Raw genomic sequence first — 121,896 nt, forward strand, 5'->3', positions numbered from 1 at the left:
CCGGCTCCGTCTCCGTCTCCGGCTCTGTCTCCGTCACCGTCTCCGTCTCCGTCTCCGGCTCCGTCTCCGTCTCCGTCTCCGGCTCCGTCTCCGGCTCCGTCTCCGACTCCGTCTCCGTCTCCGTCTCAGTCTCCGGCTCCGGCTCCGTCTCCGTCTCCGGCTCCGTCTCCGGCTCCGTCTCCGTCTCCGGCTCCGGCTCCGTCTCCGGCTCCGGCTCCGTCTCCGTCTCCGGCTCCGTCTCCGTCTCCGTCTCCGTCTCCGGCTCTGTCTCCGGCTCCGTCTCCGGCTCTGTCTCCGGCTCCGGCTCTGTCTCCGTCTCCGGCTCTGTCTCCGTCTCCGGCTCTGTCTCCGTCTCCGTCTCCGGCTCTGTCTCCGTCTCCGTCTCCGGCTCCGGCTCCGTCTCCGGCTCCGTCTCCGTCTCCGGCTCCGTCTCCGTCTCCGGCTCCGTCTCCGGCTCCATGTCCGGCTCCGTCTCCGACTCCGTCTCCGTCTCCGTCTCAGTCTCCGGCTCCGGCTCCGGCTCCGTCTCCGGCTCCGTCTCCGTCTCCGGCTCCGACTCCGTCTCCGTCTCCGGCTCCGTCTCCTTCTCCGGCTCCGGCTCCGACTCCGTCTCCGTCTCCGTCTCCGTCTCTGACTCTGTCTCCGTCTCTGTCTCCGTCTCCGGCTCTCTCTCCGTCTCCGTCTCTGTCTCCGTCTCCGGCTCTGTCTCCGTCTCCGTCTCTGTCTCTGTCTCCGTCTCCGTCTCCGGCTCTGTCTCCGGCTCCGGCTCCGACTCCGTCTCCGTCTCCGTCTCCGACTCTGTCTCCGTCTCTGTCTCCGTCTCCGGCTCTCTCTCCGTCTCCGTCTCCGTCTCCGGCTCTGTCTCCGTCTCCGTCTCTGTCTCCGTCTCCGTCTCCGTCTCCGGCTCTGTCTCCGTCTCCGTCTCCGTCTCCGTCTCCGTCTCCGTCTCCGGCTCCGTCTCCGTCTCCGTCTCCGGCTCCGACTCCGTCTCCGTCTCCGTCTCCGGCTCCGTCTCCGGCTCCGACTCCGTCTCTGTCTCCGTCTCCGGCTCCGGCTCCGTCTCCAGCTCCGACTCCGTCTCCGTCTCCGTCTCCGGCTCCGTCTCTGTCTCCGTCTCCGTCTCCGGCTCCGTCTCCGTCTCCGTCTCCGGCTCCGTCTCCGGCTCCGACTCTGTCTCTGTCTCCGTCTCCGGCTCCGTCTCCGTCTCCTACTCCGTCTCCGGCACCGACTCTGTCTCTGTCTCTGTCTCCGTCTCCGGCTCTGTCTCCGTCTCCGTCTCCGTCTCCGGCTCCGGCTCTGTCTCCGTCTCCATCTCCGTCTCCATCTCCGGCTCCGGCTCCGACTCCGTCTCCGTCTCCGGCTCCGTCTCCGGCTCCGTCTCCGTCTCCGTCTCTGTCTCCGTCTTCGACTCCGTCTCCGGCTCCGACTCCGTCTCCGTCTCCTGCTCCGTCTCCGTCTCCGTCTCCGTCTCCGGCTCTGTCTCCGTCTCCGTCTCCGGCTCCGGCTCCGACTCCGTCTCCGGCTCCGTCTCCGTCTCCGTCTCCGGCTCCGTCTCCGTCTCCGGCTCCGTCTCCGTCTCCGGCTCCGACTCCGTCTCCGGCTCCGTCTCCGTCTCCGGCTCCGGCTCCGACTCCGTCTCCGACTCTGTCTCCGGCTCTGTCTCCGTCTCCGTCTCTGTCTCTGTCTCCGTCTCCGTCTCCGGCTCTGTCTCCGGCTCCGGCTCCGACTCCGTCTCCGTCTCCGTCTCCGTCTCCGACTCTGTCTCCGTCTCTGTCTCCGTCTCCGGCTCTCTCTCCGTCTCCGTCTCCGTCTCCGGCTCTGTCTCCGTCTCCGTCTCTGTCTCCGTCTCCGTCTCCGGCTCTGTCTCCGTCTCCGTCTCCGTCTCTGTCTCCGTCTCCGTCTCCGGCTCCGGCTCCGTCTCCGGCTCCGACTCCGTCTCCGTCTCCGTCTCCGGCTCCGTCTCCGGCTCCGACTCCGTCTCCGTCTCCGGCTCCGTCTCCGTCTCCGTCTCCGTCTCCGTCTCCGTCTCCGGCTCCGTCTCCATCTCCGGCTCCGTCTCCGGCTCCGACTCCGTCTCCGGCTCCGGCTCCGTCTCCGTCTCCGTCTCCGTCTCCGGCTCCGGCTCCGTCTCCGGCTCCGTCTCCGGCTCCGGCTCCGGCTCCGTCTCCGTCTCCGGCTCCGTCTCCGTCTCCGTCTCCGGCTCCGTCTCCGTCTCCGTCTCCGGCTCCGGCTCCGTCTCCGTCTCCGGCTCCGGCTCCGTCTCAGTCTCCGGCTCCGTCTCCGGCTCCGGCTCCGGCTCCGTCTCCGTCTCCGGCTCCGTCACCGTCTCCGTCTCCGTCTCCGTCTCCGGCTCCGGCTCCGTCTCCGTCTCCGGCTCCGTCTCCGTCTCCGGCTCCGTCTCCGTCTCCGTCTCCGTCTCCGTCTCCGGCTCCGGCTCCGACTCCGTCTCCGTCTCCGGCTCCGTCTCCGGCTCCGTCTCCGTCTCCGTCTCCGACTCCGGCTCCGTCTCCGTCTCCGGCTCCGTCTCCGTCTCCGGCTCCGTCTCCGGCTCCGTCTCCGTCTCTGACTCCGTCTCCGTCTCCGTCTCAGTCTCCGGCTCCGGCTCCGTCTCCGTCTCCGGCTCCGTCTCCGGCTCATGCTCCGTCTCCGGCTCCGGCTCCGTCTCCGGCTCCGGCTCCGTCTCCGTCTCCGTCTCCGGCTCTGTCTCCGTCTCCGTCTCCGTCTCCGGCTCCGGCTCCGTCTCCGTCTCCGGCTCCGTCTCCGTCTCCGTCTCCGTCTCCGGCTCCGTCTCCGTCACCGTCTCCGTCTCCGTCTCCGGCTCCGTCTCCGTCTCCGTCTCCGGCTCCGGCTCCGGCTCCGTCTCCGACTCCGTCTCCGTCTCCGTCTCAGTCTCCGGCTCCGGCTCCGTCTCCGTCTCCATCTCCGGCTCCGGCTCCGGCTCCGTCTCCGTCTCCGACTCCGTCTCCGTCTCCGTCTCAGTCTCCGGCTCCGGCTCCGTCTCCGTCTCCGTCTCCGGCTCCGGCTCCGGCTCCATCTCCGGCTCCGGCTCCGTCTCCGTCTCCGGCTCCGTCTCCGTCTCCGTCTCCGTCTCCGGCTCTGTCTCCGGCTCCGTCTCCGTCTCCGTCTCCGGCTCTGTCTCCGGCTCCGGCTCCGTCTCCGTCTCCGGCTCTGTCTCCGTCTCCGTCTCCGGCTCTGTCTCCGTCTCCGTCTCCGGCTCCGTCTCCGTCTCCGTCTCCGGCTCCGGCTCCGTCTCCGGCTCCGTCTCCGTCTCCGGCTCCGTCTCCGTCTCCGGCTCCGTCTCCGTCTCCGGCTCCATCTCCGGCTCCGTCTCCGACTCCGTCTCCGTCTCCGTCTCAGTCTCCGGCTCCGGCTCCGGCTCCGTCTCCGGCTCCGTCTCCGTCTCCGGCTCCGACTCCGTCTCCGTCTCCGGCTCCGTCTCCTTCTCCGGCTCCGGCTCCGACTCCGTCTCCGTCTCCGTCTCCGTCTCCGACTCTGTCTCCGTCTCTGTCTCCGTCTCCGGCTCTCTCTCCGTCTCCGTCTCTGTCTCTGTCTCCGGCTCTGTCTCCGTCTCCGTCTCTGTCTCTGTCTCCGTCTCCGTCTCCGGCTCTGTCTCCGGCTCCGGCTCCGACTCCGTCTCCGTCTCCGTCTCCGTCTCCGACTCTGTCTCCGTCTCCGGCTCTCTCTCCGTCTCCGTCTCCGTCTCCGTCTCTGTCTCCGTCTCCGTCTCCGGCTCTGTCTCCGTCTCCGTCTCCGTCTCCGTCTCCGTCTCCGGCTCCGGCTCCGTCTCCGGCTCCGTCTCCGTCTCCGTCTCCGGCTCCGTCTCCGGCTCCGACTCCGTCTCCGTCTCCGGCTCCGTCTCCGTCTCCGTCTCCGGCTCCGTCTCCATCTCCGGCTCCGGCTCCGTCTCCGTCTCCGTCTCCGTCTCCGGCTCCGGCTCCGGCTCCGTCTCCAGCTCCGACTCCGTCTCCGTCTCCGTCTCCGGCTCCGTCTCTGTCTCCGTCTCCGTCTCCGGCTCCGTCTCCGTCTCCGTCTCCGTCTCCGGCTCCATCTCCGGCTCCGACTCTGTCTCTGTCTCCGTCTCCGGCTCCGTCTCCGTCTCCTACTCCGTCTCCGGCACCGACTCTGTCTCTGTCTCTGTCTCCGTCTCCGGCTCTGTCTCCGTCTCCGTCTCCGTCTCCGGCTCCGGCTCTGTCTCCGTCTCCGTCTCCGTCTCCATCTCCGGCTCCGGCTCCGACTCCGTCTCCGTCTCCGGCTCCGTCTCCAGCTCCGTCTCCGTCTCTGTCTCTGTCTCCGGCTCCGTCTCCGTCTCCGGCTCTGTCTCCGTCTCCGTCTCCGTCTTCGACTCCGTCTCCGGCTCCGACTCCGTCTCCGTCTCCTGCTCCGTCTCCGTCTCCGTCTCCGTCTCCGGCTCTGTCTCCGTCTCCGTCTCCGTCTCCGGCTCCGGCTCCGACTCCGTCTCCGGCTCCGTCTCCGTCTCCGTCTCCGGCTCCGTCTCCGTCTCCAGCTCCGTCTCCGTCTCCGGCTCCGACTCCGTCTCCGGCTCCGTCTCCGTCTCCGGCTCCGACTCCGTCTCCGACTCTGTCTCCGTCTCTGTCTCCGTCTCCGGCTCTCTCTCCGTCTCCGTCTCTGTCTCTGTCTCCGGCTCTGTCTCCGTCTCCGTCTCTGTCTCTGTCTCCGTCTCCGTCTCCGGCTCTGTCTCCGGCTCCGGCTCCGACTCCGTCTCCGTCTCCGTCTCCGTCTCCGACTCTGTCTCCGTCTCTGTCTCCGTCTCCGGCTCTCTCTCCGTCTCCGTCTCCGTCTCCGGCTCTGTCTCCGTCTCCGTCTCTGTCTCCGTCTCCGTCTCCGGCTCTGTCTCCGTCTCCGTCTCCGTCTCCGGCTCTGTCTCCGTCTCCGTCTCCGTCTCTGTCTCCGTCTCCGTCTCCGGCTCCGGCTCCGTCTCCGGCTCCGACTCCGTCTCCGTCTCCGTCTCCGGCTCCGTCTCCGGCTCCGACTCCGTCTCCGTCTCCGTCTCCGTCTCCGTCTCCGTCTCCGGCTCCGTCTCCATCTCCGTCTCCGGCTCCGACTCTGTCTCCGTCTCCGGCTCCGGCTCCGTCTCCGTCTCCGGCTCCGGCTCCGTCTCCGGCTCCGTCTCCGGCTCCGGCTCCGTCTCCGTCTCCGGCTCCGTCTCCGTCTCCGTCTCCGGCTCCGGCTCCGTCTCCGTCTCCGGCTCCGGCTCCGTCTCAGTCTCCGGCTCCGTCTCCGGCTCCGGCTCCGGCTCCGTCTCCGTCTCCGGCTCCGTCTCCGTCTCCGGCTCCGTCACCGTCTCCGTCTCCGGCTCCGTCTCCGTCTCCGGCTCCGTCTCCGTCTCCGGCTCCGTCTCCGTCTCCGTCTCCGTCTCCGTCTCCGGCTCCGGCTCCGACTCCGTCTCCGTCTCCGGCTCCGTCTCCGGCTCCGTCTCCGGCTCCGTCTCCGTCTCCGTCTCCGACTCCGGCTCCGTCTCCGTCTCCGTCTCCGGCTCCGTCTCCGGCTCCGACTCCGTCTCCGTCTCCGTCTCCGGCTCCGACTCTGTCTCCGTCTCCGTCTCCGTCTCCGGCTCTCTCTCCGTCTCCATCTCCGTCTCCGGCTCTGTCTCCATCTCTGTCTCCGGCTCCATCTCCGTCTCCGTCTCCGTCTCCGTCTCCGTCTCTGTCTCCGGCTCTGGCTCCGGCTCCGGCTCTGTCTCCGTCTCCGTCTCCGGCTCTGTCTCCGTCTCTGTCTCCGGCTCCGTCTCCGTCTCCGGCTCCGTCTCCGTCTCCGGCTCCGTCTCCGGCTCCGTCTCCGTCTCCGGCTCCGTCTCCGTCTCCGGCTCCGTCTCCGGCTCCGTCTCCGTCTCTGACTCCGTCTCCGTCTCCGTCTCAGTCTCCGGCTCTGGCTCCGTCTCCGTCTCCGGCTCCGTCTCCGGCTCATGCTCCGTCTCCGGCTCCGGCTCCGTCTCCGGCTCCGTCTCCGTCTCCGTCTCCGTCTCCGGCTCTGTCTCCGTCTCCGTCTCCGTCTCCGGCTCCGGCTCCGGCTCCGTCTCCGTCTCCGGCTCCGTCTCCGTCTCCGTCTCCGTCTCCGGCTCTGTCTCCGTCTCCGTCTCCGTCTCCGTCTCCGTCTCCGTCTCCGGCTCCGTCTCCGTCTCCGTCTCCGGCTCCGTCTCCGTCTCCGTCTCCGGCTCCGTCTCCGTCTCCGTCTCAGTCTCCGGCTCCGGCTCCGGCTCCGTCTCCGTCTCCGTCTCCGGCTCCGGCTCCGTCTCCTGCTCCGGCTCCGTCTCCGGCTCCGGCTCCGTCTCCGTCTCCGGCTCCGGCTCCGTCTCCGTCTCCGGCTCTGTCTCCGGCTCCGTCTCCGTCTCCGTCTCCGGCTCTGTCTCCGGCTCCGGCTCTGTCTCCATCTCCGGCTCTGTCTCCGTCTCCGTCTCCGGCTCTGTCTCCGTCTCCGTCTCCGTCTCCGGCTCTGTCTCCGTCTCCGTCTCCGGCTCCGGCTCCGTCTCCGTCTCCGGCTCCGTCTCCGGCTCCGACTCCGTCTCCGTCTCCGTCTCCGTCTCCGGCTCCGACTCTGTCTCCGTCTCCGTCTCCGTCTCCGGCTCTCTCTCCGTCTCCATCTCCGTCTCCGGCTCTGTCTCCATCTCCGTCTCCGGCTCCATCTCCGTCTCCGTCTCCGTCTCCGTCTCCGTCTCTGTCTCCGGCTCTGGCTCCGGCTCCGGCTCTGTCTCCGTCTCCGTCTCCGTCTCCGGCTCTGTCTCCGTCTCTGTCTCCGGCTCCGTCTCCGGCTCCGTCTCCGGCTCCGTCTCCGTCTCCGGCTCCGTCTCCGTCTCCGGCTCCGTCTCCGGCTCCGTCTCCATCTCTGACTCCGTCTCCGTCTCCGTCTCAGTCTCCGGCTCTGGCTCCGTCTCCGTCTCCGGCTCCGTCTCCGGCTCATGCTCCGTCTCCGTCTCCGTCTCCGGCTCCGTCTCCGGCTCATGCTCCGTCTCCGGCTCCGGCTCCGTCTCCGGCTCCGGCTCCGTCTCCGTCTCCGTCTCCGGCTCTGTCTCCGTCTCCGTCTCCGTCTCCGGCTCCGGCTCCGGCTCCGTCTCCGTCTCCGGCTCTGTCTCCGTCTCCGTCTCCGGCTCTGTCTCCGTCTCCGTCTCCGTCTCCGGCTCCGTCTCCGTCTCCGTCTCCGTCTCCGTCTCCGGCTCCGTCTCCGTCTCCGTCTCCGGCTCCGTCTCCGGCTCCGTCTCCGACTCCGTCTCCGTCTCCGTCTCAGTCTCCGGCTCCGGCTCCGGCTCCGTCTCCGTCTCCGTCTCCGGCTCCGTCTCCGGCTCCGGCTCCGTCTCCGGCTCCGGCTCCGTCTCCGGCTCCGTCTCCGTCTCCGGCTCCGGCTCCGTCTCCGTCTCCGGCTCTGTCTCCGGCTCCGTCTCCGTCTCCGTCTCCGGCTCTGTCTCCGGCTCCGGCTCTGTCTCCATCTCCGGCTCTGTCTCCGTCTCCGTCTCCGGCTCTGTCTCCGTCTCCGTCTCCGTCTCCGGCTCTGTCTCCATCTCCGTCTCCGGCTCCGGCTCCGTCTCCGGCTCCGTCTCCGTCTCCGGCTCCGTCTCCGTCTCCGGCTCCGTCTCCGTCTCCGGCTCCATCTCCGGCTCCGTCTCCGACTCCGTCTCCGTCTCCGACTCCGTCTCCGTCTCCGTCTCAGTCTCCGGCTCCGGCTCCGGCTCCGTCTCCGGCTCCGTCTCCGTCTCCGGCTCCGACTCCGTCTCCGTCTCCGGCTCCGTCTCCGTCTCCGGCTCCGGCTCCGACTCCGTCTCCGTCTCCGGCTCTCTCTCCGTCTCCGTCTCTGTCTCTGTCTCCGGCTCTGTCTCCGTCTCCGTCTCTGTCTCTGTCTCCGTCTCCGTCTCCGGCTCTGTCTCCGGCTCCGGCTCCGACTCCGTCTCCGTCTCCGTCTCCGTCTCCGACTCTGTCTCCGTCTCTGTCTCCGTCTCCGGCTCTCTCTCCGTCTCCGTCTCCGTCTCCGTCTCCGTCTCCGTCTCTGTCTCCGTCTCCGTCTCCGGCTCCGGCTCCGTCTCCGGCTCCGACTCCGTCTCCGTCTCCGTCTCCGGCTCCGTCTCCGGCTCCGACTCCGTCTCCGTCTCCGGCTCCGTCTCCGTCTCCGTCTCCGTCTCCGTCTCCGGCTCCGTCTCCATCTCCGGCTCCGTCTCCGGCTCCGACTCCGTCTCCGGCTCCGGCTCCGACTCTGTCTCCGTCTCCGTCTCCGTCTCCGGCTCTCTCTCCGTCTCCATCTCCGTCTCCGGCTCTGTCTCCGTCTCCGTCTCCGGCTCCATCTCCGTCTCCGTCTCCGGCTCCGGCTCCGGCTCTGTCTCCGTCTCCGTCTCCGGCTCTGTCTCCGTCTCTGTCTCCGGCTCCGTCTCCGTCTCCGGCTCCGTCTCCGTCTCCGGCTCCGTCTCCGGCTCCGTCTCCGTCTCCGGCTCCGTCTCCGGCTCCGGCTCCGTCTCCGGCTCCGTCTCCATCTCTGACTCCGTCTCCGTCTCCGTCTCAGTCTCCGGCTCCGGCTCCGTCTCCGTCTCCGGCTCCGTCTCCGGCTCATGCTCCGTCTCCGGCTCCGGCTCCGTCTCCGGCTCCGGCTCCGTCTCCGTCTCCGTCTCCGGCTCTGTCTCCGTCTCCGTCTCCGTCTCCGGCTCCGTCTCCGTCTCCGGCTCTGTCTCCGTCTCCGTCTCCGGCTCCGTCTCCATCTCCGTCTCCGTCTCCGGCTCCGTCTCCGTCTCCGTCTCCGTCTCCGTCTCCGTCTCCGGCTCCGTCTCCGGCTCCGTCTCCGACTCCGTCTCCGTCTCAGTCTCCGGCTCCGGCTCCGTCTCCGTCTCCGTCTCCGGCTCCGTCTCCGGCTCCGGCTCCATCTCCGGCTCCGGCTCCGTCTCCGGCTCCGGCTCCGTCTCCGTCTCCGGCTCCGTCTCCGTCTCCGTCTCCGTCTCCGGCTCTGTCTCCGGCTCCGTCTCCGTCTCCGTCTCCGGCTCTGTCTCCGGCTCCGGCTCTGTCTCCGACTCCGTCTCCGTCTCAGTCTCCGGCTCCGGCTCCGTCTCCGTCTCCGTCTCCGGCTCCGTCTCCGGCTCCGGCTCCATCTCCGGCTCCGGCTCCGTCTCCGGCTCCGGCTCCGTCTCCGTCTCCGGCTCCGTCTCCGTCTCCGTCTCCGTCTCCGGCTCTGTCTCCGGCTCCGTCTCCGTCTCCGTCTCCGGCTCTGTCTCCGGCTCCGGCTCTGTCTCCGTCTCCGTCTCCGGCTCTCTCTCCGTCTCCGTCTCCGTCTCCGTCTCCGTCTCCGTCTCCGTCTCTGTCTCCGTCTCCGTCTCCGGCTCCGGCTCCGTCTCCGGCTCCGACTCCGTCTCCGTCTCCGTCTCCGGCTCCGACTCCGTCTCCGTCTCCGTCTCCGTCTCCGTCTCCGTCTCCGTCTCCGGCTCCGTCTCCATCTCCGGCTCCGTCTCCGGCTCCGGCTCCGACTCTGTCTCCGTCTCCGTCTCCGTCTCCGGCTCTCTCTCCGTCTCCATCTCCGTCTCCGGCTCTGTCTCCGTCTCCGTCTCCGGCTCCATCTCCGTCTCCGTCTCCGGCTCCGGCTCCGGCTCTGTCTCCGTCTCCGTCTCCGGCTCTGTCTCCGTCTCTGTCTCCGGCTCCGTCTCCGTCTCCGGCTCCGTCTCCGTCTCCGGCTCCGTCTCCGGCTCCGTCTCCGTCTCCGGCTCCGTCTCCGGCTCCGGCTCCGTCTCCGGCTCCGTCTCCATCTCTGACTCCGTCTCCGTCTCCGTCTCAGTCTCCGGCTCCGGCTCCGTCTCCGTCTCCGGCTCCGTCTCCGGCTCATGCTCCGTCTCCGGCTCCGGCTCCGTCTCCGGCTCCGGCTCCGTCTCCGTCTCCGTCTCCGGCTCTGTCTCCGTCTCCGTCTCCGTCTCCGGCTCCGTCTCCGTCTCCGGCTCTGTCTCCGTCTCCGTCTCCGGCTCCGTCTCCGTCTCCGTCTCCGTCTCCGGCTCCGTCTCCGTCTCCGTCTCCGTCTCCGTCTCCGTCTCCGTCTCCGGCTCCGTCTCCGGCTCCGTCTCCGACTCCGTCTCCGTCTCCGTCTCAGTCTCCGGCTCCGGCTCCGTCTCCGTCTCCGTCTCCGGCTCCGTCTCCGGCTCCGGCTCCGTCTCCGGCTCCGGCTCCGTCTCCGGCTCCGGCTCCGTCTCCGTCTCCGGCTCCGTCTCCGTCTCCGGCTCTGTCTCCGGCTCCGTCTCCGTCTCCGTCTCCGGCTCTGTCTCCGGCTCCGGCTCTGTCTCCGTCTCCGACTCTGTCTCCGTCTCCGTCTCCGGCTCTGTCTCCGTCTCCGTCTCCGTCTCCGGCTCCGTCTCCGTCTCCGTCTCCGGCTCCGGCTCCGTCTCCGGCTCCGTCTCCGTCTCCGGCTCCGTCTCCGTCTCCGGCTCCGTCTCCGTCTCCAGCTCCATCTCCGGCTCCGTCTCCGACTCCGTCTCCGTCTCCGACTCCGTCTCCGTCTCCGTCTCAGTCTCCGGCTCCGGCTCCGGCTCCGTCTCCGTCTCCGTCTCCGGCTCCGTCTCCGGCTCCGGCTCCGGCTCCGTCTCCGGCTCCGGCTCCGTCTCCGTCTCCGGCTCCGGCTCCGTCTCCGTCTCCGTCTCCGTCTCCGTCTCCGTCTCCGTCTCCGGCTCCGTCTCCGGCTCCGTCTCCGTCTCCGGCTCCGGCTCCGTCTCCGGCTCCGGCTCCGTCTCCGTCTCCGTCTCCGTCTCCGGCTCCGTCTCCGTCTCCGGCTCTGTCTCCGTCTCCGTCTCCGTCTCCGGCTCCGGCTCTGTCTCTGTCTCCGTCTCCGTCTCCGGCTCCGTCTCCGTCTCCGTCTCCGTCGCCGTCTCCGGCTCCGGCTCCGGCTCCGGCTCCGTCTCCGTCTCCGGCTCCGTCTCAGTCTCCGTCTCCGTCTCCGTCTCCATCTCCGGCTCCGACTCCGTCTCCGTCTCCGTCTCCGGCTCCGTCTCCGTCTCCGGCTCCGTCTCCGTCTCCGGCTCCGTCTCCGTCTCCGGCTCCGTCTCCGTCTCCGTCTCCGGCTCCGTCTCCGGCTCCGGCTCCGTCTCCGTCTCCGTCTCCGGCTCCGGCTCTGTCTCCGTCTCCGTCTCTGTCTCCGGCTCTGTCTCCATCTCCATCTCCGTCTCCGTCTCCGTCGCCGGCTCCGGCTCCGGCTCCGGCTCCGTCTCCGTCTCCGTCTCCGTCTCAGTCTCCGTCTCCGTCTCCGTCTCCGTCTCCGTCTCCGGCTCTCTCTCCGTCTCCGTCTCCGTCTCCGGCTCTGTCTCCGTCTCCGTCTCTGTCTCCGTCTCCGTCTCCGGCTCTGTCTCCGTCTCCGTCTCCGTCTCCGTCTCTGTCTCCGTCTCCGTCTCCGGCTCCGGCTCCGTCTCCGGCTCCGACTCCGTCTCCGTCTCCGTCTCCGGCTCCGTCTCCGGCTCCGACTCCGTCTCCGTCTCCGGCGCCGTCTCCGTCTCCGTCTCCGTCTCCGGCTCCGTCTCCATCTCCGGCTCCGTCTCCGGCTCCGACTCCGTCTCCGTCTCCATCTCCGTCTCCGTCTCCGGCTCTGTCTCCGTCTCCGTCTCCGGCTCCGGCTCCGTCTCCGTCTCCGTCTCCGTCTCCGTCTCTGTCTCCGGCTCTGGCTCCGGCTTCGGCTCTGTCTCCGTCTCCGTCTCCGGCTCTGTCTCCGTCTCTGTCTCCGGCTCCGTCTCCGTCTCCGGCTCCGTCTCCGTCTCCGGCTCCGTCTCCGGCTCCGTCTCCGTCTCCGGCTCCGTCTCCGTCTCCGGCTCCGTCTCCGGCTCCGTCTCCGTCTCTGACTCCATCTCCGTCTCCGTCTCAGTCTCCGGCTCCGGCTCCGTCTCCGTCTCCGGCTCCGTCTCCGGCTCATGCTCCGTCTCCGGCTCCGGCTCCGTCTCCGGCTCCGGCTCCGTCTCCGTCTCCGTCTCCGGCTCTGTCTCCGTCTCCGTCTCCGTCTCCGTCTCCGGCTCCGGCTCCGGCTCCGTCTCCGTCTCCGGCTCCGTCTCCGTCTCCGTCTCCGGCTCCGTCTCCGTCTCCGTCTCCGGCTCCGTCTCCGTCTCCGTCTCCGTCTCCGGCTCCGTCTCCGTCTCCGTCTCCGGCTCCGTCTCCGGCTCCGTCTCCGACTCCGTCTCCGTCTCCGTCTCCGGCTCCGGCTCCGTCTCCGTCTCCGTCTCCGGCTCCGGCTCCGGCTCCGTCTCCGGCTCCGGCTCCGTCTCCGGCTCCGGCTCCGTCTCCGTCTCCGGCTCCGTCTCCGTCTCCGTCTCCGTCTCCGGCTCTGTCTCCGGCTCCGTCTCCGACTCCGTCTCCGTCTCCGACTCCGTCTCCGTCTCCGTCTCAGTCTCCGGCTCCGGCTTCGGCTCCGTCTCCGTCTCCGGCTCCGTCTCCGGCTCCGGCTCCGGCTCCGTCTCCGGCTCCGGCTCCGTCTCCGTCTCCGGCTCCGGCTCCGTCTCCGTCTCCGTCTCTGTCTCCGGCTCTGTCTCCGGCTCCGGCTCTGTCTCCATCTCCGGCTCTGTCTCCGTCTCCGTCTCCGGCTCCGTCTCCGTCTCCGTCTCCGTCTCCGGCTCCGGCTCTGTCTCCGTCTCCGTCTCCGGCTCTGTCTCCGTCTCCGTCTCTGTCTCCGGCTCTGTCTCCGTCTCCGTCTCCGTCGCCGTCTCCGGCTCCGGCTCCGGCTCCGGCTCCGGCTCCGTCTCCGTCTCCGTCTCCGTCTCCGGCTCCGTCTCAGTCTCCGTCTCCGTCTCCGTCTCCGTCTCCGGCTCCGACTCCGTCTCCGTCTCCGTCTCCGGCTCCGTCTCCGTCTCCGGCTCCGTCTCCGTCTCCGGCTCCGTCTCCGGCTCCGGCTCCGGCTCCGTCTCCGGCTCCGTCTCCGTCTCCGTCTCCGTCTCCGGCTCCGACTCCGGCTCCGTCTCCGGCTCCGGCTCCGTCTCCGTCTCCGTCTCCGGCTCCGTCTCCGGCTCCGGCTCCGTCTCCGTCTCCGTCTCCGTCTCCGTCTCCGTCTCCGACTCCGTCTCCGGCTCCGTCTCCGTCTCCGTCTCCGTCTGCGGCTCCGACTCCATCTCCGTCTCCGTCTCCATCTCCGGCTCCGACTCCGTCTCCGTCTCCGGCTCCGTCTCCGTCTCCGGCTCCGGCTCCGGCTCCGTCTCCGTCTCCGGCTCCGGCTCCGACTCCGTTTCCATCTCCGGCTCCGTCTCCGGCTCCGTCTCCGACTCCGTCTCCGTCTCCGGCTCCGGCTCCGTCTCCGTCTCCGTCTCCATCTCCGGCTCCGGCTCCGACTCCGTCTCCGGCTCCGTCTCCGTCTCCGTCTCCGGCTCCGTCTCCGACTCCGTCTCCGTCTGCGGCTCCGACTCTGTCTCCGTCTCCGGCTCTCTCTCCGTCTCCGTCTCCGGCTCTGTCTCCGTCTCCGTCTCTGTCTCCGTCTCCGGCTCCGTCTCAGTCTCCGTCTCCGTCTCCGTCTCCGTCTCCGTCTCCGGCTCCGACTCTGTCTCCGTCTCCGTCTCCGGCTCCGTCTCCGTCTCCGACTCTGTCTCCGTCTCCGACTCTGTCTCCGTCTCCGGCTCCGTCTCCGGCTCCGACTCTGTCTCCGTCTCCGTCTCCGTCTCCGGCCCCCTCTCCGTCTCCGTCTCCGACTCTGTCTCCGTCTCTGTCTCCGTCTCCGGCTCTGTCTCCGTCTCCATCTCCGGCTCTGTCTCCGTCTCCGTCTCCGTCTCCGTCTCTGTCTCCGTCTCCGACTCTGTCTCCGTCTCCGGCTCCGTCTCCGGCTCCGACTCTGTCTCCGTCTCCGTCTCAGTCTCCGGCCCCGTCTCCGTCTCCGGCTCTGTCTCTGTCTCTGTCTCCGTCTCCGTCTCCGCCTCCGACTCTGTCTCCGTCTCTGTCTCCGTCTCCGTCTCCGTCTCCGTCTCCGTCTCCAACTCTGTCTCTGTCTCTGTCTCCATCTCCGGCTCTGTCTCTGTCTCCGTCTCCGTCTCCGTCTCCGACTCTGTCTCCGTCTCTGTCTCCGTCTCCGACTCTGTCTCCGTCTCTGTCTCTGTCTCCGACTCTGTCTCCGTCTCTGTCTCCGACTCTGTCTCCGTCTCCGGCTCCGACTCTGTCTCCGTCTCTGTCTCCGTCTCCGACTCTGTCTCCGTCTCCGTCTCCGGCTCCGTCTCCGGCTCCGACTCTGTCTCCGTCTCCGTCTCCGTCTCCGGCCCCGTTTCCGTCTCCGTCTCCGACTCTGTCTCCGTCTCTGTCTCCGTCTCCGACTCTGTCTCCGACTCTGTCTCTGTCTCCGTCTCCGTCTCCGTCTCTGACTCTGTCTCCGTCTCTGTCTCCGTCTCCGGCTCTGTCTCTGTCTCCGTCTCCGTCTCCGACTCTGTCTCCATCTCTGTCTCTGTCTCCGACTCTGTCTCCGTCTCTGTCTCCGACTCTGTCTCCGTCTCCGTCTCCGGCTCCGACTCTGTCTCCGTCTCTGTCTCCGTCTCCGACTCTGTCTCCGGCTCTGTCTCCGTCTCCGTCTCCGGCAATGTCTCCGTCTCCGTCTCCGTCTCCGTCTCTGTCTCCGTCTCCGTCTCCGTCTCCGTCTCCGTCTCCGTCTCCGACTCCGTCTCCGTCTCCGTCTCCAGCTCCGTCTCCGGCTCCGACTCCGTCTCCGTCTCCATCTCCGTCTCCGGCCCCGTCTCCGTCTCCGGCTCTGTCTCTGTCTCCATCTCCGTCTCCGTCTCCGACTCCGTCTCCGTCTCCGTCTCCGGCTCCGTCTCCGGCTCCGACTCTGTCTCCGTCTCCGTCTCCGGCCCCGTCTCCGTCTCCGGCTCTGTCTCTGTCTCCGTCTCCGTCTCCGTCTCCAACTCTGTCTCCGTCTCTGTCTCCGTCTCCGACTCTGTCTCCGACTCTGTCTCCGTCTCTGTCTCCGTCTCCGGCTCTGTCTCTGTCTCCGGCTCCGTCTCCGTCTCCGACTCTGTCTCCGACTCTGTCTCTGTCTCCGTCTCCGTCTCCGACTCTGTCTCCGTCTCTGTCTCCGTCTCCGGCTCTGTCTCTGTCTCCGGCTCCGTCTCCGTCTCCGACTCTGTCTCCGTCTCTGTCTCCGTCTCTGTCTCTGTCTCCGACTCTGTCTCCGTCTCTGTCTCCGACTCTGTCTCCATCTCCGTCTCCGGCTCCGACTCTGTCTCCGTCTCTGTCTCCGTCTCCGACTCTGTCTCCGTCTCCGTCTCCGGCTCCGTCTCCGTCTCCGACTCTGTCTCCGTCTCCGTCTCCGGCTCCGTCTCCGTCTCCGACTCTGTCTCCGTCTCCGTCTCCGTCTCCGGCCCCGTCTCCGTCTCCGTCTCCGCCTCCGACTCTGTCTCCGTCTCTGTCTCCGTCTCCGACTCTGTCTCCGACTCTGTCTCTGTCTCCGTCTCCGTCTCCGTCTCTGACTCTGTCTCCGTCTCTGTCTCCGTCTCCGGCTCTGTCTCTGTCTCCGTCTCCGTCTCCGACTCTGTCTCCATCTCTGTCTCTGTCTCCGACTCTGTCTCCGTCTCTGTCTCCGACTCTGTCTCCGTCTCCGTCTCCGGCTCCGACTCTGTCTCCGTCTCTGTCTCCGTCTCCGACTCTGTCTCCGGCTCTGTCTCCGTCTCCGTCTCCGGCAATGTCTCCGTCTCCGTCTCCGTCTCCGTCTCTGTCTCCGTCTCCGTCTCCGTCTCCGTCTCCGTCTCCGTCTCCGACTCCGTCTCCGTCTCCGTCTCCAGCTCCGTCTCCGGCTCCGACTCCGTCTCCGTCTCCATCTCCGTCTCCGGCCCCGTCTCCGTCTCCGGCTCTGTCTCTGTCTCCATCTCCGTCTCCGTCTCCGACTCCGTCTCCGTCTCCGTCTCCGGCTCCGTCTCCGGCTCCGACTCTGTCTCCGTCTCCGTCTCCGGCCCCGTCTCCGTCTCCGGCTCTGTCTCTGTCTCCGTCTCCGTCTCCGTCTCCAACTCTGTCTCCGTCTCTGTCTCCGTCTCCGACTCTGTCTCCGACTCTGTCTCCGTCTCTGTCTCCGTCTCCGGCTCTGTCTCTGTCTCCGGCTCCGTCTCCGTCTCCGACTCTGTCTCCGACTCTGTCTCTGTCTCCGTCTCCGTCTCCGACTCTGTCTCCGTCTCTGTCTCCGTCTCCGGCTCTGTCTCTGTCTCCGGCTCCGTCTCCGTCTCCGACTCTGTCTCCGTCTCTGTCTCCGTCTCTGTCTCTGTCTCCGACTCTGTCTCCGTCTCTGTCTCCGACTCTGTCTCCATCTCCGTCTCCGGCTCCGACTCTGTCTCCGTCTCTGTCTCCGTCTCCGACTCTGTCTCCGTCTCCGTCTCCGGCTCCGTCTCCGTCTCCGACTCTGTCTCCGTCTCCGTCTCCGGCTCCGTCTCCGTCTCCGACTCTGTCTCCGTCTCCGTCTCCGGCCCCGTCTCCGTCTCCGTATCCGACTCTGTCTCTGTCTCTGGCTCTGTCTCCGACTCTGTCTCCGACTCTGTCTCCGACTCTGTCTCCGTCTCCGTCTCCGGCTCCGTCTCCGGCTCCGACTCTGTCTCTGTCTCCGTCTCCGTCTCCGTCTCCGGCCCCGTCTCCGTCTCCGGCTCTGTCTCTGTCTCCGTCTCCGTCTCCGTCTCCGACTCTGTCTCCATCTCTGTCTTCGCCTCCGACTCTGTCTCCGACTCTGTCTCCGTCTCCGACTCTGTCTCCGTTTCCGTCTCCGGCTCCGACTCTGTCTCCGTCTCTGTCTCCGTCTCCGACTCTGTCTCCGTCTCCGTCTCCGGCTCCGTCTCCGGCTCCGACTCTGTCTCCGTCTCCGTCTCCGTCTCCGTCTCCGGCCCCGTCTCCGTCTCCGGCTCTGTCTCTGTCTCCGTCTCCATCTCCGTCTCCGACTCTGTCTCCGTCTCTGTCTCCGTCTCCGACTCTGTCTCCGACTCTGTCTCTGTCTCTGTCTCCGTCTCTGTCTCCATCTCTGTCTCCGACTCTGTCTCCGACTCTGTCTCTGTCTCCGTCTCTGTCTCCGTCTCTGTCTCCGTCTCTGTCTCCGACTCTGTCTCCGGCTCCGACTCTGTCTCCGACTCTGTCTCCGTCTCCGTCTCCGGCTCCAACTCTGTCTCCGACTCTGTCTCCGTCTCCGTCTCTGTCTCCGTCTCCGTCTCCGACTCTGTCTCCGACTCTGTCTCCGGCTCCGACTCTGTCTCCAACTCTGTCTCTGTCTCCGTCTCCAGCTCCGACTCTGTCTCCGACTCTGTCTCCGTCTCCGACTCTGTCTCCGACTCTGTCTCTGTCTCCGGCTCCGGCTCCGGCTCTGTCTCCGGCCCTGTCTCTGTCTCCGGCCCTGTCTCTGACTCTGGTTTTTCTCCAGCCTCACCCTCTCCACTCTTGGATGCGCTGATTCTCACTGGGCTACAGCTTCAACAACAATCACTTGTGACTATATCAAGCCCCTAATGTAGTAAAACGTCCCAAGGCGCTTCACAGGAGCGATTATCGAACAATATTTGACACCGAGCCGCGTAAAGAGATGTTAGTGTTGTGTATGTACCTTTAAGAGAATAACTGGTCTCAGACTGCAGTACCGGCAGTGACCACCCCTGTATGAAAGGCGCTAGAGAGCCTCTGTTGGTTAGTTTCGTTTATGCCTTTCACCAGTAAAGACTTGTTTGTTTCTCTCCTGCTAGTCCGTGTCTCAATCATTCACGGACTTAACACTGGCGACGAGTTAGAAACGAACTTACCTGCAACTCAGCAGCAGCTCCGACGACGTGTTGAAGGTCGGAGCCAGAAGAAAGAAAAAAAAAAAATAGGCCATTGAAACTCGAGAAACGGGCGTCGACCGTCAATCATCGATTTCAAAACTTGCAGGAGAGACTGTCCAGAGCCAGGCTGGGTTCCTCGGTCCGTGGTTTCCCAGCTAATCGGGCTGGTGGCAGGTAGTGCTCTGATCCTTCCTGGGCTGCAACGGGGCCGGGCAGCGAGTCGGGAAGCAAGGAGAGAGAGAGAGGGTGGAGCAGCGTTCGGACCTCAGGAGAGGGAGGGAAGTGTTCCAGAGGGTCCGCTCCACGATGGGAAAATAATGAAAGAAAAAGAATACGCGCAAGAAACCGTGGAAAGCAGCGCTAACAACAGCGGGGAAGAAGGAAAAGCGCGGGAGGCGCCATTTTGTTAAATCGGAGAAGAAGGCAAAGCACGGGAGGCGCCATTTTAGATTTGCAAGATGCCGAAGACTGGCTGTATCACTGCTTTTGATAATACATTAGAGGACTGGACCACGTACGTGGAAAGAGTCGAGGTATATTTCGAGGCAAATGAAATAGCGGAGGGGGAAAAGGCATCAATATTGCTAAACGTAATGGGCGCTAGAACGTACGGCCTATTGCGGGATCTGATTACTCCAGCCAAACCGAAGGCGAAGAGTTTTAACGAAATTGTTGCTGTTCTATAGGAGCACTTAAACCCTGCACCGCTGTTGATAGCAGAAAGATTTAAATTCCACAGGAGAATTCAGCACAAAGATGAGAGCAATGCTGAGTATCTTACGGAACTACGCAAGCTATCAAAGCACTGCCAGTTCGGAGCAGGACTGGCAGATACCCTACGGGACAAATTTGTCTGTGGACTCCTGAGTGAAGGAACACAGAAGAAGTTACTTGCAGAAAAAGAGCTGACGCTAGATAAGGCTTTCAGCGTGGCAGTATCGTATGAAGCAGCAGCCAGGGGAGCTGCAGAAATTCAACAAAAACCACAGGAATACGGCACCCACGAAATGACACGGGGATTTGCAAAATGTTATCGCTGCGGCAGAACTAACCATGACCAGAAGGACTGCTGGTCCAAAGACAAAATATGCAGACAATGCGGGAAGATTGGACACATTGCACGAGTTTGTAGGTCTGGGAAGAAGACCAGCGACAACAAAAAGGCTACTAAGGAACCGTACAAGAAAGTACAAAAGATGACGGACTGTAGTTCCGAAGACCAGATGAGCGATAGTGAATCCGAGAACAGGAGATTAAGCTGTCTCAAACTTCACAATGTAATCGCAAAAGAGGATCACCGAACCATTTGGGTCACCCTCACGATAGCAGGGTCCCAAGTTAAAATGGAATTGGATACAGGATCAGCGCTAACCATCATGAATCGATGAGACTATGAGCGGCTATTTTCACACATACCCTTGAGAGAGACATCCATCATCTTGACGACGTATACGGGGCAAAAAGTATACCCCAGAGGAAAAATAAGGGTGCCTGTCGAATACAATGGCAAGAAAATACGGAAATTGTATCTACATACTGCCAAATGGTGGACCACCGTTATTGGGACGGGAATGGATCAGGAAGATAAACTTAGATTGGCATTCCATTCATGCAATGACGGTGGACGGTAAAAAAGATGAAGACGCCACTCCTGGACGGTTGTCAACAATCTTAGCTAACGCCAAAGAGGTATTTCAACAAGAACTGGGCATGCTTAAAGGCGTAACCGCCTCGTTAAAAATAGAAGAGAATGCAGTTCCCAAGTTTTTCAAAGCGAGACCGGTACTATATGCAATTCGTCCAGCCGTCGAGGCAGAGCTGGAGAATCTGGAGAAGGCGGGCGTGTTGTCTAAGGTTGACTGGAGCGAGTGGGCGACACCCATCATTCCTGTCATGAAGAAAACGTTAAGCAATAAGTCCGGGGAGCCAACGAAGATTCGCATCTGTGGGGATTTCAAGGTGACGGTGAACCCTGTCCTTCACACAGTACAATATCCTCTTCCAAGGATAGAAGACATCTTCGCCTCACTGCCTGGAGGGAAGCGTTTTACAAAAATTGACCTAGCACAAGCATATTTGCAGATGGAGGTTGAAGAGTCCTCTAGGAAGTATCTCACGATAAACACTCACAAAGGTCTTTACCAGTATCATCGATTGGTATTCGGAGTAGCATCGGCTCCGGCGATATGGCAAAGAGCGATGGAACAAGTCCTGCAAGGGATTCCGGGGACTCAGTGTTACTTGGACGACATCCTTGTAACAGGTGAAGATGACAGTGAACACCTTAACAACCTAGAACAGGTGCTCACTAGACTACGGGAACATGGGCTGCGAGCCAACCGCCCCAAGTGCGAATTTTTTAAGAAACAGATATCGTATTGTGGCCACGTGATTGATGAAGAGGGGTTACATAAGTCCCCTGACAAAATTGAAGCGGTAGTTAAGGCCCCAGCGCCTGAAAATGTGTCGCAACTGAGGTCATTCCTCGGGTTGGTGAATTACTATCATAAGTTTTTGCCGAATTTGTCGACAATTCTGCATCCACTGAACGCCCTGCTACGAACGGGGGTAGCATGGAAATGGAGCGATGATTGTAAACGTGCTTTTCAGAAGAGTAAGGACTTAATCACTTCGAAGGAAGTATTGGCTCACTACAACCCAGCACTGCCAATCAGGCTGGCGTGTGATGCGTCTCCCTACGGCATTGGGGCGGTACTGTCACATAAATTCCTTGATGGTTTGGAGAGGCCGATAGCTTTTGCGTCACGCTCGTTAACTTCTGCCGAGCGTAACTACGCCCCAGATTGACAGAGAGGCCCTCAGCCTAGTGTGGGGGGTGAAGAAGTTCAATCACTATCTGCACAGTCAAAAATTTACTCTACTAACCGATCATCGACCTCTTGTCTCCATTTTCAACCCTCAGAAGGGCGTACCGATAATGACAGCACAACGGCTGCAGAGATGGTCCCTTTTCCTAGGGGCACACCAATATGACATCAAGTACAGGGGAACTAAACAGCATGGAAATGCTGATGGATTGTCACGTCTACCGTTGCCGACGGTGGAAGAAGAAGACCTTGCAGTGGATCCAATGGAGTTATTCCACTCGACCATAGTCGAATGTCTCCCTGTGACGAATGCAAACATAGAAAAGGAAACACGGAATGACCCGACACTATCACGGGTCTATGATTTAACGGTGAAGGGATGGCCAGCATATGGCGAACCACTGCTGCCAGCATTTTCGCCAAGAAGAGAACAGCTGTCAGTGTGCAGAGGAACCTTGATGTGTGGATCCAGAGTAGTAATTCCACCTAAGTTGACGGATAGAGTGCTCAATGAGCTTCATGAGGGTCATCTGGGTGGGGTAAAAATGAAGAGCTTAGCCAGAGCGTTTGTGTGGTGGCCAGGAATCGATAGAGAAATCGAAGAGATGACCAAGAGCTGTGCAGGATGCCAGAAGGTCCAAAACGCCCCACCACAAGCTCCTCTGCATCCATGGGAGTGGCCCTCATCTCCATGGCAAAGGGTGCACATTGATTTTGCTGGTCCCTTCATGGACTCGATGTTTTTAATTGCGGTGGATGCACATTCAAAGTGGCCAGAGGTAATAAAAATGTCCTCAACCACCACGGAAAAAACTATCGCAGTTTTACGAACCATATTCGCCAGGAATGGGCTGCCTGAACAGATTTGCTCTGACAATGGACCACAGTTTGTGTCTGAAGAGTTCCGGAGGTTCTTAAAAAACAATGGTGTTAAGCATTACACATCTGCCCCATATCATCCAGCCACTAATGGATTGGCCGAGAGGTTTGTCCAAACATTCAAGAAGGCTATCAAGGCAATGTGTAATGAAGATACACCCCTACAACACAAGGTGGACAACTTCTTGTTTGCCTACCGGAATGCGACACATGCGGTTACCAACCAAACTCCAGCCATGATGTTCTTCAATCGAAGACTACGATGCCACTTGGATTTGGTTGAGCCAAACGTCTGAAGAGATGTGGAGAACAGGCAGTTTCAGAACATGAATGAAAGGCCGACCAGGAGTTTTAAGATAGGTCAACCAGTTTTGGCCCAGGACTACCGCACTGAGAAATTACAGCCAGGAACGATTTGTACACGACAAGGACCTCTCCTGTATACCGTGGACGTTGGGGAGAGCATTGTAAGACGCCATGCTGACCAGATTCTAGAGTCACTGGAAAACGTCAACTCCACACCACGACCTGGTACACCTGGTAATAAGAACATAAGAACATAAGAACATAAGAAATAGGAGCAGGAGTAGGCCAATCGGCCCCTCGAGCCTGCTCCACCATTCAATAAGATCATGGCTGATCTGATCCTAACCTCAAATCTTCTATCACTCTGCATCCACCCGAACCCATGTGATCTCCCGGGAGAGGCGAAAAACCAGATAAAGACCCAATGGCCAATTTGGGAGAAAAAAATCTGGGAAATTCCTCTCCGACCCATCTAGGCAATCGAAATTCTTCCAGGAGATCACTCTGTCCCTATATTTTCTACAGTACTCACCTTCTGTAAAGGCGATCTCCACCCCAGCCAGGAACAGGAATAAAACCATCTCCTGAAATCTAACACAGAATTAGAACACAGTAGGAGCAGAACAAGGCTACATGGCCCTGGGCCCACTCCACTACCCACAGGGCCATGACCATTCCGAACCTAGACTCATGTCCAATTTCCTGCCCGCTCCCCGTAACCCTTAATTCCCTTTACTTCTAGGAAACTATCTATTTCTGTTTTAAATTTATTTAATGATGTAGCTTCCACAGCTTTCTGGGGCAGCAAATTCCACAAACCTACCACCCTCTGAGTGAAGAAGTTTCTCCTCATCTCAGTTTTGAATGAGCAGCCCCTTATTTTATGATTATGCCCCCTAGTTCTAGTTTCACCCATCATTGGGAACATCCTCACCGCATCCACCCGATCAAGCCCCTTCACAATCTTATGTTTCAATAAGATCGCCTCTCATTCTTCTGAACTCCAATGAGTAGAGTCCCAATCTACTCAACCTCTCCTCATATGACCACCCCCTCATCCCCGGGATTAACCGAGTGAACCTTCTTTGTACTGACTCGAGAGCAAGTATGTCTTTTCTTAAGTATGGACACCAAAACTGTATGCAGTATTCCAGGTGCGGTCTCACCAATACCTTGTACAACTGCAGCAATACCTCCCTGTTTTTATATTCCATCCCCCTAGCAATAAAAGCCAACATTCCATTGGCCTTCTTGATCACTTGCTGCACCTGCATACTAACTTTTTGAGTTTCGTGCACCAGGACCCCCAGATCCCTTTGTACTACAGTACTTTCCAGTTTCTTGCCATTAAGATAATAACTTGCTCTATGATTTTTCCTGCCAAAGTGCATAACCTCACACTTTCCAGTATTGTATTCCATCTGCCAAATCTCTGCCCACTTACTTAGCCTGTCTATGTCCCCTTGCAGGTTTTTTATGTCCTCCTCACATGAAATCGGCATTCCAATTGCAGCTACCGCAGAACCGGTAATATTGGAAGCAGATGAACCAAACAACGACATTGATTCCAACTCAACATTGCCAGAAGAACCTGATACTCCAAAGAGGCGTTATCCAGACAGAATTAGGAAGCCTCCTCAAAGACTGAACTTATAATTGCTTAAACTTAACCAATGTATCTAGCAACAGTAATTGTGATTGTAATTCGTTATCATTAGTTGTTAAATGAATGTTATGTACTGTTTATCTAAAAGGGGAGGAATTGTTGTGTATGTACCTTTAAGAGAAGAACTGATTCTATACTGCAGTACCGGCAGTGACCACCCCTGTATGAAAGGCGCTAGAGAGCCTCTGTTGGTTAGTTTCGTTTATGCCTTTCACCAGTAAAGACTTGTTTGTTTCTCTCCTGCTAGTCCGTGTCTCAATCATTCACGGACTTAACAGTTAGGACAGGCGGCAAACAGGTAGGTTTTAAGGAGTGTCTTAAAGGAGGAGAGCGAGGCGGAGAGGTTTAGGGAGGGAATTCCAGAGCTCAGGACCCAGGCAGCTGAAGGCACGGCCGCCAATGCTGGAGCGATTAAAATCAGGGATGTGCAAGAGGCCAGAGTTGGAGGAATGCAGATATCTCAGAGGGTTGTAGGGCTGGAGGCGGTTACAGAGATAGGGAGGGGCAAGGGCCATGGAGTGAACACAAGGGTGAGAATTTTTAAATCAAGGTGTTGCCGAATAGGAGGCAAACTAAGTCAGTGAGCACAGGGGGTGATGGGTGAACGGGACTGGGTGTGAGTTAGGACACGGGGCAGTGAGTACAGGGGGTGATGGGTGAACAGGACTGGGTGTGAGTTAGGACACGGGTCAGCGAGCACAGGGGGCGATGGGTGAACTGGACTGGGTGTGAGTTAGGACACGGGGCAGTGAGCACAGGGGGTGCTGGGTGAACGGGACTGGGTGTGAGTTAGGACACGGGGCAGTGAGCACAAGGGGTGATGGGTGAACGGGACTGGGCGTGAGTTAGGACACGGGGCAGTGAGCACAGGGGGTGATGAGTGAATGGGACTGGGTGCGAGTTAGGACACGGGGCAGTGAGCACAGAGGGTGATGGGTGAACGGGACTGGGTGTGAGTTAGGACACGGGGCAGTGAGCACAGGGGGTGATGGGTGAACGGGACTGGGTCTGAGTTAGGACACGGGGCAGTGAGCACAGGGGGTGATGGGTGAATGGGACTCGGTGTGAGTTAGGAGACGGGGCAGTGAGCACAGGGGGTGATGGGTGAACGGGACTGGGTGTGAGTTAGGACACGGGGCAGTGAGCACAGGGGGTGATGGGTGAACGGGACTGGGTGTGAGTTAGGACACGGGGCAGTTAGCACAGGGGGTGATGGGTGAACGGGACTGGGTGTGAGTAAGGACACAGGGCAGTGAGCACAGGGGGTGATGGGTGAACGGGACTGGGTGTGAGTTAGGACACGAGGCAGTGAGCACAGGGGGTGATGGGTGAACGGGACTGTGTGTGAGTTAGGACACGGGGCAGTGAGCACAGGGGGTGATGGGTGAACGGGACTGGGTGTGAGTTAGGACACGGGGCAGTGAGCACAGGGGGTGATGGGTGAACGGGACTGGGTGTGAGTTAGGACACGGGGCAGTGAGCACAGGGGGTGATGGGTGAACGGGACTGGGTATGTGTTAGGACACAGGGCAGTGAGCACAGGGGGTGATGGGTGAACGGGACTGGGTGTGAGTTAGGACACGGGGCAGTGAGCACAGGGGGTGATGGGTGAACGGGACTGGGTGTGAGTTAGGACACGGGGCAGTGAGCAGAGGGGTGATGGGTGAACGGGACTGGGTGTGAGTTAGGACACGGGGCAGTGAGCACGGGGCGATGGACGAACGGGACTGGCTGTGAGTTAGGACACGGGGCAGTGAGCACAGGGGGTGATGGGTGAACGGGACTGGGTGTGAGTTAGGACACGGGGCAGTGAGCACAGGGGGTGATGGGTGAAAGGACTGGCTGCGAGTTAGGACACGGGGCAGTGAGCACAGGGGGCGATGGGTGAAGGGACTGGCTGTGAGTTAGGACACGGGACAGTGAGCACAGGGGGTGATGGGTGAACGGGACTGCGTGTGAGTTAGGACACGGGGCAGTGAGCACAGGGGGTGATGGGTGAACGGGACTGGGTGTGAGTTAGGACACGGGGCAGTGAGCACAGGGGGTGATGGGTGAACGGGACTGGGTGTGAGTTAGGACACGGGGCAGTGAGCACAGGGGGTGATGGGTGAACGGGACTGGGTGTGAGTTAGGACACGGGGCAGTGAGCACAGGGGGTGATGGGTGAACAGGACTGGGTGTGAGTTAGGACACGGGGCAGTGAGCACAGGGGGCGATGGGTGAACGGGACTGGCTGTGAGTTAGGACACGGGGCAGTGAGCACAGGGGGTGATGGGTGAACGGGACTGGGTGTGAGTTAGGACACGGGGCAGTGAGCACACGGGGTGATGGGTGAACGGGACTGGGTGTCAGTTAGGACACGGGGCAATGAGCACAGGGGGTGATGGGTGAACGGGCCTGGGTGTGAGTTAGGACACGGGGCAGTGAGCACAGAGGGTGATGGGTGAACGGGACTGGGTGTGAGTTAGGACATGGGGCAGTGAGCACAGTGGGTGATGGGTGAACGTGACTGGGTGTGAGTTACGACCCGGGTTAGTGAGCACAGGGGGTGATGGGTGAAGGGACTGGGTGTGAGTTAGGACATGGGCAGTGAGCACAGGGGGTGATGGTGAACGGGACTGGGTGTGAGTTAGGACACGTGGGAGTGAGCACGGGGTGATGGGTGAACGGGACTGGGTGTGAGTTAGGACACGGGGCAGTGAGCACAGGGGTTGATGGGTGAACGGGACTGGGTGTGAGTTAGGGCACAGGGCAGTGAGCACAGCGGGTGATGGGACTGGGTGTGAGTTAGGACACGGGGCAGTGAGCACAGCGGGTGATGGGTGAATGGGACTGGGTGTGAGTTAGGACACGGGGCAGTGAGCACAGGGGGTGATGGGTGAACGGGACTGGGTGCGAGTTAGGACACGGGGCAGTGAGCACAGGGGGTGATGGGTGAACGGGACTGGGTGTGAGTTAGGACACGGGGCAGTGAGCACGGGGGGTGATGGGTGAACGGGACTGGGTGTGAGTTAGGACACGGGGCAGTGAGCACAGGGGGTGATGGGTGAACGGGGCTGGGTGTGAGTTAGGACACGGGGCAGTGAGCACAGGGGGTGATGGGTGAACCGGACTGGGTCTGAGTTAGGACACGGGGCCGTGAGCACAGGGGGTGATGGGTGAACGGGACTGGGTGTGAGTTAGGACACGGGGCAGTGAGCACAGGGGGCGATGGGTGAACGGGACTGGGTGTGAGTTAGGACACGGGGCAGTGAGCACAGGGGGTGATGGGTGAACGGGACTGGGTGCGAGTTAGGACACGGGGCAGTGAGCACAGGGGGTGATGGGTGAACGGGACTGGGTGTGAGTTAGGACACGGGGCAGTGAGCACAGGGGGTGATGGGTGAACGGGACTGGATGTGAGTTAGGACACGGGGCAGTGAGCACAGGGGGGGATGGGTGAAGGGACTGGGTGTGAGTTAAGACACGGGGCTGTGAGCACAGGGGGCGATGGGTGAAGGGACTGGGTGTGAGTTAGGACACGGGGCAGTGAGCACGGGGGGTGATGGGTGAACGGGACTGGGTATGTGTTAGGACACAGGGCAGTGAGCACAGGGGGTGATGGGTGAACGGGACTGGGTGTGAGTTAGGACACGGGGCAGTGAGCACAGGGGGTGATGGGTGAATGGGACTCGGTGTGAGTTAGGAGACGGGGCAGTGAGCACAGGGGGTGATGGGTGAACGGGACTGGGTGTGAGTTAGGACACGGGGCAGTGAGCACAGGGGGTGATGGGTGAACGGGACTGGGTGTGAGTTAGGACACGGGGCAGTTAGCACAGGGGGTGATGGGTGAACGGGACTGGGTGTGAGTAAGGACACAGGGCAGTGAGCACAGGGGGTGATGGGTGAACGGGACTGGGTGTGAGTTAGGACACGAGGCAGTGAGCACAGGGGGTGATGGGTGAACGGGACTGTGTGTGAGTTAGGACACGGGGCAGTGAGCACAGGGGGTGATGGGTGAACGGGACTGGGTGTGAGTTAGGACACGGGGCAGTGAGCACAGGGGGTGATGGGTGAACGGGACTGGGTGTGAGTTAGGACACGGGGCAGTGAGCACAGGGGGTGATGGGTGAACGGGACTGGGTATGTGTTAGGACACAGGGCAGTGAGCACAGGGGGTGATGGGTGAACGGGACTGGGTGTGAGTTAGGACACGGGGCAGTGAGCACAGGGGGTGATGGGTGAACGGGACTGGGTGTGAGTTAGGACACGGGGCAGTGAGCAGAGGGGTGATGGGTGAACGGGACTGGGTGTGAGTTAGGACACGGGGCAGTGAGCACGGGGCGATGGACGAACGGGACTGGCTGTGAGTTAGGACACGGGGCAGTGAGCACAGGGGGTGATGGGTGAACGGGACTGGGTGTGAGTTAGGACACGGGGCAGTGAGCACAGGGGGTGATGGGTGAAAGGACTGGCTGCGAGTTAGGACACGGGGCAGTGAGCACAGGGGGCGATGGGTGAAGGGACTGGCTGTGAGTTAGGACACGGGACAGTGAGCACAGGGGGTGATGGGTGAACGGGACTGCGTGTGAGTTAGGACACGGGGCAGTGAGCACAGGGGGTGATGGGTGAACGGGACTGGGTGTGAGTTAGGACACGGGGCAGTGAGCACAGGGGGTGATGGGTGAACGGGACTGGGTGTGAGTTAGGACACGGGGCAGTGAGCACAGGGGGTGATGGGTGAACGGGACTGGGTGTGAGTTAGGACACGGGGCAGTGAGCACAGGGGGTGATGGGTGAACAGGACTGGGTGTGAGTTAGGACACGGGGCAGTGAGCACAGGGGGCGATGGGTGAACGGGACTGGCTGTGAGTTAGGACACGGGGCAGTGAGCACAGGGGGTGATGGGTGAACGGGACTGGGTGTGAGTTAGGACACGGGGCAGTGAGCACACGGGGTGATGGGTGAACGGGACTGGGTGTCAGTTAGGACACGGGGCAATGAGCACAGGGGGTGATGGGTGAACGGGCCTGGGTGTGAGTTAGGACACGGGGCAGTGAGCACAGAGGGTGATGGGTGAACGGGACTGGGTGTGAGTTAGGACATGGGGCAGTGAGCACAGTGGGTGATGGGTGAACGTGACTGGGTGTGAGTTACGACCCGGGTTAGTGAGCACAGGGGGTGATGGGTGAAGGGACTGGGTGTGAGTTAGGACATGGGCAGTGAGCACAGGGGGTGATGGTGAACGGGACTGGGTGTGAGTTAGGACACGTGGGAGTGAGCACGGGGTGATGGGTGAACGGGACTGGGTGTGAGTTAGGACACGGGGCAGTGAGCACAGGGGTTGATGGGTGAACGGGACTGGGTGTGAGTTAGGGCACAGGGCAGTGAGCACAGCGGGTGATGGGACTGGGTGTGAGTTAGGACACGGGGCAGTGAGCACAGCGGGTGATGGGTGAATGGGACTGGGTGTGAGTTAGGACACGGGGCAGTGAGCACAGGGGGTGATGGGTGAACGGGACTGGGTGCGAGTTAGGACACGGGGCAGTGAGCACAGGGGGTGATGGGTGAACGGGACTGGGTGTGAGTTAGGACACGGGGCAGTGAGCACGGGGGGTGATGGGTGAACGGGACTGGGTGTGAGTTAGGACACGGGGCAGTGAGCACAGGGGGTGATGGGTGAACGGGGCTGGGTGTGAGTTAGGACACGGGGCAGTGAGCACAGGGGGTGATGGGTGAACCGGACTGGGTCTGAGTTAGGACACGGGGCCGTGAGCACAGGGGGTGATGGGTGAACGGGACTGGGTGTGAGTTAGGACACGGGGCAGTGAGCACAGGGGGCGATGGGTGAACGGGACTGGGTGTGAGTTAGGACACGGGGCAGTGAGCACAGGGGGTGATGGGTGAACGGGACTGGGTGCGAGTTAGGACACGGGGCAGTGAGCACAGGGGGTGATGGGTGAACGGGACTGGGTGTGAGTTAGGACACGGGGCAGTGAGCACAGGGGGTGATGGGTGAACGGGACTGGATGTGAGTTAGGACACGGGGCAGTGAGCACAGGGGGGGATGGGTGAAGGGACTGGGTGTGAGTTAAGACACGGGGCAGTGAGCACAGGGGGCGATGGGTGAAGGGACTGGGTGTGAGTTAGGACACGGGGCAGTGAGCACGGGGGGTGATGGGTGAACGGGACTGGGTATGTGTTAGGACACAGGGCAGTGAGCACAGGGGGTGATGGGTGAACGGGACTGGGTGTGAGTTAGGACACGGGGCAGTGAGCACAGGGGGTGATGGGTGAACGGGACTGGGTGTGAGTTAGGACACGGGGCAGTGAGCAGAGGGGTGATGGGTGAACGGGACTGGGTGTGAGTTAGGACACGGGGCAGTGAGCACGGGGCGATGGACGAACGGGACTGGCTGTGAGTTAGGACACGGGGCAGTGAGCACAGGGGGTGATGGGTGAACGGGACTGGGTGTGAGTTAGGACACGGGGCAGTGAGCACAGGGGGTGATGGGTGAAAGGACTGGCTGCGAGTTAGGACACGGGGCAGTGAGCACAGGGGGCGATGGGTGAAGGGACTGGCTGTGAGTTAGGACACGGGACAGTGAGCACAGGGGGTGATGGGTGAACGGGACTGCGTGTGAGTTAGGACACGGGGCAGTGAGCACAGGGGGTGATGGGTGAACGGGACTGGGTGTGAGTTAGGACACGGGGCAGTGAGCACAGGGGGTGATGGGTGAACGGGACTGGGTGTGAGTTAGGACACGGGGCAGTGAGCACAGGGGGTGATGGGTGAACGGGACTGGGTGTGAGTTAGGACACGGGGCAGTGAGCACAGGGGGTGATGGGTGAACAGGACTGGGTGTGAGTTAGGACACGGGGCAGTGAGCACAGGGGGCGATGGGTGAACGGGACTGGCTGTGAGTTAGGACACGGGGCAGTGAGCACAGGGGGTGATGGGTGAACGGGACTGGGTGTGAGTTAGGACACGGGGCAGTGAGCACACGGGGTGATGGGTGAACGGGACTGGGTGTCAGTTAGGACACGGGGCAATGAGCACAGGGGGTGATGGGTGAACGGGCCTGGGTGTGAGTTAGGACACGGGGCAGTGAGCACAGAGGGTGATGGGTGAACGGGACTGGGTGTGAGTTAGGACATGGGGCAGTGAGCACAGTGGGTGATGGGTGAACGTGACTGGGTGTGAGTTACGACCCGGGTTAGTGAGCACAGGGGGTGATGGGTGAAGGGACTGGGTGTGAGTTAGGACATGGGCAGTGAGCACAGGGGGTGATGGTGAACGGGACTGGGTGTGAGTTAGGACACGTGGGAGTGAGCACGGGGTGATGGGTGAACGGGACTGGGTGTGAGTTAGGACACGGGGCAGTGAGCACAGGGGTTGATGGGTGAACGGGACTGGGTGTGAGTTAGGGCACAGGGCAGTGAGCACAGCGGGTGATGGGACTGGGTGTGAGTTAGGACACGGGGCAGTGAGCACAGCGGGTGATGGGTGAATGGGACTGGGTGTGAGTTAGGACACGGGGCAGTGAGCACAGGGGGTGATGGGTGAACGGGACTGGGTGCGAGTTAGGACACGGGGCAGTGAGCACAGGGGGTGATGGGTGAACGGGACTGGGTGTGAGTTAGGACACGGGGCAGTGAGCACGGGGGGTGATGGGTGAACGGGACTGGGTGTGAGTTAGGACACGGGGCAGTGAGCACAGGGGGTGATGGGTGAACGGGGCTGGGTGTGAGTTAGGACACGGGGCAGTGAGCACAGGGGGTGATGGGTGAACCGGACTGGGTCTGAGTTAGGACACGGGGCCGTGAGCACAGGGGGTGATGGGTGAACGGGACTGGGTGTGAGTTAGGACACGGGGCAGTGAGCACAGGGGGCGATGGGTGAACGGGACTGGGTGTGAGTTAGGACACGGGGCAGTGAGCACAGGGGGTGATGGGTGAACGGGACTGGGTGCGAGTTAGGACACGGGGCAGTGAGCACAGGGGGTGATGGGTGAACGGGACTGGGTGTGAGTTAGGACACGGGGCAGTGAGCACAGGGGGTGATGGGTGAACGGGACTGGATGTGAGTTAGGACACGGGGCAGTGAGCACAGGGGGGGATGGGTGAAGGGACTGGGTGTGGGTTAAGACACGGGGCAGTGAGCACAGGGGGCGATGGGTGAAGGGACTGGGTGTGAGTTAGGACACGGGGCAGTGAGCACGGGGGGTGATGGGTGAACGGGACTGGGTATGTGTTAGGACACAGGGCAGTGAGCACAGGGGGTGATGGGTGAACGGGACTGGGTGTGAGTTAGGACACGGGGCAGTGAGCACAGGGGGTGATGGGTGAACGGGACTGGGTGTGAGTTAGGACACGGGGCAGTGAGCAGAGGGGTGATGGGTGAACGGGACTGGGTGTGAGTTAGGACACGGGGCAGTGAGCACGGGGCGATGGACGAACGGGACTGGCTGTGAGTTAGGACACGGGGCAGTGAGCACAGGGGGTGATGGGTGAACGGGACTGGGTGTGAGTTAGGACACGGGGCAGTGAGCACAGGGGGTGATGGGTGAAAGGACTGGCTGCGAGTTAGGACACGGGGCAGTGAGCACAGGGGGCGATGGGTGAAGGGACTGGCTGTGAGTTAGGACACGGGACAGTGAGCACAGGGGGTGATGGGTGAACGGGACTGCGTGTGAGTTAGGACACGGGGCAGTGAGCACAGGGGGTGATGGGTGAACGGGACTGGGTGTGAGTTAGGACACGGGGCAGTGAGCACAGGGGGTGATGGGTGAACGGGACTGGGTGTGAGTTAGGACACGGGGCAGTGAGCACAGGGGGTGATGGGTGAACGGGACTGGGTGTGAGTTAGGACACGGGGCAGTGAGCACAGGGGGTGATGGGTGAACAGGACTGGGTGTGAGTTAGGACACGGGGCAGTGAGCACAGGGGGCGATGGGTGAACGGGACTGGCTGTGAGTTAGGACACGGGGCAGTGAGCACAGGGGGTGATGGGTGAACGGGACTGGGTGTGAGTTAGGACACGGGGCAGTGAGCACACGGGGTGATGGGTGAACGGGACTGGGTGTCAGTTAGGACACGGGGCAATGAGCACAGGGGGTGATGGGTGAACGGGCCTGGGTGTGAGTTAGGACACGGGGCAGTGAGCACAGAGGGTGATGGGTGAACGGGACTGGGTGTGAGTTAGGACATGGGGCAGTGAGCACAGTGGGTGATGGGTGAACGTGACTGGGTGTGAGTTAGGACCCGGGTTAGTGAGCACAGGGGGTGATGGGTGAAGGGACTGGGTGTGAGTTAGGACATGGGCAGTGAGCACAGGGGGTGATGGTGAACGGGACTGGGTGTGAGTTAGGACACGTGGGAGTGAGCACGGGGTGATGGGTGAACGGGACTGGGTGTGAGTTAGGACACGGGGCAGTGAGCACAGGGGTTGATGGGTGAACGGGACTGGGTGTGAGTTAGGGCACAGGGCAGTGAGCACAGCGGGTGATGGGTGAACGGGACTGGGTGTGAGTTAGGACACGGGGCAGTGAGCACAGCGGGTGATGGGTGAATGGGACTGGGTGTGAGTTAGGACACGGGGCAGTGAGCACAGGGGGTGATGGGTGAACGGGACTGGGTGCGAGTTAGGACACGGGGCAGTGAGCACAGGGGGTGATGGGTGAACGGGACTGGGTGTGAGTTAGGACACGGGGCAGTGAGCACGGGGGGTGATGGGTGAACGGGACTGGGTGTGAGTTAGGACACGGGGCAGTGAGCACAGGGGGTGATGGGTGAACGGGGCTGGGTGTGAGTTAGGACACGGGGCAGTGAGCACAGGGGGTGATGGGTGAACCGGACTGGGTCTGAGTTAGGACACGGGGCCGTGAGCACAGGGGGTGATGGGTGAACGGGACTGGGTGTGAGTTAGGACACGGGGCAGTGAGCACAGGGGGCGATGGGTGAACGGGACTGGGTGTGAGTTAGGACACGGGGCAGTGAGCACAGGGGGGGATGGGTGAAGGGACTGGGTGTGAGTTAAGACACGGGGCAGTGAGCACAGGGGGCGATGGGTGAAGGGACTGGGTGTGAGTTAGGACACGGGCAGTGAGCACAGGGGGTGATGGGTGAACGGGACTGGGTGTGAGTTAGGACACGGGGCAGTGAGCACAGGGGGTGATGGGTGAACGGGACTGGGTACGAGTTAGGACACGGGGCAGTGAGCTCAGGGGGTGATGGGTGAACGGGACTGGGTGTGAGTTAGGACACGGGGCAGTGCGCACAGGGGGTGATGGGTGAACGGGACTGGGTGCGAGTTAGGACACGGGGCAGTGAGCACAGGGGGTGATGGGTGAACGGGACTGGGTGTGAGTTAGGACACGGGGCAGTGAGCACGGGGGGTGATGGGTGAACGGGACTGGGTGTGAGTTAGGACACGGGGCAGTGAGCACAGGGGGTGATGGGTGAACGGGGCTGGGTGTGAGTTAGGACACGGGGCAGTGAGCACAGGGGGTGATGGGTGAACCGGACTGGGTCTGAGTTAGGACACGGGGCCGTGAGCACAGGGGGTGATGGGTGAACGGGACTGGGTGTGAGTTAGGACACGGGGCAGTGAGCACAGGGGGCGATGGGTGAACGGGACTGGGTGTGAGTTAGGACACAGGGCAGTGAGCACAGGGGGTGATGGGTGAACGGGACTGGGTGTGAGTTAGGACACTGGGCAGTGAGCACAGGGGGCGATGGGTGAACGGGACTGGGTGTGAGTTAGGACACGGGGCAGTGAGCACAGTGGGTGATGGGTGAACGGGACTGGGTGTGAGTTAGGACATGGGGCAGTGAGCACAGGGGGTGATGGGTGAACGGGACTGGGTGTGCGTTAGGACATGGGGCAGTGAGCACAGGGGGTGATGGGTGAACGGGACTTGGTGTAAGTTAGGACACGGGGCAGTGAGCACAGGGGGTGATGGGTGAACGGGACTGGGTGTGAGTTAGGACACGGGGCAGTGAGCACAGGGGGTGATGGGTGAACGGGACTTGGTGTGAGTTAGGACACGGGGCAGTGAGCACAGGGGTGATGGGTGAACGGGACTGGGTGCGAGTTAGGACACGGGGCAGTGAGCACAGGGGGTGATGGGTGAACGGGACTGGGTGTGAGTTGGGACACGGGGCAGTGAGCACAGGGGTGATGGGTGAACGGGACTGGGTGCGAGTTAGGACATGGGGCAGTGAGCACGGGGTGATGGGTGAACGGGACTGGGTGAGAGTTAGGACACGAGGCAGTGAGCACAGGGGCTGATGGGTGAACGGGACTGGGTGTGAGTTAGGACACGGGGCAGTGAGCACAGGGGGTGATGGGTGAACGGGACTGGGTGTGAGTTAGGACACGGGACAGTGAGCACAGTGGGTGATGGGTGAACGGGACTGGGTGTGAGTTAGGACACGGGGCAGTGAGCACAGGGGGTGATGGGTGAACGGGACTGGGTGTGAGTTAGGACACGAGGCAGTGAGCACAGGGGGCGATGGGTGAACGGGACTGGGTGTGAGTTAGGACACGGGGCCGTGAGCACAGGGGGTGATGGGTGAACGGGACTGGGTGTGAGTTAGGACACGGGGCAGTGAGCACAGGGGGTGATGGGTGAACGGGACTGGGTGTGAGTTAGGACACGGGGCAGTGAGCACGGGGGCTGATGGGTGAACGGGACTGGGTGTGAGTTAGGACACGGGGCAGTGAGCACAGGGGGTGATGGGTGAACGGGACTGGGTGTGAGTTAGGACACGGGACAGTGAGCACAGGGGGTGATGGGTGAACGGGACTGGGTGTGAGTTAGGACACGGGGCAGTGAGCACAGGGGGTGATGGGTGAACGGGACTGGGTGTGAGTTAGGACACGGGACAGTGAGCACAGGGGGTGATGGGTGAACGGGACTGGGTGTGAGTTAGGACACGGAGCACTGAGCCCAGGGGGTGATGGGGGAACGGGACTGGGTGTGAGTTAGGTCACGGGGCAGTGAGCACAGGGGGTGATGGGTGAACGGGACTGGGTGTGAGTTAGGACACGGGGCAGTGAGCACAGGGGGCGATGGGTGAACGGGACTGGGTGTGAGTTAGGACACGGGGCAGTGAGCACAGGGGGTGATGGGTGAACGGGACTGGGCGTGAGTTAGGTCACGGGGCAGCAGCGTTTCGGATGAGCTGAGGTTTACGGAGGGTGGAATGTGGGAGGTCGGCCTGGTGATGTTGGAATTGTCGAGTCTGGAGGTAACAAATGCACAGGTAAAGTTTTCAGCAGCAGATGAGCTTCCCAATGTTTAGTTGGAGGAAATTTCTGCTCATCCGGGACTGGATGTCGGAGAAGCGGTGTGAGAAATCAGAGACGGCGGAGGGGTCGAGAGAGGTGGTGGGGAGGTAGAGCTGGGTGTCATCAGTATACATGTGGAAACTGACGCTGTGTTTTCAGATGATGTCGCCAAGGGGCAGCATGTAGATGAGAAATAGGAGGGGGCCAAGGATAGATCCTTGGGGGACACCAGAGGTAACGATGCGGGAGCGGGAAGAGAAGCCGTTGCAGGTGATTCTCTGGCCATGACTGGATAGATAAGAATGGAACCGGGCGAGTGCAGGCCCAGCCACCTGGACGCTGATGGAGAGACATTGGAGGAGGATGGAGTGGCCAACCGTGTCAAAGGCTGCAGACTGGTCGAGAAGGACGCGGAGGGATAGTTTACCACGGTTACAGTCACATAGGATGTCATTTTGACTTTGGGCCGTTTCAGTGCTGTGGCAGGGACGGAAACCTGATTGGAGGGATTCAAACATGGAGCTGCGGGAAAGATGGGCATGGATTTGGGAGGCGACAATGCATTCAAGGACTTTGGCGAGGAAAGGGAAGTTGGAGACAGGCTGGTGAAATGGGCGGACACGTGGCAGATGAAATTTAATGCAGAAAAGTGCGAAGTGATACATTTTGGTAGAAAGAATGAAGAGAGGAAATATAAACTAAAGGGTACAATCCTAAAGGTGGTGCATGAACAGAGAGACCTGGGGGTATATGTGCACAAATCGTTGAAGGTGGCAGGGCAGGTTGAGAATGCAGCTAAAAAGCACACGGGATCCTGGGCTTCATGAATAGAGGCAGAGAGTACAAGGGGGAAAAATTCGGTATCGCCCATTTTTGGGGCGCTAATATCGGCCGGGCGCAAAGTTTAGCGCCCGGCGCTAATTATCGCCTCCAACTGCAAAATTCGCCTCTATCGTCTCTGGAGGTGATTTGGGGGCTAAATCAGGCGCTACACACCTCTCTTAAGGCGCTAACGTCGGGGAGCGAGGCGCTGCCTCAGAACGCTACCGAAGCTCAGGCGATGTCCGTTACCATGGAAGCCAGACAGACTGGCGCCATCCAGTTCTTAAAGGGGAGGGGCCATCTTGCTGGCCAGCCACTCCCTGCTCATTGCAGCCTTGAATCTCGGCCTGGCGAGACCTCGAAAGCAATTGTGTTGGAAGCACTAATGGATAGGCCCAGGGAAAGAGCTCGGCACTTAGGAACCTCAAAAGTGGTGCTGAGGGCCCAAACTCCTTAGGACAGCGTTAAAACCAAACATTTTGCCGACAAGAAAAGGCAGGAAGCTCCCGCCTTTAAATAGCGCTCCCCCAGCCCCTTCCCGACTTGAAAACGTTCCCCTCTACCTGTCATTCCCAGCGGCAGGTGCTAAGGCAGGGGGCGCGACTCAATATCCGGTCTGGGGCACTACCGGGGCGTTGTACGCTCGACTGACGTCGCGATCTACGGGCGCAGGAGATCATTGCGGTAGTGTTTAGCGCCGCCGCAAAATGACGTCAATTTCGCGAGCGGCGCAAACATCGCCGCGCTCGGGCGCTAAGTTCCTAGCGCCCTGTTAGCGCCCCCTGGAGGCACTAACAGGAGGTGCTAACCACCGAATTTTTCCCCCCAAAAGTGTGGAAATTATGATGACCCTTTTATAACAACTGGTTTGGCCTCAACTGGAGTATTGTGTCTAATTTTGGGCACCGCACTTTAGGAAGGACTAAACTAATTAACTAATTAATTAACTAATAAATAAAACAAGGTTAGAGATGGCAGGGCAGGTGGTGTGTCGTAACCGCAGCTTGTGGGAGTCTGTGGAGAGCATCGCGATCCTGAGCAATCACATCTGTAGTAGGTGTCTGCAACTCGAGGAACTTTGACTCAGGGTTGTTGAGCTGGAGTCTGAGCTGCAGATATTGCGAGGCATCAGGGAGGGGGAGAGTTACCTGGACGCTTTGTTCCAGGAGGCAGTCACACCCTTTAGGTTAAACAGTACTTTAGAGTTTGTCAGTGGTCAGGGACAGGAGGGTGTGACTGCGAGTCAGGAAGGTCTGGGGACCCAGGGTGTAGTGATGGAAGAGCCTCAGCCCTGGACCTTGTCCAACAGGTACGAGGTACGTTCTACCTGTATGGATGGGGAAAGGGACTGCAGGCAGGATGGACAAACTGACCACGGCCCCGTGGTACAGGGGGCCATCCAAGTGGGGGGAGAAGGAAGGAATGTGTTAGTAGGGGACAGTATAGTCAGGGGGATAGATACCGTTCTCTGCAGCCACAAAAGAGAGTCCCGAAGGTTGTGTTGCCTGCCCGGGGCCAGGGTTAAGGATATCTCCTCGCGGCTGGAGAAGAACTTGGAGTGGGAGGAGGAGGATCCAGTTGTCGTGGTCCACGTAGGAACCAACAATATAGGTAGATCTAACAATGAGGTTCTGCTGAGGGAATTTGAGGTGCTAGGGTCTAAATTAATAAGCAGAACAACAAGGGTAATAATCTCAGGATTACTACCTGAGCCATGCGCAAACTGGCATAGGATCAAGCAGATAGAGTCATAGGGCTAGATTTTCCTGAAGCCATCAGGCGGGGTTTCAGGCGTGTGGGGGGGGGGAAATCCCGAATTCGGGTGTCCCGACTCCATCCCGCCCAAAACCCCACCCCATGCAACTTTCAGGGGCGGCGGGTACCCGCCCCGCACTGGGACCCGCCAAAACCAGGCAGGAAGGGATTAGTGCCAATTAACTGCCTGTTAACAGGCAGTTTTTAGCCTAATCCCCATTTTGAGGGGTGTCGTGTGGGATTCCTGACGGCTCCAAACCACGCCAGGTTAGAGCAGGCGGGCCGTCGGGTTGAAGGAGTTGGAGGGGTCGCGATGTCGGTGCTCAGGTGAGTGATGGGTGCATGAGTGTAAAGGTAAGTGTGTTTGGTGTGTCTAAAGTGTGTAAAGAACTTTTACTTACCTGCACTTACCTTCACAGCCATCGGGAGCCCATCACTCAGCCGGAACTTAAAGCTGAACGGCTGCGATCTGTGAAAAGTGACAGTCTTCAGCTTTGAGTGCCGGTGTGAGTTCTAACTGAGTCTGTGCAGAAGGACTCATGTCAGAACTCAGACTGTCAGTGTTTCACAGCTTCAAACAGCTGTGAAACGCTGATATTTCATCTGTCAAGAACTCTTGACAGATGAAATTGCAGTCTGTGACGCCACCTGTTGCCGGGTGGCCCTTAATTGGCCTGCTGGAAAATCACGCGGATTGGCCGGACGTCGAAGTAGGCGGGTCTAAAACCTGAAAGTTGAAGTCCCGCCTTCTTCCCGACAGGTTCGGGAAAATCGACCCCATAGAGTCATACAGCACAGAAAGAGGCCCTTCGGCCCATCGTGTCCGGGCCGGCCATTAAGCCCTGTCTATTCAAATCCCATTTTCCAGCACTTGGTCCATAGCCTTGTATGCTATGGCGTTTCAAGTGCTCATCCAAACGCTTCTTGAATGTTGTGAGGGTTCCTGCCTCTACCATCCTTTCAGGCAGTGAGTTCCAGATTCGAACCACCCTCTGGGTGAAAAAGTTTTTCTTCAAATCCCCTCTAAACCTCCTACCCCCTGGTTATTGACCCCTCTACTAAGGGGAAAAGTTCCTTTCTATCTACCCTATCTATGCCCCTCATAATTTTGTACACCTCAATCAGGTCCCCCCTCAGCCTTCTCTGCTCCAAGGAAAACAACCCCAGCCTGTCCAGTCTCTCTCCATAGCTGAAGCGCTCCAGCCCAGGTAACATCCTGGTGAATCTCCTCTGCACCCTCTGCAATGCAATCACATCCTTCCTATAGTGTGGCGACCAGAACTGCACACAGTATTCCAGCTGTGGCCTAACAGATCAGAGAATATAATGCATGGCTCAAAGTGGTGTGGGAAAATGGGGTTTCAAATCATGTGGTACTGGCACCAGTACTGGGGAAAGAGGGAGCTGTTCCGTCGGGACGGGCTCCACCTAAATCAGGCTGGGACCAGCGTCCTGGCGAATCCAATAACTAGGGCTGTAGATAGGGCTTTAAATGAAAAAAGGGGGGGAGTGGTCAGGTGAGAGGAAATTTAGAAGGCAATAGAGCAGCATAGCGATTTGGGTAAAAATAAGTAGAGTGTTACAGGGAATGACAGGACAACATCCACTAGTTCCCCTTTATCTACCCTGCTAGTTACATCCTCAAAAAACTCTAATAAATTTCTCAAACACGATTTCCCTTTCATAAAACCATGTTGACTCTGCCTAATCATGTTATGATTTTCTAAGTGACTTGATATCACTTCCTTAACAATGGATTCCAGCATTTTCCCGATGATTGATGTCAGGTTAACTGGCCTGTAGTTCCCTGTTTTTTCTCTCCCTCCTTTCTTGATGATTTACGAGGATGAGGGACTTCAGTTACGTGGTTGGACTGGAGAAGCTGGGGTTGTCCTCCTTAGAGCAGAGAAGGTTGAGAGGAGGTTTGATCGAGGTGTTCAAAATCATGAGGGGTCTGGACAGAGTAGAGAGAGAGAGAAACTGTTCCCATTGGCGGAAGGGTCGAGAACCAGAGGACACAGATTTAAGGTGATTGGCAGAAGAACCAAAGGCGACATGAGGAAAAACTTTTTACGCAGCGAGTGGTGAGGATCTGGAATGCACGGCCTGAAAGGGTGGTGGAGGCAGATTCAATCGTGGCTTTCAAAAGGGAGTTGGATAAGTATCTGAAGGAAAAAAATTTGCAGGGCTCCGGGGAAAGGGCGGGGAGTGGGACTGGCTGAAGTGCTCTTGCAGAGAGCCGGCACGGGCTCGACGGGCCGAATGGCCTCCTTCTGTGCTGTAACCATTCTTTGATTCTATGAGATGGGGCGGTAGTTTGAAAGGACAGAAGGTCAAGGGTGGATTTTTTGATAAGGGGAGTGATGACGGCAGATTTGAAGGGGAGGGGGACAGTTCCTGAGGAGAGAGAACCGTTAACAATATCAATAGGAAAGGGCAATAACTGACAGCCTTGCCAGCAACACCCACATCCCGTGAATGAATTAAAAAAATTAATCTGGGGGCCAGGAATGGAAGTTGGGTGGTCAGCAGTTTGGTGGGAATAGGGTCAAGGGAGCAGGAGGTGGGTCTCATGGACAAGATGAGCTTGGAGAGGTCATGAGGGAAGATCGGAGAGAAACTGGAGAAAGATGTGAGTTCAGGGCTAGGGCAGGGGTGAACCTTAGAGGAAGTTTGGCCCAGTGGGCTAGGGGAAGGAAGGGAAGTGGCAGAGGCAGCTGAACGGATGGTCTCAATCTTAGAGACAAAGTCCATGAGCTCCTCACACTTGTTGTTGGTCCCAACAGGCCCCAAACACCCTCTCCTACCTCAGCCACAAGTCATCTTCTCTAGGATGTCTATTCGGTGAGTATCAATGGATGCTCCAATCATGGAAACAAGCCTCTATCTTGTCCTCACGTGAAATCCAGCTATGTATCACATCACATGAGGTGGCAGTGAGTTAGAGCTGGGTGGCGTCAGAGTGCAGGTGGAAACTAACCTCATGTCTGCTGAAGATGTCAGCAAGGGGCAGCACGTAGATGAGGAAGAGGAGGGACCAGCAGACTAAAGCCACAGGAGAAAGGAAGATCAGACAGACGATGTGAATACGGAGAGAATGAGAGGGGCCAAGAATGGAAACTTGGAGCATTCCTGAGGGGACAGAAGGAGACCTCTTTTGGATTGGAAATATAAGAAGGAATTCATGTCCTTCAGACGGTAGGTACAGAGCGCATGTGTTTGTTTTGTTTTGTTTTAAACCTTGCACTTAAAGGTTCCACACGAAAGATAATGGAACAAAGGAGTACTTTATAAACTCTTTCCATTGCAACCTTTATCTAAGATATAGAATGTTAAATATACTGTACAATTGTTTCCAGTAAAGTTCTGCCAGAGAATATCAGCACCCAATTTCGGTCATTCCCCTTGAACGTGTATTTGCTGATATTGGAGCAGTGTGATACCGAGCTGTGTGTTGGTAAATAGAAGCCCGAAGTGTCGAGTGTTTCAACTGCTGTTGTATTCAGACTGGGTAAGAGGGTTCTGGATTGAGTCCAGCAACTGAACACATCCGTCAGCATTGAAGTGTATCTTGTTCTCGCAATGCCATTCAAGGTTCCGTGTCCTCAAAGACACAGCGACAGAACGGAGGGAAAGTTCACATCCTTGTTTCAAATAAAAGATATTTTCATAAACTCCAAGACAAGGAAGGAAAGATCTTGCATTTCTCCAGCGCCTTTCCCCACCTCAGGACATCCCAAAGCGCTTTACAGCCAATGAAGTGCTTTTGAAGTGTAGTCACTGTTGTAATGTGGGAAACGCAGCAGCCAATTGGCACACAGCAAGATCCCAAAAATAGTAGTGTGATAATTTGCAGATAATCTGTTTCAGTAAAGTTGGTTGAGAGATAAATATTGGCCAGGACACCGGGGAGGCCATTCAGCCCCTCGAGCCTGTTCCACCATTCAATGAGATCATGGCTGATCTGTATCCTAACTCCATCCACCCGCCTTGGTCCATGTCCCTTAACACCCTTGTCTAGCAAAAATCTATCGATCTCAGATTTTAAGTTATTAATTGAGCTGGCATCTACTGCTTTCTGTGGGAGAGAGTTCCACACTTTTACCACCCTTTGTGTGAAGAAGTGTTTCCTAACTTCGCTCCTGAATGGCCTGGCTCTGATTTTAAGGTTCTGCCCCCTTGTCTGAGACTCTCCCACCAGCAGAAAAAGTTTCTCCCCATCTACCCCATCAATTCCTTTCAAAATCCTAAAAACCTCAATCAAATCACCCCTTAACCATCTATATTCCAGGGAATACAAGCTGAGTTTCTGTATTTAAGCTGGGAGGTGTCAATGTGTGATAGGATCAGCAGTGTTGATCACAGCCCAACAGCCCTCCAGTGCCTCAAGTTACTAGTGTTCATGTTTGAGCTCAGACACTGAATGTTGATTGGCTAATTGGCCATGGAGAGCAGAAACATTATTTCAGTGAGCGAGTGGTCAATCTATGGAACAGGTTCCACAGGGAGACGGTGGGAGCAGTTAGTATTGATTCATTCAAATGCAAATGAGAGAGATTCCTTTCAGAAAATAATATTTTGTGCTCCAGTATCTGAGTAATTGGACACGTGACGTGTGGTGAGTGCAGCGAGCTCGGGAGGAACGGGTGACTTTGGACCTCTGGTTCCCCAAAGCTCTCCACCACTGGGGGTTTTCCTCACCTCATGTCTGGGTCTGTTGTAGACTCATTGATAGAGATTGATCGCTGTGATTGGTCAACAACCCCATTATCGTCGTATCGTGCGACTACCAGAATGGTAGAAGGTGAACGAGACGGACCTGGGTCTATTCCTGTCCAGCAAGTCCTCTGGCCCTATATTCCTATATTCCCATGTCCCTATATTCCCATGTTCCCATGTCCCTATATTCCCATGTTCCCATGTCCCTAAATTCCCATGTTCCTATATTCCCATGTTCCCATGTCCCTATATTCCCATGTTCCCATGTCCCTATATTCCCATGTCCCTATATTCCCATGTTCCCATGTCCCTAAATTCCCATGTTCCTATATTCCCATGTTCCCATGTCCCTATATTCCCATGTTCCTATATTCCCATGTTCCCATGTCCCTATATTCCCATGTTCCCATGTCCCTATATTCCCATGTCCCTATATTCCCATGTTCCCACGTCCCTATATTCACATGTTCCTATGTTTCCATGTTTCCATGTTCCCATGTCCCTATATTCCCATGTTCCTATATTCCCATATTCCCATGTCCCCATGTCCCCATATTCCCATGTCCCTATATTCCCATGTTCCTATATTCCCATGTTCCCATGTTCCTATATTCCCATGTTCCCATGTCCCTATATTCCCATGTTCCCATGTCCCTACATTCCCATATCCCTATATTCCCATGTCCCTATATTCCCATGTCCCTATATTCCCATATTCCCATGTTCCTATATTCCCATGTTCCTATATTCCCATGTCCCTATATTCCCATGTTCCCATGTCCCTATATTCCCATGTTCCCATGTTCCCATGTCCCTATATTCCCATGTTTCAATGTCCCTATATTCCCATGTTCTTATATTCCATGTTCCCATGTCCCTATATTCCCATGTTTCCATGTTCCCATGTCCCTATATTCCCATGTTTCCATGTTCCCATGTCCCTATATTCCCATGTTTCCATGTCCCTATATTCCTATGTTTCCATGTTCACATGTCCCTATATTCCCATGTTTCCATGTCCCTATATTCCCATGTTCCCATGTCCCTAAATTCCCATGTTCCTATATTCCCATGTTCCCATGTCCCTATATTCCCATGTTCCCATGTCCCTATATTCCCATGTCCCTATATTCCCATGTTCCCATGTCCCTAAATTCCCATGTTCCTATATTCCCATGTTCCCATGTCCCTATATTCCCATGTTCCTATATTCCCATGTTCCCATGTCCCTATATTCCCATGTTCCCATGTCCCTATATTCCCATGTCCCTATATTCCCATGTTCCCACGTCCCTATATTCACATGTTCCTATGTTTCCATGTTTCCATGTTCCCATGTCCCTATATTCCCATGTTCCTATATTCCCATATTCCCATGTCCCCATGTCCCCATATTCCCATGTCCCTATATTCCCATGTTCCTATATTCCCATGTTCCCATGTTCCTATATTCCCATGTTCCCATGTCCCTATATTCCCATGTTCCCATGTCCCTACATTCCCATATCCCTATATTCCCATGTCCCTATATTCCCATGTCCCTATATTCCCATATTCCCATGTTCCTATATTCCCATGTTCCTATATTCCCATGTCCCTATATTCCCATGTTCCCATGTCCCTATATTCCCATGTTCCCATGTTCCCATGTCCCTATATTCCCATGTTTCCATGTCCCTATATTCCCATGTTCTTATATTCCATGTTCCCATGTCCCTATATTCCCATGTTTCCATGTTCCCATGTCCCTATATTCCCATGTTTCCATGTTCCCATGTCCCTATATTCCCATGTTTCCATGTCCCTATATTCCTATGTTTCCATGTTCACATGTCCCTATATTCCCATGTTTCCATGTCCCTATATTCCCATGTTCCCATGTCCCTAAATTCCCATGTTCCTATATTCCCATGTTCCCATGTCCCTATATTCCCATGTTCCCATGTCCCTATATTCCCATGTCCCTATATTCCCATGTTCCCATGTCCCTAAATTCCCATGTTCCTATATTCCCATGTTCCCATGTCCCTATATTCCCATGTTCCTATATTCCCATGTTCCCATGTCCCTATATTCCCATGTTCCCATGTCCCTATATTCCCATGTCCCTATATTCCCATGTTCCCACGTCCCTATATTCACATGTTCCTATGTTTCCATGTTTCCATGTTCCCATGTCCCTATATTCCCATGTTCCTATATTCCCATATTCCCATGTCCCCATGTCCCCATATTCCCATGTCCCTATATTCCCATGTTCCTATATTCCCATGTTCCCATGTTCCTATATTCCCATGTTCCCATGTCCCTATATTCCCATGTTCCCATGTCCCTACATTCCCATATCCCTATATTCCCATGTCCCTATATTCCCATGTCCCTATATTCCCATATTCCCATGTTCCTATATTCCCATGTTCCTATATTCCCATGTCCCTATATTCCCATGTTCCCATGTCCCTATATTCCCATGTTCCCATGTTCCCATGTCCCTATATTCCCATGTTTCCATGTCCCTATATTCCCATGTTCTTATATTCCATGTTCCCATGTCCCTATATTCCCATGTTTCCATGTTCCCATGTCCCTATATTCCCATGTTTCCATGTTCCCATGTCCCTATATTCCCATGTTTCCATGTCCCTATATTCCTATGTTTCCATGTTCACATGTCCCTATATTCCCATGTTTCCATGTTCCCATGTCCCTATATTCCCATGTTCTTATATTCTATGTTCCCATGTCCCTATATTCCCATGTTCCCATGTTCCTATATTCCCATGTTCCCATGTTCCTATATTCCCATGTTCCTATATTCCCATGTTTCAATTTTCCCATGTCCCTATATTCCCATGTTCCCATGTCCCTATATTCCCATGTTCCCATGTTCCCATGTCCCTATATTCCCATGTTTCCATGTCCCTATATTCCCATGTTCTTATATTCCATGTTCCCATGTCCCTATATTCCCATGTTTCCATGTTCCCATGTCCCTATATTCCTATGTTTCCATGTTCCATGTCCCTATATTCCCATGTTCCCATGTTCCTATATTCCCATGTTCCCATGTCCCTATATTCGCATGTTCCTATATTCCCATGTTCCCATGTTCCTATATTCCCATGTTCCCATGTTCCCATGTCCCTATATTCCCATGTCCCTATATTCCCATGTTCCCATGTCCCTATATTCCCATGTTCTATTATTCTATGTTCCCATGTCCCTATATTCCCATGTTCCCATGTTCCTATATTCCCATGTTCCCATGCCCCTATATTCCCATGTTCCCATGTCCCTAAATTCCCATGTTCCTATATTCCCATGTTCCCATGTCCCTATATTCCCATGTTCATATGTCCCTATATTCCCATGTCCCTATATTCCCATGTTCCCATGTCCCTAAATTCCCATGTCCCTATATTCCCATGTTCCCATGTCCCTATATTCCCATGTCCCTATATTCCCATATTCCCATGTTCCTATATTCCCATGTTCCTATATTCCCATGTCCCTATATTCCCATGTTCCCATGTCCCTATATTCCCATGTTCCCATGTTCCCATGTCCCTATATTCCCATGTTTCCATGTCCCTATATTCCCATGTTCTTATATTCCATGTTCCCATGTCCCTATATTCCCATGTTTCCATGTTCCCATGTCCCTATATTCCCATGTTTCCATGTTCCCATGTCCCTATATTCCCATGTTTCCATGTCCCTATATTCCTATGTTTCCATGTTCACATGTCCCTATATTCCCATGTTTCCATGTTCCCATGTCCCTATATTCCCATGTTCTTATATTCTATGTTCCCATGTCCCTATATTCCCATGTTCCCATGTTCCTATATTCCCATGTTCCCATGTTCCTATATTCCCATGTTCCTATATTCCCATGTTTCAATTTTCCCATGTCCCTATATTCCCATGTTCCCATGTCCCTATATTCCCATGTTCCCATGTTCCCATGTCCCTATATTCCCATGTTTCCATGTCCCTATATTCCCATGTTCTTATATTCCATGTTCCCATGTCCCTATATTCCCATGTTTCCATGTTCCCATGTCCCTATATTCCTATGTTTCCATGTTCCATGTCCCTATATTCCCATGTTCCCATGTTCCTATATTCCCATGTTCCCATGTCCCTATATTCCCATGTTCCTATATTCCCATGTTCCCATGTTCCTATATTCCCATGTTCCCATGTTCCCATGTCCCTATATTCCCATGTCCCTATATTCCCATGTTCCCATGTCCCTATATTCCCATGTTCTAATATTCTATGTTCCCATGTCCCTATATTCGCATGTTCCCATGTTCCTATATTCCCATGTTCCCATGCCCCTATATTCCCATGTTCCCATGTCCCTAAATTCCCATGTTCCTATATTCCCATGTTCCCATGTCCCTATATTCCCATGTTCCTATGTCCCTATATTCCCATGTCCCTATATTCCCATGTTCCCATGTCCCTAAATTCCCATGTCCCTATATTCCCATGTTCCCATGTCCCTATATTCCCATGTCCCTATATTCCCATGTTCCCAGTCCCTATATTCACATGTTCCTATATTTCCATGTTTCCATGTTCCCATGTCCCTATATTCCCATGTTCCTATATTCCCATATTCCCATGTCCCCATGTCCCCATATTCCCATGTCCCTATATTCCCATGTTCCTATATTCCCATGTTCCCATGTTCCTATATTCCCATGTTCCCATGTCCCTATATTCCCATGTTCCCATGTCCCTATATTCCCAAGTCCCTACATTCCCATGTCCTTACATTCCCATATCCCTATATTCCCATGTCCCTATATTCCCATGTCCCTATATTCCCATATTCCCATGTTCCTATATTCCCATGTTCCTATATTCCCATGTTTCAATTTTCCCATGTCCCTATATTCCCATGTTTCCATGTCCCTATATTCCCATGTTCTTATATTCCATGTTCCCATGTCCCTATATTCCCATGTTCCCATGTTCCCATGTCCCTATATTCCCATGTTTCCATGTCCCTATATTCCCATGTTCTTATATTCCATGTTCCCATGTCCCTATATTCCCATGTTTCCATGTTCCCATGTCCCTATATTCCCATGTTTCCATGTCCCTATATTCCTATGTTTCCATGTTCACATGTCCCTATATTCCCATGTTTCCATGTTCCCATGTCCCTATATTCCCATGTTCTTATATTCCATGTTCCCATGTCCCTATATTCGCATGTCCCTATATTCCCATGTTCCCATGTTCCTATATTCCCATGTTCCCATGTCCCTATATTCCCATGTTCCTATATTCCCATGTTCCCATGTCCCTATATTCCCATGTTTCCATGTTCCCATGTCCCTATATTCCCATGTTCTTATATTCTATGTTCCCATGTCCCTATATTCCCATGTTCTTATATTCTATGTTCCCATGTCCCTATATTCCCATGTTCCCATGTTCCTATATTCCCATGTTCCCATGCCCCTATATTCCCATGTTCCCATGTCCCTAAATTCCCATGTTCCTATATTCCCATGTTCCCATGTCCCTATATTCCCATGTTCCTATGTCCCTATATTCCCATGTCCCTATATTCCCATGTTCCCATGTCCCTAAATTCCCATGTCCCTATATTCCCATGTTCCCATGTCCCTATATTCCCATGTCCCTATATTCCCATGTTCCCACGTCCCTATATTCACATGTTCCTATATTTCCATGTTTCCATGTTCCCATGTCCCTATATTCCCATGTTCCTATATTCCCATATTCCCATGTCCCCATGTCCCCATATTCCCATGTCCCTATATTCCCATGTTCCTATATTCCCATGTTCCCATGTTCCTATATTCCCATGTTCCCATGTCCCTATATTCCCATGTTCCCATGTCCCTATATTCCCAAGTCCCTACATTCCCATGTCCTTACATTCCCATATCCCTATATTCCCATGTCCCTATATTCCCATGTCCCTATATTCCCATATTCCCATGTTCCTATATTCCCATGTTCCTATATTCCCATGTTTCAATTTTCCCATGTCCCTATATTCCCATGTTCCCATGTCCCTATATTCCCATGTTCCCATGTTCCCATGTCCCTATATTCCCATGTTTCCATGTCCCTATATTCCCATGTTCTTATATTCCATGTTCCCATGTCCCTATATTCCCATGTTTCCATGTTCCCATGTCCCTATATTCCCATGTTTCCATGTCCCTATATTCCTATGTTTCCATGTTCATATGTCCCTATATTCCCATGTTTCCATGTCCCCATGTCCCTATATTCCCATGTTCTTATATTCCATGTTCCCATGTCCCTATATTCGCATGTCCCTATATTCCCATGTTCCCATGTTCCTATATTCCCATGTTCCCATGTCCCTATATTCCCATGTTCCTATATTCCCATGTTCCCATGTCCCTATATTCGCATGTCCCTATATTCCCATGTTCCCATGTCCCTATATTCCCATGTTTCCATGTTCCCATGTCCCTATATTCCCATGTTCTTATATTCTATGTTCCCATGTCCCTATATTCCCATGTTCCCATGTCCCTATATTCCCATGTTCCCATGTTCCTATATTCCCATGTTCCCATGTCCCTATATTCCCATGTTCCTCTGAGCACATTGCAGCAGTGCCTGATTTCCGTTGCTGAGTGGATTAGCCTGGCGTGCGGCTCCGTCTCCCCACATGGTCCAATCCATAAATTCAGCATCACCTGAGAGACACAGAGCAGGAAGATCCCAGGTTCGAGTCCTGGACTGTGCCAGTTCGCCAATCTCAGCCGGGCAGTTGTTGAGGTTAGATTGTCACAATTGCCCTCAGCAATAGAGGCAGAAAATCAGCCAAAATTTGCCCCCCCCCCGCCCCCTCCTGCTCGCCAAGCTTTCTGGAAAATGTGCGTGTGTGGATATTGAATGAAAGTGGGGTTGGACTTGACGGTGAGACCGTCTCCTTCTGCTCCACGGTTCACCCACTGACGAGGCTCACACATGGAGATTGACCAGTGGACTCAGGCCCCGGCAACAACCGCTTGTATTTATATAGCGCCTTTAACGTAGTAAAACATCCCAAGGCGCTTCACAGGTGCGATTATCAAACTAAATTTGACTCTAAGCCACATAAGGAGATATTAGGACAGGGAGGGAATCCCAGAGCTCGGGGCCCAGGCAGCTGAAGGCACGGCCGCCAATGGTGGAGCGATGGAAATCGGGGATGCTCAAGAGGCCAGAATTAGCGGAGCGCAGAGATCTCGGACTCTAGGGCTGGAGGAGGTTACAGAGATAGGGAGGGGCGAGGCTGTGGAGGAGGTTACAGAGATAGGGTGGGGCGAGGCCGTGGAGGAGGTTACAGAGATAGGGAGGGGCAAGGCTGTGGAGGAGGTTACAGAGATAGGGTGGGGCAAGGCCGTGGAGGAGGTTACAGAGGTAGGGTGGGGCGAGGCCGTGGAAGAGGTTACAGAGATAGGGAGGGGGCGAGGCCGTGGAGGAGGTTACAGAGATAGGGAGGGGCGAGGCCGTGGAGGAGGTTACAGAGATAGGGAGGGGCGAGGCCGTGGAGGTGGTTACAGAGATAGGGAGGGTTGTGGGGCTGGAGGAGGTTACAGAGATAGGGAGGGTTGTGGGGCTGGAGGAGGTTACAGAGATAGGGAGGGGCGAGGCTGTGGAGGAGGTTACAGAGATAGGGAGGGGCGAGGCCGTGGAGGAGGTCACAGAGATAGGGAGGGGTGAGGCCATGGAGGGATTTGAACAAAGAAATGGGAATTTTATAATCAAGCCATCACTGACACCAGCCTCAGGAGAGGAGGATTCAGACAATCCGATAGAAATAAGGCAAGATCCTCTGAGACCTCGCACCACCAGTGCAGCCTTGCATGAGTCAGTGAACACCGTCCCCCCCCCACCACCCCCAGTCCCCCAGTAAACCGGCCACTGTGAGCAGGGGGAGGGAACCATCCACAGTGTCTTCACAATAACCAGAATCGAAGAGCTCTCTCAGGTGCAATCCTCACTCTGCAGATGGTCAACATCCTCGTTGTGCGGAGAGACTGGAGAAGCTGGGGTTGTTTTCCTTAGAGCAGAGAAGGTTAAGGGGAGATTTAATAGAGGTGTTCAAAATCATGAAGTTTGATGGAGTAAATAAGGAGAAACTGTTTCCAGTGGCAGGAGGGTCGGTAACCAGAGGACACAGATTGAAGATCATCGGCAAAAGAACCAGAGGGGAGATGAGGAGAATGTTTTTACGCAGCGAGTTGTTGTGATCTGGAACGCGCTGCCTGAAAGGGCGGTGGAAGCAGATTCAATAGTAACTTTCAAAAGGGAATTGGATAAATACTTGAAGGGAAAACATTTTACAGAGTTATGGGGAAAGAGCAGGTGAGTGGGACTAATTGGAGAGCAGAACCAAAGAGCCGGCGCAGGCACGATGGGCCGAATGGCCTCACTCTGTGCTGTGAGATTCTAGGATTGTTATGACTCAGATGTTTTCCATTCCTTTCAAATTGTTCTCCGAGGCTGTTCCTGGAGAGACCGAGGTTGTCTGATAAGGAATGTATAAGAACACGTTTGAAGCTGTGTTTTCCATCTGCTGAGCAAGGCCTTGTTTACTTCCTTTCAACCTTGCCCTTTGCCCCTTGTCATAGGTCACCAGCAATGAGCTGATAACAATCAAATGTCAGCTACAGAATGTGTTGATGTTGCTGCAGCTTGATGTGGGGCCAACTGGGCAGATCCCTTTGGCTTTTTGGTCTTTCGGTAAAGGGCAGATTCCTTCTCAGGGCTGGGCTGCATTCCAGGAGGATTCAGTGCACACTGTAACATCGCCGTCTCCACCCTCACCTCAGTCCATCTGCTGCTGAAACCCTCATCCTTCCCTCTGTCACCTCCAGACTCAACTATTCCAACGCTCTCCTAGCCCGCCTCCCATCTTCTATCGTCCGTAAACTTCAACTCAGCCAAAACTCTGCAGCCCCGAGACCTAACTCGCATCCAGTCCCGTTCACCCATCGCCCCCTGTGCTCACTGTAGTGTATGTAACCGTTCCACCTTTAAGAGAACTATTTTAAGAGTTGCACTACTTTATCTTGGCTGCTGTATACTGTAATACCGGCGGTGACCACACCGGTATATAAGTGCTGTGTAATGATTTATTGGGCAGTTCCGCCCTGACCTTCGACTAGTAAAGACCTGTTAAATTTTACTCTTGTGGTCTGTGTATTAATTCTCAATATAACACACAGACTTAACAGTGGCGACGAGTTCGATCTTACCCTGCGGCAGAGATTATCCAAGGCAGTTTAACGGGCGTCGAGAAGAGGCATCCGCCCTCATCATTCTGCTGAGAGAAGACTCGGGTCTGCAGAGCAACGGAAGAATTATAACACGAAGCCTTCCATCAGCAACAGGCAGGATCATCCCTTCTATCACGGTGGTGGGTAAGCCGATCAGCGATGAACAGCGAGGCGGCCACGTTGGCTGTGAAATAGGGGAGGGAAGATCGGAGGATATAAGGGCGGAGAACTCGACCACGGCCGGGGAAAAGAGCCGGACAGAAGTCGGGGCCAGAGTCGCTGAGACTGGGGCAGCGTAGGCACGGAAGCCGCGGTGAATGCAAACGCAGCCGGTGTGAGAGACCGCAGCGAATGCAAACGCAGCCGGTGTGAGAGACCGGGCTGCAAGCGGGCTGGGAGATGCAGCAGCGTCGAGAGCAAGCTCGACTGCGACCGGTGAAAAAGGCCGGGCAGCTACCGCGGCCGCGAGGCGCAGCGACCGGGACAGCAAGGCGCGGGAGAAAATTAAAAAAATAAAAAACCGCGGAGAACTCAGCCGCAGCCGGGGGGGAAAGGACTAGACTGCAAGAGGGGCTGGGAGGCACGATTGAAAACCGCTGGGGAGGGCGAACGCAGCAATACGGCAATCGCCGTTACAGCCAGCGGGAGAGACCTAGCGAGCGAGGGAGAACGAGACCGAGCGAGCGAGGGAGAACGAGACCAAGCGAGCGAGGGAGACCGTGCGAGCGAGGGAGACCGAGCGAGCGAGGGAGAACGAGCGAGCGAGGGAGAACGAGACCGAGCGAGGGAGACCGAGCGAGATTTCCGCCCAGCGGCTTGCAGCAGCTTTCCGCAAAGGACCAAGAGCTGGAACTGTCCGCCGCCAACTGGTTGCCCCCAGCGCCCGGTTGCCCCTGTCGGGAAAGGGAACAAGGAACTCAATCAGCTGTTCTCGCGCTTTCAGAATAAACTGAAGCCGGCGCGCAGGCTGCGAACCCCGAAAGCCAGCGGTCGTCGCCCGAGGGCAAAGCTTTACCCCCCCGCCCGAGGAAGAAACGCGGGAAGCCACCATTTAGGCGGGGAAGAAGACAAGCGCGGGAAACCGCCATTCTCGGAGGCGGGGAAGAAGACAAGCGCAGGAAACCGCCATTCTCGGAGGCGGGGAAGAAGACAAGCGCGGGAAACCGCCATTCTCGGAGGCGGGGAAGAAGATAAGCGCGGGAAACCGCCATTCTCAGAGGCGGGGAAGAAGATAAGCGCGGGAAACCGCCATTTTTGAAAAAAAAATGTTAAAGAAAAAAGAAAAATTTCGTTGTTGTTTCTCAAGAAGATTGCGAGGATGCCTAAGCGTGGTAACATCAACGATTTCGATCCCGATGTGGAAGATTGGGCCACGTATGTAGAACGCATAGAGATATATTGTAAGGCAAATAAAATATCAAATGATGATAAAGCTCTAACCTTACTAAACTCAATGGGTGCGAAGACATACGGGCTATTGAAGCATCTTCTATCACCAGCTAAACCGGCGGATCAGACTTTCGCTAATATTGTTGCTGTCCTGAAGGATCATTTGAACCCCGCACCGCTGATGTTAGCGGAACGATTTAAATTTTATGCGAGAACACAACTGAAAGAGGAAAGCAACGCGGAGTACTTGGTTGAACTGCGTAGGCTAGCGAAATACTGTCAGTTTGGGGAAAATCTGACAGAGGCACTGAGAGACAAGTTCGTGTGTGGGTTGTCAAAGGAAGGAACACAAAAGCGACTGCTCGAAGAGAATGATCTTACACTTGATAAGGCTGTCACTATTGCAGCATCGCACGAAGCCGCAGCAAGAGGCACTGTGGAAATGCAGCTGAAGGCAGCGGTACTCAGCATGGATCAAATGGCTTCGGGTACAACGAAATGTTATCGTTGTGGGAAGACAACACACGATCAGAACCAATGCTGGTTTAAAAACCAGGAATGTAGAAAATGTGGCAAGCTTGGTCACATAGCTAACGTATGCCGGTCGGGTAAGAAGACCAGCAACAAAAAGTCACCGCAGGAAAAGTGCAGAAAGGTACATAAGGTGGCTGAGAAGAGTTCGGATGAACAGAATTCGGATTCAGACTCCAACAGCCAGGAACTGGGTAGTCTGAGAATTCACAATGTGAGTAAGGAAGCTGACCTACAAACTATCTGGGTCACGCTAAAGATAGCCGGAGTCCAAGTGAAAATGGAATTGGACACAGGATCAGCCCTAACAGTCATAAACCGAAGGGACTACAAGCGGCTATTCTCGCATATACCCTTGAGAGATACCAAGATTGTATTGCAGACATACACAGGGCAAAGAGTATACCCCATCGGAAAGATAAAAGTCAAGGTGAGACACAAGGGCAAAGAACACCAAGGAATGGACTTATATGTACTACCTGAGGGAGGTCCACCACTTCTGGGACGGGAGTGGATCAGGAAAATAAATATGGACTGGCACTCCCTAAAAGCAATAAAGAGTGAGAACTCGGTGAAGACAGTCAGCTCAGACTCTGGAACTGATGATGGTAAGACCAGCCCATGTGCAAAAGACAAGTCTAAAATGGACTTGCAGACTAATGATGGAAAAACGAAGGAGTGCATAAATGCTTATGCTTCAGAGGAGAACAAAGTATCAGAACAGAATTCCACTGAACAACAACAACATAGTTTGACAGAGAATTCTGAGTCTGTCCAGTCTACAGACATGCACATTTCTGAGGAACACCGGGCTCGAACTCAACTCCATTTCAAACTACAACAGCAATTAGAACAAATGATTCACCGTTTTGAGCAAGAGATGAATGCAAAGAAAAAGTTCTTTGACACAGAGTGGGAGAATCTGGAAAGACAGCAGAAGCAGCTGATGGAGAAAATGGAGCAGGAACACACAAACCGTCTGCGCGAGGAGGCCAAACGAATCAAAGCTGATTCGGTTTCTGAAGGTGCGTGCTCTAATCTGGTGGAGCAAGATGTTCAGCAACTGAAGGCGCTTGTTAGCAGGTTGCAGGCAGAAAAGGCTGATTTGGTTGCCATGAATTCCGAGCTCCTACTGAAGTTGGGTGCAGCATCACCGGACGATTCATTTGTTGAAATTCGAATGGTGGAGGCTGCAGATGATGGCGAATTAAAAGCAGCAAAGGAGCCCCAGTGCAAGGTTACAAACAGCCCTGCAGCCTATACGTCAAAAACACATGACGACGACACTGGGAAACGTCTGATGTCAGAAGAGTTAATGGTCAGCCAACTCCTTCATATGCTGAGGGACAAGACTCTGAAATGGAAAAAACTTGAACACGAGCTTCAATCTTCAAAGGAAAGGGGTTCGGAGCTCTCAAAAGTTATTGAAATAGCTGAGGTTGCAACGCAGATTGAGAAGATTGCAGCAGAGCAGCCCTTGGATGCCAAGAGTACGCTGACTCACGTCAATGTAGAACAACAGAATGCTGAAACAGCTGCTCCAGTAGAGGAATTGAATAGTCCGAACAATCAATCTCCGAATGAAGTTGAAGTATTGAAATCACAAATGATGTCATTAGTAAAAGGCTTGCAGGAAGCCCAGAAAAAGCTGGATGAAGCTGAACACATGAAGCAGTCTCTTCAGGAGAGATGTCTGGATTTGGAACAAAAGCTGGCTAACGTCCAGCTGGGCATGGAGGAAATAGAAGACCCTCTCGCTGGCCTAGCTCAGGACGACACCGAATATTACCACGACCTGTTCTGCCCAGCTTGTGGGGAAATCTTCCAAAGTGCAAAAACCATGAAGAATCACGAAAAGTCTAAGAAACACCGGGAGATGGTGGCGCTACTACGGCAACAGCTGGAGGAAGAGGAGGAGGAACTGTGCATGCAGCTGGGAGTGGAGCCCAGAGAGTCTCCAAGAAGCAGAAAAGGAAAAGACGAAGCAGAAGAGGATGACCCATCTGAACCATTATCACCTCTATCAGGTCACGCACGTGGTCCCTCCGAACTGAGTCAAATCAGTTTGGAAGTAGAAAAACTTCCCAAGGTACTCGAGCTTTTAGAAGTCAGCAATGCTGGTTCTGAAGTTACGAAAGTTCAAGCTGTTAAGTCCAGTGAAGGACTATTAGATGAGTCACCCCAGCAACGTGAACCTACTACACCACCAAGAACTACGACACCACCGAGGCGTTATCCGGACCGAGTCAGGAAGCGCAGGAGGCGCCTCCGCAGAGACTTAATCTGTGAACTGTTTTCCGCAGAGACTGAATCTGTGAACTGTTTTACATGAAGTTGTGTATCTATGTTATGATGTTATGTTTAATGGGGAATATATATATTGTAAGCTAAAAAGGGAGGATTGTAGTGTATGTAACCGTTCCACCTTTAAGAGAACTATTTTAAGAGTTGCACTACTTTATCTTGGCTGCTGTATACTGTAATACCGGCGGTGACCACACCGGTATATAAGTGCTGTGTAATGATTTATTGGGCAGTTCCGCCCTGACCTTCGACTAGTAAAGACCTGTTAAATTTTACTCTTGTGGTCTGTGTATTAATTCTCAATATAACACATAGACTTAACACTCACTGCCCCGTGTCCTAACTCACACCCAATCGCATTCACCCATCCCCCACTGTGCTCACTGCCCTGTGTCCTAACTCACACCCAGTCCCGTTCACCCATCACCACCTGTGCTCACTGCCCCGTGTCTTAACTCACAACCAGCCCCGCTCACCCATCACCACCTGTGCTCACTGCACCGTGTCCTAACTCACACCCAGTCCCGTTCACCCATCACCCACTGTGCTCACTGCCCCGTGTCCTAACTCACACCCAGTCCCGTTCACCCATCACCCCCAGTGCTCACTGCCCCGTGTCCTAACTCACACCCAGTCCCGTTCACCCATCACCCCCTGTGCTCACTGCCCCGTGTCCTAACTCACACACAGTCCCGTTCACCCATCACCCCCTGTGCTCACTGCCCCGTGTCCTAACTCACACCCAGTCCCGTTCACCCATCACCCCCGTGCTCACTGCCTCGTGTCCTAGCTCACACCCAGTCCCGTTCACCCATCACCCCCTGTGCTCACTGCCCCGTGTCCTAACTCACACCCAGTCCTGTTCACCCATCACCCCCTGTGCTCACTGCCCCATGTCCTAACTCACACCCAGTCCCGTTCACCCATCACCCCCTGCGCTCACTGCCCCGTGTACTAACTCACACGCAGTCCCGTTCACCCATCACCCCCTCTGCTCACAGCCCCGTGTCCTAACTCACACCCAGTCCCGTTCACCCACCACCCCACTGTGCTCACTGCCCCGTGTCCTAAGTCACACCCAGTCCCGTTCACCCATCACCCCCTGGGCTCACTGCCCCATGTCCTAACTCACACCCAGTCCCTTTCACCCATCACCCCTGTGCTCGCTGACCTACATTGGTTGCCAATTCGGCAAGATCTCCGGGATAATGGTAGGAGTGTCAAAGAGGATAATCCTCCAATTGGAGAAACCCCTGAAATGTACCCCAGTGAGAGTCAGTGTCTGTGGAACTGTACCCCAGTGAGAGTCAGTGTCTGTGGAACTGTACCCCAGTGAGAGTCAGTGTCTGTGGAACTGTACCCAAGTGAGAGTCAGTGTCTGTGGAACTGTTCCCCAGTCAGAGTCAGTGTCTGTGGAACTGTACCCCAGTGAGAGTCAGTATCTGTGGAGCTGTACCCCAGTGAGAGTCAGTGTCTGTGGAACTGTACCCCAGTGAGAGTCAGTGTCTGTGGAACTGTACCCCAGTGAGAGTCAGTGTCTGTGGAACTGTACCCCAGTGAGAGTCAATGTCTGTGGAACTGTTCCCCAGTGAGAGTCAGTGTCTGTGGAACTGTACCCAAGTGAGAGTCAGTGTCTGTGGAACTGTTCCCCAGTCAGAGTTAGTGTCTGTGGAACTGTACCCCAGTGAGAGTCAGTGTCTGTGGAGCTGTACCCCAGTGAGAGTCAGTGTCTGTGGAACTGTACCCCAGTGAGAGTCAGTGTCTGTGGAACTGTACCCCAGTGAGAGTAAGTCTCTGTGGAACTGTACCCCAGTGAGAGTCAGTGTCTGTGGAGCTGTACCCCAGTGAGAGTCAGTGTCTGTGGAACTGTACCCAAGTGAGAGTCCGTGTCTGTAGAACTGTACCCCAGTGAGAGTCAGTGTCTGTGGAACTGTACCCCAGTGAGAGTCAGTGTCTGTGGAACTGTACCCCAGTGATAGTCAGTGTCTGTGGAACTGTACCGCAGTGAGAGTCAGTGTCTGTGGAACTGTACCCCAGTGAGAGTCAGTGTCTGTGGAACTGTACCCCAGTGTGATTCAGTGTCTGTGGAACTGTAGCCCAGTGAGAGTCAGTGTCTGTGGAACTGTACCCCAGTGAGAGTCAGTGTCGGTGGAACTGTACCCCAGTGAGAGTCAGTGTCTGTGGAACTGTACCCCAGTGAGCCAGTGTCTGTGGAACTGTACCCCAGTGAGAGTCAGTGTCTGTAGAACTGTACCCCAGTGAGAGTCAGTGTCTGTGGAACTGTACCACAGTGAGAGTCAGTGTCTGTGGAACTGTAACCCAGTGAGAGTCAGTGTCTGTGGAACTGTACCTCAGTGAGAGTCAGTGTCTGTGGAACTGTACCCCAGTGAGAGTCAGTGTCTGTGGAACTGTACCCCAGTGAGAGTCAGTGTCTGTGGAACTGTACCCCAGTGAGAGTCAGTGTCTGTGGAACTGTACCCCTGTGAGAGTCAGTGTCTGTGGAACTGTACCCAAGTGAGAGTCCGTGTCTGTGGAACTGTACCCCAGTGAGAGTCAGTGTCTGTGGAACTGTACCCCAGTGAGAGTCAGTGTCTTTGGAACTGTTCCCCAGTGAGAGTCAGTGTCTGTGGAACTGTACCCCAGTGAGAGTCAGTGTCTGTGGAACGGTACCCCATTGAGAGTCAGTGTCTGTGGAACTGTACCCCAGTGAGAGTCAGTGTCTGTGGAACTGTACCCACAGTGAGAGTCAGTGTCTGTGGAACTGTACCCCAGTGAGAGCCAGTGTCTGTGGAACTGTACCCCAGTGAGAGTCAGTGTCTGTGGAACTGTACCCCAGTGACAGTCAGTGTCTGTGGAACTGTACACCAGTGAGAGTCAGTGTCTGTGGAACTGTACCCCAGTGAGAGTCAGTGTCTTTGGAACTGTTCCCCAGTGAGAGTCAGTGTCTGTGGAACTGTACCCCAGTGAGAGTCAGTGTCTGTGGAACTGTACCCCATTGAGAGTCAGTGTCTGTGGAACTGTACCCCAGTGAGAGTCAGTGTCTGTGGAACTGTACCCACAGTGAGAGTCAGTGTCTGTGGAACTGTACCCCAGTGAGAGCCAGTGTCTGTGGAACTGTACCCCAGTGAGAGTCAGTGTCTGTGGAACTGTACCCCAGTGACAGTCAGTGTCTGTGGAACTGTACACCAGTGAGAGTCAGTGTCTGTGGAACTGTACCCCAGTGAGAGTCAGTGTCTGTGGAACTGTACCCCAGTGAGAGTCAGTGTCTGTGGAACTGTACCCCATTGAGAGTCAGTGTCTGTGGAACTGTACCCCAGTGAGAGTCAGTGTCTGTGGAACTGTAGCCCAGTGAGAGTCAGTGTCTGTGGAACTGTACGCCAGTGAGAGTCAGTGTCTGTGGAACTGTACCCCAGTGAGAGTCAGTGTCTTTGGAACTGTACCCCAGTGAGAGTCAGTGTCTGTGGAACTGTACCCCAGTTAGAGTCAGTGTCTGTGGAACTGTACCCCAGTGAGAGTCAGTGTCTGTGGAACTGTACCCCAGTGTGAGTCAGTGTCTGTGGAACTGTACCCCAGTGAGTGTCAGTGTCTGTGGAACTGTACCCCTGTGAGAGTCAGTGTCTGTGGAACTGTACCCCAGTGAGAGTCAGTGTCTGGAACTGTACCCCAGTGAGAGTCAGTGTCTGTGGAACTGTACCCCAGTGAGAGTCAGTGTCTGTGGAACTGTACCCCAGTGAGAGTCAGTGTCTGTGGAACTGTACCCCAGTGAGAGTCAGTGCCTGTGGAACTGTTCCTCAGTGAGAGTCAGTGTCTGTGGAACTGTACCCCAGTGAGAGTCAGTGCCTGTGGAACTGTACCCCAGTGAGAGTCAGTGTCTGTGGAACTGTACCCCAGTGAGAGTCAGTGTGTGGAACTGTACCCCTGTGAGAGTCAGTGTCTGTGGAACTGTACCCCAGTGAGAGTCAGTGTCTGTGGAACTGTACCCCAGTGAGAGTCAGTGTCTTTGGAACTGTTCCCCAGTGAGAGTCAGTGTCTGTGGAACTGTGCCCCAGTGAGAGTCAGTGTCTGTGGAACTGTACCCCATTGAGAGTCAGTGTCTGTGGAACTGTACCCCAGTGAGAGTCAGTGTCTGTGGAACTGTACCCCAGTGAGAGTCAGTGTCTGTGGAACTGTACCCACAGTGAGAGTCAGTGTCTGTGGAACTGTACCCCAGTGAGAGCCAGTGTCTGTGGAACTGTACACCAGTGAGAGTCAGTGTCTGTGGAACTGTACCCCAGGGAGAGTCAGTGTCTGTGGAACTGTACACCAGTGAGAGTCAGTGTCTGTGGAACTGTACCCCAGTGAGAGTCAGTGTCTGTGGAACTGTACCCCAGTGAGATTCAGTGCCTGTGCAACTGTACCCCAGTGAGAGTCAGTGTCTGTGGAACTGTACGCCAGTGAGAGTCAGTGTCTGTGGAACTGTAGCCCAGTGAGAGCCAGTGTCTGTGGAACTGTACGCCAGTGAGAGTCAGTGTCTGTGGAACTGTACCCCAGTGAGAGTCAGTGTCTTTGGAACTGTACCCCAGTGAGAGTCAGTGTCTGTGGAACTGTACCCCAGTTAGAGTCAGTGTCTGTGGAACTGTACCCCAGTGAGAGTCAGTGTCTGTGGAACTGTACCCCAGTGAGAGTCAGTGTCTGTGGAACTGTACCCCAGTGAGAGTCAGTGTCTGTGGAACTGTACTCCAGTGAGAGTCTGTGTCTGTGGAACTGTACCCCAGTGAGAGTCAGTGTCTGTGGAACTGTACCACAGTGAGAGTCAGTGTCTGTGGAACTGTACCCCAGTGAGAGTCAGTGTCTGTGGAACTGTAGCCCAGTGAGAGTCAGTGTCTGTGGAACTGTAGCCCAGTGAGAGTCAGTGTCTGTGGAACTGCACCCCAGTGAGAGTCAGTGCCTGTGGAAATGTACCCCAGTGAGAGTCAGTGTCTGTGGAACTGTACCCCAGTGAGAGTCAGTGTCTGTGGAACTGTACCCCAGTGAGAGTCAGTGTCTGTGGAACTGTACCCCAGTGAGAGTCAGTGTCTGTGGAACTGTGCCCCAGTGAGAGTCTGTGTCTGTGGAACTGTACCCCAGTGAGAGTCAGTCTCTGTGGACCTGTACCCCAGTGAGAGTCAGTGTCTGTGGAACTGTACCCCAGTGAGAGTCAGTGTCTGTGGAACTGTAGCCCAGTGAGAGTCAGTGTCTGTGGAACTGTAGCCCAGTGAGAGTCAGTGTCTGTGGAACTGCACCCCAGTGAGAGTCAGTGCCTGTGGAACTGTTCCTCAGTGAGAGTCAGTGTCTGTGGAACTGTACCACAGTGAGAGTCAGTGTCTGTGGAACTGTACCCCAGTGAGTGTCAGTGTCTGTGGAACTGTACCCCAGTGAGAGTCAGTGTCTGTGGAACTGTACCCCAGTGAGAGTCAGTGTCTGTGGAACTTTACCCAGTGAGAGTCAGTGTCTGTGGAACTGTACCCCAGTGAGAGTCAGTGTCTGTGGAACTGTACCCCAGTGAGAGTCAGTTTCTGTGGAACTGTACCCCAGTGAGAGTCAGTGTCTGTGGAACTGTACCCCAGTGAGTGTCAGTGTCTGTGGAACTGTACCCCTGTGAGAGTCAGTATCTGTGGAACTGTACCCCAGTGAGAGTCAGTGCCTGTGGAACTGTACCCCAGTGAGAGTCAGTGTCTGTGGAACTGTACCCCAGTGAGAGTCAGTGCCTGTGGAACTGTACCCCAGTGAGAGTCAGTGTCTGTGGAACTGTACCCCAGTGAGAGTCAGTGTCTGTGGAACTGTACCCCAGTGAGAGTCAGTGCCTGTGGAACTGTTCCTCAGTGAGAGTCAGTGTCTGTGGAACTGTACCCCAGTGAGAGTCAGTGTCTGTGGAACTGTACCCCAGTGAGAGTCAGTGTCTGTGGAACTGTACCCCAGTGAGAGTCAGTGTCTGTGGAACTGTACCCCAGTGAGAGTCAGTGTCTGTGGAACTGTACCCCAGTGAGAGTCAGTGTCTGTGGAACTGTACCCCAGTGAGTCAGTGCCTTCAGGAGGGGAGCAGACTGGAACAAGGCATCATCTGGTGACAGAAGCTTCATTAGAAATTCTTCGCCTCTGATTTTCGGAGACGGGAACGATCTCTTTAATTTCGAATACACGCTCGGCTTGTTTGTCACTAAAAGCCATAATTGAAGACGCGAGAAATTGTTAAACGAAGGTGAAGTCCTCATTGTCAGGTCTTGTTAATCCTCCAGCGTTTCTCTAACTGAGGGAGACTTGACAAATCTTTGCATGTTTTTCGAATGATGCCGACAGCAACACCCGAAGCAATCCCTCGATTTGTGGAGGAATTCTGTTTATCATGTTTGGCATAAGTGGCATTCTTGGAATCTGACAGATTCCGCTGGTCTGTGGAGTCTGGCCCTGCAGATTTGTGGGTGTTTGAGTTTACCGGGCTTGTGGAATTCCCGCTAAACGCCGTCGAATTTCTGCCGTCAGCTGAAAGATTCTGTAGCTTTCCGATCGGTTTTTGCTCTGATAGCGCTGTCTGACCGAGGCAACTCTCCTGTGACACGATAAAAGGGGAATTTTGATTGTTTGTGATCTTAAAGGGGTAAAACCGCGACACGGAATTACAGACCTCTGGGTCAAAGGTCAAGGCCCACGTTGCCAAAGTTCAAAAGCACACAGGGGAGAAATTTGTGTGTTTAGCGCCACACGTTCATGCCACGAGATGGCGCTAAAATGCCGTTCAGCGTTCTACCGCCAGCTGATGGCGGTTCCAGCGTCGCACGCCATATCCGTCTCGCCGGTAGCGCGGCCGCTAAACTTGATTGCCGGGGACATCGCTGTCACAGAGATCATGATGTCAGTGAGCGTGGAACTTGACCAGCAGCCTTTGCTACCAGGGATTGCGGGACCACCTGAGGAGGAGGACGAGGAGGAGGACGAGGAGGAACAGGCGGGAGGGCCGAGGCAGCGAGACATTCGGCCTTCTGGACCGGCTGTCCGTGACCGGCTCATCAGACTCCGATTCACATGAAGGAAACCCCAGATCGCCGTAGCTCACCACATCCCCATCATACCATCCCTGTCACAGGCCCTATCACAGCATCCTCCTGGGCGCAAAGCTGAAATGAGAGACCACAAAAGATTCCAAACATAATTAATAAATTTATCTATAAACATATCACACATATTACATGAATACTATTAACTAATCACCGTTTTGCAATCTCTTAGTGCCTGTCGTTCATGTGCCTTTTCCTACTCTAGTGCTCCCCCAGTGGCTGCAACATGCCTGGTTCAGCAGCTTCACCTCCCGAGCTGCAGCCACTGGAACAGGTGGAGCATCACACAAGGCGGGCGCTGGGACTCTGCACAAGGCGGGCGCTGGGACTGTGCACAAGGCGGGCGCTGGGACTCTGCACAATGCGGGCGCTGGGACTCTGCACAAGGCGGGCACTGGGACTGTGCACAAGGCGGGCGCTGGGACTCTACACAAGGCGGGCACTGGGACTCTGCACAAGGCGGGCACTGGGACTCTGCACAAGGCGGGCACTGGGACTCGACACAAGGCGGGCACTGGGACTCTACACAAGGCGGGCGCTGGGACTCTGCACAAGGCGGGCACTGGGACTCTGCACAAGGCGGGCGCTGGGACTCTGCACAAGGCGGGCGCTGCGACTCTGCACAAGGCGGGCACTGGGACTCTGCACAAGGCGGGCGCTGGGACTCTGCACAAGGCGGGCGCTGCGACTCTGCACAAGGCGGGCACTGCGACTCTGCACAAGGCGGGCACTGGGACTTTGCACAAGGCGGGCACTGGGACTCTACACAAGGCGGGCACTGGGACTCTGCACAAGGCGGGCACTGGGACTCTGCACAATGCGGGCGCTGGGACTCTGCACAAGGCGGGCACTGGGACTCTGCACAAGGCGGGCACTGGGACTCTGCACAAGGCGGGCACTGGGACTCTGCACAATGCGGGCACTGGGACTCTGCACAAGGCGGGCACTTGGACTCTGCACAAGGCGGGCACTGGGACTCTGCACAAGGCGGGGCGCTGGGACTCTGCACAATGCGGGCACTTGGACTCTGCACAAGGCGGGCGCTGGGACTCTGCACAATGCGGGCACTTGGACTCTGCACAAGGCGGGCACTGGGACTCTGCACAAGGCGGGCACTGGGACTCTGCACAATGCGGGCACTTGGACTCTGCACAAGGCGGGCACTGGGACTCTGCACAAGGCGGGCACTGGGACTCTGCACAATGCGGGCACTTGGACTCTGCACAAGGCGGGCGCTGGGACTCTGCACAAGGCGGGCGCTGGGACTCTACACAAGGCGGGCGCTGGGACTCTGCACAAGGCGGGCGCTGGGACTCTGCACAAGGCGGGCGCTGGGACTCTGCACAAGGCGGGCACTGGGACTCTGCACAAGGCGGGCACTGGGATTCTGCACAAGGCGGGCACTGGGACTCTGCACAAGGCGGGCACTGGGACTCTGCACAAGGCGGGCGCTGGGACTCTACACAAGGCGGGCGCTGGGACTCTGCACAAGGCGGGCGCTGGGACTCTGCACAAGGCGGGCGCTGGGACTCTGCACAAGGCGGGCGCTGGGACTCTGCACAAGGCGGGCGCTGGGACTCTGCACAAGGCGGGCTCTGGGACTCTGCACAAGGCGGGCGCTGGGACTCTGCACAAGGTGGGCACTGGGACTCTGCACAAGGCGGGCGCTGGGACTCTGCACAAGGCGGGCGCTGGGACTCTGCACAAGGCGGGCACTGGGACTCTGCACAAGGCGGGCGCTGGGACTCTGCACAAGGCGGGCGCTGGGACTCTGCACAAGGCGGGCACTGGGACTCTGCACAAGGCGGGCACTGGGACTCTGCACAAGGCGGGCGCTGGGACTCTGCACAAGGCGGGCGCTGGGACTCTGCACAAGGCGGGCGCTGGGACTCTACACAAGGCGGGCGCTGGGACTCTGCACAAGGCGGGCACTGGGACTCTGCACAATGCGGGCACTGGGACTCTGCACAAGGCGGGCGCTGGGACTCTGCACAAGGCGAGCGCTGGGACTCTGCACAAGGCGGGCGCTGGGACTCTGCACAAGGCGGGCGCTGGGACTCTGCACAAGGCGGGCACTGGGACTCTGCACAAGGCGGGCGATGGGACTCTGCACAAGGCAGGCGCTGGGACTCTGCACAAGGCGGGCACTGGGACTCTGCACAAGGTGGGCACTGGGACTCTGCACAAGGCGGGCACTGGGACTCTGCACAAGGCGGGCACTGGGACTCTGCACAAGGCGGGCGCTGGGACTCTGCACAAGGCGGGCACTGGGACTCTGCACAAGGTGGGCGCTGGGACTCTGCACAAGGCGGGCACTGGGACTCTGCACAAGGCGGGCGCTGGGACTCTGCACAAGGCGGGCGCTGGGACTCTGCACAAGGCGGGCACTGGGACTCTGCACAAGGCGGGCGCTGGGACTCTGCACAAGGTGGGCGCTGGGACTCTGCACAAGGCGGGCGCTGGGACTCTGCACAAGGCGGGCGCTGGGGCTCTGCACAAGGTGGGCGCTGGGACTGTGCACAATGCGGGAGCTGGGACTCTGCACAAGGCGGGCGCTGGGACTCTACACAAGGCGGGAGCTGGGACTCTGCACAAGGCGGGCACTGGGACTCTGCACAAGGCGGGCGCTGGGACTCTACACAAGGCGGGCGCTGGGACTCTACACAAGGCGGGAGCTGGGACTCTGCACAAGGCGGGCGCTGGGACTCTGCACAAGGCGGGCGCTGGGACTGTGCACAAGGCGGGCGCTGGGACTCTGCACAAGGCGGGCGCTGGGACTGTGCACAATGCGGGCACTGGGACTCTGCACAAGGCAGGCGCTTGGACTGTGCACAAGGCGGGCGCTGGGTCTGTGCACAAGGCGGGCACTGGGACACTGCACAAGGCGGGCGCTGGGACTCTGCACAAGGCGGGCGCTGGGACTGTGCACAAGGCGGGCGCTGGGACTGTGCACAATGCGGGCACTGGGACTCTGCACAAGGCGGGCGCTGGGACTCTGCACAAGGCGGGCGCTGGGACTGTGCACAATGCGGGCGCTGGGACTGTGCACAATGCGGGCACTGGGACTCTGCACAAGGCGGGCGCTGGGACTCTGCACAAGGCGGGCGCTGGGACTCTGCACAAGGCGGGCGCTGGGACTGTGCACAAGGCGGGCGCTGGGTCTGTGCACAAGGCGGGCACTGGGACACTGCACAAGGCGGGCGCTGGGACTCTGCACAAGGCGGGCGCTGGGACTCTGCACAAGGCGGGCGCTGGGACTGTGCACAATGCGGGCACTGGGACTCTGCACAAGGCAGGCGCTTGGACTGTGCACAAGGCGGGCGCTGGGTCTGTGCACAAGGCGGGCACTGGGACACTGCACAAGGCGGGCGCTGGGTCTGTGCACAAGGCGGGCGCTGGGACTCTGCACAAGGCGGGCGCTGGGACTGTGCACAAGGCGGGCACTGGGACTCTGCACAAGGCGGGCGCTGGGACTGTGCACAAGGCGGGCACTGGGACTCTGCACAAGGCGGGCGCTGGGACTCTGCACAAGGCGGGCGCTGGGACTCTGCACAAGGCGGGCGCTGGGACTCTGCACAAGGCGGGCGCTGGGACTCTGCACAAGGCGGGAGCTGGGACTCTGCACAAGGCGGGCGCTGGGACTCTGCACAATGCGGGCGCTGGGACTCTGCACAAGGCGGGCACTGGGACTCTGCACAAGGCGGGCGCTGGGACTCTGCACAATGCGGGCGCTGGGACTCTGCACAAGGCGGGCGCTGGGACTGTGCACAAGGCGGGCGCTGGGACTCTGCACAAGGCAGGCGCTGGGACTCTGCACAAGGCGGGCGCTGGGACTCTGCACAAGGCGGGCGCTGGGACTCTGCACAAGGCGGGCACTGGGACTCTGCACAAGGCGGGCACTGGGACTCTGCACAAGGCGGGCGCTGGGACTCTGCACAAGGCGGGCGCTGGAATTCTGCACAAGGCGGGCGCTGGGACTCTGCACAAGGTGGGCGCTGGGACTCTGCACAAGGCGGGCACTGGGACTCTGCACAAGGCGGGCGCTGGGACTCTGCACAAGGCGGGCACTGGGACTCTGCACAAGGCGGGCGCTGGGACTCTGCACAAGGCGGGCGCTGGGACTCTGCACAATGCGGGCACTGGAGCTCTGCACAAGGTGGGCGCTGGGACTCTGCACAAGGCGGGCGCTGGGACTCTGCACAATGCGGGCACTGGGGCTCTGCACAAGGCGGGCGCTGGGACTCTGCACAAGGCGGGCGCTGGGACTCTGCACAAGGCGGGCGCTGGGACTCTGCACAAGGCGGGCGCTGGGACTCTGCACAAGGCGGGCGCTGGGACTCTGCACAAGGCGGGCACTGGGACTCTGCACAAGGCGGGCGCTGGGACTCTGCAAAATGCGGGCACTGGGGCTCTGCACAAGGCGGGCGCTGGGACTCTGCACAAGGCGGGCGCTGGGACTCTGCACAATGCGGGCACTGGGACTCTGCACAAGGCGGGCACTGGGACTCTGCACAAGGCGGGCACTGGGACTCTGCACAAGGCGGGCGCTGGGACTCTGCACAAGGCGGGCGCTGGGACTCTGCACAATGCGGGCACTGGGACTCTGCACAAGGCGGGCGCTGGGACTCTGCACAAGGCGGGCGCTGGGACTCTGCACAAGGCGGGCGCTGGGACTCTGCACAAGGCGGGCGCTGGGACTCTGCACAAGGCGGGCGCTGGGACTCTGCACAAGGCGGGCGCTGGGACACTGCACAAGGCGGGCGCTGGGACTCTGCACAAGGCGGGCGCTGGGACTCTGCACAAGGCGGGCACTGGGACTCTGCACAAGGCGGGCGCTGGGACTCTGCACAAGGCGGGCGCTGGGACTCTGCACAAGGCGGGCGCTGGGACTCTGCACAAGGCGGGCGCTGGGACTCTGCACAAGGCGGGCGCTGGGACTCTGCACAAGGCGGGCGCTGGGACTGTGCACAAGGCGGGCGCTGGGACTCTGCACAAGGCGGGCGCTGGGACTCTGCACAAGGCGGGCGCTGGGACTCTGCAAAAGGCGGGCGCTGGGACTCTGCACAAGGCGGGCGCTGGGACTGTGCACAAGGCGGGCGCTGGGACTCTGCACAAGGCGGGCACTGGGACTCTGCACAAGGCGGGTGCTGGGACTCTGCACAAGGCGGGCACTGGGACTCTGCACAAGGCGGGCGCTGGGACTCTGCACAAGGCGGGCGCTGGAATTCTGCACAAGGCGGGCGCTGGGACTCTGCACAAGGTGGGCGCTGGGACTCTGCACAAGGCGGGCACTGGCACTCTGCACAAGGCAGGCGCTGGGACTCTGCACAAGGCGGGCGCTGGGACTCTGCACAAGGTTGGCGCTGGGACTCTGCACAATGCGGGCACTGGGACTCTGCACAATGCGGGCGCTGGGACTCTGCACAAGGCGGGCGCTGGGACTCTGCACAAGGCGGGCACTGGGACTCTGCACAAGGCGGGCGCTGGGACTCTGCACAAGGCGGGCACTGGGACTCTGCACAAGGCGGGCGCTGGGACTCTGCACAAGGCGGGCACTGGGACTCTGCACAAGGCGGGCGCTGGGACTGTGCACAAGGCGGGCGCTGGGACTGTGCACAAGGCGGGCGCTGGGACTGTGCACAAGGCGGGCGCTGGGACTCTGCACAAGGCGGGCGCTGGGACTGTGCACAAGGCGGGCGCTGGGACTCTGCACAAGGCGGGCGCTGGGACTCTGCACAAGGCGGGCACTGGGACTCTGCACAAGGCGGGCGCTGGGACTCTGCACAAGGCGGGCGCTGGGACTCTGCACAAGGCGGGCGCTGGGACTGTGCACAAGGCGGGCGCTGGGACTCTGCACAAGACGGGCGCTGGGACTCTGCACAAGGCGGGCGCTGGGACTCTGCACAAGGCGGGCGCTGGGACTCTGCACAAGGCGGGCGCTGGGACTCTGCACAAGGCGGGCGCTGGGACTCTGCACAAGGCGGGCGCTGGGACTCTGCACAAGGCGGGCACTGGGACTCTGCACAAGGCGGGCGCTGGGACTGTGCACAAGGCGGGCGCTGGGACTGTGCACAAGGCGGGCGCTGGGACTGTGCACAAGGCGGGCGCTGGGACTCTGCACAAGGCGGGCGCTGGGACTGTGCACAAGGCGGGCGCTGGGACTCTGCACAAGGCGGGCGCTGGGACTCTGCACAAGGCGGGCGCTGGGACTCTGCACAAGGCGGGCGCTGGGACTGTGCACAAGGCGGGCGCTGGGACTCTGCACAAGACGGGCGCTGGGACTCTGCACAAGGCGGGCGCTGGGACTCTGCACAAGGCGGGCGCTGGGACTCTGCACAAGGCGGGCGCTGGGACTCTGCACAAGGTGGGCGCTGGGACTCTGCACAAGGCGGGCGCTGGGACTGTGCACAAGGCGGGCGCTGGCACTCTGCACAAGGCGGGCGCTGGGACTGTGCACAAGGCGGGCGCTGGGACTCTGCACAAGGCGGGCGCTGGGACTCTGCACAAGGTGGGCGCTGGGACTCTGCACAAGGCGGGCGCTGGGACTGTGCACAAGGCGGGCGCTGGGACTCTGCACAAGGCGGGCGCTGGGACTCTGCACAAGGCGGGCGCTGGGCCTCTGCACAAGGCGGGCACTGGGACTCTGCACAAGGCGGGCGCTGGGACTCTGCACAAGGCGGGCGCTGGGACTCTGCACAAGGCGGGCGCTGGGACTCTGCACAAGGCGGGCGCTGGGACTCTGCACAAGGCGGGCTCTGGGACTCTGCACAAGGCGGGCGCTGGGACTCTGCACAAGGCGGGCGCTGGGGCTCTGCACAAGGCGGGCGCTGGGACTCTGCACAATGCGGGCACTGGGGCTCTGCACAAGGCGGGCACTGGGGCTCTGCACAAGGCGGGCGCTGGGACTCTGCACAATGCGGGCACTGGGGCTCTGCACAAGGCGGGCGCTGGGACTCTGCACAAGGCGGGAGCTGGGACTCTGCACAAGGCGGGCGCTGGGACTCTGCACAATGCGGGCACTGGGGCTATGCACAAGGCGGGCGCTGGGGCTCTGCACAAGGCGGGCGCTGGGACTCTGCACAAGGCGGGCGCTGGGACTCTGCACAATGCGGGCACTGGGGCTATGCACAAGGCGGGCGCTGGGACTCTGCACAATGCGGGCACTGGGGCTATGCACAAGGCGGGAGCTGGGACTCTGCACAATGCGGGCGCTGGGACTGTGCACAAGGCGGGCGCTGGGACTCTGCACAATGCGGGCGCTGGGACTCTGCACAAGGCGGGCGCTGGGACTGTGCACAAGGCGGGCGCTGGGACTCTGCACAAGGCGGGCGCTGGGACTGTGCACAATGCGGGCGCTGGGACTGTGCACAAGGCGGGCGCTGGGACTCTGCACAAGGCGGGAGCTGGGACTCTGCACAAGGCGGGCGCTGGGACTCTGCACAATGCGGGCACTGGGGCTCTGCACAAGGCGGGCACTGGGACTCTGCACAAGGCGGGCGCTGGGACTCTGCACAAGGCGGGCGCTGGGGCTCTGCACAAGGCGGGCACTGGGACTCTGCACAAGGCGGGCGCTGGGACTCTGCACAAGGCGGGCGCTGGGACTCTGCACAAGGCGGGCACTGGGACTCTGCACAAGGCGGGCGCTGGGACTCTGCACAAGGCGGGAGCTGGGACTCTGCACAAGGCGGGCGCTGGGACTGTGCACAAGGCGGGCGCTGGGACTCTGCACAATGCGGGCACTGGGACTCTGCACAAGGCGGGCACTGGGACTCTGCACAAGGCGGGCGCTGGGACTCTGCACAATGCGGGCACTGGGACTCTGCACAAGGCGGGCACTGGGACTCTGCACAAGGCGGGCGCTGGGACTCTGCACAAGGCGGGCGCTGGGACTCTGCACAAGGCGGGCGCTGGGACTCTGCACAAGGCGGGCGCTGGGACTCTGCACAAGGCGGGCGCTGGGACTCTGCACAAGGCGGGCGCTGGGTCTCTGCACAAGGCGGGCGCTGGGACTCTGCACAAGGCGGGCGCTGGGACTCTGCACAAGGCGGGCGCTGGGACTCTGCACAAGGCGGGCGCTGGGGCTCTGCACAAGGCGGGCGCTGGGACTCTGCACAAGGCGGGCGCTGGGACACTGCACAAGGCAGGCACTGGGACTCTGCACAAGGCGGGCACTTGGACTCTGCACAAGGCGGGCACTTGGACTCTGCACAAGGCGGGCGCTGGGACTCTGCACAAGGCGGGCGCTGGGACTCTGCACAAGGCGGGCGCTGGGACTCTGCACAAGGCGGGCGCTGGGACTCTGCACAAGGCGGGCACTGGGACTCTGCACAAGGCGGGCACTTGGACTCTGCACAAGGCGGGCGCTGGGACTCTGCACAAGGCGGGAGCTGGGACTCTGCACAAGGCGGGCGCTGGGACTCTGCACAAGGCGGGCGCTGGGACTGTGCACAATGCGGGCGCTGGGACTGTGCACAAGGCGGGCGCTGGGACTCTGCACAAGGCGGGAGCTGGGACTCTGCACAAGGCGGGCGCTGGGACTGTGCACAAGGCGGGCGCTGGGACTCTGCACAATGCGGGCACTGGGGCTCTGCACAAGGCGGGCACTGGGACTCTGCACAAGGCGGGCGCTGGGACTCTGCACAAGGCGGGCGCTGGGGCTCTGCACAAGGCGGGCACTGGGACTCTGCACAAGGCGGGCGCTGGGACTCTGCACAAGGCGGGCGCTGGGACTCTGCACAAGGCGGGCACTGGGACTCTGCACAAGGCGGGCGCTGGGACTCTGCACAAGGTGGGCGCTGGGACTCTGCACAAGGCGGGCGCTGGGGCTCTGCACAAGGCGGGAGCTGGGACTCTGCACAAGGCGGGCGCTGGGACTGTGCACAAGGCGGGCGCTGGGACTCTGCACAATGCGGGCACTGGGACTCTGCACAAGGCGGGCACTGGGACTCTGCACAAGGCGGGCGCTGGGACTCTGCACAATGCGGGCACTGGGACTCTGCACAAGGCGGGCACTGGGACTCTGCACAAGGCGGGCGCTGGGACTCTGCACAAGGCGGGCGCTGGGACTCTGCACAAGGCGGGCGCTGGGACTCTGCACAAGGCGGGCGCTGGGACTCTGCACAAGGCGGGCGCTGGGACTCTGCACAAGGCGGGCGCTGGGACTCTGCACAAGGCGGGCGCTGGGACTCTGCACAAGGCGGGCGCTGGGACTCTGCACAAGGCGGGCGCTGGGACTCTGCACAAGGCGGGCGCTGGGGCTCTGCACAAGGCGGGCGCTGGGACTCTGCACAAGGCGGGCGCTGGGGCTCTGCACAAGGCGGGCGCTGGGACACTGCACAAGGCAGGCACTGGGACTCTGCACAAGGCGGGCGCTGGGACTCTGCACAAGGCGGGCACTTGGACTCTGCACAAGGCGGGCGCTGGGACTCTGCACAAGGCGGGCGCTGGGACTCTGCACAAGGCGGGCGCTGGGACTCTGCACAAGGCGGGCGCTGGGACTCTGCACAAGGCGGGCGCTGGGACTCTGCACAAGGCGGGCACTGGGACTCTGCACAAGGCGGGCACTTGGACTCTGCACAAGGCGGGCGCTGGGACTCTGCACAAGGCGGGAGCTGGGACTCTGCACAAGGCGGGCGCTGGGACTCTGCACAAGGCGGGCGCTGGGACTCTGCACAAGGCGGGCACTGGGACTCTGCACAAGGCGGGCACTGGGACTCTGCACAAGGCGGGTGCTGGGACTCTGCACAAGGCGGGCGCTGGGACTCTGCACAAGGCGGGCACTGGGACTCTGCACAAGGCGGGCACTGGGACTCTGCACAAGGCAGGTGCTGGGACTCTGCACAAGGCGGGCGCTGGGACTCTGCACAAGGCGGGCACTGGGACTCTGCACAAGGCAGGTGCTGGGACTCTGCACAAGGCGGGCGCTGGGACTCTGCACAAGGCGGGCGCTGGGACTCTGCACAAGGCGGGCGCTGGGACTCTGCACAAGGCGGGCGCTGGAATTCTGCACAAGGCGGGCGCTGGGACTCTGCACAAGGCGGGCGCTGGGACTCTGCACATGGCGGGCGCTGGGACTCTGCACAAGGCGGGCGCTGGAATTCTGCACAAGGCGGGCGCTGGGACTCTGCACAAGGCCGGTACTTGGACTCTGCACAAGGCGGGCGCTGGGACTCTGCACAAGGCGGGCACTGGGACTCTGCACAAGGCGGGCGCTGGGACTCTGCACAAGGCGGGCGCTGGGACTCTGCATAAGGCGGGCACTGGGACTCTGCACAAGGCGGGCGCTGGGACTCTGCACAAGGTGGGCGCTGGGACTCTGCACAAGGCGGGCGCTGGGACTCTGCACAAGGCGGGAGCTGAGACTCTGCACAAGGTGGGCGCTGGGACTCTGCACAAGGCGGGCGCTGGGACTCTGCACAAGGCGGGCACTGGGACTGTGCACAAGGCGGGCACTGGGACTCTGCACAAGGCGGGCGCTGGGACTGTGCACAAGGCGGGAGCTGGGACTCTGCACAAGGCGGGCGCTGGGACTCTGCATAAGGCGGGCGCTGGGATTGTGCACAAGGCGGGCGCTGGGACTGTGCACAAGGCGGGCACTGGGACTCTGCACAAGGCGGGAGCTGGGACTCTGCACAAGGCGGGCACTGGGACTGTGCACAAGGCGGGCACTGGGACTCTGCACAAGGTGGGCGCTGGGACTCTGCACAAGGCAGGAGCTGGGACTCTGCACAAGGCGGGCGCTGGGACTCTGCATAAGGCGGGCGCTGGGACTCTGCACAAGGCGGGCGCTGGGACTCTGCATAAGGCGGGCGCTGGGACTCTGCACAATGCGGGCACTTGGACTCTGCACAAGGCGGGCGCTGGGACTCTGCACAAGGCGGGCACTGGGACTCTGCACAAGGCGGGCGCTGGGACTCTGCACAAGGCGGGCGCTGGGACTCTGCATAAGGCGGGCACTGGGACTCTGCACAAGGCGGGCGCTGGGACTCTGCATAAGGCGGGCGCTGGGACTCTGCACAAGGCGGGCGCTGGGACTCTGCACAAGGCGGGCGCTGGGACTCTGCACAAGGCGGGCGCTGGGACTCTGCACAAGGCGGGCACTGGGACTCTGCAGAAGGCGGGCGCTGGGACTCTGCATAAGGCGGGCGCTGGGACTCTGCACAAGGTGGGCGCTGGGACTCTGCACAAGGTGGGCGCTGGGACTCTGCACAAGGCGGGCGCTGGGACTCTGCACAAGGCGGGCGCTGGGACTCTGCACAAGGCGGGCGCTGGGACTCTGCACAAGGCGGGCACTGGGACTCTGCACAAGGCAGGTGCTGGGACTCTGCACAAGGCGGGCGCTGGGACTCTGCACAAGGCGGGCGCTGGGACTCTGCACAAGGCGGGCGCTGGGACTCTGCACAAGGCGGGCGCTGGAATTCTGCACAAGGCGGGCGCTGGGACTCTGCACAAGGCGGGCGCTGGGACTCTGCACATGGCGGGCGCTGGGACTCTGCACAAGGCGGGCGCTGGAATTCTGCACAAGGCGGGCGCTGGGACTCTGCACAAGGCCGGTACTTGGACTCTGCACAAGGCGGGCGCTGGGACTCTGCACAAGGCGGGCACTGGGACTCTGCACAAGGCGGGCGCTGGGACTCTGCACAAGGCGGGCGCTGGGACTCTGCATAAGGCGGGCACTGGGACTCTGCACAAGGCGGGCGCTGGGACTCTGCACAAGGTGGGCGCTGGGACTCTGCACAAGGCGGGCGCTGGGACTCTGCACAAGGCGGGAGCTGAGACTCTGCACAAGGTGGGCGCTGGGACTCTGCACAAGGCGGGCGCTGGGACTCTGCACAATGCGGGCGCTGGGACTGTGCACAAGGCGGGAGCTGGGACTCTGCACAAGGCGGGCGCTGGGACTCTGCATAAGGCGGGCGCTGGGATTGTGCACAAGGCGGGCGCTGGGACTGTGCACAAGGCGGGCACTGGGACTCTGCACAAGGCGGGAGCTGGGACTCTGCACAAGGCGGGCACTGGGACTGTGCACAAGGCGGGCACTGGGACTCTGCACAAGGTGGGCGCTGGGACTCTGCACAAGGCAGGAGCTGGGACTCTGCACAAGGCGGGCGCTGGGACTCTGCATAAGGCGGGCGCTGGGACTCTGCACAAGGCGGGCGCTGGGACTCTGCATAAGGCGGGCGCTGGGACTCTGCACAATGCGGGCACTTGGACTCTGCACAAGGCGGGCGCTGGGACTCTGCACAAGGCGGGCACTGGGACTCTGCACAAGGCGGGCGCTGGGACTCTGCACAAGGCGGGCGCTGGGACTCTGCATAAGGCGGGCACTGGGACTCTGCACAAGGCGGGCGCTGGGACTCTGCATAAGGCGGGCGCTGGGACTCTGCACAAGGCGGGCGCTGGGACTCTGCACAAGGCGGGCGCTGGGACTCTGCACAAGGCGGGCGCTGGGACTCTGCACAAGGCGGGCACTGGGACTCTGCAGAAGGCGGGCGCTGGGACTCTGCATAAGGCGGGCGCTGGGACTCTGCACAAGGTGGGCGCTGGGACTCTGCACAAGGTGGGCGCTGGGACTCTGCACAAGGCGGGCGCTGGGACTCTGCACAAGGCGGGCGCTGGGACTCTGCACAAGGCGGGCGCTGGGACTCTGCACAAGGCGGGCGCTGGGACTCTGCACAAGGCGGGCGCTGGGGCTCTGCACAAGGCGGGAGCTGGGACTCTGCACAAGGCGGGCGCTGGGACTCTGCACAAGGCGGGCGCTGGGACTCTGCATAAGGCGGGCACTGGGACTCTGCACAAGGTGGGCGCTGGGACTCTGCACAAGGCGGGCGCTGGGATTGTGCACAAGGCGGGCGCTGGGACTCTGCACAAGGCGGGCGCTGCGACTCTGCACAAGGCGGGAGCTGAGACTCTGCACAAGGCGGGCGCTGGGACTCTGCACAAGGCAGGAGCTGGGACTCTGCACAAGGCGGGCGCTGGGGCTCTGCACAAGGCGGGCGCTGGGACTCTGCACAAGGCGGGCACTGGGACTCTGCACAAGGCGGGCGCTGGGACTCTGCACAAGGCGGGCGCTGGGGCTCTGCACAAGGCGGGCGCTGGGACTCTGCACAAGGCGGGCGCTGGGACTCTGCACAAGGCGGGCGCTGGGGCTCTGCACAAGGCGGGCGCTGGGACTCTGCACAAGGCGGGCGCTGGGAATCTGCACAAGGCGGGTACTGGGACTCTGCGCAAGGCGGGCGCTGGGATTGTGCACAAGGCGGGCGCTGGGACTCTGCACAAGGGGCGCTGGGACTCTGCACAAGGGGCGCTGGCCCCCATGATATTCTTTCTCTCTGGCCTTGCTGCAGCCCACGTGTCCCCGGTACCTCACCCTGTGCAGACCCCACTTCTACACTAGCCTCTAAAGTACGCAGAGTGCCAGTATCTGAGCCGGTGTCTGCATGTGACAGATGCAGTGACGCGGTGTCTTCTTCTTCCTCCTCTTCTGCCCCGTCGCGCTCATCGGTGCCCTCGGGGACAGGCTGCTCGGGTGCTTGCTAATTATCTGAAAGCAGAAAGGCACAAGAGTCGGGTTATGGTGAGAGGCGTGAGGGTGGGATGGCAGAAATCAATGAGCAGCTTAAAAGTGAGATAAGATTGTGGGCTGAGGGGGAAGTGGGATGTGAGAAGCAGGAGTAGGAATGAACAGACTGTTGTCCCCAAGGGCCAATGTGGGCTTGGCCCCCGCCTGTCCGTTCCTGCTCTTGGTGATTATGCGTCACTTTGGCCTGCAAGAGAAAGGAAGGTGTGTGAGTGAGTGAGGAGCAATGTGTTTGGGTGATGTGCCTGCCATAGTTGAATAGCTGTCATTGTATGCAAGGTGTGAGATGTGGGTGCGAGTGCTAACAGGTAGAGATTGTTGGTGGGTGAGTGCTGGGGGGTCTGGTACATTGAGGAATGTGTGAAGCTCGTGGTACAGATGGTGGTATGTAGCATTTGTTGAAGCCTTCACTCACCCTGACCACTCGTTAAACTTCTTCCTGCACTGGGTGTGGGTCCTGGGGACCACAGTGCTGCTCGTGATGTGGTGCGCCACCTCCCTCCACATGGTGCAGCAGACTTGTGGTGAGGGTCTCCTGCTAGTTGGTACAGGACCGCGCACCTTCTCTCCACCGCTAAAACCAATGTCTCCAAAGCTTCCTCGGAAAACCTCCGGGCTCTCTCCCTGGGGCTCCTTCTCCTTGTCCTCCTTCTTATGGTTGTTGGGACAGCTGCCCACCCGACAATGCTGATAATGAGGTGCTGCAACATCAATGAACCTCCTCTTTAAGTCGTGATAAAAGCATGTGGCAATCGTGACTTGCATTTAGACTGCCCCCAATATTGGCCCAGCTTTTCAGTGCGTCGCCAGTGAGCTGGGGTTTTAGACTAGAATCATGACTGCAATCATTTTAATGAGGAGTGAGCACAAATTTTGCGTGCATCCTGGATGGTTTTCAGGTGACGCAGCTTAACCTTTTTTAGACTAAACACTGCCCATTTCTTGGTTCTAACAAATTTCTAGCCCATAATCACCCTTGTGCAGAGTCCCAGCTCCTGCCTTGTGCAGAGTCCCAGCGCCCGCCTTGTGCAGAGTCCCAGCGCCCGCCTTGTGCAGAGTCCCAGCGCCCGCCTTGTGCAGAGTCCCAGTGCCCGCCTTGTGCAGAGTCCCAGCGCCCGCCTTGTGCAGAGTCCCAGCGCCCGCCTTGTGCAGAGTCCCAGCGCCCGCCTTGTGCAGAGTCCCAGCGCCCACCTTGTGCAGAGTCCCAGCGCCCACCTTGTGCAGAGTCCCAGCGCCCGCCTTGTGCAGAGTCCCAGCGCCCGCCTTGTGCAGAGTCCCAGCGCCCGCCTTGTGCAGAGTCCCAGCGCTCGCCTTGTGCAGAGTCCCAGCGCCCGCCTTGTGCAGAGTCCCAGCGCCCACCTTGTGCAGAGTCCCAGCGCCCACCTTGTGCAGAGTCCCAGCGCCCACCTTGTGCAGAGTCCCAGCGCCCACCTTGTGCAGAGTCCCAGCGCCCGCCTTGTGCAGAGTCCCAGCGCCCGCCTTGTGCAGAGTCCCAGCGCCCACCTTGTGCAGAGTCCCAGCACCGGCCTTGTGCAGAGTCCCAGCGCCCGCCTTGTGCAGAGTCCCAGCGCCCGCCTTGTGCAGAGTCCCAGCGCCCACCTTGTGCAGAGTCCCAGCGCCCGCCTTGTGCAGAGTCCCAGCGCCCACCTTGTGCAGAGTCCCAGCGCCCGCCTTGTGCAGAGTCCCAGTGCCCGCCTTGTGCAGAGTCCCAGCGCCCGCCTTGTGCAGAGTCCCAGCGCCCACCTTGTGCAGAGTCCCAGTGCCCGCCTTGTGCAGAGTCCCAGCGCCCGCCTTGTGCAGAGTCCCAGCGCCCGCCTTGTGCAGAGTCCCAGTGCCCGCCTTGTGCAGAGTCCCAGCGCCCGCCTTGTGCAGAGTCCCAGCACCGGCCTTGTGCAGAGTCCCAGCGCCCGCCTTGTGCAGAGTCCCAGTGCCCGCCTTGTGCAGAGTCCCAGCACCGGCCTTGTGCAGAGTCCCAGCGCCCGCCTTGTGTGCTGCTCTACCTGTTCTAGTGGCTCCAGCTCGGGAGATGGAAGCTGCTGACCTTCCGCTGAGGCCAGTGAAATGTCCGTGGTGGGCAACCTCGAGGAGCTCAGCTACCGAGTGCTGGGACTCGCACTTTTCTGCATTAAATTTCACCTGCCACATGTCCGCCCATTCCACCAGCCTGTCTATGTCTTCCTGAAGTCTATCACTGTCCTCCTCACTGTTAACTATACTGTCAAGTTTTGTGTCATCTGCAAATTTTGAAATTGTGCCCTGTACACCTAAGCCTAAATCATTAATATAGATCAAGAAAAGCATTGGTCCTAGTACCTTGGTCAAAGCGGTAGGTTTTAATGAGTGTCTTAAAGGAGGAGAGAGAGGTAGAGAGGCCGAGAGGTTAAGGCAGGGAATTTCAGAGCTTGGGGCCCAGGCAACAGAAGGCACGGCCACCAATGGTGGAGTGATTGGAGGAGCGCAGCGATCTCGGAGGGTTGTGGGGCTGGAGAAGATTACTGAGATAGGGAGGGGCGAGGTCATGGAGGGATTTGAAAACAAGGATGACAATTTTGAAATCGAGGCGTTGCTTAACTGGGAGTCAATGTAGGTCAGCGAGCACAGGGGGTGATGGGTGAACGGGACTTGGCGCAAGTTAGGACACGGGCAGCCGAGTTTTGGATGACCTCAAGTTTAAGTAGGGTAGAATGTGGGAGGCCAGCCAGGAGTGTGTTGGAATAGTCAAGTCTGGAGGTAACAAAGGCATGGATGAGGGTTTCAGCAGCGGATGAGCTGAGGCAAGGGCGGAGATGGGCGATGTTACAGAGGTGGAAATAGCCGGACTTTGTTATGCTGCGGATATGTGGTCGGAAGCTCATTTCAGGGTCAAATATGACACCAAGGTTGCGAACAGTGTGGTTCAGCCTCAGACAGATGTTAGGGAGAGGGATGGAGTCAGTGGCTGGGGAACGGAGTTTGTGGCGGGGACTGAAAACAATGGCTTCGGTCTTCCCAATACTTAGTTGGAGGAAGTCGGACAAGCAGTCTGACAACTTAGAGGCCGTGGAGGGAATCAGAGACATCCGGTGGGTACGTTTATTCTGAACTATTTAACTGTCCTGAGGCAGTGCGGTAAATGCTAGTGTTGTGGCGACACGCCACCACTGGACATAATCCGCTCACGGCGGCACAGACAGTCTAAGCAGAAGCCCCCAGCCGGGGGCCCTTTCCTCCAGCAACTTGTTTCCCGCAGGGACAGGCTGCCGGGAGCACTTCCTGTCTGGGAAGTATTTAAGTGGATGTGCGGGCTTTTCTAGTTCCTGTTTGCCATGTGGTCAGAATAAAGCAGTTGTGTTTTCAATAGCTCTGTCTCGACTCCCACGTTTGCCGCGGTATCTCAACACTGGTGACCCCGACGCTCAGGACGAATCCTAAGCTAGCATGGCGGATACAAACGTAGTCACGGTTAAATTACCTGACTTTTGGGAGAACCTCGCCGAAGCCTGGTTCGTTCAAGCTGAGTCCAGATTCCGGCTGAAAGGCATTACAGTCGACGCCACGAAGTACGACTACCTCGTCGCCTCACTCACATACGCGATGGCCAAGCACACCGAACCCTGGTCCGCTAGGCAGCAACGCCAGCTCGCGGCCGTCTCCGAGTTTACTACGGACATTCAGCACGTCTCCGGTAGAGACAACGTGGTCGCCGACTGCCTTTCCCGTCCCGCCGTCTGTGCGAATCACCTCGCGGTCGACTACGCACAACTAGCAGCGGCCCAGCTCATGGACCCAGACCTCCTCTCGGCGGCTACCAGCCTGCCAGGGCTACGCCTAGCCAAGGTCGCGCACGGGCCTGAAGCCACGGCAGTCACGTGCGACGTCTCACTCGGCCAACCCAGGCCGGTCGTCCCTGAGACCTGGCGCCGCCGCGTCTTCGACGCGCTCCACGGGCTCTCTCACCCGGGTTCCCGCGCATCCGTCAAACTCCTCTCCAAGCGCTTCGTCTGGCGCGGCCTTAGCAGAGATGTTCGGACTTGGGCCACCTCCTGCCTCGCCTGCCAACGGGCTAAGGTACAGCTGCACACCAAAGCACCCCTGGGAGACTTCGAGGTACCCAGCCGCCGCTTCGACCACGTACACGTCGACATCGTCGGTCCCCTGCCGCCATCGCAAGGCCAAACTTATCTCCTCACGATGGTCGACCGCTACACACGCTGGCCTGAGGCAGTGCCGCTGACCTCCACCACCACAGCCGACATCGCCAGGGCGTTCGTTAACACCTGGGTTGCGAGGTTCGGCGTACCGGCCGACATAACCTCCGACAGAGGCGCCCAGTTCACCTCCGAACTCTGGACGGCCACAGCACGCAACCTCGGGGTGACGCTCCACCGCACCACGGCGTACCACCCGCAGGCCAACGGACGTTGTGAACGCTTCCACAGGTCACTCAAGGCCTCACTCCGCGCCAGCCTGCAGGACAGTACCTGGACTGACCGCCTACCGTGGGTGCTACTCGGCCTACGCACCGCGGTCAAGGAAGACCTCCAGTCCTCGGCAGCGGAGTTAGTCTACGGACAACCGCTGCGCGTCCCAGGCGAATTCCTTCCAGAGCCTACCAAGTCTTGGTCGGCCGAACAGCAGCGGCTCGACTCTTTCTCTTCCGCTCAGCAGTTCGCCCCACTTCCGGTCAACCGACACGGCGAACTCGCACCTCACGTCCCGCCAAATTTACAGCAGGCGCGCTTCGTCTTCGTGCGACACGACGCGCACCGCGGGCCCCTGCGACCCCCGTACGACGGTCCGTACGAGGTACTACAAACCGGGGACAAGGTATTCAAGCTGCGACTTGGCGACAGGGTCGAGACAGTTTCCATCGGCCGGCTCAAACCAGCACACACGAACTGCGAATAAGACGAAAAGTGATTTTATGAGCTGATTGTGAGTGCCGATGTCTGCGGTGATTTGAGAGTGAATCATACGAGAAACTAAAATGACTGCACTGACTGTGCAAATGCAACCCCTCATGAACTGGGAAGCTGACGATATAGTAGAAGCATTCCGCAAGTTCAAACAGAAATGTGAGCTTACATTCAAAAGCTTCCTGAAGGGTGCTACCAACGAGGAAAAGGTTAGTTACATTCTGTTATGGACAGGAGAAAAAGGTCCAGATTTGTATAATAGCTGGAGTTTGACTGAAGAGGAAAAGGAAAACCCTGCAACAATTTTTGATAAATTCAGCAACCATCTAGAGCCTAAATCCAATCACCGTATACACAGATACAAATTCCAGAGTCTAAGACAGGAACCCGGTGAAACAGCTGACAATTTCCTGACAAGGCTGAGAAATGAAGCCAGCAAGTGTAAATTGAAGGAAATGGAAGAAAGGCTTGTGGACCAGCTAATATGGGGGTCAGTGCATGTAGAGGTACAAAAAGCCCTGATAGGAAAAGAAAAGCTCGGAATAACAGAGGCTGTAGATACTGCGAGAGCTCACGAAGCCATGAAGCAGCAAATGAAAACGTTGATTTCTCAAATGGCTGACATACGGACAGCTTCTGAGACGGACAACAGAGTGGATGCAGTGAAAGAAAAGTACAACACACAAAGACATGCACATGACAACGGGGGAAACATGTGCAGAAATTGTGGAAGACCCCACGATTACACAGACAAGAGGAAATGTCCAGCATATGGAACAAGCTGCAATGCATGTGGCAAACTAAACCACTGGGAAAAGAGGTGTAGAACGAAGAAAGAAGGAACATACATCAAAAACAAAGGCGGACAGCAGAACCAGAGAAAGAAACACAATATCCATGCCATGGATGAGCAGGATGATGATGATGATCACGACAATGCACTAAACATCGAAACCATAAAGATACAGCTTCACGAGATGTCCAGAGCGGAAAATACTCCGAGGAGAGAATTGCACACCATCATCCAAATCAAAAAAAAGATCAAAGGTCGGCCCAAAACCATCAACTTAAAGCTGAAGCTGGACACAGGGGCTCAGGGCAACATTCTCCCATTGAGACTGTACCAGCAGATCTTTCCCGAAAACCTGAGAGAAGATGGCTACCCGAAAAATGGTTGTTTAAAGGCAAGTAATGTCACGCTGACAGCATACGGGGGGAGTGAGATTAAACAACTCGGAATAACCTTTATCAAAGGGACACATAAAAGAAAGAACATCAACTGCATGTTCTATGTCACCGACACTGAGGGGCCAGCGATCCTGGGATTAAACAGCTGCGAGAAGTTGAGATTGATCTCTGCATCACGAGCTGACGGAAATGCCACTGAAGATAGACAGCAACGCCCCACTGGAGAACCGCCCACAAATCAAGAGTAAAAAAGACTTGATAGACATGTATCCGGAATGTTTCGATGATACAGTGGGATGTTTCGGAGATTTTCAATACCACATCACCATCGATCCAGAGGTAAAGCCCGTTATCCATGCTCCACGAAAAGTACCCATCGAGCTGAAGACAAAGCTTGAAAGAGAGCTAAAGGAGATGGAAGAAAAGGGAGTGATCGTAAAGGTCACTGAACCCACAGACTGGGTAAACTCAATTGTGGTACGAGAAAAGTCAAACGGGCGTCTCAGAATATGTTTGGACCCCAAAGATCTAAACCAGGCTATAAAGAGGGACCACTATCCCACCCCAACGCTAGAGGAGATTACGCCATCACTGGCAGGAGCCAAGGTTTTCTCAAAACTAGATGCCAGAAATGGATATTGGAACATGAAGTTGGATGAGGAATCAACAACACTGACAACATTCAACACATCATTTGGGCGTTACAAATTCCTGCGGCTACCATTCGGGCTAAAGGTCAGTCAAGATATCTTTCAACAGAAAATAGACGAGACATCATCATCATCGGCGACCACTCGAATTCGAGTATGGCATGTCCTTCATCAGTCATCTACTTGTGGGTCTTCAGGTGGCTGTGGAGGCCAATCTGAGACCCACAGACTCTACTACAGTGTGGGCATGTAAGACTATTGGTAGTGACTGGAGTATGGCTCTCCTTAAGTTGTTGTCTCTCCTTACGACGCTGACGTTTATCCTCAGCGGCATGCTGGAGATTCTTTTCATGTAGTGCGGCCCCGTTGTGGATGCATTTTCTCCAATTGTCTCTGTCCAGTGCGATTTCCTCCCAGTTATTAATATCGATATGGAACTTTTTAAGGATTACTTTGATGTTATCTTTGTAACGCTTCTTTTGACCACCAGGAGACCTCTGCCCTTCCTTCAACTGGGAGTACAGAACCTGTTTTGGGAGACGTGAGTCTGACATGTGATGCGCTATCAATTCTAATAAAAGGCTGAGCAGAGTTCAGAACGACAGGCTTTTATTAACTATTGAATTGCGCTTCAAACAGATCAGGACTATGCCTCTAGTGGACGACCGCATGCCAGAGAGCTGCCGTGCGGCCGTCCTTATACCAGGTAGCCAAGGGCGGAGTCAGCTGAGGCATAGTCAGGTATAACAGTGAAACAAGAGTGAACGACAACAACAACAACAACAATAGTGAACACAGTGAACGACAGTGGTTTACCACATTCACCCCTCGTTTAAAATTAAGTCCGGCGGGGTGAAGTGTATCAAAAGTTCGAGTAGGCGAGTCTGTCGGGCGGCCTCGTTTGCCGTCGAGATCTTCGTGGCGACGGTTGCGATGGTACAGCTTCCAACGACGCGTCTTGAACGGGGTCGAGCACCGGCGTATCGTCCCCTTTGGTGTTGGGTGGGCGAGTGGACTGCGGCTGGTCCTGGGGTCGCGGCATGCCGTCTACTGGGGTGGAATGGACAGGGGTGAGAATTGGGTCTACTGAATTTTGGGCCGTGTCGAAGGGGGTCGTGGTGGAGGGCAATGGTGACGGGTCAGTGGACCCCGAGGGTGCCAGATCTCTAATGGAGACTGTATCCTCCCGCCCGTCCGAGTATGCCACGTAGGCGTACTGGGGGTTGGCATGGAGGAGGTGAACCATCTCTACCAGGGGGGCCGTTTTGTGGGACCTTACATGCTTCCTCAGCAGGACGGGCCCTGGGGACGTCAGCCAGTGTGGTAGTGAGGTACCGGATGTGGACCTCCGGGGAAAAACGAACATTCACTCATGGGGGGTGGCGTTGGTGGCAGTACACAGCAGTGGCCGGATGGAGTGGAGCGCATCAGGTAGGACATCCTGCCAACGGGAGGTCGGAAGGCCCCTAGATTTTAAGGCTAGGAGGGCCGCCTTCCAGACCGTCGTGTTCTCTCTTTCAACCTGTCCGTTCCCCCGGGGGTTGTAGCTGGTGGTCCGGCTTGAGGCAATACCTCTCATGAGCAGGTACTGACGGAGTTCGTCGCTCATGAAGGACGAGCCCCGGTCGCTATGAATATAGCTGGGAAAACCGAACAGAGCAAAGAGGTTGTGCAGGCATTTAATGACCGTAGCGGTGGTCATGTCCGGGCAGGGGATGGCGAAAGGGAAACGGGAGTACTTATCAACTATGTTGAGGAAGTACACATTACGGTCAGTGGAGGGGAGGGGCCCTTTAAAGTCGACACTCAGGCGCTCAAAAGGGCGGGTGGCCTTGATCAGGTTTGCTCTGTCAGGCATATAGAAGCGCGGCTTGCACTCTGCACAGACTGGGCAGCTCCTGGTCATGGTCCTGACCTCCTCGATGGAGTAAGGCAGGTTGCGGCCCTTAATGAAATGGAAGAACCTGGTGACCCCCGGGTGGCAGAGGTCGTTGTGGAGGCCCCGTAGTCTATCAATCTGCGCGGTTGCGCATGTGCCTCGCGATAGAGCATCTGAGGGTTCGTTGAGTTTCCCGGGCCGGTACAAGATGTCGTAATTGTAGGTGGAAAGTTCAATTCTCCACCTCAAAATCTTGTCATTTTTGATTTTGCCCCTCTGCTTGTTGTTGAACATGAAAGCGACTGAACGTTGGTCAGTAAGCAGGGTAAATCGTTTTCCAGCCAGGTAGTGCCGCCAGTGGCGCACCGCCTCCACAATGGCCTGGGCCTCTTTTTCCACAGAGGAGTGTCTGAGTTCGGAGCCCTGGAGGGTTCGTGAAAAAAAGGCCACGGGTCTTCCCGCCTGGTTAAGGGTAGCGGCCAGGGCAAAGTCGGATGCATCGCTCTCCACCTGGAAGGGGATGGACTCGTCTACCGAGTGCATGGTGGCCTTGGCAATGTCATCTTTTATACGGTGAAAGGCTGAGCGGGCCTCCGCCGTCAGAGGGAAGGAAGTGGACTTGATAAGTGGACGGGCTTTGTCCGCATAATGAGGGACCCACTGGGCGTAATAGGAAAAGAAGCCCAGGCACCTTTTGAGGGCCTTGAGGCAGTGGGGCAGGGGAAGTTCCATCAAGGGGCGCATCCGGTCAGGGTCAGGACCGATGACTCTGTGTTCCACCACGCAACCAAGGATAGCGAGGCGGGCTGTGCGGGATATGCACTTTTCCTTGTTGTACGTGAGGTTTAGGAGTTGGGCCGTGCGAAGGAACTTATCAAGGTTGGCGTCATGGTCCTGCAGGTCATGGCCGCAGGTGGTCACGTTGTCCAGGTAGGGAAACGTGGCCTGTAACGCATTCTCGTCGACCATCCGGTCCATCTCCCTCTGGAAGACGGAGACACCGTTGGTGACGCTGAAAGGAACCCTGAGGAAGTGAAAAAGACGGCCGTTTGCCTCGAAAACTGTGTACTGGCGGTCCTCAGGGCGGATAGGGATTTGGTGGTATGCTGCCTTGAGGTCAATGGTCGAGAAAACGGGATATTGCGCTATCTTATTAACCATGTCGGCTATGCGGGGGAGAGGGTATGCGTCCAACTGGGTGTACTTGTTGATAGTCTGGCTGTAGTCGATGACCAGGCGCTGCTTGTTGCCGGTCTTAACGACTACCACCTGAGCTCGCCAGGGGCTGGTACTATCCTCAATAATCCCCTCTTTCAGGAGCCGCGTCACCTCAGATCTTATGAAGGATCTGTCCCCAGTGCTGTATCGCCTGCTCTTTGTGGCGATAGGCTTGCAGTCGCGGGTGAGGTTAGCGAACAGGGGGGGGGGTGATTTTGAGGGTGGAGAGACTACAGGTGGGGCGCGGCGGACAATTTAAAAACTGCTGGTTGCAGACAGTGAGTGGGGGAAGAGGTCCACCGTATGTCAAGGTGACACTCTTAAAGTGACAATGAAAGTCCAACCCCAGCAGAACGGCAGCGCAGAGATGTGGCAGGACGAATAGCTTTACATTTTTATAAACGGAGCCCTTCACCGAGAGGGTCACTACGCAGTAGCCGCCGACGTCTGCCGAGTGAGATTTTGAGGCCATGGAGATCCGATGGCGCGTTGGCCGGACCGAGAGGGAATAATGCCGTACCGTATCAGGGTGTATGAAGCTCTCCGTGCTCCCGGAATCAAAAAGGCAAGTTGTGGCGCGGCCATTTACCTGGATGTCCATCGTGGACCTGGCTAGCTGATGGGGTCTGGATTGATCCAGCGTAATGGAGGCCGCTGTGGAGTCGGGAGCGTCGCTGTAGAACCCCGGTGAGGCGGTGGGTGAGTCGGGGGCCCGTTGGCAAAATGGCGGACAAAATGGCGGCGGCGGAGAAGAAGGACAAAATGGCGGCACCCATGACGATCCCGATCCCCACGAGGCTGGAGGAAGGCAAGATGGCCGCTCCCACGAATCGCACGCGGCGCTGCTGGAGGTAGGGGTCTTCTGACTTCTGCAGACGCCACGTAGTGTCCCTTCTTACCGCAGGCAGAGCAGACCGCGTTTTTCGCCGGGCAGCACGCCCTGGGGTGTTTGGTTTGGCCACAGAAATAACATTTCTGGCTCGGGCGGGACATCGCTGCAGCAGTTGGGGCCGGGGCCCGGGGCGGCGCCGCGTCCCAAGATGGCGGCGGCTGCGACATCCACGAGGCGGCCGCGCGGTCCGGGGAGTAGGCCTCCATGTTCCGATGGGCTACGTCCAACGAAAGGGTGAGTGAAATCGCCTTCTTCAGGTCGAGCTCGCTACTTTCCTGCAGTCGCTGCCGTGTGTGAGTGGACCTGAGGCCCGCAACGAGGGCGTCCCGGATGAGCTCCTCCGTATGTTCCGTGGCTGATACTTGCTTGCATTCGCAGGCTCGGCCGAGTTCCTTCAGCGCCCGTATGTATGCTTCTGTGGGTTCCCCGGGCTGTTGTTTGCGAGACCCCAGGAGATGTCTTGCGTAAACATAGTTGACCGGGCGTGCATATTGCTCCTTCAAAATGTCGATAGCCCCCTGGTAGCTCGTAGCGTCCTGGATAAGGGCAAAAGCTCGGTGGTTTACTTTAGAATTCAGCACCCTGAGCTTGGCGGCGTCGGTGGCGACGGTCTCGCCGGATGCAGCCAGAAAAGACTCAAAACAGTTCAGCCAGTGCGAGAACTTAGCAGTCGAGTCCGGTTCTTGCGGGTCGAGTTCCAGGCACTTGATCTTAAGTATCTGCAGCATCGTTATTATTTTATTTTATTTTTTTCAGTAGTTAATAAAATTGATGCGCTATCAATTCTAATAAAAGGCCGTGCAGAGTTCAGAACGACAGGCTTTTATTAACTACTGAATTGCGCTTCAAACAGATCAGGACTATGCCTCTAGTGGACGACCGAATGGCAGAGAGCTGCCGTGCGGCCGTCCTTATACCAGGTAGCCAAGGGCGGAGTCAGCTGAGGCATAGTCAGGTATAACAGTGAAACAAGAGTGAACGACAACAACAACAACAACAACAACAACAATAGTGAACACAGTGAACGACAGTGGTTTACCACAACATGCGAATGACATGTCCAATCCATCAGAGTTGATGCTGCATGATGAGCGTAGTGATGCTGTAGATATTGGCCTCTTCAAGTATACTCCAGTTGGTACGCTTGTCCTCCCAGCTGACCCTCAAGATTTTGCGTAGAGAGCGTTGGTGGTATTGCTCTAAGGCTTTGAGATGTCTACTGTACGTAGTCCAGGTTTCAGCTCCATATAAAAGGGTGGGAAGGATGATGGCTTTGTAAACAAGAATTTTAGTTTGGACTTGGAGGTCCTGATTTTCAAAGACTCTCCTCCTCAGTTTAGAAAAGGCTGCACTTGCACAACTCAGGCAGTGATGGATTTCAGAATCAACGTCCGCTTTGGAGGATAAATGGCTACCAAGATATGGAAAGGTGTTGACATTTTCCAGGGTGTTATTATCAATCTTTATAGAGGGAGGAGTTGCAAGCTGATTAGGTGATGGCTGGTGGTGCACCTGGGTTTTCTTTATATTCATGGTGAGGCCCAGAAGTTTGTAGGCTCTGGAAAAGACGAGACATACAGAGGCTGTGAAGGAGCTATAGGAATAGCTGATGATATTCAGATCTATGGAGCAGATGAAAGAGACCATGACATGCACCTACATGAGGCCATGGAGAGTACCAGGAAGGCTGGCATCAAGTTAAATGCAGATAAGTGCATAGTTAAAGTCAAGGAATGCCAATTCTCTGGTATGATTTATACACCAGAGGGAGTCGAGCCAAATCCAGAGAAGATTGCGGCGATTGCTGAAATGAAACCACCCAAAGACAAGAAAGAGCTGAGGAGTTACCTCGGCTTGGTCCAATACATGAGTTCTTTCATCCCACACATGTCGGAACATACAACAAATCTCAGAGAGCTATTGAAAGAAGACGCCGAATACCAGTGGTCTGAATCACACAAAAGGAATTTCAAACAACTTAAAGAACTGTTGTGCAAAGAAACAAGTCTGTCATATTATGACAGAAGAAAACCAGTCACTCTGCAAGTAGACGCTTCTACCAGAGGACTAGGGGCAGCTCTGGTGCAGGAAGGAAAGCCGATAGCTTTCGCATCAAAGGCCTTGACGTCAGCCGAGACGAGATACGCCAACATAGAAAGAGAACTATTAGCAGTAGTGTACAGATGCGAGAAATTCCATACATACCTATATGGCAGGCGATTTACAATAGAGAGTGACCATCGTCCACTAGAACAGATCTATAAGAAGAATCTGTGCAAAGCGCCTGCAAGACTGCAAAGACTACTTCTAAGGATCCAAAGCTATGACTTCACACTTAAATATAAGCCAGGAAAGGAAATGGTGCTAGCAGATGCGTTGTCTCGATTGTTACCATATGAGAAACATGAGGTGGAGGGCCTAACAGTAAAAATCCACCACCTAGTGAATGTTACCCCTACAAAGCTCAGTCAAATCAGAGATGAGACTAGCAAAGATGAGGAGTTGCAACTACTCACACAAGTAATACAGGGGTGGCCGGAGAGAATCCAGCAGGTACAGGCGACAATTCGTCAATACTGGACGATTAAAGACGATATTGCAGTAGAAGACGGTATTCTCCTTGCTGGATCGAGGATCATCGTGCCAAAGACGATGCAGACAGAACTTCTCCATCTCATACATGAAGGCCACATGGGAATGGAGAAATGCAAGCTGAGAGCCAGATCAGCTGTATACTGGATAGGCATGTACAAAAATATCGAACAGATGGTCTCTGCATGTGGTATATGCCAGAAATACAGAAATGCACAACAGAAAGAGGAGATGATACCTAGTGAAATACCGTCAAGACCATGGCACACTGTTGGGGCAGATCTCTTCATGTGCAATCAAGAATGGTATCTCATAGTGGCGGATTACTATTCCAAGTTTCCTTTTGTGAGAAGGATGAAAGACTTGAGAGCCACAACTACCACCAGGATTGCAAAGAGCTTGTTTGCTGAACAAGGAATCCCGGAAAAGGTCATCTGTGACAATGGAACCCAGTTCACATCGAGTGAATTCAGACCTCTGGCAGAAAAGTATGGGTTCAAAATAGTAACCTCATCCCCACATTTCCCAAGGGGACACGGGTTCATCGAAAGACAGATCCAGACGGTCAAGAGAACTCTCATCAAAAGTAGTGAGATGGGGGAAGACCAAGACCTTGCCCCCCTATCACTCAGATCAACACCACTGAAAGCAGACATGAAATCACCTGCGGAATTGCTGAATGGGAGGAAGTTTAAGACTACACTACCAGCAAAAATACATCCTCCCCAGGACCAGGAGGACTTCAGACAAAAGCTGGCAGAAGCACAAATCGTAGGAAGCAAACATTACGATAAACATGCAAAGACGCTACCAGAATTGCTGAATGGACAATCAGTGCATGTGCAAGACCCGGTGTTGAAAACCTGGAATCCAGCCAAGGTCATTGGAAAAGCTGATATTCTAAGATCCTACTTCGTAGAGATTGAACCCGGTAACCAATACAGGCGGAACAGACTCCACATCAGACCTTCACCTGAACTGGATAAGCAGCAGACAACATCAGCAACATTGACAACACCAGCTACCACAAGCAGTACAACACCAGAAACAAGCGCTACAAATCAAACAACCACGAGCATGCACACTCCAACTCCAAAGGCAACAGCAACAACAACGAGAGCGGAACACACCAAAACACCGCAGAGAGGAATGGTCACCACCAAATCCACAAGATGGAGGGACAACATCCAACCACCTGAGCGATATCGCGAATAAAAAAAACCTCACGATTTTTTGTAGTTGATAATAATAGTTTAGATATAATATTTGATAATTTAAATTGTTAAATTTCATGTTTTAGTTTTTTGAGAAAAAGGGATGTTACATTGTTACATTGTTATAGTATCACATCGTTAAATGGAACTGCTTTGGTATGGTATAGTTATATTGCTATGTGGCACACTGTGCACGGGCAGTGCACAGTGCAGCGTCAGACATCTTTTATCACTCTGCACCATGTGGCAGCACAGAAACAAGGCAAGAATACAGCTAGTAAAAGCACTAACTAAAATGAGCTAAAATTGTCTGTATTATTTATAGTATAAGAACACAAGGAGACACAACAGCCTCCTGTTCCTATCTGGCCAGCAGGCGGGAGCTGGATCTCAGTCCCCGGCAGTCGGGTCAGTGGTTGAGAGGCGGGGTGGGGGGAGAGCTCGGGAGGGCATCCTGTTCGGGGGAGCGCAGCCCGGGGAGGGAGAGGCCCGAGGGTACGGCCGCCAGCCCTGCAGGATTGCCCTGGAGAGTCCATGAACTCCTGCTGGGAGCAAAAGCCCCGGAGAAAGATTAGCACGACATCAAACAAAGGTTTCCTTCCTTCATTTTCATTGGACACTTTTGTTTATTAGTTCTAAAAATATCGGAGATTGGCGGGAAAAGGCTCTTTGAGCGAGAGTCAAGAATCATCCAATTGGGTGAGGAAGGGTCAGTTTGCTTTCCGATTGGCCGTGGGGGCGTGGGGGCGGGGCGTCGCAATGATAGACATGTCGTGCAGCCAATGGTGGGAGTGTGGGGGTGGGGCGGGAGGGTCATGTGACGATACCTCCAGGAACGTGTCCAACCAGAGTCGTCGACGGTGCCCAAGGTTTCCCGGTGGGGCCGAGCGGAGAGCTTCCCCCACCTTCACCACCACCTTCTCAAGGGCAACTAGGGATGGCCAATAAATGCTGGACATGTAGCGACGCCCACTTCCCAGGAACAAACCAATAGAAAGAATATAAGAACATATCTCATCTCCACCTCCCCCCACTAGCCCCACATCCCTTGATTCCCTTAATATTCAAAAATCTATCGATCTCGGCCTTGAATATACTCAACGACTGAGCCTCCCCAGCCCTCTGGGGCAGAGAATTCCAAAGATTCACCACCCTCTGAGTGAAGAAATTTCTCCTCATCTCAGTCCTAAATGGCCGACCCCTTATTCTGAGACTGTGACCCCTGGTTCTAGACTCCCCAGCCAGGGGGAAACAACCTCTCTGCATCTACCCTGTCAATCCCTGTAAGAATTTTGTATGTTTCAATGAGATCACCTCTCATTCTTCTAAACTCTGGATAATATAGGCCTAGTCAACTCAATCTCTCCTCATAGGACAAGATTGATTGTGTGAACCCTGCTAAACAACCTCCCGGAATGACCACTTAATGGTCAGAGCTTCACGAATGACGATGTAAAGAAGCTGACCCAGCCTGTAACAGGTTAATTTAATGGTAACATGACCGAGCTCCAGCCAATCCCATGGGGTCTCCGTCTCGGCCTAGGAGGAGGGGCTGGTACCACTGACTGGCACTGGCCAGTGGAATGTGTCACATGCTCCAATGAGGCTGGGAGTCAGCCAGGAAACCAATCAGAGCCCTGCTCTAAATGTGGCCGCCTCTGATTGCCAACATCATTGAACTGGGTTAAATCAGGACTCAGCCTCTGTCGTAATCCGTCTCCGACACTGAGCCAAACATGAGGTTAAAGTTCAGCCTGCTGATTCCACGTATTCGCTCTCCAGCCCCACTTCTCATTCACACCATCCTTCCCGGTCCGGCAACGCTCCATTTTAAAACTCTCATCCTCATGTTCAAGTCCCTCCATGGCCCTCGCCCCTCCCTATCTCTGTAACCTCCTCCAGCCCCACAACCCTCCGAGATCTCTGCACTCCTCCAATTCTGCCCTCTTGAGCATCCCCAAATTGAATGGCACTGTGTCAAATTTCGTCTGAGTGATATCGGGATCGGAGCGAGTGATATCGGGATCAGTGCGAGTGATATCGGGATCAGTGCGAGTGATATCGGGATCGGAGCGAGTGATATCGGGATCGGAGCGAGTGATATCGGGATCGGAGCGAGTGATATCGGGATCGGAGCGAGTGATATCGGGATCGGAGCGAGTGATATCGGGATCGGAGCGAGTGATATCGGGATCGGAGTGAGTGATATCGGGATCGGAGCGAGTGATATCGGGATCAGTGCGAGTGATATCGGGATCAGAGTGAGTGATTTCGGGATCAGAGTGAGTGATATCGGGATCAGAGCGAGTGATATCGGGATCAGAGCGAGTGATATCGGGATCAGTGCGAGTGATATCGGGATCGGAGCGAGTGATATCGGGATCGGTGCGAGTGATATCGGGATCGGAGCGAGTGATATCGGGATCGGTGCGAGTGATATCGGGATCAGAGCGAGTGATATCGGGATCGGTGCGAGTGATATCGGGATCGGTGCGAGTGATATCGGGATCGGAGCGAGTGATATGGGGAATGGAGCGAGTGATATCGGGATCGGTGCGAGTGATATCGGGATCGGAGCGAGTGATATGGGGAATGGAGCGAGTGATATCGGGATTGGAGCGAGTGATATCAGATGTGAGGTGACCTGATCGAGACAGAACTAGAAACCCATTGTGGTTCCCCCTCCCCCCAGGACACAGTCTGAATCCGGAGCTTGTAAAAAGAATGACTTGCATTTCTATAGCGCCTTTCACGACCACTGGACGGCCGAAAGTTCTTTACAGCCAATAAAGCACTTTTTGAAGTGGAGTCACTGTTGTAATGCAGAAAACGCGGCAGCCTATTTGCGCACAGCAAGATCCCACAAACAGCAATGTGATAATGACCAGATAATCTGTTTTTTTTTGTGATGTTGATTGAGAGATAAATATTGCTCGGTCACCACGGATAACTCCCCTGACCTTCTTTGAAATAGTGGCATGGGATCTTTTACATTCACCTGAGAGACGAGAAGGGGCCTCACTTTAAAGTCTCATCTGAAAGACGGCACCTCCGACAGTGCAGCGCTCCCTCAGTACTGCCCCTCCGACAGTGCAGCTCTCCCTCAGTACTGCCCCTCCGACATTGCAGCGCTCCCTCAGTACTGCCCCTCCGACAGTGCAGCTCTCCCTCAGTACTGCCCCTCCGACAGTGCGGCGCTCCCTCAGTACTGCCCCTCCGACAGTGCAGCTCTCCCTCAGTACTGCCCCTCCGACAGTGCGGCGCTCCCTCAGTACTGCCCCTCTGACAATGCACAGCTCCCTCAGTACTGACACACCGACAGTGCGGCGCTCCCTCTGCACTGACCCTCCGACAGTGCAGCACTCCCTCAGTACTGCCCCTCCGACAGTGCAGCGCTCACTCAGTACTGCCCCTCCGACAGTGCGGCGCTCCCTCAGTACTGCCCCTCCGACAGTGCAGCGCTCCCTCAGTACTGCCCCTCCGACAGTGCAGCGCTCCCTCAGTACTGCCCCTCCGACAGTGTAGCGCTCCCTCAGTACCGACCCTCCGACAGTGCGGCACTCCCTCAGTTCTGCCCCTCCGATAGTGCAGCGCTTCCTCAGTACTGCCCCTCTGACAGTGCAGCACTCCCTCAGTACTGCACTGGGAGTGTTATCCTAGATTTTTGTGCTCAAGTCTCTGGATTGGGACTTGAACCCACAACCTTCTGCCTCAGAAGAGCGAGGGTTCTGCCCACTGAGCCACAGCTGACACTAACAAAACAACAACAGAAAGTGTACAAACATGGGTGAATCGGCCCGCAGGCATGGCTTAATGTGGAAACATAGAAACATAGAAGATAGGAGCAGGAGTAGGCCATTCGGCCCCTCGAGCCTGCTCCGCCATTCAATGAGATCATGGCTGATCATCCAAACTCAGAATCTGTCCCTGCCTTCTCCCCATATCCCTTGATCCCTTATCCTTAGACTGTGACCCCTGGTTCTGCACTCCCCGACCATCGGGAACATCCTTCCTGCATCTGGTCTGTCTAGTCCTGTTAGAATTTTATAAGTTTCAATGAGATCCCGTCTCATTCTTCTAAACTCTAGCGAATATAAGCCTAATCGACCCAATCTCTCTTCATACGTCATTTCTGCCATCCCAGGTATCAGCCTGGTGAATCTTCGCTGCGCTCCCTCCATGGCAAGGACATCCTTCCTCAGATAAGGCGACCAAAACTGCACACAATACTCAAGGTGTGGTCTCACCAAGGCCCTGTACAACTGCAGCAAGACATCCTTGCTCCTGTACTCGAACCCTCTCGCTACGAAGGCCAACATGCCATTTGCCTTCTTAACCGCCTGCTGCACCTGCATGCTTACCTTCAGCGACTGGTGCACAAGGACGCCCAGGTCTCGTTGCACTTCCCCTTCTCCCAATCTATTGCCGTTCAGATAATTATCTGTCTTCCTGTTTTTGCCACCAAAGTGGATAACCTCACATTTATCCATGTTATACTGCATCTGCCATGCTTCTGCCCAATCACCCAACCTGTCCAAATCATCCTGGAGTTTCTTGACATCCTCCTCACAGCACACACGCCCACCCAGCTTTGTGTCGTCTGCAAATTGGAGATATTACATCTAGTTCCCTTGTCTAGATCATTAATATATATTGTGAATAGCTGGGGTCCTAGCACTGATCCCTGCGGTACCCCACTAGTCACTGCCTGTCACTCGGAGAAAGACCCATAAACGGACGGCCTGCTGTGGCCCTGAGAGAAGCAGAACAGGAGGGTTCCCCCCTGTCCAGTTTCCCCTCAGTGGCTGGGATAGTAGAGTCGGCCTCACTGTACCCTGCGTTAGAGGGGCAATCAGCCAGGGTTCCTGCTCCTGATGACCTGCTGGAAAGTACATGTGTTGGGGCAGAGTAGGTCTGTGATGCTCCCAGTGGTCGAATTGCTGAGAACACTCACTGTCGAAAGTTACGCATCAGTTGCAGCCACTTGGGTGAGGTAGCAGAGGGCGGGGGACTGTTCCCCCGCAAGAGGACAGAAGGGGCAAGAATTGAGGGGGAAATGACACCCCAGGGCCCGTCAGTGAGCAGTGGTCATCCCGGCAGCTGGAGGCACCGTATCAATGAGAAGCACAGACGTAAACCGCAGCATTTTACACTCAGGGAGCGTAGCTGGGGAGATGCTGCTTCATTGCACCATGGCCTAGAGCTCCTGTTACAGCTCGGGCTGACACTTCAAGCTAGGGCCCATGTGTTATTAGTTTAACCTGCTGGCACCAGGAGGCAGCCGCTGCAATGGGAGCCCGGCTTCCTCACAGCCCTCAACCCCTGGCCAATCAGATATCGCCCCTTCACTTTCATATCAGTGCGGAACTCACAAAGGTCCTCAACAAAGAGTCTCTGCCCAGTGACTGTCCTGTACTGGCAGCCTAGAGGGTGCTCCTATCAGTCTCTGTACTCCCCTGGGTTAGAGAGAGGGGAAATCAGCCCGGGTCCCTGCTCCTGATCACTGTCCAGTGACCCCTGGGTTAGAGAGAGGGGAAATCAGCCAGGGTTCCTGCTCCTGATCACTGCCCAGTGACCCCTGGGTTAGAGAGAGGGGAAATCAGCCAGGGTCCCTGCTCCTGATCACTGCCCAGTGACCCCTGGGTTAGAGAGAGGGGAAATCAGCCAGGGTTCCTGCTCCTGATCACTGTCCAGTGACCCCTGGGTTAGAGAGAGGGGAAATCAGCCAGGGTTCCTGCTCCTGATCACTGCCCAGTGACCCCTGGGTTAGAGAGAGAGGGGAAATCAGCCAGGGTTCCTGCTCCTGATCACTGCCCAGTGACCCCTGGGTTAGAGAGAGAGGGGAAATCAGCCAGGGTTCCTGCTCCTGATCACTGCCCAGTGACCCCTGGGTTAGAGAGAGAGGGGAAATCAGCCAGGGTTCCTGCTCCTGATCACTGCCCAGTGACCCCTGGGTTAGAGAGAGGAGAAATCAGCCAGGGTTCCTGCTCCTGATCACTGCCCAGTGACCCCTGGGTTAGAGAGAGGAGAAATCAGCCAGGGTTCCTGCTCCTGATCACTGCCCAGTGACCCCTGGGTTAGAGAGAGGAGAAATCAGCCAGGGTTCCTGCTCCTGATCACTGCCCAGTGATCCCTGGGTTAGAGAGAGGAGAAATCAGCCAGGGTTCCTGCTCCTGATCACTGCCCAGTGACCCCTGGGTTAGAGAGAGGAGAAATCAGCCAGGGTTCCTGCTCTTGATCACTGTCCAGTGACCCCTGGGTTAGAGAGAGGGGAAATCAGCCAGGGTTCCTGCTCCTGATCACTGTCCAGTGACCCCTGGGTTAGAGAGAGGGGAAATCAGCCAGGGTTCCTGCTCCTGATCACTGTCCAGTGACCCCTGGGTTAGAGAGAGGAGAAATCAGCCAGGGTTCCTGCTCCTGATCACTGTCCAGTGACCCCTGGGTTAGAGAGAGGGGAAATCAGCCAGGGTTCCTGCTCCTGATCACTGCCCAGTGACCCCTGGGTTAGAGAGAGGAGAAATCAGCCAGGGTTCCTGCTCCTGATCACTGCCCAGTGACCCCTGGGTTAGAGAGAGGGGAAATCAGCCAGGGTTCCTGCTCCTGATCACTGTCCAGTGATCCCTGGGTTAGAGAGAGGAGAAATCAGCCAGGGTTCCTGCTCCTGATCACTGCCCAGTGACCCCTGGGTTAGAGAGAGGAGAAATCAGCCAGGGTTCCTGCTCCTGATCACTGTCCAGTGACCCCTGGGTTAGAGAGAGGGGAAATCAGCCAGGGGTCCTGCTCTTGATCACTGTCCAGTGACCCCTGGGTTAGAGAGAGGGGAAATCAGCCAGGGTTCCTGCTCCTGATCACTGTCCAGTGACCCCTGGGTTAGAGAGAGGGGAAATCAGCCAGGGTTCCTGCTCCTGATCACTGTCCAGTGACCCCTGGGTTAGAGAGAGGAGAAATCAGCCAGGGTTCCTGCTCCTGATCACTGCCCAGTGACCCCTGGATTAGAGAGAGGGGAAATCAGCCAGGGTTGCTGCTCCTGATCACTGTCCAGTGACCCCTGGGTTAGAGAGAGGGGAAATCAGCCAGGGTTCCTGCTCCTGATCACTGCCCAGTGACCCCTGGATTAGAGAGAGGGGAAATCAGCCAGGGTTGCTGCTCCTGATCACTGCCCAGTGGCCCCTGGGTTAGAGAGAGAGGAAATCAGCCAGGGTTCCTGCTCCTGATCACTGTCCAGTGACCCCTGGGTTAGAGAGAGAGCGGAAATCAGCCAGGGTACCTGCTCCTGATCACTGTCCAGTGACCCCTGGGTTAGAGAGAGGAGAAATCAGCCAGGGTTCCTGCTCCTGATCACTGCCCAGTGACCCCTGGGTTAGAGAGAGGAGGAATCAGCCAGGGTTCCTGCTCCTGATCACTGCCCAGTGACCCCTGGGTTAGAGAGAGGGGAAATCAGCCAGGGTTCCTGCTCCTGATCGCTGTCCAGTGACCCCTGGGTTAGAGAGAGGGGAAATCAGCCAGGGTTCCTGCTCCTGATCACTGCCCAGTGACCCCTGGGTTAGAGAGAGGGGAAATCAGCCAGGGTTCCTGCTCCTGATCACTGCCCAATGACCCCTGGGTTAGAGAGAGGGGAAATCAGCCAGGGTTCCTGCTCCTGATCGCTGTCCAGTGACCCCTGGGTTAGAGAGAGGGGAAATCAGCCAGGGTTCCTGCTCCTGATCACTGCCCAGTGACCCCTGGGTTAGAGAGAGGGGAAATCAGCCAGGGTTCCTGCTCCTGATCACTGTCCAGTGACCCCTGGGTTAGAGAGAGGGGAAATCAGCCAGGGTTCCTGCTCCTGATCACTGCTCAGTGACCCCTGGGTTAGAGAGAGAGGGGAAATCAGCCAGGGTTCCTGCTCCTGATCACTGTCCAGTGACCCCTGGGTTAGAGAGAGGGGAAATCAGCCAGGGTTCCTGCTCCTGATCACTGTCCAGTGGCCCCTGGGTTAGAGAGAGGGGAAATCAGCCAGGGTTCCTGCTCCTGATCACTGTCCAGTGACCCCTGGGTTAAAGAGAGGGGAAATCAGCCAGGGTTCCTGCTCCTGATCACTGTCCAGTGACCCCTGGGTTAGAGAGAGGGGAAATCAGCCAGGGTTCCTGCTCCTGATCACTGTCCAGTGACCCCTGGGTTAGAGAGAGGGGAAATCAGCCAGGGTTCCTGCTCCTGATCACTGCCCAGTGACCCCTGGGTTAGAGAGAGAGGGGAAATCAGCCAGGGTTCCTGCTCCTGATCACTGTCCAGTGACCCCTGGGTTAGAGAGAGGGGAAATCAGCCAGGGTTCCTGCTCCTGATCACTGTCCAGTGGCCCCTGGGTTAGAGAGAGGGGAAATCAGCCAGGGTTCCTGCTCCTGATCACTGTCCAGTGACCCCTGGGTTAGAGAGAGGGGAAATCATCCAGGGTTCCTGCTCCTGATCACTGTCCAGTGACCCCTGGGTTAGAGAGAGGGGAAATCAGCCAGGGTTCCTACTCATGATCACTGTCCAGTGACCCCTGGGTTAGAGAGAGGGGAAATCAGCCAGGGTTCCTACTCATGATCACTGTCCAGTGACCCCTGGGTTAGAGAGAGGGGAAATCATCCAGGGTTCCTGCTCCTGATCACTGTCCAGTGACCCCTGGGTTAGAGAGAGAGGAAATCAGCCAGGGTTCCTGCTCCTGATCACTGTCCAGTGGATGAGGGTCGAATTCAACTTTAGTGACCTTTACCACAAGGTCATCAGGGTTCCTTCACTTCCTTCACTCTGACTTATGGACACAATTTGCCAGGAAGGTCAGTAACGTTACATCTGGCTCTGAGGTTGAAATTAATCATGGAATAAAAGAAAGGAATGAAAGAAGGAAGGATGGGTGGGAGGGAGGGAGGGAAGGGAGTCAGTGAATGAGTGAGTGAGGGAGGGAGGGAAGGAGGCAGGAAGAAATTGAAGGGAAAGTGAGGAAGGGAGAGCGGTAGAGAGCGAGGGAGGGGGGACATGTTTTCATGTGGGACCTCATCAGATCTCTCAGAAACACCCCAAACCATTTTGCACGCAGTGAATTTCTTTGAAGCGCTGATACTGTTATGTGGTTAAATGCCGCCATTTTTGCACACAGCAAGATCCCACAAACAAGAATGAGATGAATAATGTGGTCTGCGTGGTTTTGGTTGCGAGATGAACGTTGGCCATGGGATCAGGCAAAGAGGCTCAATGTAACGAGTGCAGTAATGGGCATCGCTCGCTCCCTCGGCCCAGATTACAGGCTCCGACCCGTATCATAATCATCGTCCAAACAGCCCATCACTGATTGCAGCTTTGATCCATGGGAGGAGATCACCTGGCCCGCTGGGGAATAAATTCTTCTGCTGATTCACTATCGCCTGTTTTGCCCCAATAGGACTATCTTAAAATTCTCATCCTTGTGTTCAAATCTCTCCACAGACTCGCCCCTCCCTATCTCTGTAAACTCCTCCGGCCCCACAACTCTCCGCGATCTCTGGGCTCCTCCAATTCTGGCCTCTTGAGCATCCCTGATTATAATCGCTCCACCATTGGCGGCCGCGCCTTCTGTTGCCTCAGCCCCAAGTCTGGAATTCCCTCCCTAAACCTCTCCGCCTCTCTCTCCTCCTTTAAGATGCTCCTTAAAACCGACCTCTTTGGCCAAGCTTTTTGTCACCTGCCCTAATTTCTCCTTATGTGGCTCGGTGTCAAAGTTTGTCTGATTTACGCTCCTGTGAAGCACCTTGGGATGTTTTACTACATTCAAGGCGCTGTATAAATGCAAATTGTTGTTGTATGGGAGGACCTGTATCGATTGGATCACCAATAATTCCTCAATCGCCACTGATTTGAGGAGTTGTTATGCGGGATATGGTGGGAGACTTTGAGAGCTGTCTGTCCCGCTGTGGGTTTGATTATGCTGCCTGTGGTCTGGCTCCTGTTCCCAGTTATAAATAAGCTGTCCGGGTGTCACTGGTCTCTCAGCAGCAGCTTAGAGCTGCACATTGTTGACATACTAATGATGGAATGGAGACGATGGAGCGAGGCTGCACCTCTCTAACCAGCCAACATCCGCCCAGCGCACTGACACATGCAAAGCACCTCGAGTGCCAGCGTGTCGAGGACGGCTGGACTCTCCCCCTCCAGCCTGCCTGCTGAGCTGAGACTGCCCACCACTCTTCCGAATCCGTTGCCGAGTTCTTTCCCAGGCTGATTGACTATAATCTTGCCTCTGGTTCCCGGTTTTGTTAAGTTTTGTTTTTATTATTTGGGATTCCAGGGATTTGTACCATTGTTGGAAAATCCTATTCTGCAATCCCATCTCCGAAGACTGAAATCTGTAGCCTTGGCGATAACTGGTTGCAACTTCAGGTTATTTCAACCCTCTCTTTGGCAGCAAACAGTCTCCGCCCCATCGAAGGAGCTGACTTGTGCTGACAGACCCTCCAGTACCTCATCCATACAGCCATTCTTCAGACAGCGGGGATCAGCAGGATATTGGACCATGATAGGCATCGCGACTGAGTCAGATCAAAGTGTCAGCCGTGGCTCAGTGGGTAGCACACTTGCCTCTGAGTCAGAACGTCGTGGGTTCCAGACCCACGCCAGGGACTTGAGCACACAAAGCTAGGCTGACACTCCCAGTGCAATACTGAGGGAGCGCTGCACTGTCGGAGGGGCAGTACTGAGGGAGTGCTGCACTGTCGGAGGGTCAGTACTGAGGGAGCGCTGCACTGTCGGAGGGGCAGTACTGAGGGAGTGCTGCACTGTCGGAGGGTCAGTACTGAGGGAGCGCCGCACTGTCGGAGGGACAGTACTGAGGGAGCGCCGCACTGTCGGAGGGGCAGTACTGAGGGAGCGCTGCACTGTTGGAGGTGCAATCTTTCGGATGAGACATTAAACTGTGGCCCTATTTGCCCTCCCCTCCCTCCCCCTTGAAGAATGCCCATTGGGACAGGGGTCTTCTACCCTATGGAATGTTGGTCAGCACCATCAGGGTGAACTGGAAAGTGCGACCCTGGGATAATTTTGTCGGTTTACAGGGGTCAAGGGACATCTCTCCTGGGCCAACCCCCCCCATCTCTTTCATCCTGAATGGTGAGGTGTTCAGAAGCTATTTGTAGGGTTGGAGAATGTTGCGAGCTGTGTGTGTGTGATGGCGAGGTAATATATTTAGCATTGAATTGTGACTGGGACTTGCTCGCAGAGCCTGATGTGATTTGGCCTTCTGGAGGAGAGGTTGCCAAGGCGACGGCAGCGACTGATGCAGGAATGCGCTGGCTTCATGCTTTAAAGCAGGTGGTTCCATTGTTGTCCCGTGTCCCCTCTCTCACGCTGACGCTCCGCTGTCTCTACTCACCACTCACATTAATCATCGCCTGCCACGTAACCATCCTGGGAGTGTCTCCATGGTGATCAATCGTCAGCTGACTCAGACCGCTGACATCAGGCTGACGCACGCTTTGTGTGTGACGCGGGATCTCGTGGCTCGGAGCAGCCTGCCTGCCCTGTGTGAGTACTCCAGATCTTGCCTTTATTTGGGTGGGTGAGGAAAGGGCTGCAGAATTAACCCTCTCCGCAGTGAGTTCCTCCTCTCTGTAGATGATCAGTATAGCGGGGATATACCTGCTTCAAATACCCGAAAGAAATACCTATTTCAACAAAAAAAGGTTAACACCAGAACTTTTGAATCACAATTAATCCCCATGCTGTTTTTTACCCTCGTCCTTTTCCCTCCGTCTCTTCGTCTGCAATCTTCTCACCGTCGCGCATCTTCCCTTGGTTCGGAGAAGGTCTTTGCTGCGAATTTCACTGCGGGTAAGGAGCTGGCGCAGTGCCACACGCCCTACAGCGGGCGAACGCAGTGAACGCGGGCTCCCTCGTATCTGTCTGACCAGGTCGGAGCTGGTGAAACTCACGAGGGCGTCACATTGTTTATTGCGGGAGGGGGTGAGAGGGCTTGTAATATTATTTCAATCTGTACTTCCCATTACAGACTTTATCTGCAAATTCGAACAATCGGAATCGGGCAGCGATTGTTCAGGGAGTGGAGGCAGAGAGCGTGATGTAGAACCAGCACAGACACACACACACTCTGCCCAGATACATCACATTAGGTCCCTCAAGATCTTCTGGTTAATCCAGAGATGCTACAAAATCTCCTGGATGTCAGGCGGGGTTTTAGCACGATCTAAATCTTAGAAGGTCCCACGGACGTTCCGTCTTAGTCTCAGAGGATAAGGTTCACTTCCCCCTGACGACTCCAGACATCACAACCAGGAATGGCCAAGGTTCCATCCCGGCTCTGTCCTCAGCTAGCTCATCTCAGCCAGGGAGGGTGGAGGGGGCCACAATGTGGCCCAGTGACCCCTGGGTTAGAGAGAGGGGAAATCAGCCCGGGTTCCTGCCCCTGATCACTGTCCAGTGACCCCTGGGTTAGAGAGAGGGGAAATCAGCCAGGGTTCCTGCTCCTGATCACTGCCCAGTGACCCCTGGGTTAGAGAGAGGGGAAATCAGCCAGGGTTCCTGCTCCTGATCACTGTCCAGTGACCCCTGGGTTAGAGAGAGGGGAAATCAGCCAGGGTTCCTGCTCCTGATCACTGCCCAGTGACCCCTGGGTTAGAGAGATGGGAAATCAGCCAGGGTTCCTGCTCCTGATCACTGCCCAGTGACCCCTGGGTTAGAGAGATGGGAAATCAGCCAGGGTTCCTGCTCCTGATCACTGCCCAGTGACACCTGGGTTAGAGAGAGGGGAAATCAGCCAGGGTTCCTGCTCCTGATCACTGCCCAGTGACCCCTGGGTTAGAGAGATGGGAAATCAGCCAGGGTTCCTGCTCCTGATCACTGCCCAGTGACCCCTGGGTTAGAGAGAGGGGAAATCAGCCAGGGTTCCTGCTCCTGATCACTATCCAGTGACACCTGGGTTAGAGAGAGGGGAAATCAGCCAGGGTTCCTGCTCATGATCACTGTCCAGTGACCCCTGGGTTAGTGAGAGGGGAAATCAGCCAGGGTTCCTGCTCCTGATCACTGCCCAGTGACCCCTGGGTTAGAGAGAGGGGAAATCAGCCAGGGTTCCTGCTCCTGATCACTGTCCAGTGACCCCTGGGTTAGAGAGAGGGGAAATCAGCCAGGGTTCCTGCTCCTGATCACTGTCCAGTGACCCCTGCTGGAAAGTGTGTGCGAGGACAGGGTGTGCCTCGACTATGGTGCTCCCCTCACAGTCAAATATCCACCAACACTCACCATCTAGACTGACAGATGATGGTTGGTGCAGGTTCCGGACGGAGCACAGACAGGGCAGTGTCCTAGGCCCAACAATCTTCAGCTCTTCATCAATGACCTTCCCTCCATCATAAGGTCAGAAATGGGGATGTTCGCTGATGACTGCACAGTGTTCAGCGCCATTCACAACTCCTCAGATAATGAAGCAGTCCATGCCCGCATGCAACAAGACCTGGACGACATTCAGTCTTGGGCTGATAAGTGGCAGGTAACATTCACGCCACACAAGTGCCAGGCAATGACTATCTCCAACAAGCGAGAGTCTAACCACCTCCCCTTGACATTCAACGGCATTACCATCGCCGAATCCCCCAACATCAATATCCTGGGGGTCACCATTGACCAGAAACTTAACTGGACCAGCCACATAAATACTGTGGCAACAAGAGCAGGTCAGAGGCTGGGTATTCTGCGGCGAGTGTCTCACCTCCTGACTCCCCAAAGCCTTTCCACCATCTACAAGGCTCAAGTCAGGAGTGTGATGGAATACTCTCCACTTGCCTGGATGAGTGCAGCTCCAACAACACTCGAGAAGCTCGACACCATCCAGGACAAAGCAGCCCGCTTGATTGGCACCCCATCCACCACCTTAAACATTCACTCCCTCCACCACCGGCGCACCGTGGCTGCAGTGTGGACCATCTACAAGATGCACTGCAGCAACTCGCCAAGGCTTCTTCGGCAGCACCTCCCAAACCCGTGACTTCTTCCACCTAGAAGGACAAGGGCAGCAGGCACATGGGAACACCACCACCTCCGAGTTCCCCTCTAAGTCACACACCATCCTGACTTGGAAATATATCGGCCGATCCTTCATCATCGCTGGGTCAAAATCCTGGAACTCCCTCCCTAACAGCACTGTGGGAGCACCTTCACCACACGGACTGCAGCGGTTCAAGGTGGCGGCTCACCACCACCTTCTCAAGGGCAACTAGGGATGGGCAATAAATGCCGGCCTTGCCAGCGACGCCCACATCCCAGGAACTATTATAAAAAAGACAGGACCCAGTAATCCGAATCCCAGGGACAGTCAGAGCCTTAAGGGAGGAGCAGAGAAAGTGAGGGAGAAGAGAGCAAATTAAAAAGTACTTTCACACTGAGAATATCAACTTCATTCTTGATGTCGGTTTTCACTCACTAAAGGAAACCATCTGTAAATCAATTTTCAATTTTATATAGCTCCATACACCTGAAGTGCAGACCTGCGTCCCTGGGGCCAATATTTATCCCTCAACCAACATCACTAAAACAGATTATCTGGTCATTAGCACATTGCTGCTTGCACTGTTTCCGCAAATTGGCTGCCGCGTTTCCTACATTACAACAGTGACTACACTTCAAATATACTTCATTGGCTGTAAAGTGCTTCGGGATGTCCTGAGGTTGTGAGAGGAGCTATATAAATGCAAGACTTTCTTTTTTACACTCATCTCAGTTTATAGTGAGCTCTCGCTACTTAATCTAAAGAGTAAGTGAAAGAATCTCCCTCCCCCCAACCTCCCCCCCTCCCCAGAATGTGCTGTCTCCTGCTGGAATGTGTTTCCACAGAGGCCAGCCCGTGGACCTCAACCCATCACCTGATCTGGGGCAGGGTGGAAGTACCGGCGCTCCGACTGGGCTCAGTGCCCCTGAGAGGGGACATCCGCTGGAATCCCTGCTCCTGACCGCTATCCAGGGTCCCCCGGGGTGCGGGCAAACTTTGGGCGAGGGAAGGATCGGGTTTGATTGTCATGCCCCTGCAGCTGAATAGTCTGATGGCCTTCTCCCCTACAAGCAGCGCCCGTAGAACGTACTCCAGTGTGGGTGAGCACAGCCAGGGCGAGCTGGGACAACCAGAGGGACAAGCTGAAAGCAACACTAAAAATATTCCATTTCTGAGGCTGTCCCCGGGAAGGATTGAATCTAACAGGAATAACAACAGAAAATGCTGGAAAAACGCAGCAGGTCAGGCAACATCCGTGGAGAGAAATTTGAGTTGACATTTCGGGTCGAAACCCTGTTTCAAAACTGGAAAGGAAATAAAATAGATCGAAGGCAGGGCTGCGATTGGACAAAAGAAGTAAAAGAGACATTAAAAGGTATTCGAAGCCAGACGAGATGGTAATAGGCCAGTGGAGACAAAAGACAGCTGAGATTAGGTGTGAAGTGTACTGGCAGGGTAAGAGACAGCTGCCAGGTGGGAGAGAGAAAAAAAGGAAAGGGGGGGGAGGAAAGGAGGACCCAAAACAAAGGGGTGGAAAAAAATATAAGTAAAAAAGTAATAGGGGCCGAGGTTATGATCTGAAATTGTTGAACTCGATATTGAGTCCGGAAAGCTGCAAAGTGCCTAATCAGAAGATGAGGTGCTGTTCCTCGAGTTTACATTGAGCTTCCGTGGAACAATACAAGAGGCCAAGGACGGTGAGGTCCGAGTGGGAATGGAGCGGTGAATTAAAATGGCAGGCGACCGGAAGCTCGGGGTCACCCTTACGGACTGAACGGAGGTGTTCCGCAAAGCGGTCACCCAATCTGCGTTTGGTCTCCCCAATGTAGAGGAGACCGCATCGTGAGCAGCGAATACAGTATACTAGATTGCAAGAAGTACAAGTAAATCGCTGTTTCACCTGGAAGGGGTGTTTGGGGCCCTGGACAGTGGGAAGGGAGGAGGTATAGGGGCAGGTGTTACATCTCCTGCGCTTGCACGGGAAGGTGCCAAGCGAAGGGGAAGGGCTGTTGGGGGTGATAGAGAAGTGGACTAGGGTGTCTCGGAGGGAGCGGTCCCTACGGAATGCTGAAAGGGGAGGGGAGGGGAAGATACGTTTGGTGGTGGGATCACTTTGGAGGTAGCAGAAATGGCGGAGGATGATCCATTGAATGTGGAGGCTGGTGGGGTGAAAGGTGAGGACAAGGGGAACCCTATCGTGGTTCCGGGAGGGAGGGGCAGGGGTGAGGGCAGAAGTGCGGGAGATAGAACGGACACGGTCGAGGGCCGTGTCAACCACGGTAGAGGGGAATCCTCGGTTGCGGAAAAAGGAAGACATGTCGGAAGCACTGGTGTGGAAGGTGGCATCGTCGGAGCAGATGCGGCGGAGACAGAGAAACTGGGAGAATGGAATAGAGTCCTTACAGGAAGCGGGGTGGGAGGAAGTGTAGTCCAGGTAGCTGTGGGAGTCAGTGGGCTTGTAGTGAATATTGGTCGATAACCTATCCCCAGAGATGGAGACAGAGAAGTCGAGGAAGGGAAGGGAAGAGTCAGAGATGGACCATGTGAAGGTGAGGGAAGGGTGGAAATTGGAGGCAAAGTGAATGAAATTGTTTAGTTCGGGGCGAGAGCAGAAAACGGCACCGATACAGTCATCGATGTATCGGAAAAAGAGGTGAGGGAGGGGACCTGAGTAGGACTGGAACAAAGAGTGTTCCACATAGCCCACGAAAAGGCAGGCATAGCTAGGACCCATGCGGGTACCCATAGCAACACCTTTGATTTGGAGGAAATGAGTGGAGTTAAAGGAGAAGTTGTTCAATGTGAAAACAAGTTCAGCCAGGCGGAGGAGGGTCGTGGTGGATGGGGACTGGTCGGGCCTCTGTTCAAGGAAGAAGCGGAGCGCCCTCAGGCCATCCTGGTGGGGGATGGAGGTGTAGAGGGATTGTACGTCCATGGTGAAAAGGAAGCGGTTGGGGCCAGGAAACTGGAAACTGTTAAAGTGGCGGAGGGCGTCCGAAGAGTCGCGGATGTAGGTGGGAAGAGACTGGACAAGGGGAGATAAGATAGAGTCGAGATAGGAAGAGATAAGTTCCGTGGGGCAAGAACAGGCTGAAACGATGGGTCTACCAGGGCAGTCCTGTTTGTGGATCTTGGGAAGGAGGTAGAAGCGGGCTGTGCGGGGTTGGGGTGTTCCAGCAAAGATCCAAACATCAGGGACCCAAAATAAATTTCACACTAGGAACAACCAAAATTGAACAAACCACTAACTACACATACTTGGGCTTAAAAATCAGTTCTACGGGAAACTTCAAACTGGCTGTGAATGAACTGAAAGAGAAAGCAAGAAGGGCTTTCTATGCCATTAAAAAATCAATCCAAATAGAAATCCCAATTAGCATTTGGCTAAAAATTTTCAAATCAGTAATTGAACCAATTGCACTCTATGGCAGTGAGGTATGGGGACCGCTAACACAACAAGAATTTGCAAAATGGGACAAACACCCAATTGAGATCCTACATGCAGAATTCTGTAAAAGTATCCTCCGGACTCAAAGGAAAATAGTAAACAATGCATGCAGGGCGGAACTAGGCCAATATCCATTAATAATCACTATCCAAAAAAGAGCCACCAAATTTTGGAATCACCTACAAATGAGCAACCCCAATGCTATTACTACGACACCCTGAAATGCCAAGAGCTGACCATAAAGAAGAATAACCTCAGTCAACTAGTCCTGGGACTCAGTGAAGTAACTACTAACACTACTAACAATAACCAGCCCCAGGACAGTGACAGCGTAACACAAAGAATTCGACCCAACACAATCGGCGCTAAGCAAAAGGAAAAATATCTGACATATTGGGCAGAAACAACAAAAACCCAAAGCAAACTCAATTGCTACCTGGCCCTAAACAGACAATACAACATAGCTGATTACCTGACCATGGTAAAGGATAACAAACTGAGAAGAACCTTGTAAGAAATCACACAACACCAGGTTATAGTCCAACAGCTTTATTTGAAATCACAAGCTTTCGGAGCGCTGCTCCTTCTTCAGGTGAAGTGGAGAAATGCATAAAGACACAGCTTATATAGTCAGAGAATCATGTCAGATGTTTACAGGTAACCTTTCCAACTGCCATTTATCACACCTCGGCAGAGAGATAATCACAGCAGTCAAAGGTGTGAATGGTGTCCAAACAGGTCAGTCAGGGAAACATTACATCAAAGAACAATGAGGTGGGGTCACAAGGGGTCAAATATTGCAGATGCTGGGGTCTGTATGAAAAACAAAAAAACAGACAAAAAACATTTTTTTTGGCTGGAAATCACAGCAGGTCCAGCCGCATCTGTGTAGAGAGAACAAGCCAATGTCGACTCGAGTCTGGATGACCCTGCATCAGGTGGGGTTACATGTAGCGTGACATGAACCCAAGATCTCGGTTAAGGCCGTCCTCATGGGTGCGGAACTTGGCTATCAGTTTCTGCTCGACGATTTTGCGTTGTCTTGTGTCTCGAAGGCCACCTTGGAGAATGCTTACCCGAAGATCGGAGGCTGAATGTCCTTGACTGCTGAAGTGTTCCCCGACTGGGAGGGAACACTCCTGCCTGGTGATTGTTGCGCGGTGTCCGTTCATCCGTTGTCGCAGTGTCTGCATGGTCTCGCCGATGTACCATGCTCCGGGGCATCCTTTTCTGCAACGTATGAGGTAGACAACGTTGGCCGAGTCACATGAGTATGTACCATGTACCTGGTGGGTGGTGTCCTCACGTGTGATGATGGTATCTGTGTTGATGATCTGGCATGTCTTGCAGAGGTTGCTGTGGCAGGGTTGTGTGGTGTCGTGGTCGCTGTTCTCCTGGAAGCTGGGTAATTTGCTGCGAACGATGGTCTGTTTGAGGTTAGGCGGCTGTTTGAAAGCAAGTAGTGGAGGCGTGGGGATGGCCTTAGCGAGGTGTTCGTCGTCATCGATGACATGTTGAAGGCTGCGAAGAACATGGCGTAGTTTCTCCGCTCCGGGGAAGTACTGGACGACGAAGGGTACTCTGTTGGTTGTGTCCCGTGTTTGTCTTCTGAGGAGGTCTATGCGATTTTTCGCTGTGGCCCGTCGGAACTGTCGATCGACGAGTCGAGCGTCATATCCCGTTCTTACAAGGGCGTCTTTCAGTGTCTGTAGGTGTCCATCGCGTTCCTCCTCGTCTGAGCAGATCCTGTGTATTCGCAGGGCTTGTCCATAGGGGATGGCTTCTTTAACGTGGTTAGGGTGGAAGCTGGAGAAGTGAAGCATCGTGAGGTTGTCCGTGGGCTTGCGGTAGAGTGAAGTGCTGAGGTGTCCGTCTTTGATGGAGATTCGTGTGTCCAGGAATGAGACTGATTCTGAGGAGTATGGACAGACTGGGCTGTCTGTAATCCCATTGGCTCCGCTGGATGTGTGACCGCTAGCCCGGATTGGTCGAACATGAGGAGTGCCATGATTGGTCTGTGATTGTGTAAGTTAGCAGCTGTGATTGGTTCGAGGTGGGATGGTCGGCTGTGATTGGTGCGGGGGTTGCGGGGCTGTGATTGGTGCGGGCTGAGCCGGGCTGTGATTGGTGCGGGCTGAGCAGGGCTGTGATTGGTGCGGGGCTGTGATTGGTGCGGGGCTGAGCCGGGCTGTGATTGGTGCGGGGGTTGCGGGGCTGTGATTGGTGCGGGGGTTGCGGGGCTGTGATTGGTGCTGGGGGGTTGCGGGGCTGTGATTGGTGCGGGGGGTTGCGGGGCTGTGATTGGTGCGGGCTGAGTTTGGTGCGGGGGGGTTGCGGGGCTGTGATTGGTGCGGTGCTGAGCCGGGCTGTGATTGGTGCGGGGGTTGCGGGGCTGTGATTGGTGCGGGGGTTGCGGGGCTGTGATTGGTGCGGGGGCTGAGCAGGGCTGTGATTGGTGCGGGGGTTGCGGGGCTGTGATTGGTGTGGGGGTTGCGGGGCTGTGATTGGTGCGGGGGCTGAGCAGGGCTGTGATTGGTGCGGGGGTTGCAGGGCTGTGATTGGTGCGGGGGCTGAGCAGGGTTGTGATTAGTGCGGGGGCTGAGCAGGGCTGTGATTGGTGCGGGGCTGAGCAGGGCTGTGATTGGTGCGGGGGCTGAGCAGGGCTGTGATTGGTGCGGGGCTGAGCAGGACTGTGATTGGTGCGGGGGCTGAGCAGGACTGTGATTGGTGCGGGGGCTGAGCAGGGCTGTGATTGGTGCGGGGGCTGGGCAGGGCTGTGATTGGTGCGGGGGCTGAGCAGGGCTGTGATTGGTGCGGGGCTGAGCCTTGTTATAAAGACACTCGGCGCGTTGCCCTTGAAGACAGATCCCGGGGAAGCGGTTCCATCAACCGCAGGAAGACCAGAGGCTGCCGCTCCCCGACTGTCGGGAGCCGGGTTCGGGTTTATTTGCCGGGTTTGTTTGCCGGGTTGCAGCATGTCCAGCGCCCAGCTGATCGCCAGCCTGCCGGGACAGAGTTACTCCAGGAGCAGCCGCCCGCCCCGGGACAGCAATCCCAGCCCAGGTAAACGCCGCAACCCGGGGCTGCAAACCCGCTCCCTCCCGACACTGATACTGGCTAACTTCGCCATGCTCGAGATCCGCGATTGTGCTTTAAATTTTATTTAATCTCTTTCCCCCACTTGATTTATCCTCGGCTCCAAATTCCTGAGATCGGGGAGAGAGGGAGACCCTGACCCGGACCCCCTGTCCCGGGGGGGAGACCCTGACCCGGACCCCCTGTCCCGGGGGGGAAACCCTGACCCCCTGTCCCGGGGGGAGACCCTGACCCCCTGTCCCGGGGGGGAAACCCTGACTCTGGCCCCTGTCCCGGGGGAGAGACCCTGACTCTGGCCCCCTGTCTCGGGGGGAGACCCTGACCCAGACCCCCTGTCTCGGGGGAGAGACCCTGACTCTGGTCCCTGTCCCGGGGGGGGGGGAGACCCTGACTCTGGCCCCTGTCCCCGAGGGGAGACCCTGACTCTGGCCCTTGTCCCGGGGGGGGGGAGACCCTGACTCTGGCCCTTGTCCCGGGGGGGGGGGGGAGACCCTGACTCTGGCCCCTGTCCCGGGGGGAAACCCTGACTCTGGCCCCCTGTCCCGGGGGGGAGACCCTGACTCTGGCCCTTGTCCCGGGGGGAAACCCTGACTCTGGCCCCCTGTCCCGGGGGGGGGGAGACCCTGACTCTGGCCCTTGTCCCGGGGGGGGGGGGAGACCCTGACTCTGGCCCCTGTCCCGGGGGGGAAACCCTGACTCTGGCCCCCTGTCCCGGGGGGGGGGGAGACCCTGACTCTGGCCCTTGTCCCGGGGGGGGGGGAGACCCTGACTCTGGCCCCTGTCCCGGGGGGGAGACCCTGACTCTGGCCCTTGTCCCGGGGGGGGGGGAGACCCTGACTCTGGCCCTTGTCCCGGGGGGAAACCCTGACTCTGGCCCTTGTCCCGGGGGGAAACCCTGACTCTGGCCCCCTGTCCCGGGGGAGAGACCCTGACTCTGGCCCCCTGTCCCGGGGGGAGACCCTGACCCAGACCCCCTGTCCCGGGGGGGAGACCCTGACCCAGACCCCCTGTCCCGGGGGGGAGACCCTGACTCTGGCCCCCTGTCCCGGGGGGAAACCCTGACTCTGGCCCCCTGTCCCGGGGGGGAGACCCTGACTCTGGCCCCCTGTCCCGGGGGAGAGACCCTGACCCAGACCCCCTGTCCCGGGGGGGAGACCCTGACTCTGGCCCCCTGTCCCGGGGGAGAGACCCTGACTCTGGCCCCTGTCCCGGGGGGAAACCCTGACTCTGGCCCCTGTCCCGGGGGAGAGACCCTGACTCTGGCCCCTGTCTCGGGGGGAGACCCTGACTCTGGCCCCCTGTCCCGGGGGGGAGACCCTGACTCTGGCCCCTGTCCCGGGGGGGAGACCCTGACTCTGGCCCCTGTCCTGGGGGAGAGACCCTGACTCTGGCCCCCTGTCCTGGGGGAGAGACCCTGACTCTGGCCCCCTGTCCTGGGGGAGAGACCCTGACTCTGGCCCCTGTCCCGGGGGAGAGACCCTGACTCTGGCCCCCTGTCCCGGGGGAGAGACCCTGACTCTGGCCCCTGTCCCGGGGGGGAGACCCTGACTCTGGCCCCCTGTCCCGGGGGGGAGACCCTGACTCTGGCCCCCTGTCCCGGGGGGGGAGACCCTGACTCTGGCCCCTGTCCCGGGGGGGGAGACCCTGACTCTGGCCCCTGTCCCGGGGGGAAACCCTGACTCTGGCCCCTGTCCCGGGGGGGGAGACCCTGACTCTGGCCCCTGTCCCGGGGGGAAACCCTGACTCTGGCTCCGGTCCCGGGGGAGAGACCCTGACTCTGGCCCCTGTCCCGGGGGAGAGACCCTGACTCTGGCCCCTGTCCCGGGGGGGGGAGACCCTGACTCTGGCCCCTGTCCCCGGGGGGAGACCCTGACTGGCCCTTGTCCCGGGGGAGAGACCCTGACTCTGGCCCTTGTCCCGGGGGAGAGACCCTGACTCTGGCCCCCTGTCCCGAGGGGGAGACCCTGACTCTGGCCCCTGTCCCGGGGGAGAGACCCTGACCCGGACCCCCTGTCCTGGGAGGGGGGGGGAGACCCTGACTCTGACCCCGGATTAATTTTTAACGCCGTTTTTTCCCCACAGTGAAGGAACGGGAGGCGTTTGAGAAATGTTACGAGGTGGGCCAGGTGCTGGGCAGTGGAGGATTCGGGACAGTTTATTCCGGAGTTCGTCTCTCGGACGGAGCCCTGGTGAGTCTCTGCCCCTCTAGAGCGGTGTGTGTGGGTCTGGGCTGTGCCCCCTGGCTCTGAATTAACCGGCTCTTTCTGTATGTTGCAGGTTGCTATTAAACACGTGTCTCGGGACAGAATCACTGACTGGAAACCACTGGTAAGAGACTGATCGTTAAACAAGGCAACTGGTTTTATTAATTGTGGTCAGTGTGTGGCTGGGCTGTGGGTTCCAGCCTCGCCCATTGCCCGGGGGTCTGTCTGCCGTACAGACCAGCAAGCTCCCCGGCTCCATTCCTGGTCAGGATGCCTGGGGTCAGGGTGCTGGCACTAGCCTCAGTGCCTGGGGTCAGGGTGCTGGCACTAGCCTCAGTGCCTGGGGTCAGGATGCTGGCACTAGCCTCAGTGCCTGGGGTCAGGGTGCTGGCACTAACCTCAGTGCCTGGGGTTAGTGTGCTGGCACTAACCTCAGTGCCCGGGTGGTTAAGAATGGAACAAAGTTTCACTCCTAATCTCAATTCATTGGGCGGGGCACTGGGGCAGGGAATGCGAGGGCTGGGCAGGGACAGAATGAGGTTCTGGCACTGTCTGATGCTCCAATGGGCAACAAGAGAATACTCTGGCTCCTGTGAGAATTATGGGGAAGATGGCTGGGATCATCGCCCGGGGTTGGGTGGGGCGGGGACTGGGATCATCGCCCGGGGTTGGTTGGGGGGCTGTGGGTGGGGCGGGGGCTGGGATCATCGCCCGGGGTTGGGCAGGGGGCTGTGGGTGGGGCGGGGGGCTGGGATCATCGCCCGGGGTTGGGTGGGGGGCTGTGGGTGGGGCGGGGGCTGGGATCATCGCCCGGGGTTGGGGCGGGGGCTGGGATCATCGCCCGGGGTTGGGCGGGGGGCTGTGGGTGGGGCGGGGGGCTGGGATCATCGCCTGGGGTTGGGTGGGGGGCTGTGGGTGGGGCGGGGGCTGGGATCATCGCCCGGGGTTGGGCGGGGGGCTGTGGTTGGGGCTGGGATCATCGTCCGGGGTTGGGTGGGTGGCTGTGGGTGGGGCGGGGGGCTGGGATCATCGTCCGGGGTTGGGCGGGGGGCTGGGATCATCGCCCAGGGTTGTGCGGGGGGCTGTGGGTGGGGCGGGGGCTGGGATCATCGCCTGGGGTGGGGCAGGGGGCTGTGGGTTGTGGGGGGGGCTGTGGGTGGTGGGGGGGGGGGGCGAAGTGAAGTTGATACCTTCAGGAGCAAAGGGAGGTGGAAGTGGCAATAAGATCTAATTTCACTCCTCCCCCCCCCTCCCGCAGAACGGATCCTTGGTCCCGCTGGAGATCGTGCTGTTGAGGAAAGTGTCGACGGGATTCCGAGGGGTGATCCGGCTCCTGGAGTGGTACGAGCAGGCTGACGGCTTCCTCTTGATCCTGGAGCGGCCGGAACCTGTGCAGGATCTCTTCGATTTCATCACAGACCGCGGCGCGCTGTCGGAGGACGTGGGCCGTGGGTTCTTCAGTCAGGTGGTGGAGGCAGTCCGGCACTGTCACGACTGCGGCGTGGTGCATCGCGACATCAAGGACGAGAATATCCTGGTGGACCTGCGGACGGGGGAGCTGAAACTCATCGACTTTGGCTCCGGAGCATTGTTACGGGATACCGTCTACACGGACTTTGATGGTAAATATCTCGCCTGTGTGTCTCTCTCTCTCGTTGGTGCTGGAGGGTCCAGTGTGTACACTGTAGATTCTGGTGTGGACATGTGTCCCGGCGTGTGTACTGAAGTCTCCGATGTGTCTTGTCTTGCAGGTACGCGGGTGTACAGCCCACCGGAGTGGATTGTCTGTCACCGGTACCACGGCCGTTCAGCCACGGTGTGGTCACTCGGGGTCCTGCTGTACAACCTGATCTGTGGGGACATCCCCTTCGAGCACGACGAGGAGATCGCACGGGGCACGGTCTTCTTTCACAGGCGTGTTTCCAGAGGTGGGTAATCCCCACGAAATATCTAGAATTACAGAATGTGCAGCACAAAAACAGGCCATTCGGCCCAGCTGGTCCGTGCCGGTGTTTCTGCTCCACACCAGCCTCCTCCCACCCCTCTTCATCTCACCCCATCACCAGATCCTTCTATTCATAGAAGATAGGAGCAGGAGTAGGCCATTCGGCCCCTCGAGCCTGCTCCGCCATTCAATGCGATCATGGCTGATAATCCAAATTCAGTACCCTGTCCCTGCTTTCTCCCCATATCCCTTGATCCCTTTAGCCTTAAGAAATATATCTAACTCCTTCTTGAATATATTTAATGAATTGGCCTCTACTGCCTTGTGTGGTAGAGAATTCCACAGGTTCACCACTCTCTGTGTGAAGAAATTCCTCCTCATTTCTGTCCTAAATGGCTTACCCCTTATCCTTAGACTGTGACCCCTGGTTCTGGACTCCCTGGCTTTCGGGAACATCCTTCCTGCATCTAGTCTGTCTAGTTCCTTTCTCCCTCGTGTGTTTATCCAGCTTCCCCTTAAATGTATCTCTGCTCTTCGCCTCAACCACTCCCTGTGGCAGCGAGTTCCACATTCTCCCCACTCTCTGGGTAAAGAAGTTTCTCCTGAATTCCCCATTGGATTTATCAGTGATTTATTTTATATTTATGACCCCTAGTGTTAGACTCCCACCCCCACCCACAAACTTAAACATCTTCTACCCTCTCCTATCAAACCCTTTCATAATCTTAAAGACCTCTACCAGCCTTCCCTCTTCTAGAGAAAAAAGCCCCAGCCTGTTCAGTCTTTCCTGATGGGAAATATTCAGCCCCATCCATTTTTTTTTTTAATCATCTAAAGTTGTGTGTCTGCGATCTGTTCCTGTCGTCCTTTCCGTTATAAATGTGGATGTAGGAAACTACTCGTGACTGTAATTGCCCCTTTTTGCTAGTGGAGGTGCTGCAGTGCCACTGCTGGTGGGAGGGTGTCATTACAGCGTGACCTGTTTACATGGCAATTTCCATTATAAATGTCGACATGGGAATTTACAATGGGAATATAAAATGCAGAATTTAAAAATGGGGCCTGTGCCCCATGAATTCTTGCCCCATTTCACCTGAGAACTGCACTTGTCTTGATTTGCCACAGGAGATCGACCAGCTCAATTATTTTCCTTCCCCCTGGCCTCCCGTTCCAAGACTCGCCGAGTCTCCCACCAGACACTGTAGCGAGGGAGCCAGTCCCGCCAGGCCACTTGGCAGCTGCTGATATGTAGGCGAGCAGATCCCACTCAACAGGCAAAAGCTTTGAGCAGTGAGTGAGCGGGTACCTGGGAGCCTTTCACTGAGCGCTCGTGCTCTCTCTCTCTCCTTTCCCACTGCCCTATGGTGTGTCTTGCCCGCTGAGACCTGCCCGGCCGCTGAGAGGCAGGCGGTGTTCGGAACGCTTCAGGCTTGAGTGCTGAGGGGCCCGGAGGCCTCACTTGGACCCTTCCTGCTCGGCACAGCTTGGGTCAGGGAATGCTCCTGTGAACCTTACACTGCACCAAGTACTGGGGGGTGAAACCGGACTGCGCCAGCAGCACGGCACTGGCTGGGGGGGCCAGTGCCGCGCTGGCTCGGGGAACCGGCAAACCGCACCCAATTTCTATTGAAGTTAACGTTCTGCCGATTCACTGTTTCACACGACTGACGAAACCAAGTTCACCCCCATTGTATCCGGAATATTCCAGGTGCCCCAGATACTCGGTAATCGGCCACTAACTCCACCCACACCAGTTACATTTACACCGGGTAAAATCCAGGCACCAATGTCTGTGGCCGCCATTATCCTATTGAAAAATGGTTAGAATCACAAAGTGTTTCCTTAATAGGAAAACCGAAATTCCAGTGTTGATTTTGACCCTTGATGATAAATATATCCGGTATTGTAAAGCAGGGCCGACTTGCTGAGACCCAGTTTCCTGCTGCTGCTGTTGACCAATTTCACTCCTAATATTTGCTGTAGTTTCCTTTAACTTTGCCAAAGGTCCATTCCTGTTTTTGCGATTGTTGAATCTGAGCTCTCCTAACCGCTCCCTTGTTCCTTTTTGTGTTAGAGTGCCAGCATCTCATCCAGTGGTGCCTCTCCATCCGCCCGTCCGATCGACCCTCCCTGGACCAGATACTGTCTCACCCATGGCTGAAGCAGGAGAGCTTCCTCAAACAGGGGGCCGCGGAGCTGGGCATGAAAGGCCTTAAAGAACAATCCGACAGCTCCAGCCAGGAGAGTTTGTGAGGCCCCGGGGTCTGAGTGCGAGGGCTGCAAGTCCAAGGATGTGCTGGCTGAGGAGACGGAGCTACTGTCGGAGCGTGACTTACTGACACAGAGCTGCAGCGGGAAACGAGGGGGTGAGGGAGCACCCTCCCCTTGTGTTGGACACTGGGGCACAGATCGCAGATGACCACGGTACTGAGTTCAACTCCAAGTTGTCGGTCTTGAAGGGGACTGGGGGTCCGAAGCTCTCCTGTTGAGGGCATTCGAAGGCCGTGTGAGCAGCTGTCCCAGCCGGTGTCACGTCACTGGGTCCCTGAGCAATGGGATGAAGCTGTTGGTGTTTTGGGCATGATTGAAATAGTGCCGTGCGACATCTGAGTGTGTTATGGGGTCTTCGTACGATTCTCGCTCATTGGTGGGTACAGGTCTGTCTCTGTATAACACTGGGGTACAGTACCGGTGGGTACAGGTCTGTCACTGTATAACACTGGGGTACAGTACTGGTGGGTACAGGTCTGTCTCTGTATCACACTGGGGTACAGTACTGGTGGGTACAGGTCTGTCACTGTATCACACTGGGGTACAGTACTGGTGGGTACTACAGTACTGGTGGGTACAGGTCTGTCACTGTAACACTGGGGTACAGTACTGGTGGGTACAGGTCTGTCTCTGTATCACACTGGGGTACAGTACTGGTGGGTACAGGTCTGTCACTGTATAACACTGGGGTACAGTCCTGGTGGGTACAGGTCTGTCACTGTATAACACTGGGGTACAGTACTGGTGGGTACAGGTCTGTCTCTGGGGGTGAGGGTGGGATTGATCTGAGCAGAGCCTTTGTGTATCGTGTACAGTGTTGGTTTAAATCCGCTCTATTCCTTTTCTTGCTGTACGGAGAAGTTAAGTGAGAATACTTGTGTTTTTACAAAGTACACAAACTGTTAAAGGAGAGCCCCTCGTGGTGCTGTTTAATGGGCCCCTGCTTTAACCTGCTGGATCGAATGTCTCTATTTGGACCACTCCATGCACAGTCAATGCAAGAATCTATGCAAAAAGTGACTTTATATCCTGCTGCCCGACACACTCCTGATGGAGGTGGATGCTGCCATGGCGTTTATTGTGGAATCGCCTTTCTCAGGGAATGGAGAGAGAGAGAGAATTCAATGCCAAGAAAGACCCTTTCTACTGGGTTATTGAGGTGGGGTTGAGGAGTCACGGCATGACCCACCCACACCCCCTGCCCAGCCTTGACCCACCGTGTCGCCATGGAAACTCAATGCAACATTTCAAAGCTCAATGCCTTTCTCTCTCTCGGGGGGCTTTCTGTGTGAGGTGGGACTGAGCGTGGTCACCGGCAACTTGCCGATTGTGGGATGGATACACTGGCCCGTGGCAACGGTTACTATGGAGGAAGTTGTTTCAAGAACTTCCACATTTTTGTTTAAACTTAACTCTAAAACTGTGTGAAGTTGAGTGCGTGTGAAATTGGAAACGCACCGGGATATTCACACATCCTTGTTTCCCAGAATATTTATTTGTTTGTTTAACACTTTGAAACATTTGTTCTTTGAGCCAATAACTGGTCTGCAGGGAGCTCTGGGATTGGGCACCGTCCTGAATCGACTGCTCGCTGGATTTCACGGCTGTGCTGTTCTGGGGGGAAGGCGAGCCGAGCCGAGCCGAGCCGAGCCACACAGCCCAGGTGGCCCGGGAGTAAAGCGGGTCTGTGCTGTCAGTACCGGGCTACTGATTCCCCCTCCAATTAGGGAGTGGCATTCAGCCCAAGCCTCTGCCCTGAGCACCATCCAGTGATCCCTGTCTGTGTTTGGATGGGATCGTGCTGTGCTCTACCTGGCAGTTGTTGCTGACACCGCTGACCAGCCCCAGGTGGAGGACTGGGGGGGGCGGGGGGGTGCACCAGACTGTTCCCTGCAAGAGTTGGTGCTTCCAAATGTCCACAGGGCGCTGATCTAAAGCCCTGGCCCATGTTTGACTGCTCCATCGATCGCCGAGACTGAGTCAAGGTCAAGCTGAGCTGCCCCGAGAGACGCTTTGTGTTGGATTCCAGGGGGTCAGGGTGGCGTTTTACAGACTGGGTGCAGTAAAAGTGCACATGCTGTCTCACTGTGTTTAATTTAAATCTGCTGCCAGGCAGACTTTAATTTAATATTTATTTATTTCATTGTTTAATTAAATTCTATTTAAGATTGAATTCCATGTTCGGAGCTGTCTGCTGTTCCAGCTCCAAGATGATGCAGTGGAGCAGAATTCTGTCTTGGTTATTCTATTTAAAAAGAAATGAATAAATCATATTGTCAAACCTTGCATTTTGTAAAGTGTGTTTGCTGAATTAAAGGGGTGGTCAGGGGTCTACTGGCGGGGGGGGGGGGGGGGTGGGGGGATGTCCGCGGGGTGGGGGGATGTCCGCGGGGCCCCAGTGGGAGATCTTTGGTGGGGGGGGGGGGGTGGTGGGATCCGGTGGGATCCGGCTCTTGTCTTGGGCCGGGGGGCGGTGAGTGTTTGTCACTGAACCCAGAGCCGTGTGTCTGTCTCAATCTGGGAATAAAAAGCTGGGATCAGTAAAAGTGACCATGAAGCTGTCGGATTGTTGTAAAAACCCAACTGGTTCACTGATGTCCTTCAGGGAAGGAAACCTGCCGTCCTCACCCGGTCTGGGCCTGTAGGTGACTCCAGTCCCACACCAACCTGGTTGACTAACCGCCCTCTGCAGTGGCCGAGCGAGACACTCGGTTTGTATCAAACCCGCTCCCAGCGGTTCAGGAAGGTTCACCCCCACCTTCTCGGGGATGGGCAATAAATGCCGGCCTTGCCAGCGACGCCCACATCCCGTGAATGGAGAAAGCAAAACGCACTGAAGGACGTTTAAAAGTTACAAATGACACCTGATCTGTCTGTGGTAATCAATACTGGGCTTTCGATTCTTCTGTGACGCTTGGAGCAGAACGCTGACCCAGGAAGGTTCAAGTTACCAGCTGTACAAGGAGCTGACACGGAGCCAGAGGCAGTCATTGGTGGAGGCAAGGGGCGGGTGGCAGGAGGGACAGAGAGAGAGCGAGAGAGAGAGCGAGAGAGAGAGAGAGAGAGAGAGAGAGACAGAGAGAGAGACAGAGCGAGAGAGAGCACGAGAGAGCGCGAGAGAGAGCACGAGAGAGAGCACGAGAGAGAGCGAGAGAGAGCACGAGAGAGAGCGAGAGAGCGACAGAGAGAGAGAGCGAGAGAGCGACAGAGAGAGAGAGCGAGAGAGCGACAGAGAGAGAGAGCGAGAGAGCGACAGAGAGAGAGAGCGCACGAGAGAGCGCACGAGAGAGAGCGCGAGAGAGAGCGAGAGAGAGCATGA

At 56.9% G+C, this 121,896-nt stretch overlaps 1 protein-coding gene across 6 annotated transcripts; it reads left to right on the forward strand.

Moving 5' to 3' along the window:
- Window positions 1–41,236: 41,236 nt before the first annotated feature.
- On the forward strand, window positions 41,237–120,863 carry LOC147111362 (serine/threonine-protein kinase pim-1-like). 6 transcript variants are annotated; one of them, XR_015080089.1, is made up of 7 exons: window positions 102,422–102,726; window positions 114,240–114,346; window positions 114,435–114,485; window positions 115,620–115,983; window positions 116,113–116,289; window positions 118,381–119,095; window positions 119,158–120,863. XR_015080089.1 is itself a non-coding variant. In XM_086002182.1 (6 exons), the coding sequence occupies exons 1-6, from the start codon at window positions 41,327–41,329 to the stop codon at window positions 118,557–118,559; spliced, it is 963 nt and encodes a 320-aa protein (XP_085858308.1). In that variant the 5' UTR covers window positions 41,237–41,326; the 3' UTR covers window positions 118,560–120,863. The 6 variants fall into 6 exon arrangements, 5 of the variants coding, with proteins under 5 accessions (XP_085858308.1, XP_085858304.1, XP_085858305.1 ...); XM_086002182.1 differs by lacking the exon at window positions 102,422–102,726 and adding an exon at window positions 41,237–41,411 and having other exon boundaries at window positions 118,381–120,863; XM_086002179.1 differs by having other exon boundaries at window positions 118,381–120,863.
- Window positions 120,864–121,896: the final 1,033 nt, after the last annotated feature.

The sequence above is a fragment of the Somniosus microcephalus genome, chromosome 11, assembly GCF_052327205.1.
Source record: "Somniosus microcephalus isolate GS21.2 chromosome 11, FLI_Smic_1.0, whole genome shotgun sequence".
NCBI classification, from domain to species: Eukaryota; Metazoa; Chordata; class Chondrichthyes; order Squaliformes; family Somniosidae; genus Somniosus; species Somniosus microcephalus.

Coding starts and splice junctions, on each gene's coding strand:
- LOC147111362 (XM_086002178.1), top strand. CDS start 53,550: ATGCCTAAGCGTGGTAACATCAACGATTTCGATCCCGATGTGGAAGAT.